The following is a 143,089-nucleotide window of genomic DNA, read 5'->3' as shown; positions in this document are numbered from 1 at the left end:
TGCAGGTGATTTCATGTTTGACTAAAGGTCCATACACACTGTAATGTTAATATGTTAGAAATCCTCTCCACACAAGAAGGAACTAATCTGGACTTTGAGTAATAGAGAAGTTTGCCAGTTTGTTTCTAAATTTATTGCAAATAAACATGAAAAGTCATTACATTCTGTGTTTAGAAAAAGGAAAAGAAACAAGAAAAAGAGCAACTAAATGACAAAAGTGTGAATATTGCAGTTAATGTTGCATCAACAGCACTAACAAACTGTTTTTGTCTGATATCAAGATATAATTTTAGATAATTTGTTACTACCCAACTGACAGAACCATGTAAATCCAAGCTCTGCTTCTTAAAAACAAGTACGAGCTTCCAATTCTGACTTTTAGTTTCCTCCCATTGTTCACAGTAACTGTAGTACCACATGTACACAAACGTACCCATTTCTTTCCTCATGATGGAGTTAGAGTTGGGGTGGAGACAGGCTGTGCTGTCCTGGACTAGGAGGTTGGAGGTCGTACGGCGCGGCAGGAGTGGCAGCAGGCCTTGCTGTAGTACCAGTGGCTGCACAGGTTGACCTTCAGTGCCAGCAGGCAGTTGGTGGAGGGACGATCCTGGCAGCTCTCATCTGGGACACAGTTCACACATGGTGGAGTTCATGCACACGATTTCAGAGCAGTTCAATCTAAACCCAGAACCAGGTTAAGATACCTGTGGCTACCTTTGACACCAAAACAATACTGTTCATGACACATCCCTTGTCCTATGTGTTGCATTCAGTACCCATACGACCACACTATTAAGTCTGCCAGAATGTCCCAAAAAATAGTATAACAAATGCAAAAAATACCAGGCTGTCCAATCATATCCGGTCACATTTTGCAAGCATGCATGCTTTTCTGGCTGTTCCGACCCACAATCCTCTGCCCAGTCATATCGACTGAGCTGAGCTAGCCAACCATACTGCTGTTAACTACACTTAAACCTGAACTGAGACAAACTAACTGTGTTTCAGTTCACAGTTACAGACTGTTTGTGTGTGTGTGTGTGTGTGTGTGTGTGTGTGTGTGTGTGTGCATGGAAGCCTCTGGGGGCTGGCTTCCTGAGGTGTTACCTGGAGGCTCAGTGGGGCATGCCTGCAGGGTGCAGGTCTGCTTGGACACCGGTTTGGTGAGGGGGTCACAGCCTCGGACCAGCTCTCTGCCCTGGTAACACTTCACATCCCTCATCCTCACACCCACGCCACATGTCTTAGTGCACTGAGGACACACAGGACAACACTGTCGTGACACACCACTGATGGACTCAGGAAATTGATGGATTGTGGTGCAGGGATGGTTTGAAAAGTTTCAAAGGATGGTTTAATACTTTTACCTGTTTATCTGGATCTCATTGGAACAAATTGTAATTTCTGTCAGTCCAAGCTACAGTTTTCAGAGGCATTTTTCAAGACTGAAGCTGGTGAGTATTTGACACTCAAAAGATTTTTTCAACAAGCTTTAGGTGCGGCATTCATTTAGTGTGTTGAGCAACTATGACTTAGTTCATCCCTTTACAGCAGTGTGTCTTCACCCAGAGTCCTGCAAGGGAACACATCATCATCCACTCTCCATATCAGAGAGAAGTGTGTGTACCGTGTTGGCCTCACCTCAGACCAGGGGGTGGTGTACCATTTGAAGCACGGCCTCTCAAAGCAGGTGTTTTCCTCCTCGGGCTTCTCGCCACCTCCACACGCCACATCATCAAAGATCTGGAACTTTCCTGCACTGATGCCGACACACAGGACAGTCCTTCGCTTCACGCCACGACCACAGGTTGTGTTACACTGGAGACAAAAACACAATATTGTCAGTATTCAGTTCTGACTTTGTCCATCCTCTTCCAGACAACTGAAGGGACTTTCTGCATTTCAAAGTTTCTTCACACAGCCAACAAAGCGTTTTCTTGCTGATATGGAGTAGTATAAAAGTATGGGATACTCCAACCAGCCATGACAGCTTAATTTTAGACTTTATGATGTCTACAAAATGCTAACCCTAACACTCCAGAAAAGCACAAGATTTTCAATTTACAATAATATAAAACAGAGAGAAGCAGCAAATCCTCATATTTCAGATGATGAACCGCAAGAATGTTCAACATTTTTGCAAAAAAAATGACTTAACCAATAATCAGTTGTCAAAGTATTTGTTAATTCTCTGTGAATCAACACATCAACTAATTGACCAAGTGTTTCCAGTCTACTGATAAACAGGTAATTAGTTAATTTCAACACTGTGACGCGGCCTCACCCTCTCCCAGTCTTGGCTCAGCCAGTGTGGAGCACAGTCTCTCTCCCCACAAGGGTGGATGGCCAGCGGCTTGTTCTCCGCAGAGCACTGGTTCTCAGGAACCACGCGACCCTCCGGAGCCTTGCAGTACACATGACGCACCATCTTCCCCTGGCCACACGACCCCGAGCACTGCAACAATGAGGGCCAGAGGTAAAACAGGATGACCGATGATTAAGAGGAAGCAGTCCGGTAGTCATCACTGTCACCTTCAGCCAAACTTTGTCATTCAGCTCAAAGTCAAACACTGTCACATGAAGTCAAGTCAGGTTGCCTCACATCATATTAAACAAAAAGGAAGCATCACATGTAGTGAAATGGCATCATGTCACATCACATCACGTCGGAGGAAAAGACAAAACACATCATGTCACGTCACATCAGATAACATCATGTCACTTTCATTTAAAATACATCACAGGAAGTCTGATCATTCCTTTGAGCCAACACAAGTTACCAGAGTTGATTATTTACTGAATTTAAAGCACCTATTCGTGTTCTGTGGGTTATTTAGGCACCCACAGATGTTTGGTTTGACAAACATTTCGACCTATGACCCTATCAGCTGGCACACCTGCTATCTACCTGCTCATGATGATGGTTTCAAAGCAGAAATATAATAAAAAAAAAACAAACAGGACAAATAAAACCAAAATACACTGCATGCATAGATATGAGAAGCAAGAATACAGTATGATTTGGAATGTCTTTTCTCATATAATTTGGTAGAACCAATTAAAATCAACTATCAATCAATCAATCAATCAATCAAATCAATCAAAAGTAAAATCAAACTGATGCACACGTTACTCAAAGGAGTACCGACACACTCAAAGATATAATCTTTCATTTTTGATTCAAAATGTTGTTTATTTTGAGGATGTTGGTAGTTGTGATGCTTAATCCACAAAATTTACTGTATATGAGGGGGGCATAATAATACAAACACCCTCTGATTTACTGCAAGGTGTTATATTGCTTCTGCTGGACTGCACATATGCACATAATAAAACAGTAAAGCAGAATACATTAAACATGCAAAGGTGCATGTGCTCGCAGTTCGTCATTTTCTAAATGACAATAAATATTACTGATGTAACATTAGCTGTTGCATGGGGAATAATATTTTTACTTTGTGCAAAGACAATCTCATATCTGTCCATGTTTGTGCCTGGTTGGACTCCATGGTTGTAAATCAGACCTGTGAGTTTCCAGACTTAGACTTTGAATGGAACATTAGGAACTACACGTGTCTGTGCAACATAATACAAACCATAAATTCACACTGTGGCACAATAGTTTTTCACTGAAGGAAAAACAGCTGGGACAGGCAAGCTGTTCCTTTGCAAAAACACTCAAGCTCAAAAACGTTGTACCCTACAGGGTACTACTGTACCCTGGTACCAGCTAATGGTGATAAAATACAGAACACACGTATATTGTCATACTGTATATGTTATTGTCACTCATGGGCACAGGCATGCAGTGCTGTGTATATGGAAAGTAAAGACACTCACGGGCCCCCACTCGGACACGGTCCAGTGGCGTTCACAGGGCGGACCGGTACAGTTTTTGATGTTTGGTGGTTTGGTCATTGGGTCACATGGTCTGGTCTCATCAGAGCAGCGGACATCGCGAGTCACCTGGGCTTTGCGGCCACATTTAGCAGGACACTGGATCAGGGAGAGGCACACAGAGACCACCAGAGATCACCAGAACATAAACACTTGTGTCAGGATGAGTGAAGGTGAAACAGGTTTGTTATCAGGTCACTGTTGGAAAGTCAGGTTCCTTTAGAAAAGCCCACACAGTATAATATTGTTGCTGCTAAGTGAAGCCAACCTCCTGCAGTTGACTTTATTTGGAGCCATTTTTGAATCACTTTGAGAAGTTTTGCTGAAATCTGCTGGAAAAGACAAGAAACAAAGAATCTGGAGGGATAATGATTAACTTAGAAGGACAGATACATTTGTTGTCCCCAAAGCAGAACCTTGTTTCCACTGAGTGCGCACTATGGGTGCCTCCACGACATGGATACATTTACATACAGTACGTACAGAATACATCAGCTAGTGTGCTATTGTGATTAGCAAGATACAGACTTCAGCACCACAATGGCAGAAGAGAGAGAACAGCTGATTCTATCTGAATGTAGAGATGTTCAAACACTGCACTGCGCCAAAGAGAAGGAATGATCACCTAGTTGTACATGTCACTCATTTTTCTGTTTTTCAAACCTCAGTGGCTCATATCACATCAAGGTTTTTTTTGGTGTCTGGTAAGTGTCTCTGGAGAATCCATCAGTGACCACAATCAGACCACAAGCTGCTGAACCTGAGGCAGACAGGAGCGAGAGAGATGTCTGCGCTGCAAAATGACACTCCCTCTGAATGATGGAGGTTGGTTCAAAAACAATTATAAAAAGGAAAAAAAGCTGAGCAACTGGTGACAGAGAAATACATTTGCTCACATTGGCTGCAAAAAGAGGAGAATGTAGAAAAACGAATAACTGACAGTTTAATGACCTTATCAGTAGTGAACAAAGCCACAAGTACTATAAAGATGTGAAAACACACAACTCCTCTGTTTGTTTACTTGCTCTAATGTTTTATTCTCAGCAGGGGAAATCACTACGGACCTCAGTCCACTCAGCCACCTCCCATTGGGGACCGCAGGCGGGGCTCTTGCAGGGCCGTCTCTCCACAGGTCTCTCCAAGTCGGCCATGGTGCAGAGGTCACTGTAGACCGAGCTGTCCAGGCCCGGCGACAGCATCTTCCAACAGCGAACTTGACGAAACTGGAAACCCTCCCCACAGGTCCTGGAGCACTCGCTCCAGCTGCTTGCTTCCCATCTGAAAGACAAGAAGTGCAGTGCACAATGTCCTGTTAGAGAGTCTGAATAATTTCTGGTTCCTACAAATGTTTTCAGTGGATTGTACCTGGGCTGACATTCCCTCCCAATACAGAAGTCGTGGACCGGCTCTGGTCGGGTCAGAGCATCACAGTACATATCGTGGACCTCGACACCATCATAGCGAATACATGTGACGAAGGACTTTGACACTCCTGGATTGTGCGCAACAAACAACAAGCTGATGGCAAGGAAAACTTATTTATACAGAACATTTCAAACACAAGAAAACAGAACTGCATGTGCTTTATATGACAGAAGATGTTATTCTGAAATTAAACACAAACACTCACTAGCAAGAAGGTGCACACAGAAGACTCAGTTGGCAGCAGTAAAAATGGAAAGTTTGTGTTTTTAGGGATTTGGATTGTTTTAGCATATTTGTATTGTCTGTCTCTTTGTCTCTTAACCCTGTTTAAAAAATACGATGGAAATTCAGTTTATTATTCTAATTAAATTGAACACAGTTAGTATTAATGTTAATATTCACACCTGTGTTTGAGTCATAAGTCAAAATGTAAACGTACAGAAAGTGAAATTTGTAAGCACCAAATGTGCACTGCACCAAACTAGAGCCTCGGTTTGTTACAGCGACCTGGTCTGCAGTCTGTTGGGTTTAAGTTTTGATCAGATGCTGCCGATCTTCATCGGCTTTTAAGAGGGTGATGTGAATATATGATATGAGATAAGAAACTTCTGAATCCAGCAACCCATGAAGCATTATTGTGTGCGTGTGCATATGTGTGCATGTACCGATAGAGCAGGTCATGCTGCAGGGCTCCTGAGAGGAAAGTTTCCAGCGGTACATGTCAGCAGCACTCAGCTTCAGGTTCTTCTGGTAGATCCTTTGATTTCCTCTGTTACCCCCACAAACACACACACAAATGCACAAATAGACACATGCATAAACACACACACACCACAAACATATGAGGAAAGGAAAACTTGAGTAGTAGCTGTGTCAGCATTTATATCTGTGTCATGCAAATATTTAGCCATAGTCAGTGGTCAGTGTAGACGTGGATTATAATGCAGGAGTAGTTCAACATACGAATATTTTTTAATTATTCTTAAAGGATATTTAAGGATACCCATTCGTATAGATCCCGAATCACACACACACACACACACACACACACACTCACTCCTGGGCCTCAGAGGAGAGACCACAGAGTGACAGCTGATTCCCAGCCTGCATCCTGGCAGATGCACTTTGTTTTTTCATCACATCACATAAAAGTCATGTGCACATTCTTGTCATAACACCGGCTTTTCCCTCCACCTCCGCCAGCCGCCAGACGTTTATTTGAAAATCACAGCCACTTTGAGTTATACCTCGCCGGCATCTGTCCATGTAAGCCAGACTGATTCCTGCACATTATTTTCTCCCCAGAGGTGACTATATTCTGACAGCACACTCTCCCCCTCTGCATCGTATTTTTCACTTTTCTTGCAAATACCTTTATTTGTTTCTGTGTGTGGCTGTATCCACATAACCCCCCCCCCCCCCCCCCCCCCCCCCCCGCCGGTCCTCTGCTCAGCTCGTTTCCTCTCCTCTCTCTGTCTCTCAGAGGAAAGGGTGTGTCATCGTGTGTTTTATAGCTGCTGGCTGCAGAACTGGTGAAGCCGTGTTTGGACACAGAGCTGGGAAGCCAACAAGAATTATGAATATGATGAATGCAAAACTTGCCAGGTCTACCTGTCTGCCTGCCCTACAGCCTGTCTATCTACCAGTCTAACTGTCTTACTCATTGTATATGTACCTACCTGTCAGTATAGTCTGTCTCACTGCTTTACTACCTTTTCCGTCTGCCTGTCCACCTGTCTCCACAGGTCAGTCCACCTGTTTGTCAGTCTGCCTGCCTAACTGCTAAACTGTCTGTCTACCTAACTGCCTTGCTGCATGTATCTACCGTAGTCTAACTGTTTTGACAACCTGTCTGCCTTTCTGTCTAACTTCCACTTCCTCTGGCTACGTCTCTTCAGAGGAAAACAAGTGTCCACGCCGCCCAGCCTGCTTCTCGCAGAGCCTGCAGCATATTTCCCTCAGCCATCAGCAGACCCAGGGGCTTGACAATGTCTGAACATTGAGGCCCAGTGTGACCTTAACCTGAAGCCTAAGGGGAAACAGTTTTCTGTGAGCCCAAACCTGACTGAAGCTGTGAAGCGTGAACCTCTGCTGTACTTCATCTTGACGGTTTTTACCTGTGCTCTGTTGTATCACCTGGTCTCTGTTGGATTACCTGGTTCTGTTGGAGCGGCTGGAGGTCCTCCCACTGCTCTGCATTGTTTTGTTCTGGTAGGAACTGTCGCCGCTGTCGTTGCGCTTTCGCCCCAGAGTAAATTCCAGCGTGTCGTTGAGACCAAACTGCCCGTCTTGCTCCAGGCTGCTCTGGTCCACCTCTACTGGTCCCACCTCTGACGAGAACAAACTGTCTCCCTCTGTCAGCAGCTGATTGGTTGAGATGTTGATGAGCAGCTCATCTGGGCTGATTCGGCCATCCAGTAGAACCCTCCAGATGAGGTTTGGGGAGCCTGGACCCGTATCCAGGGGGCCACCAGCAGGGGCAGGGTTGGCAGTGCTGCCTGTATGACTGCTGTTTCCCTCTGATGAATCAAAGTGGAAAAATTCAGCTATGCTTGGAGAGCAAATTGATTTATCTTACAAGTACAATCTGTGATGTAGCTTTTGGTTATATTTGCACTTGAGAACGTAATTTCATATTCAACTTGGACTGGAAAACTTTGCAGCTGTTTTCTGGTCCACATTTGCTTCCTGTGGGAAGGAACACAACCAACTTTTTTCTCAATACTTCCTGTTTCTTTGTAGCTTTTGATGTCTGAACACATCATAATATGGAGAAATCAAAAGTCAAAGCCCAAATGTTGATATTCCACATAATGTAATGGAAACTAATACAACAGGCCTCCTAAAGACTCTGTTGTAAGTCGCCTTTTTGAATTGTACAAAATTATACTCAAACAGGTTTATATGCATCAAAGTAACCTGACCATTGTCTGCTTTCTGCAGTAAACTGGTATCTTGTAGGTCATGTTAAAGTAGTTTTGGTGTTTGGCGCCATTGCGGCCAAACCAAAACTTATTTAAATCCACAGAATTTTACTTTAAATTGTTATAAAGACTGAAAGTTTCCACAAATACCAAACCCATCAGGCTGAATTTTGGAGGAATGTGTACAAATTGATGCACAAGATATCTCTAATATTTAAATTTGATGTTACCCTTCGTATCATCGAAAAACATAGGAATTTGTGTGTGTGTGTGTGTGTGTGTGTGAACATTTTTCACTCAGTGTAAACATTATTGAACTTATTGAATGTTCAGACATTGTCAAGAGTTAGAACAAGATGGTACTTAAACAATTATTTCAACAATGTTAAAGCTGCTTAGGTGGTAACGAGAGGGGAAAACTGTGTATAGTATAAGCATCACAATGGTAAGATTTATTCACATGCTGCTCTATGGCAGTCTATTGTATGGAATGCAATGTAAGCATAGCTAATAAACTTGCATTTCATGTAAAAGAATATTACATTTGTCTTGTGGAAACTTGTGATTGATACATTTAACAAAATAACGATGTAAATTTTTTAGTGGAAATTTCAAAAACAGATTAACTCAGTCCAAACTGTCTCAGTCAGTGCTCAGTATCTGGTCAGTAGACATCAGCCTTTGTGAAGAGTGTATGGTGAGCCTTTCAACCACCTCTCCATCGCATCTCACCACCCACAGCGGTGGTGTAATGGCCTCTACAGTCAGCTGAGTGAGCTGAGAGCCCGCAGCAAGGCCATTACCGCTCATGTTTGTGATGCAGCCATTTTCAGCAGGAGAAAAACACCACCAACTCTGAATTTTTCATCTGCCGCTGATCCTCTTTATGTGTCTGTACCATGAATAATGCAGAGCTCCAAAGGGCCATGTCACAGACACACAGAAAGAGAGCCAGATAGAGGATCAGCTGTAAAATCTGACCTATTTTGTCTCATCTGCCAATGGGCCACTGAACCAATTTCTGATTTATTCTCTATCTTACTTTCTCTTGCTTTCAGCTCCTTTTCCTTTCCAACATAGTCTTAATCTCTCTCGCTTTCTTTCTTGAGGAGCCAAGCCAATATATGAGGAGGGACCATTTATCTTCTAACAGATATATAGATATTGGCATATATGTCAGCTGACAAGAAATAAAAAAATACAGTACAGAAATAGAATAGATAAGTTTAAGGTCATTTGGAAATAGTGTCAACCTGACACTGCAGCACTCATAGCACTGAAGTAATTTTTTCAATGCCAAACCTTCAGTGCTTTTCTGTTTGATATCATTGTAAATTGAATATCTTTTAGGTTTCAGACTGCTTTCTTCTTTCATAAATGTTTAATATACAAAACACCACAAACAGATCTTAAGTGTTATAAAGAGTCCCTACCTGAAAATTTTGGGGCAGCTGCTCCATCCTGGTCACAGTCAATGGCTGCTGTCTCCTCGTACACCTCGTTGGTCTCTTGGCCCTTCTGACCCTCTGCTCCTCCTGGTTCCAACTGGCCATCAGGGGCTGCCTGGTCATAAATACTGCTGTTAGGGGCTAGCGGACCCCCCACCTCCACAGAAATCTCTCCGGCTGAGGTGTCTGATCCGGTGTAGACTGGAGGAGGTGGGACGGGTGGTAGGGAGTCTCGGAGGACGGTGTATTCGTATGTAATGTACGGTGTGCGGCCGTTCTGGTTCCACACCTGAGTGTTAAGAGGACAGTCAAGTCAAGGGTAGGTTAGGTTATACACATTTAAAACAATGTATTAAGATGTAAATGAGCAGCGTACCATAGGACTTGCAGTATTGATTGCAGGGTTATTGTATTAAATTCCATTACATACATGTTGTGTGCTGAACGTAGCTGACTTTACACTATTAGCTCTAATAGGTGAGTCTGCCAGACCACTACAGATTAGATGTCTGTGACATCTTATGTGATCATAAAGCCTGATGACAAAAACTCATTGTTAGCAGAGATGAACCAGTGGAGTCACAGAATGCATTAAGGAGGATCTCTGGGTTCCAGCATCCTGCAGAGATATATCAAACCTATCCTGTGACATGGGCACTATTAGGGATTTATGTCCACTGTTGGAACACAAGGCATGTACTCAATCAACTCAAGACACAGACTTACTATAATGTCTGCATTACATTGACATCTTAGACATTTGGCAGGCACTCTTCAAAAGGAGATGATACACACATTTTGGGTATCTCTGATGTTCTACAGAGCCTGAGCTGCAACAACATCACAGCATCCTGTTGCCAGGAAACATTCTGAGCTTTTTGTTGCTGCAAGTGCTGGCAGTCTCCACTGGAGACTCCAGAAAAAAAAAAAAAAAAACTGCCTCATGAGTCAGTAGTCTAAATCAAAGTGACCTTTATTAAGTTCAAGAGTTAAGAACAGTAGCCCAAAGCTTTAATTTGTGGGCTTCTTATTTTACGATTAGTTTAATAAGACTGCTGAGGCCTCAACAACAAATACTCCCTTTTTTCTGTAATTTATGCGGTTTTGGAGAACCTTTAGATGAATATTACAGTGTGATGATGATCTTCTTCACAGACACCCGCAAAGAAACTTAACTAAACAAAGTGGTGTAGATGAGTAACACTATTAACAAGAGGGCTTTCTGCATCACCCACTGGCCTTTAAAGAGTACTCCACCAATTTAGCGTTGCGCTGCTATAACATTGTTGGACGCACAATGGACAATTTAAACAACAAAAATTGATGGAGCGGAGCCAGAGATATGTTTTTTTTTCCATGCATTCCTTTTCCTTTTTGACAGTTTTCAAGGATTTCTGGGGGGCATTTTACTTGTATTTGATAGCAATAAGACTCATGAGAGAGAGAGAGAGAAGAAGCTCAAACTGGTGTGGTGAGTTGCTGTAGTCACTGCATGTATGTGACATAACATGCACACACTCTATTGAACCGTTACAGGTCAATGTGGAGTTCAAGCGAGCGATTATGAGGAAGAAGGTTGGTGTACCAGAATATTGATGGCCTGGTCAATAGGACCTTTGGCTACGATGTACTCGATCCCGGTCTCGTACACATCCATGGGCCGGCGGTACTTGAAAACAGTTCCTGCTGCGTGGAAGTTCTGGGGACTGTCCACCTTGTAGGCCCCATTAAAGAAGAAGTTGCCTGCCTGGTCGGTCACAGCTGGAGAACAATATCAATGGGAAAACTATGAGAGGCACAAAACACACTGGAAACTCTGGTTTGAGTCAAAAATGTCCTGCCTTTTCTCCATCAAGCTACAAGTAGACATTAAACATTTGAAAGAGAGTTAATTGTTAATTGTTGCAAAGTTGTCTTTTGTGAGTATGTGTGTTAGTACGCATGCAGGAAAATAGAAAGCACTCACCTAGAACATCAGCTGACTTCTTCCTCTCAATGATCTGGATGTCCCATGATCCCTCAGGGATTTGAGTGATGAAAGAGTAACCTTGATGATAGGAAACAGAAAAAGGTCAGTGTCAGCTGCTTTTTGATTTTTCCTTTTTATTTAATTTCATGTTGTTGATTTAACTAGGAATATTGTTCTGATCAATCCTAAGGGCTTTAATCATTTGAATTTCTCACTAAATCTTTGGGTGTATATTAGAGAGAAACCCAGACAATAAAATTCAGATCTAGTGATGAGAGTATTAAAATTGTTTGTGGGTGGACAGCATGGGACAACTGAACACAGAGGCTCACCCAGCGTCATGGCCCCACGGCGGAAGTTCCCGGTGACTCTGCTGCAGCTGCTGCCGTCGCCCTGACAAACCCCACACTTATCCAACGTGTTGGAGGAAAACAATACTCCATCACATCCAATGGGCTGTGCAGCAAAGCAGAAAGTGGAAGAAGAGAAAATAACATTGAATAAAAATATTTTATAATTCATACAGAAAGTAATGGAATAACATCGTGTAACAGTTCCTGGTGCTACATAATCTGCCTGCAGCCTTTGCAGCCTCACAAACTAAACATCAATAAGAAAAGAATTCTAAAATGGACAAACACAAACAGACAATTGTTGTGCTAATTCGTGTCTAAAACTGTTTTGCACACTCTATTTCACCGAACATGACTACTCTTGGTAAAAATAGTTTTGATGGAACTTGACAGGGGTGCTGGCGAATAAATCATTGCTCTATCTCAAGAAAATGCAGTAAAGAACTACAGGGGAAACCATGGCTCAAACTAGTAGTCAAGTATTGTGTATGCCAACAGAAGAATTTTGTGTACATAAAGCTGGTATCACAACAGCAGGCATTTTAAGGGTACAGTATTATAAAAACTCACAAAAAAGCAGTGTGCATTTAATTTTGAGATCCCAATGACCTAAGGCAGCTGCTTGTGGTTTCTCTTGTTGTTCTTTTTAGGTACAAGATACTCAGTCAGTTTTAAGGATATTTTGTAACTTTGCACCTCTTTCACTTTCATTGTTTGTCAGGAAGAATTGATGCTTCTGCAGCAGCTTCCTCCCTGTGGGTTTGTTGGTCATACATACTTGGCACGGTGCTTTCAGCGGTGCTGAAAACTCGAAGTGCAGTGAAACTGTTCAAGGGGAAGTAAAACAGGGACAAAGAAAGGAAGATGCTGGACTCACCTCACACTTACCATCCACGCAGACGCCGCGGTAACTGCTGTATTTGCAGGAAGTGCCGTCTCGCGCTGTCACCATCAGTTGCCTCTGGCCATCGGTGGTGGTGCAGTGGAGGTCGCAGGGGTTACTGGAGATGTGAACGTAGTCATCTGGAGAGCAGCACAGGTCAAAGGTCACTGTCTTAGAAAGACTAACACTGGCAATAAAATACTTTACTCAGATACTGCTTTTACCAACATATTCCTATTCACTGCTCCTAGTGCAACTATTACTCCTACTACAACTGCCATTATTGCTACTAGTCTGTCCTGATTATTTCTGTTAACTGCTGCTATTTGTGTATCACTGTTACTTCAGCCAGAAGCATTACCACTGCTATTATAGCTTAATGTCATTACACACAAACTGTTCAGAAAAAATGGCTACAATCCATCCTCCATTCCTGTTTTAGCTAACTGACTGACAAAATAAAATCTGGAGGATAATCCTCTATCAGTGATGCGACACCAGTAGTGCTGTTTGGCCAGGTCTCAACGAAAAACATTAAATGCAAATTCTTTTCAGTTGTCAAACCATTAAATAAAAAGGATTTGTTAGCGAATGATCTGACTTAAAAAGGGCTAATTTTAGTTGTAGGGATTCTGTGACAGGAGAGGAGACTGACTGTGGCTGGAAACAGACAAATATAAGATTACTGAGACAGATACCAGATGGTCTGTAATTGCTGCAATGTGTTTGACCATGCCACCCTGTTTAAGATCACCAGTATGTTTAAGGAAGCCGCACGGTGTCCACCTCATTTCTGATAGACGCCTGAGTGATGATGTCTGTGGTTATTGGTGGTTAATAGTTCCCCAATTTGACTGAGCTTCAGTGTGCCAGTTTGACCCAAGTCCTTGATTGATGACGGTAGTGGAGGTGGGGAGGGGGGATGTTGGGCCCCTGGAGAATGTGCTGAAGAGGGGGAAGAAGGAGGTTGGCTCCCTGACTGGGGCAGAGACGTCCTCTGAATGCCTTGAGTAATGCGAAGCAGAGCTTATTTGCTGAAAACAGGTGTCTGCTGCAGCTGGAAACAGTAAATGTGCTGTGACACCAAAACTATGAGCTGAAAAAGGATTAAAACACAGCACAGCACACAGCGACCAACCACCTGCTCAGTGTCCACTGTGTTTTGTTGTTAATGTCAAAACTAAATGAATAAATAAAATTAAAACAAATGCATTAATAAAAAATAATTTCAGATATTAATTAATAGGTTTTAAAACAGGATACTGCATTAAAAGGCTGATACATCTGAAAAGAGATAAAACCATGAAAGGATATCAGGAGACAACATTTGTCTTAAGAAGTCAGACAACGGATGGCACTGTTTTGGGTGCAGAGCATGCTGAAGTTCAGAAAGCACAGACCTCAGTCACCTCTGGTCTGTTTAACAGGGTAATGAGAAGCTGTCGAGGCATTTTATGGGTGTTATTACCAGGATACAGAGGTTTCCACTGGTAGTTCCTCCCATTGTAAAGCTGAGAGTTGAAGGACCAGCACTGCTCCTCTCTGAAGCTCCTCCCAGTGGCAGGACATTCCTGCAGAGCAGAAAGACAACACAGACCATTAAAAGAGGTCTTTTTCACACATATTAAGGCTCGTTTTTACAGTATGTTGTACAAATAAATTCTTTTTAAGCGTTTATTTGCGCTGAGATGGTTTTCTGAGAATGCATAATTATTCTGAGCCCCGCCCGGCTTCACTTTCAAACAGCTACACACAGTCAAGCCTGGAGGCTGCCCGCCGCAACCACAGTCCTCCGCTGTCAGCCAGTCAGAGGGACTGTGTTTGTTTTAACACATATGTGAAATAAAGTGATGAGAAATTAACTGGAAGTCTGTGACTCACTTTAATGTTGCAGAGATGATATTTCTTAGCAGTTCCTGTACAGGTCATGTTGTCCTTCCCGGCAGCAACTTTCTTTCTTTGGATAGAAAGCACACATTTGGGAAAAAAAGTGATTAGATATAAATGATAATGAAACATAATAAGCTTTCAGGTTAAGATGCATGTTGTGTGAACTTAAAGTGCAGTTCACCCCAAATATACTGATCTACTAAATTAATCTACTTTATTATTATTATTATTATTATTATTATTATTATTATTATTATTTTACCGCCAAAATCATCCTGTAGTGCGAGGGGTTCACAGACATAGTCTTAATGTTCCTCGATTTTGAATTGAAATCCTGTAATGTGAAAGTAACAGTGATGCAATATTGGGCAGAAACCTGCAATTGTCAATGAGAACGAGCGGACTGGGATGCGACGCCTCCGGCTTGAGATGCTAAATGTATAAGCAATGTTGATTCCAACTTCTCAGTCATGACTTCATTCACAACTTTCTCTTTTGTTTTTCGGTTAGTACACACACAAGAGCAGCCAGCTGATGACAGCAGTCCGCCTCCATGTTTGTTTTCTTCTGAAGTCATGTTCAATCATGCAAATTTCTGTAAGAAGTCCCTGGAATCAGCACTCTGGAATTGTTTAGTATAAAGTGTGTGGTCCTGCATCTTGACAGAATTGTCTGGTGTGTACATTCTTAGAATTAAAACATGAAAAATAGGTTAAATCTGTCATTATGTTTGTGGTCTTGCATGTTTTAAAAATCAGTTGAAATTTGAAAAACCTCTGGTGTCCACAAGGCATAAAACATTCAGCTGTCAAGTTCCAAACAATATCATCTCATTTTCTTGATTGCAGTAAATAGTTACTGTTTCCCCCATTGAAATATAATCCTTCATACCTTTGTTTTAATGCATGAGTGTGCAAGTAGAGGGTGCAAGTACACACATGTGCTGGTACACGAATGTGCTTAAGCATCCATTCCTGTTACTGCAAGTATAACCTCTGAGCATGTGAATGAGTTCATACATATACAGTATGCATAATTGTGCCTACGACCTGCCCAGGGTGTCCCCTGCCTTCGCCCGAGAGATGGCTGGGATAGACTCGTGACCCTGCAAAGGATTCAGCGGTGTATAGATAATGGATGGATAATTGTGCCAATGTTTATATATGTATGAATTATTTTTGTTGTGGGGACAAAGATCTGCTCAGTCAGATTGTGAAAACTCAATGCCATCTGAGGACAACAAGCTGGGTTTGTAGTGGAGCTAGATGAAGCCTGGTGCATCTCATACTGAGGTTAAAGTGCACTTGTGTGTCTGTATGAAACACTGAGGGGAGTGATGAAGCATCTGTATGTGACACCCTGGCAATGAAACTGGGCTATTCCATCTATTGTTATACATTTTGTTTGTCTCATGTATTTATTTGAGGAAGCTTACAGTATCCTCATTGTTCCACAAAGATCTTGTGTGTGGATGTTTTGCTAACACTGTTCTTTAATTAAAAACTTTGGGTAACCCTGATTTAGATCATAAAATGTACAGAAGTACAAATCTGTTTGTGTGTGTGTGTGTGTGTGTGTGTGTGTGTGTGTGTGTATGTGCGTGTGTGTGTATGTCTCTGTGTGCATTGTGCAGACGGACTGACCTCTGTTTGAGGCAGTGTCTCTCCTGTGACATCACTCCCCCTCCACAGGTACGAGTGCAGGCCGTCCACTTGGCCCACTCCCCCCACCAGTAAGTGGTCACCTCCAGCTCCTCCTCCAGACTGTTCGACGCCACGCCATCCTCCTGAAAACACACACATGCATACACACACAAACACACACACACAAACACACGCACATGCACACGCACACAAACAGTTGTGGTTCAACTGGCAGTTGTAGTAGTAGCATTAGTCATATTAACAGCATTAAGACCAATGAAGAAGCAGCTGTTTGTGTTTATGATGCATCTGAATCTGCCAATATTTTCAGACACACCAAACCTTTTCAGCTCAAATAGCGAATCAAGTTCAAGTTTATTTGGCCCACACACCACCAGGGACTATGTGATGAATCCATCAGAATATCTCTGCACGACCATAGCCAAAACATAGCCTTGAGCCCTGAGGCTGGGTTTTACATGGGCCACAACTGGGCTACAATTCAGCCTATATTTCTATGACCAGACCTGTTTCCCAAACAGCAGGTTGCTTTGTTTCGTTGCATGTTGGGGATATTTGGTCCAGAATCTCAATTCTGTCATAATCCCACTAATTATTCTCATACGGACTGGTTCCTTTTTTTTAAACCTTTATATCTGCAGAAACTTCACTTATGACCACTGATGCTGACCACAGTACTGATGCTATAACTGGCCAATAAGTACCTAAAGTCAACCATATTTTGGCCATCTGCCATTGCAGTTAGAGTAGTTATGGGTAAAACAAGCTAAAGTAGCAGTAGCAGCTGAGTCAGCAGTAGAAAGTAGTTGTTAAAGCATTAATGGGAGTAGTACAAAAACAGTAGTGGTGGTAGCAGCTGCAGCTGTAGTAGTTATGGACATAATGGTCGCAGTAAATGTAGAATTAGTACAAGCTGTTGTGGAAGTAAAAGCAGTCTAGTATTTGTTGGAGAATAAATGTGGGTAGTGTTAGTAACAGTGTCTGCAGTTGCAGTAATTGTAACAGTTTTAGTATTCCTCTGAGTAAAACTGCTCAACAATGACTGGACCGTTAGGACCGAGTGCATCAGAGCCGAACAGAATGACAGTAAATGAGCATTGGAGTGTTTTGTACTGGGGCTCCAATGTGTGAAGACAGTCAGCATTTCAAACATTCCTGATATGCGGGAGCAGCACTAATTCAGGCCGATGGCTTCATTCAGACAGATTCATCAGAGTGACCGCTAGAATGTGCACTGAGCTCCTTCTAAAGGTGTGAGATAGAGCAGCTGCGAGAGAAGGCGAGAGACACTGGAAATACCAGACATAGAGTGTAAGTGAGAGAGAGACAGGGAGAGAGACAGATGGGCACAGAGAGAGAGAGAGAGAGAGAGAGAGACAGAAGAGAGTTGGGGTAGAAAGATGACCGGCAGACCAGGGTGACAGCAACTCATCGCAGTGGTCAGATGACTTTTTTTAAGTTAGTATTTACACTTTGCAGGTGATTTCTTTTTTAGTTTTCTTGTGAGGGCAGCAACATAAAAAAAATCCACTTGTCCATGTTAGTGTTTAAAGTCATTTAACATGATAACATTAACATGCCTCTTAATGACAGAGTCTTCCAAGCAGATGGACCTCCTCTCCTATTGAGCTCTGTATGTACCTTTGGTGTAAACAAGAGTGGGAAGTCCTGAGACTGCAGCTGTAGTTTGACATTTGAGGTGCAAGTAAATATGGAAGCTGCCTCATGATATCCCTCTAAATGAAGGAGTAAATTTCCATTAACTAGCTTTATTGCAAGAGACACCTGTAAAAGTGTAAATTTTGCAAGACATCATGTAGATGAATTAATTAATTTCTGCTCCCTGCTTAGAGAACAGGCTCAAAACACAAGGATGATCAATAATAAAGCAACTAATTATGTTAGTGTAACTGACTCATTTAGTTACCGGCTGGTCAAAGTACTCAAGTACAAGTAGCAATATTTCCATTGACACCTTTGTTGTATAACCATGTTCTTAAACTTTGGCACAAAGGGTGGGATGACCAGGCAGACATAGAGATGTAAGTGATCAATGGTGAGCTTGCAGCACTATGTATTCTTCACTGTATTCTGATTTGAAAATGCTGACTCCATTGTCTGGTCTTACTATGATGATTTCTGCTCATTCAGGTTTGTGATTCTTTCCTCCATACTCCAACATGGGCATGAATTAGTATTTCTCAGTCTACTCATCCTTGCCTGCCAGTTTTCACCATCAACCTCTCTTTTCTTTGCATTGACTGGTTTTGAACATTTTCAATCCACACTGCTGCCTCTGACAGCAAAGCCTGCTAAATGCAGCATCATCTGAAAGGTGAACAGTGACATGATTGCAGTGTTTCACTCCCAAGCAGCCCAGTTAACAGTCCGGATTAAAAGACTATATCAGTCATAGAGTGTTTCTATCACTGGCTTTTCGACAAAGTTTAATAACGTGGTTGTACTTTTGTATCTGGGGATTGTACCCCCGGATGCAGTGATGGCTCCTGTGCACACGGACAAGTGAGGTAACAGCTGCTAGCCTGTTTACCCTTCGCAACCAGGTTAGTGTTAAGGTAACTTGACATTTTCAGCGCAGATTATCTTGTAGTTTGCTAACTCGGAGGTTATTGTTGTTGTTTCACATAAGGACAGGTATTTTGAAAACTCTAGGCTGACGCCACAGTCTACATCCTGTGAGTCCGACGATTGCTGCGTAAAACCTTAGATCTAGTCTTTTGTCCTGTAATTCACCAAAACACTGCATGCTGGATGGTAAGAGATCAACCTTACACGTCAGAATACTTCGACAGCTCATCATCACAATCCAGTGTAAGGATTTCATGTTTGTTAAACAACCATAAACACTGTAAGTCATCAGTATTTTTCCATAACGTTGGGGTGTTTCCTGTGTGTTGCGTACCTGCAGCCCCCTGGTGGACAGGTTCCCTACTGACACTGCCAGTGTCAGGAAGCCCAGGAGGACCACGCACGTCTCCCCGCACTGTTCCAGTGACCACACCCTCATCCTGGTTAATCAGAGAGAACGAGAGAGACAGAAAGACAGGTTTAAAATATGTACAAAAATGTATATCCGGTGGTAAGAAACTGAACCTCAACCAGCTCCACCAGGCACTGTTATTGAGCTCTGACCCTTGTGGAGAATGTATTATTTGATTTCTAGTCTGACAGACGAACATCTCTCAAGTCTGTAAACCAGATTAGAAAATACTGGGACCCTTGATGCTCACTAAACAGCTTAAAAACCATCAGAGAAGAGAAAAGAGAGAGAAAAATGTTGGGAAGGTACAGTGCGATGTTTCTGACTAAATCTTGTGTCCTGCTTGTGATGAAAGACCATCAACTGCCAGAAATCAGCAACCTCTAAAGTGCTCAAAACTCAGACCAACATCATACACGTGACAGTTTTCACCAAACACAGAGCCGTCCACTGTAAGATTAATGTCGAGAACATCGTCCAGAAACCCATCTGTGTTTCTAGATGGAAGCACCCAGCGATGAGTCTTTAACAAAGGCTGAAGGATATGAAGAGAAATATCATGACCACTAATGAGTTCTTGTGGCATTAAAAACCCACGTCAAGGCACTTATGTGAATTGTGGATTAAAACATACTGCTGAGACATGTGGGTGTTTTTTCATGTCTTTTCCCTCTCCAAATTGAGGCCTCTCAGCTTTCAAACCCACAGAAGGGCCTGAAGTTGGATTTTTTTATGCCACGGGAACACATTTGTGGTCGTAATATTTCCTTTCTGACTCTCCACTGAAATCCTTCGTCTCCAAAAACATCTGTGGCTGTTTAGGGGGGATACCTGAAGTGCTGCTGCTGTCTTTTACCTTTGCACAGAGAGGAGGGTGTTTGACAATAAATTACGTCAATGTGTACCTCAGATTCAACAGTCAAAAGCACAGATTTACAAGTTGAAACGGCTGAAAGTGGGCACGCATCCAACACTTAATGAGATGCATAGAGCTTGCTGTACCTCACTGATTTTACAGTAAAACTTTACATTTTGGTAGACTGATGAAGGCATTTGTATTGAAATATTTAATTTTCTAACTTCATCGACTGAACTTCATCAATAACAATGTGCACTATAGTTCAACATTGTGTTTCCTTTCCAAGATTTAGATGAGAAGATGGTTATCATTCTCATTCCATATGCATTAGTATGGAGCTGGAGTCACGACATGGTTATGTAGCTTAGCATAAAGACTGGAAAATTAGCCCAACTCTGTACAGTACAGTGAACACACAACCAACACCTTTAAAGCTCTCTACTTTGTTTTACCTTGTTTGTTTGCTTGATTGTTCCTGATTGATAGGGCTGTTTCCCCTAACCCTTCTTACTGAGGCCCCCTACAGGGATTTTTCCTTTGTCTAACAGCATCCTAAATGCACTTACATAAACAGTGCTTGTAAGTGTTTATAAAGCTCCTGCCTGACTCACATTATTCTTTAATCAGATCAGAGTTGTATCTTGTGAGTGCATATAAAGCTGGTAGCTGAAATATGTTCTGGATTACAGCATCAGGTGAACGCTGCTTCAAATGTAACCCAGTATGCATCATATCAGGTTTCCAAGCACGTCAGAGAAAGGCCAGCGAAACAGCAGCACGGCAAGTGAAGGGCATTTTCTCAGACAATGCACGCCAAAACGAGCGTGCCGGCTGCATTTATTTGAATGTGCTGGCAGTCCGTGGCGGGCTGGCGCTGGCATGTGGATGGTGACACAGACAGGCTGTTGAGAGGCCACAGGTGTTGGAGAAAGGAGTTGGACAGCAGAGGGGCCCGTGTAAAAGTTAAACAAGCCCCAGTGTGCTGGAAGGACGAAGGTAAGTTTCCTAGAACTTTACACAGGTAGGCCTTTGTTTGGCTCTTCAGACGTAAGGAAACGTAGATGTCTGTATGTAAAGGCTAACATGAACAGGCACAGACTTCCTGCGCAGGGTAGTTGTATATAACTCATTATTAAATAACTCAATGAAGCCGTTGACTTAAAGAAAAAAAATCTATGTTTAGAGTGTAAAACACTTGTCCCAGCAGTCTGCAGAATGGCGACTCTGAAAGGTTTGTATCTTGCTCCTTCATGGATGCTCGGATTCATAGCTGTTTCATTGCAAAAAATGAAAATAAGCAAAAAAAAAAAAAGAAAAAAAAAAGACATTCCATAGAAAGTTCTCAGATCATTCCTGCAGCACAATCCAGCTGTCCTTTGGTAATGTGTATGATCAGTATGGGAAAATATATAGCTTATATTTCAATAGCCCTGTTAGCTGTTTACCTTTATTGTCCAAAAACATTTTAAATTTATAAATAAACCATGTACTGCCAGGAGAAAAAGAAGACGGGCCATTTCAAACAACAAAAGCCATTCCGTTTGGAGTATATACTGTTTAAAACATCATCCATAAAGTAAACTGATCACAAGATGAGTTGCATTAGGATTTTGTGGGGAAAACCTGCAGCTCCAAATGTAAATAGCTTTGACAAACAAAAGCTTTTGTATTTTGTCAGATTTTGGCAAATATATATCTGAGTATTCGGAACATGCACACAAGCAGCGACTAGTGGAGAAGTTAGTTATGCTACAGGGGGCTTTAAAAACTACAGGTGAAAATAGCTTGTTTGATATAACATATGCCGACATACTGTATTCAAGTGGATTCAGTCATTCATACATAGACACACATATAGATGCATTCCAAAGCACAGAAAGTAGCCAACCTACATTAACTTGTCTTGTTTTTGCCAGAACTTAAGAATAAGGAAATTGCATTTATTCCTCGACAAATGAAAAATTATGAAGTAAATATAACAATCAGAAACCTCAAATCTGATAAATATTCAACCATTTCAGCCCAGATTTCAGGGACACACTCTTGGTTGCAATGTCTGAATCGGAAAAATTGGGGGGAGCTGAATGATTTTTGGAAACTCCGTGCTGCACATAAGCTCACCTATACTTATACATACTTACACTCACACAGATACACACACAGACAGCGCTTCTAGGAAGGGGTTCATAGTACATCCCGTGTCCTCAGGTCCAGTTAGGCAGCCTTGTTAAAATAAGCAAACAGCTCGTCTCGCCCTGTTTGCAGTCTGGCTTTCTCTGGCACTAAATATTGGTGACAGGTGTCTTAAAGCAGGCGCAGCAGCACCTGGACTTCATTATCCAACCAGACACAGCTGGAGCCCGGCCAGCTGCCAAACACACACGCACACACACACACACAGAAGAGACGGCCACTCAGTCAGACACAGCTGCACATGTGCATACACTCAGCCAGTGGCGTGACTGAATACACACACACTCACACATATATGTTGCTCATTGTGCACGCTCACGTTCACGATGGAGCTATGTGCACATACAGATACGCAAATACCCTAGCATGAAAATACACACTCAAAAACACACAGACACATAGACTTTCTCACTCTGTCTGTGTGCTCACAGACACTTCTGTCTCTGCTGCTTACACGCATATGCACATTTTTATAACTATACTTGAGAAGACCATCACTAACACAATATAATGCTATCTCATTTTGGTGCAACATCCTCACTTCACCACAGCATCCTCACTTTGGTCAACCATCCTCATTTTGCCCCAGTGCGGTCACTTTGCCAAAATGTCCTCAGTTTACAACAATGTTCTTACTTTGCCAGAGTATCTTCAATTGGTTGAAACAACCTGACTCGGCTACAATATCCTAACAAGAGACAACTTGGTCCTCACAGAGACAGAAGCGCTCACACATACCTAAGCTCATGCACTCATAGCGAAACACACCCAAAACCTCTGCATCTTTCCATCTTATGCTCTCTATGAGTCTCTCTGGCTCACACACACGAACACACACAAGAATCGGCCTGTTGCCTCTTGCTCGTCCAGACAGGGTCTTTCTCCTTCCTCCTCCCCTTCGCTGTCATTTCCCAGCCAGCCAGGCAGGGCAGGCACAGAGGACAAAAGTAAACACAGTCCCCTCATCCTCGCTGTCTCCCTCTCCCTAACCCCTGTGCCGTCCCCGCCCTGACGGCCCCCTGGGGCCCCTCGCCTCGCCGTCTTGTTTTTGTAGCGCTGGCAGCCTCCGCAGACAGACAGCAGAAGTCTGTCCCCTGAGAGGCTGGACTGAAGCAGAACAGTCAGACCGATATATCAGACCAATACTGGACGTTGATTATCTAATACTGGATATCAGCCAGGCATGGATGGCCACCGGTAATTTGAATATCATACAATTTAAACGAAAATGTTTCACAGGTTTAGAATAAGGTAGCACTCAAAGGATGAGTCGATTATTCAGTGAGTAGACTGACAGCACTTTGAAGACCTCACCTTGGACTCCAGCAGCTTGTGATTGCTGTTCTTTTTCATACACATTTTGTGGATTAAATGGTTACTTTATAAAATACTCAACCGATTAACTGGACATTGGTGTGGCTGTATGCATTAGGTGCATTTCAAATGCCTAACAAGCCAGTCCACACTCCATCTTGTCTGTGAGCTAGGTCCACATTCAATTGGTGTTCTTTAAAAAAGACGCACCTGAGTCCCTACGGAGTGCCTTTATTGTGAACATTGCTGTTCACATATCATGATAGCATAGCATTCCAAAAGAGGGAGCAATGAGATACTGTTACCACAATTTAATCAGCATGTTTGTTTACATATTTCCTATAAAAGACCTGCATATGGTCCGGAACTGGACAAAAGATTATTGGTCTATAGACCACAAACCAATTATCAACAAGGAGCAATGCAGTCATCACAGATGTTTGAATTTATATAGCAAGAGCTTTACACTCATCCTTTCAATCACCATTCACACTCACTCAGACACACATGGCAGCAGGCTACATTGCAAGGTGCTGGTCGGATCATCCAAACTGTTTGGATCATCTGGGGAAATTTGGAGTTCAGTGTGTTTCTCAAGGACACTTTGACATGAATCCAGGAGGATTATTGGATGATCCGTTCTACAAGCTAAGTCTCACCCCAATGTTTCAGATTTGGAGAGGCATGCCTTTGCTACACAGGGAGGACACAATTAATCAATTTATGCTAATGTATGTCCAATGTGATGAATATCACCTGCAAAATTTTACCAGCATTTTCTATAACTAAACAGGTATCTACTGGGAAGGAAAGATAGGAATGACAGGACTTGTTCCAGGCCAGCTTTAAACCCTGGACACAAGTGTCACATGGTGGTGATGGAAAGTCACAATAGTTATATACATAGTTTCATTCGGGAGATTGATGGTTAGATGGTTGAGACAATTTTGTTGATCAGATTTGTATGAGAACCACTGCATAGTTTCAACTTTCTGAAATATCTGTGACATGAAAAAGTGGTATGACATATTGGTGATTAGTGTCGCGGTCTGCCTTCCAAAGCCCAAATTGGCCAAACTTGGAGGGGGAGTGTGGGGTGGTTGAAGATGTCTGTTTGTCAGCGGGCAGACTCGTCCCTTCTGCCTTTTACAGAAAGAGCCAAACTCTCTTCTTTTTCCCGGTCCCTCCTCAAGTAACCATGCAAAGGGGAAAATTGATTTGGGCTCTCCTCCACCTCTTGTAATCAAAAAAGACCGAAGGAGCCGACAGACAGACAGACCGACAAACAGATTGGTAGACAGAGAAAGAGATGTGCAGAGGTAAGGATGGTTAAAGAGATGCCGTGAGAAGGAGAAGGAGAAAGACGGAAAGACTGAGAGGACGAGTAAGCAAGGCAGTCTCAGAAGTTGAGGAGAGGTGAGCCGACTATAGTTGGCCCTTGGGCAAACAGAAGTCAGGGTAGATAGCTAACACTTGAACTCAAAACTGCACACTGGCTGCTGTCTTCATGTAATGTATTTTCAGTGTGAGAAGCTTTAGTTCTCCTTGTTTGGTTTCGTTATACTGTATTATTAAGAGCAGTAGTATCAGTTAAGGCTTAAAGTCGAAGAGCACCACCTGCAGAAATGTGAACTTCAGCAACTGATAATCCAAAGAGAAAATACTGCTTATGTATCGCTGTACTTCAGACGAAAAACAGATGCAACCAATGTCTTTAGCAATATTTAGGCAAAGCAACAGCTGTTTGGAACGTACTGGGGAAGTCAATTGAAGCCACGGGAGTAGTTTGAGCAGTTTCTATGGATGTTTTGGTTATATTTTTTTTCATCCGTTAGTGTGTATTCCCTGTGCTCTTTGTACTTTTTCCTCTCCTGTCCTCTCCAGCTCTGCTCAGGGGTGCTACATCTGATTGCTCAATGAGATGCACCAGGCCTGTGAATGTGGTGTTTAAAAGCCCTTGTGTCAGCATCAGAGGAGGTCTCTGGGATTGCTGCCTCTCAGCCTGGGTTTGTGTTGCTGTTGTGACTTTATGTCTTTTGGTTGTCTTGAGTTAGTGTCTTGGTTGTTTGTATGTCTTCATGTTGATAAATCCCATGGATTTGGTTTCTCTAAAGGTGTTTTTCTATGGTCGATTTGGGTCAGTCTGTCATATGACACACAGAGTAATCATTAAAAGCTTGCAGTCACTTTCACACCAATATTAGAAAGGAGACATGTGACTTAGAGTGATACTAACCGTAATTATATGAAAAGACAATAGAAAAGATGATAGAAAGCAAGTCTTTTGTCCCAAATATAGTTCATGCACATCTGAACAGTCCTTCAATTATAATTGTAAGTCACAAGCCTGAGACACTCAATTAAAAGTCCTGATGTGGTTGTGAATGTGGAAACTTTACATCTAGCATCTAGCTTAGTAATTGCCGTTCTTTTCAACTGCATTTAAATGGGTGTTTGTCAATTCTACTTATACCAGCGAGGGTAGACTAAATATTAGCAACACTTATCAGTATGCAATACACTTCATGAGCACTACAAATACAGCCTTTAAAATAACTACACAGCTGAATCAGCACTTCTCCTGGACAGTTTGAACAAAAACTGAAGATTCTAACTTTCCTGAAGGGAGGATTTATTGCAGGACTATTGTAGTAGAGGACATTAGTTCTAGCTAGCTCTATGTATCGTAACAATCTAACAAACTTTCACTTTTTAACCAAATTTTTGACGTCACAGTTTAAACTTTGACGTCTAGACTTTTGTTGACCTGCAGATCACAGAATCAGTGCTTTCTAAGTGTCTAAGCGAGTTAATGATAAAAGATTAAAGTGACACCCTCAGTTGGTGGGCAATGGGCCCTGATATTTGCCACCTGAGCCTCTACCACAACCTCTTCATTTGAAGTGACTCTAACTTTAATAGTGACCCAAAATGTGCTGGATGGTAGCACCAGGAGTCATTTTGTGTGAGTGGTTGTCACTTTTTTTTAAATAATACTAAGAGCAGTTCAGTACGTTTTGAAAGTGAAACTCGACAGGCATAACGTGGGCAGACTTTACCCTCTAGTTTTCTGCAACAGTTTAGAGCCACAAAAACCTGAATCCACAGTTTGACAAGTAGCAAAGGCGCGAGCGTTAGCCTCTACCTCACCAGTTTACATACACACACGGATCTCCCAACAGCTGACAAGTTTCCAGACAGACTGGCCTCTCCAGACACACACACACACACACACATACACATGCATGCCTGCAGAAAAAAACACACACTTCTGAAAGAGAGTCAGCATTATTTTGTGGATTTGTTTTGGTCTGGTGCAAAACACAAGTCTCATTGGCTCTGGTGTTCCTCGTAAAAAACACACACACATACACACACATACGCACCCACACACTTACACACTCCCACAAAGAGCAGATGCAAACCACACCAGCACATGCAGACATGCAAACTGCCAACACAGACACACATGCATAAATACACACAAGAACATGCACACACACTGAATCACAAAATACACAATGAAGTACACAAACTCTAACAAAATATACACACAGTCACACTTAAACACAGCATGCACACACACACACACACACACACACACAGAGGAGGTTTCAAATATTTACGCGCTCACCTCGCCCGCAGCAGTCCAAGGGCGTCTCGGTCTGTGTTGAGGATGCCTCTCAGTGTGTGTGTGTGTGTGTGTGTGTGTTGTGTGTTGTGTGATTGTGGTGTGTGTGTGTGTGTGTGTGTGTGTGTGTGTGTGTGTGTGTGTGTGTGTGTGTGTGTGTGTGTGCTAGCGTGCCAGCAACAGCGGTGGTGTGTTGCGGTGTGTTGATGAGTGCTGCTGTCGCTGTGGAGTGAAGAGGGAGAGACAGACAGAGGGAGGAAGAAAGAGAGGAAGGGAGGGAGGTAAGGTGTGCTCTCCCTGCATCCCTCTTCCTCCTCCTCCTCCCCAGCCGGCAGGAGCAGCAGAGTGGCAGCAGAGGGAGAAGGTGGGAGGATCAGAGGAGTTAAAAAAAAAACAAAAAACAGAGCAACCCGGGCTGGCTGTTCTGCTTTCATTCTGTTTTTCTGTGCAAATATAAACTTTACATTTATTTTACATTCATATCTCTACATCTTACACCTTCCTACTGTCTGCCTCTATCTTTACCCATGAATCTGTTGGGCGAAGAATATCACTCCGACAGACAGACAGATTGCAGACAGAGGGGAACTATAACCTACTTCCCACAGTGCTCTACTCCCTTGGGTCCACTCCCTCCATACCGAGCTGAAACACAAGTTTCCGGAAGAAAGTTTCTCATTCATGTATCTCAGATTGCCCTGATATGCTGTTTTGTGAGACAATAAAATAAGGAGTGCTAGTATAATTGTGCACACACAAAAACTATGATGCTTTTATTATAGTTGTAGTTAATGACGAAAATTGTGTTTTTGTCCTTCAACTGATGAACTCTGATGGCAACAGGTGGCAGGTGCCATCACAAAAAGAAGAAAGAGTATTTTAAGTATTAGTAGAGGAAAAAGAAAGAAGGAAAAGATGGCAGAAACAGCCTGCAGTATTTTTCATGAGCTGAAAGCCCTCTGAAGGTGATTTGATCATGTTGCCACTAAAGAAGCTGGATGAAAATCACATGTACACAATTTAGAGCTTCAGAATGTATCTACATATATGAACTTACCATGAGAAAATGTTGCCAGCTCACCTGTGATACTGCACCATCTAGTACACGAGCTCAGTATGCAGATCCTGTGGATGCAGACATCCCAGTGAGATGGTACCCTGACAGACATGAGTGAGCAGCAGGAAATGGGGCAAGTTAACAAAGATCTTTTAAAATGACATTCTGGTGATTCTGCTGCTCTTGTTGTTGTTAGGGTTAATGTGTAATCAATCGTTGGTCAGCAGTAGAGTTACACATCTTACAAACACAAAGAAACATTCTCATCCATTGAAATCAAATTAATTCTTACCTGATTAATGTAAAGTCCAATATACATATTAGCTCTGATTTGATCTCCACCATCTCATTAAAAATGTTTTTGTCTTTCTGAAATTCAGTGCTGTACCTAATCATTTGTCACAAATGATTAAATATTTTGTGATTGTTTTTAGTTAAAAAGCCATATATTCTTTATCTTGCCATGCGCAAATTTTATGTTGTCTGTTTTTCAGTTTTTCATTTTTCCTTGAGTTGGATGTACAGCATTATGATTCTGGAGCATGACTGTATGGCTAGACTGACTTTTCAGGGCTGTACTGATACTGATTTTTGAGAGGCTTTGCATTCAAAATGAGCCAATCCAAGGCTTACCCAAAGCAAACTGAAAACAGTTCTCGAACCATTTGTAGAACATGCATTGTTTTGGTCTCTTGTGAAATGTAAGTTTTATCCCCAGATGAATAGACATTTGAACATACTAAATGAGAAGGTTTTTATTTCCAGCTGATTTTTTTTTCAAATCTACAGCATGAAGTCTTACCCATGTTCAATCTGATAAAAATGACTAACAATAGCACATAAAATTAATACGGTATGTCCAGGCATATTCCAAAAAAGGCCATTTACTATTTTCATCCAGATAAGGATTTATATTTATATTCAGGCAATTTATATTTAGGCCATCTATATTCATATTTTGGGTTTGTATCCCTATATTTAAGCTATATAGCTTTGTGGTAAAGCCATTTACAATATTTATTATTTCAAACTTTGTGCAATTTCCCGATTTTTCACTGTGAATTCATAGTTGTAAATTACCCACAAATTTCATTGGCTATACAAAGTGCCAGTCATCTGCACAACTGGTTAAAACTGCGTCGGCCTTGGTCAAGTGAGGTGTCAATTGAAATGTGTGAAATCTGTGGTCATCTTTAGACCAACATGTCAACAATGTGTACATGCTGACTGGAATTATAAGGGAGAAACGGGGAAGATTAGTGTGTCACTGGCTAATTTGAGATGGATTATTATAGTTTTGGACTGAATATTGTACTGGATTGGATCATCTGGACCTTTGCCAGTGTAACAGGATTGTTTTTTCTGTTTTCTTTTTTCCACTGGTGGATTACGATGCGACTTCATACTGCAGATGAGTTGCCTCAGTTTTATAAATATTTGTTTGTTTGTTTGCTGTTGTGACTGTATCTTGCATCAATCAAGTCATAAGAATCTTAGCTTTCCAACGATGTATGGCACGAGTACAAACTTAAAAGTAGCGTTTGTGTCAACAGACAGACAGAGTATTAACACTGCGACAACTCACAGGCGGGTGATGGAGTCTTACGAGGAAAATATATTGTCCACTGCTCATTTTTTAACATAAACACAAAAGATAAAGAAACATTTCTTAAGAGGATCCCTTGAATTTGTAAAAAACTTTGACATATTGATCTACTGAGTAGGATATTTTACAGTCAAAACAGTCTGGACAAACTATATAATTGTGATATTTGTGGCCTACATACGTACATAGTGATAGCAAGTTATAAAGCTAATACAAGCTAATATGAGCCGATAATATCTGGTCAGGGGTGCAAATAACTGGTACACAAGTGTGCTTGTGCAACAAAAATCAGAAATGCACAACATCACTTGTTTCAAAATGCGCCCTTTGTGTACCAGGCAAAAGCTGTCATTGGTCATCATTACACATTTCTTGTCTAAATGTGTTTCTTGTCAACATGAAGTAACCTACTGCGAGAGACGTCCAAAAACACAGCAGACATTAAGTGGCTACATTGGCTACTAAGGAACATAAAACTGAAACTGAGCAGAAGACTTCTCTGACTTCTGTCCGGTACTCACCTGAGTACCTGATTCAAGAAGTTATGTGCACCCCTGATTATATGATGATTTGTACTATGGAGCACTTATTCCAATCCACTATGTTGTCAACAGTATATACATATGTAATTTACCTCACTTTCAGGATTTGTGAAGCAGAATCTAAAAGTCTGTTTCTTGATCAAACCCCAGTTCTTATAAATGCTTACAGCTAAGAACCAGTTCTTAATATCTAACGAAAGCTCATGAGTAGTAGCTCACTAGTCAAAATGTGTCATAAACAGCAAATTCCTGTTGTCTTCAGTTGTTTTGAAGTAAGTGGACAGGAAACAAATTTGTGTAAATACGCACTTCACCAGTGTGGTGAATGATATGATAAAGTTTAGCATCATGAACTACTTCCCTCCTCAGGTGAAATACTCCTATAAGTGACGGCAAAATGGGATCTGGGCGATCTGGGATTCCTACTTTTGTGTTACTACCGAAACACACGGCGAAAGACAGAGGAAGCCAAAAACAGATGGGAGGACGGCAATTCAGACGGAGGAATGAGAGGCGAGGAGAGAAGAGTGAATGATGAGAGGAGGACGAGCAGACGTCTGAGGACCACCGTGTCTGCCCACCATGTCGTCTTCCCCTCGTTTTCCTCATCTGTCTGTCTCCCTCCCTCTGGCTTTATTACGATTCTCCTCTTCTCTCCCATGTTTTTCTCTCTTTTTCTGCTGTTATTTCTCACCCCTCGCGCTCCTCCTCTCTGTATGTTTCTTTCTCTACTCTTTCGGTCACACTCCTTTCTTCACTTCTCTGTGTTTCTACAGCTGTCTCTTTGCAGCTTCGCACTTGTTCTCTTGATTACTCTCTTTTCTCTTGCTTGATCTCTCATTTAATTCTGTTCATGGATGCTGCTTAGCACATATACACACAGATTTTATTATCGTGTTAAAGTTATAATCCTTAAAGTTTCAGTCCTCTGTGATTTGGCAGCACTTGTGGTTACTGGTGGATTGTAATAATCCAGGACCCGGAGTTTCATTAGAAATGACACATGTATTGATGGGGTTAGGAAACACGCCTTGAGCTGCTACTCCTGTCAGAAATGTTGGATCTCTTTGACTTTCTCTCCTCCTCCATCCATCTCTCTTCTTCTTCTTCTTCATCTGCTGCTGGTGTGTCTGTTGGCTACATTAGTAGTCGCTTTGCTCCATCACCAGATTTCTAAGCAGATATACAAAATTCAGGGAGGCTGCCAGACCAGAGGAATAAGCCCCGCCCACCACCACCACTAATTAAAGCCCACCACCCTCCGCTCGACAAAAAAATAAAAGCTATAGAGAAAACGTGTTGCACGAGGGCTTAGAGCAGTCCCATGGGTGTGTGTTTGTGTGTGCCCATTTGCAGCATGCCAAACAAAGTCTGGAGTCATTAGGGTTGGGGCATGCAGACAAAAGAGCAATTAAGGCGTTATAAATACAACCGCAGAAGAAGAAAAAATGAAATAAAAAAAGCGTCACTCCAAAATGTGTGAAACAAAACACACTTCTTCCTGAAAGCACTTGAATGGAAAATTTGACAAAAAAATACAGACAGAGAACCGAAAACTTGAAAGTATAGCTGAGTTTGGGGCAGTAAGCAGTGTTATTAGGCTTTCTGTCTTTCTAAATGGAAATAAAGACCAGCCACGAATTATGAGAAGATAAACACACCACTCATTGTTAGTTAGTTAGTCCACATCAACATTTCTGCTTTTTAAGTCCAGGCAAATATTGGCTGAATAAGGATTTTTTAAAGAGTCATTTAACTGCTGGAACTACTTTCTTCACATTGTTTTCGTATGATGTAGATATTGTTATGTTCTACAGGAGTTCTTAAGTTCTTCACTTTTGCAGCACATCAGGTAATAACTGATCACTGCATTGATGTTTTGCTACTGATATCAGCACTGAACTGACATTCTGTATTAAAACCCACTCATTGTGAATTCTGGCTGGCTTGTTCTACTTTTTTTACTCTCTTAAATTTAGTGCAAACAACCAGCAGTTTTTATTCCTCCGTGCTAGCAACAGCCTTGGCCGAAGGCATTGTGTGTCTGGGTTGTCTGTCCGTCCCTATGTCCCGTTCTCATGAATGTGATGTCTCACTGAGGGAATTTCTTCAAATATGACACACATGTCCACTTGGACTCAAGTGGACCGATCAAATTACCAGATCACTGTGCTTCACAAAACATGTTTTTGGTTAAAACTCATACATAATTAATATGCTAATTACGACAATGTTTCACACAAATAACTCATTGGATAACATGATGAAGTGATGGCATTTTATATATATATATATATATTGTCTTTATGCCTGTTGGTTTGTTATTTATTTTTATTTTTTTGAAACAGTTTATTTTTCTTTGATTGATGAGAAATGTCAAACTTTTACTCTTATACCTCCTAGTTTGGCTTTTTGCACAAAAATCGATGAATGTTAAAATATTTGCAGTTGACTGTTGGCATAGAAACAGGGTTTAATGAGGCAACGTTCTGTTGGGTTTGAACTGGAATCTGTAATCAGTATGTGACTAACACAGCAAACCTTTTCCTTCATGAAAATCTTGAAATCATCACCACTGTAAAACATGATCAGACACAATTTAGAACATAGTATTTAATTTAGTTGCAGTTTCACTTTGTTCTGTCTGACCCTGGAGTAGCATGCTTGATTTAAGTGACATTTAACTAAAACCCAAAGGTTATATGTTTTCCTTGAAGTATTCCTTCAAGGAAAACATATTACTGTTGATGAAGGAACTGTTTCTTTGCTATATGACACTTAAAATGACGCACTGAGTGCCATGATTTTGTCTTAATTTTGTGCCATGAATACTTTTGTAGATGGAATTATTGAACTAAAGTATATCTTATATATTATCTCACTATTGTGCAATAAACTGCTGTAGACAGCTGTTTTTGGTCTGACACTATTGAAACTATCCTTTAAATGACAGCATCTAGAGAAAAACAAGGCTTAGCTTTTTAATTAAAGTTTGATGAAGGAGGAGAGCGGCCAAAAGTCTTTGTAAGGGAAACTGAAGGAAAAATATAATTTCCTGCTTATTAAGCTGAGTTATATAATTAAAAGGGCAAATAGAGGGCTTTATTGGAATCTAAACCAAAACAAAGAATTAACATTAAAAATTTGATGAATTAAAAGCAACATCAAAAACTTCACGGTCAGGATGACCATTTAGTGACAAGGTAAAATAACATCAGAACTGAGGTGAAGCCCTCCACTCACAGTGCTTCCCATCCGTCCTGAGTGACTGGCTGGCTGAAACATAAGCACTGCCCTCCAATTAATTGTGAAAGAAGGCCCGAGGGTCAGAGGTCACAGCTATTTATGACTGAATCAAAAGGAAGCCCGGTGTTTTTTCAGATGCATCCAGGAAGTCTGTTCTACATTCCCACACTAACCCGCCGTGTTTAGACTGAGGGGTCCTGAGGTGAAAGTCACCACAGGCCACAAACTCTCCTGAACAAGAAGAACTGAGGGTCCTCGCATTTCACTGCCACAAAAATCCAGATTGACAAGACATTAAAGCTTTTCAAGTAAGAATATCTAAGTTCTCTCAGTGATCCCTGCTGAGTGAGACGCTACAGATTAACTTTTTACCCGAGTGAGTGTTGGTGCAAGGTGGGAAAGCTTATGTCCTGCATCACAGACCTTCTGAAAGAATGTTTGACTTGTGTACATTAAAATCATGTTTTCAGTCAGACAATTTTGCTTTTCCTCCAGCAAAATAAAGAAGTTCATTCAAACATGTGTTAATATATTTTCTTCTAAATCATTTCACTGGTAATTTCGCAGAAATTGTCACTGTGTTCAACAGTTGTCACTAGTTCATATTCAGTTAGTTATTAAGTAAAAATCAGTCATAGCTTCCATGTCAGTGTAGCCATAAGGGCCAACGTAATGTAAATTCCATCACCTGCCCAAGCCTACAAGGGTCAGGTCAAAATTTAAGACTGAATTGTACACGTGGACTGTACAAGCAGTCTACACAGGTGTGGACACGTCTCCAAACACACACGTGTAACAAAGCATAAACAGAACTGCATGTGCAGCAGCTGTTCATGTCTGTGCCCACAGCAGAGTATGTCAGGATCTTTAGCCTTTCTTCAACTTTCACATGGTACATCCCAAAGTACACCCCGGACTTGACCTCGCTGACCAGGTCTTGGAGGCTTGGGGTGGGGTCATCTAAGGTCATCTGAATGACGCTGTGAATGACAGTGGCACTAATGAAGACTTGTTCTACTGCATCGGTTTACCTCATTGTAGCAAATTACTTTTCACCCACAGGTGGGTAGGACACATGCACATTCCTCTCACAGAAAGTGGCAAACCCTCAGTGAGAGTGCAGTGGGAAGCCAAAGGTCACTGAGAGTGGCCTGCAAACACAGCAATGCCATGATGCAGTAATGGCATTTATTTCATTAGGCTGAGCTAAGGGTTTTTATATGGGCCCAATACACAAAATACAAACTACTTTAAAAACAATGTCTTCTTATACAAACACCTATCAGCCTGGTCATATTTAGATGGGAACACAAGGACTGCAGACCCATTTCAAACACAACAGGAGGTTAAACTCTGCAGAGAAGTTCCCGGCAGAGGGCGTGGTTAGGCCACAGCAGCGTTTCCAAAACCATCACGCCTGAGAGTTTGTTTCCAGCCCCAGCCCCGGCAGCTCAGGTTACTGAAACACTCCGAGAATCTGAGACGTGGGGTGAAACCCCTCAGCAATACTGCACCCTTTGTGTCCCTGCCTCAAACCCATGAGCAGGTGTAACAGCTGAGAGGAGAGCAGAGGAGGGCAACTGTTGCCTCAACACCATCGTGGGATCATTTAAGACATTCATACTGGAAACCTTTCTGGGAACAACAGTGCAGTACAGAGTCAAATATGGCTTTAAGTTGAGGTAAACAAGAATTAGCCTTATATTGCAGGTTACCACTGTTTATGTAAAACCTATGACTTTCAAGGACTTGTCACTGTTTTTTACACATTCAACTCACATATTGCTTTGACTCCACTAACAGGGTCAGTTCTCTCATATTACAAAAAAGATAATTTTCCACTTAGTTCTAGTGGTATATAGAGGTCTTTGTGGGTCTAATTGTTCTCAGCTCGGACTTTCCTTGGTCTCTCTCGAATCTAGGTTTATTTATTTATTCATTCATTATATATTTACATATGGATGTGCAGTTTGAGTAGGTTTTCCACAGACCCACTTTGGGTCTCCAGTCTTCAAGTGTATGTAGCTATGAAGATCATTTTGGATTTAGTTTTCAAAGTTTGGAGATTTTGGCCTCCACTGCAATACAGTATGTAAATGCAATCTTATTTGTGACCAAAAACATATTATATTAAAAAAATGTACAATAACATGTCACCCCAGAAACAATGTCTGAGTTTGTGAGTTTCACCTGAGAGAATTTCATTTGCCCTTTTTACAGTTTGTTTTTGATAGATTGATTTCTATTTTTGACAATCTCAGGGCAGCACAGATGATGTGAGAATACTTTCAATGACTGCACTGTAGAAACAGAGCTGAGGAGTTGTCTGCTGGGCTTTTTGATGATGTGGACTTTAGAGTGTATTGCTGATGTGAATTCCAAGACATTTGAATGAGGCAGTATTCGGGGCCAGAACTACAGTTATGACATTAGGAATGGAAATGGAAATGGCCATTATTAGGTCAGTACCAATATGATCAAGTATCTGTTTTCAAATACCAAGAGAGCAGCAGTAAAGTCAGCTGTGTCATCTGAATCATAATGAGATAGTGGCAGTTAAAATGAGAGAAATGAAAATTACATCTTGTGTATTTTTTACTGCTCTCTCACAGCCAGCGCAGCAGATTGGGGCATTTTCCACACCAGAAGTATTTACCACCCTATCCAGTGCTGGGTGAATGTCTTTACTTTAATGGGACTAACTCAGCAGGCTGGGCTCAATGCCACATCATACGGCCACAACAAACAGAAGCCCATGACAGCTGTTTTAATGTCCTCTACAAGATTCCATCTGTTGACTTGGAGTGGTACTCCAGACTTGGCTAAAATCTAATTTGCAAAAAAAAAAAAAAAAAAAAATCTGGGTGTTTCTTTTAATCAAATTGAACACCATGTTGTTTTATTTGTTTTTTATTTAAGTTTAAATCACCAGAGGATGAAAATCTGCTCTCCAAAGGAAGTGACAAATAAAAATTACAAACTGTCTCCACACAGCAGTGAGCAAACATGCTGTCTGCACATTTTTTCCTCTCTCATCCAGCTGATATAAAGCATCAGTGAATGGCCTGAAAGCATTTCTGACTGAAATTTAAGCCGTACTTCTTGTTGTCATGCAAAGCTGTCTAGAGAACTGCTGAAACTACACGCTGACCTTCTAAAGGACATCATAGGTCAGATAGCAACTCCAGATCATCTGTGGGATTCAGTGTCCCACACACTAAATTAACTGTTCACCCAAATGTTTCAGTACTTTCAAAAACATTTTTCAAATACTGTTAATTCAGTAATCTTACAGTATAGCATAATACAGCTGACATGTACTGCAGAATCATTCAGTATGATAATTACAAGCATAATAAATGTATGGAGGCTGGACTGGTAGTCCAGTGTCTTGCTCAAGGCTGGATGGTTGTCATAATAGGTTTCACACTCTCACTCAAACTTTTTTATTGCCACAAACAGGTAAAACAGTCACTAAGAGTAATTTGGCTGATGGTGTTCATCCCTGTCTTGGAATAGTCCACAGATATGCCACAATATGGCATGCTAGCCCTTGCCCCTCCCATGTTGCACTGGTATGCAAACAGCTGCCCAGCCATGACACTGCACATACAGGCCTCTGTGGACCTGCCAGCCTGGGGGACATTTAAACTTTAAAGGGCCAAACTGGACAGCTGGGTGTGTTCATGGTGCGTGGGAGTGTGTGCGCTGCATATGCATTCTCTAGCTCATCCACACACCACTAGACTCAGTCATCACACACAATAAGGACTAAGTGACCTGAGGACATCTACTTTCCTAGTTGTTATCCCATTGTGTACACAGCTTACACTTTTTCTTCTTCACTCATTCTTCACTCAGATAACATCAAAGACTGAGGAGCTCCTGAAGCACATCTACATCTCATCTACAAGCCTTCAGAGTTCGTATTTGAGTTGTGTCTGCTGTCTGTCCACCATGGGTGCATTTATTGCCAAGATGCTGCTTCCCACAGTCAGCAGCCTGGTGTTCCTGCCTACAGCCAGCGTTGCCGCCAAGAGGGGCTTCCACATGGAGGCCATGGTGTACTTCTTCACCATGTTCTTCACTGCGGTGAGACTGCGCTCATGGTTCTGTTTTGATGTGACAGACTGAAACTGTGTTGCTTTGAGCAAAATCTTGAGTGAACAGGCATTTAGCTGACAGCACTGATGTGTCTGGTTCTGATCATAAGATTTCATATTTTCTAAATTTCTCAAATGAAAGTATTAATTTTTCTGTTTCCTATTTGCTGTTCAACTCGCCAGCATTTGATTTGATCAGTATAAGTATCATGAAAGTTGCAAAGAGTTGATGGTAAGTTTGGGGTTCAGAAGCAGTTTGTTGAACCTGAATCCAAATCCTACCTTATCAGCTTTTAGGGTAAAAAAAATAACCCATGTCAAAGAGTTGTTTAAATTCGAATACTGATCCACAAGGACAAAACCTCTAACATTTTGCTGGATGGGCTTATTTGTTGTCTCCCTGAGTGACTACATGTATGTTTTGTGCATCACTCTTTGCTGACTAAAAAACTTGATCCAACATTGAAGCGGCAAACCTAATTCACGAGTTGTTTACAGTACATATCTATTTTAATCGAAATATATGTAAAGGTCATTAATAACCTAAATACTGTGACTGTCTGTTTGACTTGAACGTATTTGTCTTGCTGTAGATCTACCATGCATGTGATGGACCCGGCCTCTCCATCCTGTGCTTCATGAGATACGACATTCTGGAGTACTTCAGTGTTTACGGGACAGCTCTCTCCATGTGGGTCACACTTATAGGTAAGTCCTCATATAGCCTGTCACACTCTTCATACGGCTATAGAATGTGTTATGGTTTGACTAGTTACTGGTTCCAGCAGGTTCCAGCACATTTACTCTCTATTCTCTATCGTGAAATGAACGGCCATCATCATGACCTTGAGAAAGACAGTAAGGTCCGAGCCTACTCACGCAATGACTACCTATATGTCTTTGCATTTGTCTTCATTCCAAAATGTATTGTTTTCATAGGTTTCTTTCCTTGATCTTGCTGAAAAAACATGTTTTTTTGTGTACATTCAAGCTAGCAAGTGCTGAAAAACACCTCATTAGTTCAAATGATCATCAAATAACGGTGGGAGTTAGCATTCAACAATTACACTTGCCAAACACAAAGTAAAAAAAAAAGAAGCTCCGCAACAGTTGTTGATAACATATGTTGTGTCTTTGAATTTAGCTCACATGTGTCAGACATGCTCGCTGTTACTCTCTCATGTGATCACACACGCGCGCACACACACGCACACTACTACATTTGCTCCTCTCCCATCTACCCATCTAAGCCCCTGAGGTTTTGCAACAAGGGCTTTAAATCACGTGCTATACAGGTCCAACTGCTTCGACAGCTGACCAGCCTCATTGATTGGTCCACCCTCTGTCGGATGGCGCACTGCGTGTAAAAATGGCTGGCTAAATATCAAATCCAAGCTGAGCTTAAAAATGTCACTACATGAATAGAGAAGATTTTTATTCAAATGGACATGATGCAAACCATCTGTTGTGCCCGGGCCTGTATATTTCAGAGCTGTTCTGATGAGGTGCATTGATGTGGACTGATTTGCAAGTCTATTATTGCCTGGCAGGTAATAATAATAATAATAAGTTATTTGGTTTCTCATGGTTTTTATTATTATTTTTTTTTATATGCTTCAGCTGTTAAATATGACATAACATACAAAATATCCTCATGGAAGACAGCAGAATGCAAACTGTGAAAGGCCCTGATGTCATTTTTGGCCAAATTTAAAAACCGTCATTTTTTAGGCTTCATACTGGATTCATGGGATTTTTAAGAGTTTCGAGGTCCCTAGTTAAGTAAGGACAAGTAGTAGTTTGGTCTTAATTAAACAAAAATGAGCCTGCGGTTAGTGGAAAAGTTTGACAACTCCTGTCTCACATGCAGTATGTGTGTCTTTGTTCCAGCTCTGGGCGACTTTGATGAACCCCAGCGATCCAGTATAACCATGTTTGGAGTGCTGACGACTGCTGTGAGGATTTACCAGGATCGCTGGGGCTATGGGATCTACTCTGGGCCCATCGGATCAGCTGTCTTCATCATAACTGTCAAATGGGTGAGTGGCCTTAGAATGTCAGGTTCCTGTCCATAGCCAGCTTTAATTTAAGTTAATTGTTTAGCTTTTTTTTAGCATCTTTTCTATCTATTCCTTCAGGATTTCCACCTTTGGCCACTTTTACTTTTCCCGTTCATTTATTTTCCTGCGTTTTCTTCTACTTGTTCTCATTTTTCTTCTTCTCTTTTCAAAACCTCATGGATCCTTTCCTTGCACTCTTCTTTTACTCCAACCTCTCCTCTCCTTTTCTTCTTCTTCCTTGGCCCCCTCTCTTTCCTCTTGCCATCAAATCTTGCCTCTTGAATTTCATGTGTGTCTAATCTCTTGATATCATTGTAATTTCAGCTGCAGAAGATGAAGCAGCTGAGGGCGGTGTATCCAGAGAAGACCGTGTACACACAGCAAGTCGGTCCGGGCTGCTGCTTCGGTGCTCTCGCTCTGATGCTGCGCTTCTACTTTGAGGTGGCGATCATCATAGTGACACTAATACTAACACATAAATATTAGAAAATGCCAAGCCCACAGGTAGACAGTGAGATTGTTTCTTGCCATACATTCTCACTTATTTATATTGTTTAACTTGATCATCAATTTCTACCTTGTTTCTAGATATTACAGAAGTAATCCATTAACCAATCACATAATGTTTTAAGCCCTATTTAAGAGTCTGAAGTTGCTCATGTGCAGCTTTATCTTTAATAAAATATTTTGATGTTGTTCATTAATATATAACTATTAAAAATGCAGCGAACTATCTAGTTAAATATCATCATATACTGAAATAAATTAATTCTGACAAATGAAATCTCTCTAAATAGGATGTGCTTTATTCTTTCCCCTGCAGGAGTGGGACTATGCCTATGTCCACAGCTTCTACCATCTATCTCTGGCTGTGTCCTTCATACTGCTGCTGCCAAAGAAGAACCGCTACGCAGGGACGGGACAAAATGCTGCTAAGCTCAGCTGCTTCACTCTCTGCTGCTGCGTATGTTACATTTATCTAAATAAGAAGGGGAGCTGAGGCTCAAAACAGGGCATATGAAGGCAGGATGATAGACTTATAGCAGGAGATTGCATGGACCAGATAGAAAGTGAAAGGTCATATTACTTAGTTTGTAGACTGACTGTGAGATAAAGCAGCATCATCCACTGTCAGTACAGCTGAAATACCCTTCAAGTTGCCCTAATACTGCTTCCTCATTGTTCTCTCTCCAGTCCATGTCCCCTGGCACTTCTAAAGAAAAGACAGGCAAGCCAAAGAAGTCGTCGTCTCGGACCGTGTGGACAGTCCCAACCGAGAAACTATGGACACGAGGCTGTAGTACCCCCACCCTGCCTCTTTACAACCCCCCACCCTCCACACCTATCAAAGGGACCAGTATCAGCAGGCTCAAAGAGATGAATGGCTGGAAGTGAACCCAAAGACATAACTGTCAGGTCTAATGTAGGAGGACTTCATCCTGAAGAACAGGCAGAGATAGTGGTCGGCTATTAGTGGGAAAAGGGAAAATCACCAAATAACTGTCAGCCAAACGCTGATAAACCTGCATGTGGCTGGTAAATGAATCTTCTTCAGCAGGAAACCAACCATCATGTGGATGTTCCTTTTCTACTCCAAAAAATCATTTTTGGATGGTAGAATATTTAAGGTCGACTATTAGGAATCCACCAGCGACTGTAGCCAGCAGCTAAAGAAACAAAAGCACCCTGATGTGGTTCTAAAATTGAGGGGCAAGAACAAAAGGCAAATCAGGTCTCCGGTGCCCTCAAAGACCCGATAAGAACACAGCTGCCTGAAGCACTTGTCCAAAGCTGAGGACAGGCAACACACTACGAAAGAACACACACAGCACGAACAGGGAGACGGTGGCTGAGACAAGCCAGTAAAACTGACTGGAAAATTTATGAGAAGAACAAACAGGCAGATGTTTTATCTCTCCAAAATATATAAATTGTCTTTAGAAATGTTCCTCAGGGGAGATCCTTCGTCTGCTCGCCTGTCTGTCCCTCCCCCCTCCTCTTTCTCTTTCCTATCTCTCTCAAGGAAAAGAACCACGCGGCTGAATTCATTTAAAAGAATTACAAGACTGTAAACCAAATTTTACTGTTTTTATACATCCTAGAGGTGCCAAATATGTCATAAGGAGCATCTGACGCTGGAGCGAAGGGAAGCGGCGGCCCAGACGTCAGTCTGTAACCCGACGGAAGCATCTTGACGTGTTTCTGGATCAGCAGGTGGACTCCTCTGTCTCTTAACTCTAGTTCACCGAGCAGCTTTGGCTGCGACCTCTGTCTCTAGTGTGCATTGTTCAGACTGTGTAATGTTTCTGGTGAAAACCTTTATTAATATAATGTTATTTATTGCAGTATGGAAGATTTTATATTCAGTGTAGTGTGTGTTTGTTTTTGATCATTTTGTAATATTTTGAAAATAAAATGAAATGTTGTGACCCTGAACTGATCTTTAGGGACAGGACAGAATTTTAAAAGCCTCAACCATCCAAGCCATTATCATCATGCAGTGATTTGTACTTAGCAGAAGCCAACCACTTTCAAAAACCCTGACTGACACATACTTCAAGGCTCACTCCAGACTAACAACACTAATCCAATTCCAAACCCACATATCCCCTTCCACTTTCGCTTCAGGAGGACATGGAGTTGTGCGTCCATGCACGTCACCTGCTCCGAACACTACCCAAAGACTACAAACGTGTTCTGCGTATCTTAGACAAAACAGTATCCAGCCAAAACGTGAATGAACCTCCCCTCCACCTGGGAATGTTTTGAGCCGGGGCCAAGCCGCCAGCTCCTGTGCCCGGAGAAAGGTGTTTTTGTCTGGCCTCAGAAACCTGGCTGGCTGGCTGGGCCACCGGCATGACCCGGCTGGCTGCGCCTCCCAGCCCTGACAGGACGGTAACTTGAGCCTTTTATTGCACAAGTGTGAAACACTTTTCAGCTCCTTTACGACCACTGTCTATCCCGCACTACTCTACTGAGGGGCTGAAGCCCACACACATTTAGGACTGTATTACTGTACTTGGGAAGACTTTCTACTGTCTGTAATTCCTGACCTTAACAGTACACTTAGAGAAATACCAACTAAATCCTAATCTTGACTCCAACTTCAAGCTCTAACCTTAAAACTAGCAAAATGTCCTCTTGTAAGAATTTTCAGGATCAACTGACGCCTAGGATGAACTGTGGTCCTCACAAGATTGGAAACACATAATCACACACACACCGTCTGAGGGTCTGAGCCCGCCTGTCCGCCGCAGGTCGTATTGGACGGCTGTGGTGCTCAACCGACATCGACAGTGTCAACACAATAAGCGTTGACTGACATGAGTGTGAGCGTGGTCGTCTCCTCCGTGGTCGTCTGCACCCACATTCCATGGCGGCGTGGAATTTCGGTGGGTATCGAAATATAATAAATACATCTGAACAAATAAAAAAAAACACTAGGAAAGAGCACTTTCTCCAATATTCCACATGTGGTGGCCTATTCAGAGAGGGTAAAGAGAAAATATGCCGTATCCATTTTCATTAGAGTTAATTAAGCACCAAAGTGCACGACGAGAAGTGACTACAACAGACCCTGGTATGTTTGCTATGTTGTGTTTTTAGCTATGTGGTGTGTACTTTCTATGTTGAGTCAGCAGCCAGAGTGCCACAGCCCTTTCTTTGCATGTCAGTTGTTGCCACAGCTGTTGTTAATGCTGGGAGGTCATCTGCATCTTCGAGAACACCATAGACCTGCAGCTTTAAACCAAGAAAACTATCTAAGCAGACATGTAAGTAGATAATGCACCGTTCACTTTCCCATAATGCAGAGCCAACTAATTTATTGCTAGTCAGGCCACAGTGGTTAAAGATAGTGAGTGAGAGGTCTATCTTACTTTCTGCTGAGATGTATCACAATATGTGATTGACATATTATATATGCATATGTAGACTACATCAACAGCATAACTTAAACCTCAGTACACTTTAAACATCTCACTACATCTGACATCCACCCTCCAAGCACACACCTCACTGGTCATCAGGTCATTTTTGTACTTTCTGAAACAGGAAATCCAACACCAGCGCCAACTTAACACAAGGACTACCCAGGTGTGTGGACCAGAACTCTCTCTCTCAAGGCCTTTGAGAAGAGACAGCATTGGTATTTACAGTTTCTCTCACCCATCTCTAAGATGGACAACTCCTACCCGGCCTTTTGGAAAAGGTCTAAATACTTTTTTGTATTTTTTACACATTTAGAAGTGGTCGGACAACACACCACACAACTTAGTTTAAGCAGGTTCAGATCCACAAATGGTGAGTTTAAGCTGGATAAGACAGTCTTCTCTTTGCTGAGACCTGCTGCATTTTATCAGTCAATAAACATGCCGTCTGGTGTATTATGAGGAATTGTGTGAGAAAGTAATGCAGATAACAAATGCAGATTTGATCTGTGGTAGAACTGAAAGGGTTGACTTCTGTCATAATACATCCTTTGGGGCTTCACAAACCTCAGGTCAGACACTGCATGGCTTTAGAGAACAGGTGCTGAACAGGAAATGAATTTAATGTTCTAAATGTTGATGAAGATGTACATACTACCTTGCTACTTCAGAAAAAAAGAGACATTGACAAAAAGACATTAAAAAAAACTTTAAGAAATGAAAAACAAAGAGAGCGCATGAGTGAAACTGTGAAACACAGCATCTCATGACATTTAATTCTGTGCAATTTTGTATTTTAGCACTGACATATGTGGAACTACACTGTAGACTGGAGTGCCAGCGAACAGTGATGAACAGAGATGAACCTACGACAGCTATCCTATATGAACAGCATTCAGTGTCTGTTCGCATAGGCTCAGACTCCAGTAACAGTGAAAGGAGTTTAATATTTTTTAACACAAAGCTTCATCAAAGCATAATCATTTGTTCGTTATAATCCAAACATTTAGATCTCATATCATAAAAACAAGATATTGCAAGTCAAACATAGCAGTGGGGCATACTTTCATGTGAAAGTTGTGCCTCTGCTGCCATCTATTGGAAACAGTACATAATAACATCCTAATTAAAGGATAATAACACAGCGTTAGTTAAAAGTGTTGCTATTGTTGATTTGTACTCTGCAATCTCCTTTACTGATCTCATTTGTGTAGGAATTAATGTAAGATTATGGAGGTGCAACATGTACTGTTAGTCTTTATAGTTTAGTCTTATTCTTATTGTTATTGTTTGTTGACATGGAAGAACGCGTATTTCTTGTGCTGAATGATTTCTATCTACCATTTAAAGTCATACCATAAGTTTGAGCTAAGGGACCATAGTTGCGGTTTTGAGTATTATAGATTTTCTTCAGTGTTAAAGGAGTTGTGATTCACGATGCATATAGGAAAAGTTTAAACACATCAAATGCCCATTGAGATGATTTTAAAGACTGACACAAAGAGAAATGGATGTAAAAAAAAAAAAAAAAAAGCATTTAGACGTAAACAAAACAACATTTATAATTTAATTGTCCCCACTGAGTGTAATTCCACGATCGCTTCTGAGACAGGATTCTCAGAACATCTCAAAGCTCTTGTTGTCGTACAACCTTCTCTCATGTAAAGGTGGACTGGTCGTGTTCCACTGTGTAAATGGTGGCGGCGGGTGGTGTATGGTGAGGCATGGCCCAGTGTGGTGCACATTTGGATGGTCACGGAGTAATGATAGAAACCGCTTTCTTAACCTGCCACAGTCAACAGAGAAGAACAACTGTAGTTCATCATAACGACAACACTTCCATACATACGAGTCTTACAGGGCTCTCACATGGTTGTGAATAGTGACAAGTAAAACATTTGCTTTGATGAAATGTGTCAAAATCAACAGAGAGGAAATTATCTCATGTTGCAAATCGAAGCTTGCGTGTTGTAATCTGTTTTATAAATGTTTACACACAAACTTTGATTATGTTGTCATTGTTGTCACTTGCCATATATTAATATTTTCTGTCTAGTTATGCAAGTATCTGGATCAGCTATTTAGGATATTTGTTTTATATTTAAATCCAATTTCAGAAATAAGTCGACTTTTTTAAAAACTGAAAAGGGGAAATGGATATGAACAATTGTAATCCTATTAGTGTGATAATTTGATGTTCCCGTCAGTACCTGCAGAGGGCCCTTTGTGATTATCTCCATCTCCTCTTGGTTTACACTCAACTTCAGCTCCTTTCCTGCTTCAGATGGCTCTTCTGACTGGCTGGTCAGAGTCATCTTCTGGAGCTTCTCACTTAGTCTAAGAACACAATACAACACAAGACTCACTTGTCTAAGTACCCTGTTGATTACATGCAGTCCTAACTTGGAGAAACAAGGAGCAGTTGTATCGTTACGCATTGACAATGAGCTGAGTGTCATTTTAATCAGCGAAAACATTTTAAAAATTCATGTCGGAAAGAGAATTTGCTTGGGTCTTTCCATCTAGCTGCTCAGTTGCCACCAGCAGCAAACTCTGCTGTACTCTGAATCTCCCAGGAGATACAATGACTTTTTAACTTGTTACATGTTAAGCTGCAGTGCATCTATCCTAACGCCTGTTAGCTGTTCTGCACCCATTGTAAGCCAGGTTTGTCCCAGGATCTGAGTGAATTCTTGTATTGCTGACCTTTCTTGATTGGAGGAGGAGGTGCAGGCCTGGATGGTGTCCATCAGCTGAACTCTGACTGCTTGCCCTGCTGGACTGGACAAAACATCGGACAAGCTGCAGCCAGGGAACAGACTCATGAGCATGGGAGGCAGCTACACAAACAAACACAGATGCACACATACACAATTTACTGCTTTTCACTTCCACAAGCTTTGGAAAAATTTATAACAAATTCATTGTTTTCACTAATGAAAAATGTCTGGACCACAAAGATCATTATGCAAAATCACATCTTAGTTCCATTAATGTACAGAGAAGTTGATCTGAAATGAACCACAAAAATTGGGTTGTACACATACAGTGTTTTGCATTAACTAAATGCATAATATGAGAGGTTTGATAGGATGATAGAGGATGATAACTGTCACAGTCAGTATCTCAATACTGGTTTGCTATATTTACTGACGGACCCCAAATAAAATGGAAAAGTTAGAATTATATTTATCTCATTAAATGACACTTTTATACAATGCTTTAATAGACCACAATCCTTCAAAAAAATGTTAGTGGATCTGGACGCTGAAGCTCAGACCTCCTCGTTGGTCGGATCCAAGACCTGCATGCAGATGAAGTCCTGTCTGGCAGCCTTCAAGTTCAGGAGCTTTCGGAAGACCTTTGATCTGCTCTCATAGTAGTGACTGGCTGTGGGGTTGTACTGGATGGCCAGAGAAAACATGTCAGCTGCCTCCTGGAAATGCCTGCAGATGCATACAAATGCAAACCCACTCACAAATACAGACTCACAAGATTTAATGACCTTTCTCTTGAGGTTTCTCTGTGTGAATGTGCTTGTGTGGTTGTTAATGTGTGTATTCATGTGTGTGTTTGTGTTGTTCTGACCCATCCTGGATGCAGAACGAGCCCAGTGTGTTGTGGAGGACAGCGAGGCGGAGCCGGACAGCAGGGTCATCAGGCCGCATCATCTCCTCAGCCTGCTGGTAGTCAGCCAGAGCATAACACCAATCACCCTGCTTAAAAAAACAGTCTGACACAAAACCGCATGCATACACATGGTGTGAAAACCAATAATTTAGTTCACACAGTTAATTAATTGATTACAAAAGACAATGCAAATTTGCCATCACAATTTTCCAGAGCTCTTGGTGACACGTTGAAATGTCTTGTTTTGCCCAACTAATAGTCCAAAAGCCAAAAAATATTCAGTTTACAATTACATCAAACAGTGAAAATCATCACATATGAGAAGTTAGAACCAATTACTGTTTCATCACTTATCAAAACTGTTGTTTATTTTCTGTCAATTAACTAAATGATAAATTGAAATCACTTCTGTATTAGTGTGAAAGAAAATCAACACTGGTTTCATTCAGCAAGCAACTTAAATTTAAATCCAAAATACATTTAATGAATACATGTTATTCAGTTGTGTTGTGGAGAGTGCTGACACAGTATTATCTGTCATCTATTTTAGCTGGACATGCTCTTCATACTGTACTGCTGAGGAATGTTGATCAGGTTTGTCAGGTTGCACCTGTCTAACAGTTTCAGTGCCACCTAACTTATGTACACATCTAAGGGTTTCACTGCATTTAACAACAACATAGAAAAACATCACAAATGTCACACTAGATGCTCCGTCTTTTCGACATGCAGGAAGTAACAGAGTTCAGCCTGAAAGGGAAAATTAGTATTAGTATTGTAAGTATTTTCTGATTCACAATGTTGTTGATCCATGGTGACGACTAAAAGAATATTTGGCTTAATCCTGGCTTTTAAGCCACTTTTCTCCAGTGAGTGAAGTTTCAGTATGCACAACATAATTTTACCAGCCACACACACACACACACAACAAGTGTCCTAAGCCTCACCTCCTCGGTTCAGGTACAGGCCCGCCTGGCCCTTCTCCTCCTCGATGGCCTTATTGAGAAGCAGAGTCGCCTCAGCATAGAGGCCTCTGTTGAAGCACTGAACAGCAAAATCATTGTAGGTGAGGACAAGCTGAAACTGCGCCTCCTCTTGCACAGAGTCACACTCATCCTTCTCATCTCTGCCCTCTGCCTGGCCTCTATCCTTCCCCTCTTCCTCCTTGCTCAGCTCCACAGCCTGGACCAGATCCTCTATGGCTGCTGTGAAGTCTTTCAGGAGTCGATACAGAGTTCCTCTGATGGACAGAGAATTAGAATGAATGAAAGATAATTTATTTTTATTGAAATAAAAGGTAATAACATATGACAGAATTAAGATTAGCTCAACAGGATCGAGTTGAAATTAATTAAAAATAAATTATTAAACTGAATAGTTTGGGCCTGAACTTAAGAACTGCACAAGTTATTAGTTAACTAATAAAGCAGCATTTTTTAGTAATTCTGTCAACTGATTCTTGGAGTTAGTTAATAACAAAGATTACAATGACATGTGCTCTACACATTTCACCACTTTATTTTTTACTTGCCGCTTGTTTGTGCATTTCATATTGGTCAGACTCACCTGAACAGGTAAAGGCGTCCGTCCTGCGGGCAGTTCTCCAGAGCGATATTGATCATGCAGAGTGCTTCAGGCAGCTGGCCAGTTAAAGTTCGGTCCAAGGCCTTTTGTCTGGCCTTTTCACTGGCTTCCTGCAGCTGCAGCAGCAGGACTCCAGCCTCCGGACACACTGGGCTCAACGCCAACGCCGACTTCACATCTTGATAACATTGTGATGTCTGGATAGGAGGGAAACTACTGATTGTTTATTTACAATAGGTGCAGTATACTTAAAACACTAAATGCAATTTTATACAGTATGAGTCTTTATCGACTAATCTTCTATGTTTAAATATTTAGATAGACCAAATATTTAATTATTGCTATGTCATCAGATTACATTGCAAGGTATGTATATTTCCTGCAGTAACTTCATATACAAACTTCATCTTCTGATTTAATTTTTGTGCTTTAGTTGGAGAAACTAAACAAATTGAGTCCTGACAGAAAACACAATTTTACTTCTGTTGTCTGTGACCTTGCAATTGATTGTTTGCAGGGGTGTGGCCCTACAAATTTAAGATCATTCTGCTGTCCTATTCAACTGTTCTTTGTACAGCATCAGCTAATGGCCAGAGATGTAAAGAATATATGCTGCTCGTCTTAGTTGTATTTGAAGTGTAAGAAGCCGCTGCAGTTGTAACCTGTTTGAGCTGTTTGTGCGTTTGGGCTCTGAGGACATAAAGGTCTGAGGTGGGACCATCTGACACCATCCAGTCATTCACCAGCTTCAGACAGTCAGAGTGGTGACCTGCAGCTGTCATACAGACCAGGCTGGGATACAAGGTGCAAAATACATTAATGAACAATGCAAATCTTAACAAAACTTAAAATGTATCTTAATTAAATCATATCTATCGTATAGTATATCTATCGACATATACAGCATGGATCTGATGTCATATCTCTACAGACAGTAAAATGATTTTTTTTTCAAGATAATTGTTCATAAACCTAAGCACAAATACAAAACATTAATCTAGATCTTAGTACACAGTTTCCTGACCTTCTGACCTTGTAGGCCCTGCAACCAGGATTCACCTCAGCAGCTTTGTTGAAGGCCTCCAGAGCCTCCAGGAAAAGGCCTCCGTCAAACAAACACTGACCCTGAGGACAACAATAGATCACCATTGAATTATTTTATGTTTAGGCATTTATCTGCAGCATAAAATCTGAATTCCAAGGTAAATGAATTATGAAGATGCATGACAGAGAAACACTGGATACACTGGCTCTCTCCTTTCCTCTTCACTCTACACATCAGACTTCAGACACATCACATCCACCTGCCACCTCCCGAAGTTCTCCGATAATACAGCCATCGTTGGATGTGTATCACAGGGGAACATTTTGAAATACAGGGAAGTCATCACTAACTTTGTCGACTGGTGTGGACTAAACCACCTGCTCATCAACGCCAGCAAGACCAAGGAGATGGTGATTGACTTCCGCAGGAAAGCACCACTGACTACACCGGTGTGCATCCAGGGTTTGGATGAGATTGTGGAGGAGCACAAATATTTGGGTGTCCACCTCAACAATAAACTGGACTGGTCCACTAACACTGATGCCCTGTACAGGAAGGGCCAATGTTGTCTCCATCTGCTGAGAAGACTGAGGTCCGTTGGAGTATGTAGGACATTAGTGAAAACCTTTTATGACTCTGTGGTTGTATCTGCAGTCTTTTACGCAGTGTTCTGCTGAGGCTGCAGAAGCTCTGAGAGGGACAGAAAGAGACTTAATAAACTGGTCAGGAGAGCTGGCTCTGTTCTGGACTGCCCTCTAGACACCACTAGGTGGAGGAGGATGTTAGCCAAGCTGACATCTATCGTTGACAACCTCTCTCACCCCTTCATGACACAGTGGGGACCCTCAGCAGCTCCTTCAGTAACAGACTGTTGCATCCACCCTGTAAGAAGGAACGTTACAGCAGGTCCTTCATCCCATCAACTGTTAGCGTTGTTAGCTTCAGCGTTGCTTAATGTAGCACTGGTTTCCATATCCAGACTGTTGTTTGCACTGATGTGTGATTTATCATACAATATTACTTTTTTCCCGCTCATTTTAATCTACCATGACATACACACACACATATATGTATACATATAGTCCCTTGTATAATATGTACATATATATAGTCAGCTTTATTTTATATTGTGTTTTTTGAATTTCTCTATTTCTGTTGCTATTTTCTTTTCCAACTGCTATTACCTGCTGCCGTAATATCCAAATTTCCCCGGCTGGGGATTAGTAAAGTCCATCTTATCTTATAACAAATTAAAACCCACTGAGGGAGACAAGAAATTTTATTCAATCAACATCTATAAACTAATCACATTCGCTTTGCTTTTTACGTATTCTTTTAATTTCAGCACAAACTCATCAGTGGAACTGACTAATATCTTTTCTCTATTCACTGCTGATTCCTAATTGGTCAATAGAAATACCTGTTGCAGATATTGAATCCATTGGATTTTTATCTTTTCACAAGATCTCAGTAATTTTGTCCATAAATATGGAAATAATGTATTCTACAGGGACTAAAGAATGTAAAGGTTAAAATCGCATCATGGTTATCATCACACATGTCTCTACGTGATGTAAGTGATATAGTTATTCATAAAAACATGTAACTATTTTATATCACGTTGCTCTGAATAGACGCTTAACTAACAATGAGAGGTTAATTGTTCCTACTGATGTACGTGTAACATTTAACCCCAGCAAGAACAGAGGGATGTTGTGAAGACTCTTACCTGGAGATAGTAAATAGCAGCCAAACAGGCGCTGAAGGCTCCGGGCTCCTGGAGCCAGGCCCGTTTATAACAGGCTGCTGCTGACTGGAAGTCACACAGCTGCAGGTAGGCCTCGGCCTGGCTCACATACAGCTGTGTCTAAAAACACAACAGCAGTTGTTATCTGTTACCACACTGAGAAGAAAAGGGCTAAAGAAATACAAACAGTGTATCTTGAGCTTAGTTAAACATCTCACACCAGCAGACACTAGCAAAAATATCAAAAGTGTAAGCAAACAGGTGAACTGAAACCACCCGTTGAGTAGTAAGTATGTGTCACAGGTCATTTGGGTTTTGCTTCAGCAGATTATAAGGGTACATTGATCATTCTCATTATAATCAGGATTATTACTATAGGTTATTTAGAAAAAAATGTTATTGTTTCATTTTTGCCTCTTTCATTAACACATGATCAATTTAACTTGATTATTGATAAATAAAAACCTAAATAAAAAACAGCATGTGTCAGTACTGCCAATCATTACCTCTGGAAACAAAAATCATAACATAGAGTTAGACACAAGTTTGAACAAAGGTAATTTTGTGTCTTTAGTTAGTTAGTCCAGCACCTGTTCTGGCTGCAGTGTGATGGCTTTGGACAAGCAGATCACAGCCTTCTCATACTGGCACTTTCCCATTGCCTCTTTTCCATTTGTGTAACTGCAAAGAAAAACATCAGAAGCATTATTCATCCCTGGCAAGGCACAGGTTGGATTTCATGTTCCAACTTTGCACATACTGTACATTCAGCAAAGATCCCTCCTATTTGATATTCCAATATTTGTAACACAGATTCAATCATTGCTTCTCTTGTAGAAAACACACCTGAATGCCATTTTAGTACATCCTACAGGAAAATATTGCAGTATAAATTCACAACACATAGCTGTAATTGAGACTAAAGTAGAACCCTTTTAATTCACTGCTTAAAATGTGTCTCTTTAATTTCTTTAATGAGTCTCACTGCTCTGCAGCCTTGCTCTGAATGATGAAGCTTCCCTTTAGTTCTGGTCTTTGGGGACGTTCGTCTACAGGTGCCAGGAAGATTTTATTGGAAATAAAAAACTGCTTGCGCGTGTTTTTCCTCCTGGCCTCATTCAGCTCCTCTTCTGTCAAAGCACTGGGAGATAAGCTGTGCTCTTCTCCCTGCTGGTGGACAGATTTTACATTAAATGCCAAAACAGTTCAGTTTTCCTGAGGGGGGCAAACTACAGAACAAGAAGGATTAGACTGACAGTCAAAACACATTCATTTCCTAGGAAAAAAAAAAACAGAAACAAAACATTTCGTAGCCTCAAACACTACTGTTTGTGTGTTAGTTTGCTATTAAGTTAGTAAGACATGTCTACTTATATGAAAACACCGTGGATTTTGTCATCCAGTTATGTTCATGTGTAATTTCTAGCATCAGTTCCAGTTTGAGAACTTAATAATAATAATAACAATAATAATAATAATAATACCATTCAAATGTATTTCAATGAGACATTAAGACAAACAACATAAATAAAATTAACACTAAACTCATAAAAAATTGTAGTGAAAAATAGCCTTCGGTCTACTTTTTTTTTAAAGACAGACTAAAGTCTGTAATCTTGTACTTCTTGCTGCTTGTGCTACATTAGCTAGCTACTGTTAGCAGTTACCGCTTGCTAGCTAGCATTGAATAGTTGAGAATGAAACGCTGCTGTAACAGGTGATTGTTAACCTCTATAACAGAGGTGATATTGTAACATTACTGCTTTAAATTGCCTGGCGGTAGTATGATGAAGATATAAACAATTGAACTGGCTAGTTAGCTTCAGATTAAAAGCCTTACAACTGACTTCTTTAAAATGTAACCATGCTATGAGTTAACGTTAAACTACCTCAAAAACTCTAGCTACCAGGGCTTGTCGCCACAAGTTACTGTAGCTGGTTGTAACTTCTACCTGGCAACTTTGCCATTGTTTTGTAACAAACACTTACAGACGGGTCATTTATCTCTTCAAACGTGTCCATTTTGTAATTGAAATAGAGGATATAAATTCTACATTAGCTTAGTCACTTTTGTCCTTTGCTGGCATTTGCTGTGTAATGGCAAATCTCGATGTCACCATAGAAACCAACTTCAACACCCATGCCGCGGAGTCAGAGGCTTTTATTTTCTAATCAAAGAGTTTTTACTAAGCGCGAGAGCTTCCTGTCCTGCACTTTCCGGCGCCGTTTCCGTCCCGCCAGGATCGCGTCAACACGTGCATTATTTAGTGTGCCCTGCTGTTAATATTTTTGTAGCAACTATGTAAACATAAACAGATGTTAAAAAATAAAGAAAAAAGGACGACCATCTTGCTTTCCCTCACACAGTTAGCGTATAACGTCGTGGCTACCAGCTAACTGCTTTGCGACTGGAAATGGCTGTAGTGTAGGCTGGCCGCGAATCCTCTTTGAAAAAGGGCAATGCCGAATTACCGTAGACAGCCCAGTGTTTAAAGATGACAGTGGTAAATAGCACCTCTGTGGTTCCTTTATATGAAGTTAGACGAGCCTTCGGCCGAGCGGGTAACTATCTGCCCCGGCAGCTACAGGAAGACATTTATTTTGAAAACCGGAAATAAGAGGCACACACAATGATCAGCTGACTGAAATGTTGACAAAGTAGGTCGTACGCCGGGAGAGGAAGCGATATTCCACACAGGTAGCATCTAAAACTGAAATGACCGATGTTCAACTTTACGTAACGGCTACTTGTGATAGATTGTGAGATACTCTGTAGTTTCTTTTTTGCCGGTTTGTACGGTAGCTACTGTTTTCTTCAGAGTTTCGGTCTTGCCTGACCTGTGATCTATGTAAAAGGTAAACAAGACACCAAGAAACAGAACTGCTGTTAGTATGGACATCCAGGACGAGAGGAGAAGGCTGCTGGATGCGGAGGGAGGAGATGAGAATCCAGCAGGACTCATGTCTGAGCAGGATGCTTATCTGAGGTCAGTTAACACACAAATACGCAGGAAGGAGCTCAGTGGAGCTGCAGTCTGTATCCTGCATAATCAACTGGAAAAGTAGCTACTGGATTTGCTACTGCAGCTAATGGCTATTTAAATAAACAGACAAAGACGAATTGTTAAAGAAACTTTCCAGAAGTTTCCCATGTTTTAGCTCATTTACTCCAACTTAACATCACATCTAATTATTAGGCAAACAGTGCTGGTGTGTTTAAAACATCTGATTGCACTTAGTTAAGCACGGGACATTATCATTTTAATGAAATCAGTATGCCAAATGCAGTTGCTTTACCACGCAGCAATAATGTCAATGTTGAACCAATAAAATGTCAGATAATAGTGAATAATGTCCATCACAAATTCCCAGACATCATCAAACATGGTTTAACATTTTTACGTGATAGATGACCTAAATTATGATGCAATCAACTGCTGTCAGTTAATTGTCTTTCAGTCAACTGGTTGATTAATCGACTATTTGTACTCAGGAGTGTTTTTGTTGTTGGAACAGTAGGATATATACATTCAAAGCCTATAACTGTACAACCTGCATTCAAAACTGCTCAGCAAAAATGGAAAGTTTGCATAGTTAATAGTTGTGGAACTAAAACTTGCAAGCACAGTGGTGAGGTCCTTGAAATGCGGCATTATCACACAATCCAAATCCTTTTCTACCACATTATCAGTGTGTTAATGTCATGTTAGAGTCATGTTACTTTGCTACGATAGGATACCTAAGGATACTTCACTGTATGTCAATAGCAAACATTTAGAACATGCAGCTCCTTTTAAACACACCCATGCAATGCAAAAAGAACGTAGACAGAATAGAAATTACATTATTTTAATTCTTAAAAAATGACACAACATAAACAGTTTGCAGATTACTTCTCAGAATGTTGCCTTACAGAGAGCTTAGGGTATACTAATCTTTAACTAGGGGCATTTTGATGTACAAGTGAACTTGTGTAAGCAGCTGAACTGACCTTTGATCAGGTTCGACACACTCACCTTTGACCTTTGCCTCCTCCTTCCTCTTTCTCTCCACAGTAAAGTGAAGAACAGGAAGTTGTACCTGGCAACATTTGCGTCTGTCTTGGGTCCCATGAGCTTCGGGTTTGTGTTGGGATACAGCTCTCCTGCCATTCCTGAACTTACCAGGATTGCAGACCCTCGGCTGCGCCTGGACGATGACCAGGCCTCCTGGTTTGGGGTATGACGGCAACCACGATGATTTAATATCACATGCCCCAAAGCAGAACAGCTTTTAGACAGTGTGTTTTTGACTAATCAGCAGTTTTATGTCATCACATGTTGTCCAAACACACCTCATTGGATTCAGTTGAGTTCAAAACTAAGTTACAGAATGAAGAAAGACAGAAGAGAGTTCTCATAGTAAAAGAAGTCAAATGCAATTAAAATGAAAGATTTGGTGTGATGTATGAAGCAACACATGTTTGAGGCTAAATATGGATTGCTTCCTGAAAAAATGTCCAGAAGTTATTTCAGCCAAGAGTAGATGATGAATATCTATAATTTTAAAAGCAAATGTGCTACTTTTTACAATTTTTTTCATTCCATTGTGGACATTTCTAAGGGCACTATACTATATATATATATATATATATATATATATATATATATAAGCGTTAATCTCACACTCAGAATTCAGAAACTCGAACATAAAGACACACTGTGTCTTTCACACTGTGTCACAATGTTGTTCACTATACAGTAAATAAGGCATTATTTCAGACCCAGTCTGTGTTCGGTAATGGACCATTAAATTCTCCCAGTTCAATCGTCAATACAAAAGATGATGTTTAAAATTATCTGGTTCTTAGATTAAAAAGTCAAAGTCAACTATGACTATGAAGTGCATTTCAGTAAGAAACATCCCATCACAGAACTTCAGAATTATTTTAATGGTTGCTGCTGCTTTTTGGCCAGTGAACCTGTCTAATTGTTATTGTTAAATGGTTATTTTCTGCTGTTTTGAGTTACAAATGGAAAATAGCATCATTGATAAACCTGACTAAACGGTGTAAGTAGAAAAGCTAGTCAGCAAAAAGTGCAGATTTAAACAAAATGGCAACAACTTACCCCTCTAATTAACACTTCTACATAACTTGGAGCGTTACAATTGGTCAAATATGGGGTAAAATACAAATATTATTCTAAAAGTTGTCTCCTGAAGCTCTGTTTGTTTGTTGTTCAGTCCATAGTGACAGTTGGAGCAGCAGTAGGCGGCTTGCTGGGCGGTTGGATGGTGGAGAGGATCGGCAGGAAGCTCAGTCTGATGTTCTGCTCGCTGCCATTCGTCTTTGGTTTCACCATCATCATCGCAGCGCAGAACGTGTGGATGCTTTACCTCGGCAGGGTGCTCACCGGCCTCGCCAGCGGAGTCACGTCACTGGTCGTCCCGGTAAGAAGCACCCGGCCGTCTTTTTCAGTTTTGTGAAGGGTTAGTTAGTGTTGGTCACGTTCTTGCATCAACACCGGGACATATCTTTTAAGTGTTTTCAAGCTTCCATATTTATAAAAATATGTCAACATTTTTTTCAATTAATTGTTCTTTAGAACAGATTTTATTAGATGAATGAATTTAGAGCTGAAAAAATTGTCAGATAATCAATTAGTCATTGACAGAAAATTAACTGGCAACTATTTGATAATCAATTAATAATATAAGTCATTTATAAAGCCAGAGTGACAAACATTCTCTGGTTTTAGCTTCTCAAATGTGAGCATTTGCTGTGTTTCTTTTCTGTCATTGTAGATTGAACATGGATTGGATTTTAGCCTATTTAATGGAAAAAAAAACAAGAAAAAGCAAGCAATTTCAGGACATCATTTCAGATGCTAGTAACTTGCGATGTGCATTTTTTACTGTTTGCTCAAGTTTGATACACCAACCAATCTATCAATGTATCGGAAAAATAAACAACATGTTACTGGATAATGGAAATAACCATTAGTTGCAGATTATTGTAATAGACTAATAGTTTTGGCACTGCCTGGAAAGTCCCAGGCTCTGATAAAGTGCCTCAAATATCAGTGAGAGATTGACAGTTGCGGTCAGTAATGTTCTGGTTCCTGTGTGATTTTTGCTTTTTCTCTTTTTATACAGCTATATATTTCTGAGATGGCACACGAGCGGGTACGCGGGACGTTAGGCTCCTGTGTGCAACTCATGGTGGTGCTAGGCATCATGGGAGTGTATCTTGCAGGTAAGTAAACTCAGCTTTGAAGTGTTTGTGTCGTCCTTTGATGTCATTTTGCAAAGTCTGACTGTAGGTTATTGAAACTGGCTGAATATTTCAATGAACATAAGAAAGTAAAGCATGAGGTTACTCCAACACAGCAGTTCACAAGCTGTGAATCACTGAGAGTTTTCCATGACGTAACCTACAACTTTACAACATCCACCAGCTACACAATGCAGAGCTACAAATCTGCCCTTCCTGGTTTATTATCTCTATTAATTCTCTTAGCCATCTGTCAAAGACCCTGTGACAACACGGTTTGTTTAAAGTGCTTTTCCTGAGGTTGCTGTACTGTTTACCGTCTGGATCAGAGGCTGTGAAGAAGAGCTGATCAAAATCTGGCCATCATGTGATGTGATCATCTTCAGATATGATCACAGTCCTGTGCTGCCACTTTGACAGCTGCCTCAACGGTTGACCTGTGTGGAAATAGCTAATCTTGTTATCAGCATGGCATTCACGTTTACTCAATAGAAGTTGGTGTGTCACATGAGGTGAACTGTCTTGTGTTAGAGGTCAGTGAGAAAACGTGGTTGTTAATGTCATTAAATAGCCGTTTTTAATGTGTAACAACTTTGGTTCCATGTAAGTGTGTTCCATGTAATCATGTTCTTCAGAGGAAGGAAAAAGAAGAGTTAACTTTGTCACAAGCCTGCTGCTGTTCAGCAAAAAGGTGTAGAAAATTCAGTGGAGCGCTCGGATTAGCAGGGAAGTATATTTTTAGATGCATCAGATGAAAACATTTGTGAGGAAACCTGGACTTGACAAAGCTCCACTGTGTCCTGCAGCCTTCAGTCTGCAGTGCCTGGCATCTTTCGAACGCAACTGGGGAACAACTCATAATGGGGTCTAGAGGACAAAGGCATCTGTTGTTGTGGTGTGAATTTTGAATTTTTACATTTTCCTTTAACTTTCAGTAGGATTCATCTCTCTGTTGAGACGTCCCATAAGCATTCAGGACCCCTCAGCAAAAAAAAAAAAAAAAAAGACATTCACGTCTTGGATCTTTTTATTTAAGGAGACAAATGATATTACATTTAACAGAAGTTTAGTTACGAAAGGTTAAGAACATATATGATCGGTCTAATCTGTGAAGTATGGAAATGGTAAGAGCAAAGAAAAAAGAAATGTTATGTTATTAGCTAAACTTGAAAACTATGTAAAAAGGGGGATGGACAACATGAAAGACACAGTACTATCAGTGTCTTGTGTAAAAATACAGTATTTCAATGAAAACCATAATTTATAGTTCTGCACTCTATAAAAATGTAATGTAATGTAATGTAATTTATTTATTTCAACAGGGTCAGCGCACAATAAGACATTATAGACATCATGTGATGTTTGGTGTTTACAGCAACAATGATGTAAAGATAATCACTCAGAACGTATAATAGACTGTACAAACATTGGAACTAGAGTATATTTTGCAAGTAAAAAGGTGTGGCTGTGGTTGGCTGTGGTAAAGAAAGCGCTTTGTTGTACCTGCAACCACACCCATCAGTGAGGTCATGGTGTCCTGGACCACACTTGAACCCCTGGAGGTCGCACAGGTGTTTAGTTACTCTTTAAGCACAGAATACAAAAACGTAGCATCGGTCAGTTGAAACTAACAACTGAGCAGAGGCTGAAAGATCAGTATTTGCATAAGCAGCTTCTCATTGTGAGCGGTGTGAACTCATCCCGCAGGTCTCTTCCTGGACTGGCGCTGGCTGGCGATCTGCTGCTCCATCCCTCCTACGCTGCTGTTGGTCTGTATGTGCTTCATGCCAGAGACCCCCCGGTTCCTATTGTCACAGGGCAAGAGGCGGGAGGCTGAGGAGGCGCTGCGCTTCCTGCGAGGACCGGACGCCCCCATCGAATGGGAGTGCGCCCGCATCGAGGACGCCTGTGATGAGCAGGTGAGCCTATGGTTGGTTGTGATGCAGTGGACAGCGTCAGCTAGTGAAAATGTGGCTTGTGATGAAGCTGAAAGGTAACGGACAGAGAGAGGTGTTACGTGAAGTCACCACAGGAGGCGCCGCAGAAGCCAGGGCTTGATTCAAATGACCAGAAAATTTAAGACTAATGCTAATGCCACCACTGTCAGACATGTTGAAGTAAATCCCCAAACTGTTTAGGTCAAAGGGTCAGACGGTCTAGTGTGCAGTCCCGGACAATGAAAGGTCTCACTGACTGTGTTGTTTTTCTGCATCCACTCAGGGCTCAAGTTTCCACATGTCCGACCTGAAGGACCCTGGTGTCTACAAGCCGCTGGTGATCGGCGTCATGCTCATGGTATTCCAGCAGATGACGGGGATCAATGCTATCATGTTCTACGCTGAGAACATATTTGAACAGGCACATTTTAAGGTGAGGGGGTTATTGTTATTTCTTCGTCCAAAATGAACACAGGGTCTCAACTTTCCAGTCAGTAACAAATTACAAATGTGTGCAATCTGGTATGTGCACAACAACTACCATCCAATACTTTTGCCTGGTCCTCTCATGTATATCTCTAATTGTCCTCTAAATGTCCTCTGGTACTTGATAAAGTGCTTAGATGCAATGGTAAAAATCTGAACCTAACAATTGGTGCTAAGGAAAGAGTATATGATAAGTACAAGAATAACTGGCCTTTTTGCTCCAAAAGTAGCTCTACATTGGTCTTAGACTGATGCAGTGTGCTGTTATCAAGTCAGAACGGATGAACTGTTAAAGGACATACTGAAGAAATATTCTACATTTTTTAAAATAAAAGCAGTACTAGTAATAGCCTCATCAAAACAACTAAATATTGTTTTACACACTAACCTGTTCTGATCAATCATTAAACTTTTGAGATTGTACTATTCCTCTTAAAAAAACAACAACCCATAACTGAATCTGAATGCAAACAAAAACTCATTTTTAGAAATTTAGAAATCCCATGCAGAATCGTAATTTATGAATGAACACATCAGAGAGCCATAGCACTTTTTCAAAGTTTCGAACATCCGTTGATGTTGTTGAAAGGATAAATATGAATGTTTTGCTGTTTTTCAGGAGAGCGACCTGGCCTCAGTGATCGTGGGTCTGGTTCAGGTCATCTTTACAGGAGTGGCAGCACTAATAATGGACAGAGCTGGAAGGAAAGTCCTTCTCATCATCTCAGGTATGTTCTATCAAATTCTACACATATATATAGTATATATAAATCCTTTGGGAGGCCCCCAGATGGCCGAGGGTTTTAAGGCACTGGCCATGAACTGCAGTGTCCCTTTTTTTGCATATCATTCCCCATTTCTCTTTTTCTCTCTCCTCTCGTTCACTGCCTCTCTCTACACTCAACTCTCAAATAGAGGCAGAAAATGCTGAAGAAAAAAATTCTCTTTAGCACCAGACAACAGCTGTGAGGTCATGACAGATTTAGTTTGTTTTCCCATTAATAAAGGTGTTGCCATGGCGATCAGCACCACAGCATTCGGGGTTTATTTCTACCTGATGTCCAAGCTTCACAGCACCACCACGCTGAATGCCTTGATGCAGGACATCCAGACTAAGGCTGCCGAAGAACCCCACACTGACTTGGCCTGGCTGGCCCTTGCCAGCATGGGTGTCTTCATCACAGGTGAGATCCTCCAATTCAGTCAAAGTTACTGAAGATAGATAGAAAGAAAGATTTTATATTTAACTGTTCAAATCCAAGTGATGAATCAAGAGTCCAAAGGTGAAGTGAAAAAAGTGTGTTTCCCAGATGAAGTTAACAGTATTGGAGTGTAAAAGATACTTAGCCCGACCAGTCTTCACTCCTCCTCCCCCTCTCTTCAAATCCCCTTCCCTACACTTTCTACAAATCCCATCAGCTTTCAGTTATAGCCCTCTCCCACCAGTTACTGAGCCCCTTTTCCCATATGTCTACTTCTTTGTAGCATCCTCTTTGTAAAATGTCTTATATGTGACATGTTTCTTGTCTAATATGAAAATCAGAACAGCTAAATCAGCTTAGACAGAATTTAGGGCAACTACACAGGTGATGGAACATCACAAGAACATATGGATCTTACCACATTAATAATTTGTTACTGTGTTCAGGTTTTGCTCTTGGTTGGGGTCCAATCCCATGGCTGGTCATGTCAGAGATTTTCCCTGTCAAAGTGAGGGGGTTTGCCAGTGCTGTCTGCGTCCTCACCAACTGGAGCATGGCGTTCATCGTCACCAAAACCTTCCAAGACATGATGGTGAGTCCTCAGCAGGACACTATTTCAGTTTTTTTTCTGATAAAAATTTTTTAACAAGACAAGGCAGTACGAGACAAGTACATATTTTTGTCCATGCGTAGTTTAAAATGCTAAACACAAAACATGCGACAAACATGTCAGTACGGCCCATTTCAAGAGCCCTCCAGGTTGAGTATTTTTTCCTGAGTATCTGTCTATATGACATCTTTTCCAGTGCTGCCACTCTTGCCATTTTTGACAAATATCAAGGGTTTTGGTTTTAAAAAAATAGATTTTGTGACATCTTCTCCAGATAGGACATTGGTAAAGATATGGGTATCTCTCACAATTTCAAAATCTGTGATGGAAAATAAGACTGACGTATTTGTCCTTTATTTTATTTTATACTTCTACTACAGTTCAGACACAAATACTGTACTTTTTACTCCACAACATTTATTTGACAACTTTAGTAACAAGTTACCTTGCAGATTTAGTTTAATAATAAAATCTATAATCGACAAATACATTCTGATGTAATATTGTTAGGATCAAACTTTATTGATCCCCAAGAGGAAATTCACAAGCTTCCCTGTAGATGAATGATGTAAAGTTGTTAAGTTACGTTAACCAGCTTCAACAGTAAAGTGATGAATACATTAATGCATCAACAATATTATCTAACCCAATTATATAATACACATTATTTCAAAACACACCATACCATGAGTACTTTTATTTTTGATACTGTAAGTATATTTTGATGCTAATACTGATGTAGTTTTACTTGAGTAAAAATTGTAATGCAAAAGTTTTAAATGTAACACAATATTTCTACACTGCAGTATTGGTACTTTTACTTGAGTACAAAACCTGAGTATACTTTTTCCACCTCTGTTCAAAATACAGTTTAAATATTCATTCAATTGCTATGGCATAACATCCTGTTACAACTTAAAACTCGTGGTCACACAATACACAAATGTTTTCTCGCAATCAGGATATAATAGTTATGTGTTCACATAAAAACATGGCTACTTATGTCAAGTTCTTGACCGTGATCATGAGAAAGTAGAACATGAGAAATATTACATACATGTCTGCACTGACCTTCCCTTTTTTCAGATGCTTTGAGGGGCATTATATATTTAGGATGTGTTTGATCTGTCTGCTCTTCCAGTTTGAGCTGAAACAGTTACTTCAAATAATCGTTTACTGTAAGTCATTTATCAAGAAAATGCTGGACATTGTCTGATGGTGTTTTTTTTTTTTTTTTTTTTTACCATTTTCTGACATTTTATAGACTAAATAATTGAGTAACTGAAAAATCAAAATCAACAAATAATTTGATAGTAAATTATGTCTAGTTGCAGCTCTATCCATTGTCAAACTGTGAAACCTTCCTCTGTTTCCTTTCCAACATCACTGCGACATCACTGTCAATATAATTGTGACCTCTTCCAGAATCTTCTAACCAGTGCTGGAACCTTCTGGCTTTTCGCCTCAATGTGCATCATCAATGTCATCTTCACCATTGCCTTCATCCCAGAAACAAAGGGCAAGACACTGGAGCAGATCGAAGCCACATTCAGAGGGACTTCAGGTCCATGAAGTCCCCGCATCTGCCAAAAAACATACACACATGTCAAAAACTGAAAAATCTCAGGCCTCATATCACTGAACTGACTGATCATCGGGACACTGTGTGGGCATTTTCAAAATCTTTGTTAAGCTTAAAAAGCTACGAAGCTGAAACACTTTCTTATCATGAATCCTGCCTTAATGATGGTTATAATGTTCAATTTTTGTATAAAGAGTTTTTGAGAGGTGGTTCAGGTATGATGATTTTAGAGGATGTAGTTTATGGTGCTGCTAAACTATTGCTTTTACTGGTGTTTCCAATATTTTGTCCATCTAGAATATATCAGTGAGGCCGACTAAATTGTCAACTGGGCGTAAATTATCTGTTTCTGCAGGAAGTCTGACCTTCAGCATGAACGTACTTGAACGTAGCATAATCAGGCTATTGAATACAGTTTTCCACTGGTCAATTCCTTTAAATTTTATGTTGATAAATGCTGAGAAACAAATACATCTAACAGCAACAAAATAATCAGAAAAGTGTTTCGGAAACTGGACTAAAGTTCTCGTTTAAACATTGGACGGGATGCTCTGACTGTGGTGGAGACTAACCATGCTGCCACCTCCAGTAAGACAATTCTATACTGCCCCCTGCAGGTCTTAGTGCTGTAGCTCACCCCCAGTCTGCACATTCAGCTCAGCAAAGGTCTTCCGCACAGGTTTAAAATTTCCTGTAGACAGTTAACCAACTTTATAGAAAGCTACTAAACTGAAAACCATGTTAACAGTGAAAGTTAAATATAACACTGGGGTCTTTACACTTTCAGGTTTGGAGTCTCGACTGTGAAGTATTAGCGTGAAATTGGTGTTGAAGGTGGAAAAATCGCAAATATCAAAATGTCCATTAATATTTCCCACACCAGCATAATCTGTTTTTCCACTGTTCATCCATATTCCAGTTTTCAGCAGTTACAGTTTTAAACATAGCGTCTGTCTTAATCCTCATGTATCACGTTTTTTAATTTGTTATTTCAGCAGGGTGAAACGTGTCCAAAACACACGTTACTTTTCTACACTGAGATTATGTTTGGTTGAAAAGAAGAACTGTTTCTTTTTCTACATTATTTTCTACATTATTTTCCACCAGCAGATGCTGGTACAATGCTGGGGAGCGTAAGGAACACAAAGACTTTTTGAGACAATATTGTTGTTCAGTTAGTTTGATTTAGTGCCAAATGCATTTGAATATTTTTCTTCCATTAGTAGTTTAGAATAATGTCTGGTGTCCTTCTCCTTCTGCTCAAATCCATGAATCAGGAGGAATTTTGCAGAAACTATTGATGTTTTGGGGTCTGCTGTTTACACTGATGGTGATGGCTGTTAATTTACAGTATCTTTGTACTTTTCATCATCAGAGAAATGAAGTGAAATTAAACAGCTAAACTTGTTTTACATTTATCATCAAGAACATTTTAAAAATATATCAACTGTAAACTATCTTAAAAGAAAGAATATGGGTGTGTTTTTGTTATCATTTTCCCTTGGGATTCCCCTGTAACAGAAATATTTTGAGCATGTATAATCTGATGTATACACAGTTGGAATAGTGATGATTTTTAAGAAGCAACTTCTCTGAAGAAACCTGATCTTTTTTTTCTCTTTTTATTGTTTATGTATAGAATTTTATTAGATTTTGTTTAACTCATTCATCTCTCTATGGGAATAAATACCTGGTTTTAATTTTTGTTTCCCACAAGTTCACTGAAGCTATGAAATTAATAAATTATTCTACTGTTTCATCCCTTTTTCCACTGGCTGGATGTTGTAATATATATTTACAAATTCACTCTTAATTGAGGCTCAAATGAAGCTCTCAGTTTCATTATTGCAGTGTGAAAGCGAATTGTACCATAAACTGTGTCTGTGAATAAAATCACTATGTTGTCTTAAACATCTTGTGCTATGCAATGATTCAAGGATCTTCATCTTATTTACTGTTTTAACAGGTTTAATTACTGTTTGTCATGTGATGTCCAGAGCAGACAGTCATCAGAATAAGACTTCTTTTATCTCTGTAAATATTCATGCAAATGCAAAACTCTGGCAGGATGATATATTTGTCTTAAATAGATGGATTTACAAAAGTAAGTTATTGTAAACAGAATATATAACTTTAATTCCAGGTTTTAAAAAGTGTACGTGAAAGGAAACATTTGGTTTCAGATGAAATACAAAACAGGCCAAAAGTTGTGCAAACGTATCATGTCAATATAAAAAAACAGATGCATGATGTCTTTTTGTGAATGACACTGGCTCATAGCAGGCTTTTTTTTTTTCTTTAATTACAGTAAAGTGTGTTAAAATAAATGGTCTGTATTTAATTTGAAGTTTTTTTTATTTTAATTCAATATTAAATTAAAAGAAAATACAATTCAATTCTTTAATTCAAAAATCTTGCTTATTTACAATGTTTTCTACCTCCTTAAACAAAAATGGCAATAGTAATAAAATTAATCCTGAAAAAAACAGAAACAAAGACAACTGATAAAGGAAATTACACAACAGACACTATTAAAATATACTTTTCTACTGAAAAAAGTTGAAAAACAGTCAACACAATTTGGCTTGGAATTAATTGTTCTTAAGTTCATTTCCTCGAATGTGAAATGTTCCAGGAAAATACAGAAATTTGATTAGAAAGATTTTGCAGCGCCACAATCCAAAGACAAGATCAGGCTCAGTTTACAAAAAGCAGTAAACACAAGTGGAGATATGTGTCTACAGAAAGAAGATAACACCTGCATTTGTTAACAATGGCAAAAAAAAAGAAAAAAAACATGTTTGGTATTCTCATTAGCTGTCTAACTGTCTCACGTGTTTATTCAAAGCAAATATTATTAAAAATTACTTACAACACCAACGCAATGCCCACTGCCTCCTCATACTTTTAAATTCTGAGTTTGCGCACTACAATGTCTATGACTTTTCAAAATAAAAACAGTACAAGACCATTTTACACCAACGTTACAAATTTTATATATATATTGGACTCAAGGTTAAATGATATCAGTAAACAAGGACATTAAATCAATGAAAACATGGTACCGACCGTTTTCTTGAATTATATCTTTAAAAAAGTTCCTTTCCTTGCGGTATTATTATGACAGCTGCCTCTAACGCTTTTCCGGTCCGCGGTCAAAAATAACGGAAACACTTCCTGAACTGCCTGGTGTCACCTCGCCTGTCGTCCGGAGCAGTCTGTCTGCTGCTGCTCGGCTCTGTGAGTCTGGGATGCTGCTGCAGAGATGGAGTTGAATCACAAAAACAACAAAGTGTCGGTCAGAGTTTGAGACAAAGGGAGTGGGGATAGCGTGAGTTCTCCGACTGAACTGATCGCTGGATGGATTGCTTGTTGAAAATAAGTTAGGAGGATATTTAAAAATCGGCTTGAAAATGAAGCTGCTGAAGCCGAGCTGGGTGAGCCACAACGGTAAGCTTGTGCAGGAATCTGTTGGACCAAGTTGGGCTTTTGTTGTCGGAGGGGGGTGAATTGATAGGGAGACATGATGGTGGTGGTCGACACTTGTGTGACTTGTTTGACTTGCTTGTCACTCACAGTCACTCATATATCAGACTTAATTCAACAACTGAACACTCAGCTGGTGTTTTTGTCATATCAATATCACTCCTCGCTGTTCCAAATGTATTGGTGTTTGCTAACCTTAGCTAGCTAGCTAGTTAGCCCCCCCCCCGGCTAGCTCAGATGCTCTCACGCTAGCTAACTTAACCTGCCAAATGATCCATTTTGAAGTTGCAGTCTTAAAGTGACGTCTTGTTTGATGTTTTTGACGTCCCATACGGCATTTTAGCAGACACATCTTATTTAGTGACAACAAACAAATTCGATATGGAGCCCAAAAAAAAGAGTATCTGTTGGTGAACTGTCCAAGCTGTCAGTTTGGAAAGTTAACCGATCGGGGAAATGGCCTGAACTGAGGGTGCAGCTAGATTTAACGATTGTTGTCATGAGATTAGAGTAAAGTAAACAGTGTTTAAGATTAGTCATTAAGTTGGTGAAGCATCCTACAGATGTGCAATTGTGTATCAAATTATCCCAGAAAACCAAATGGACGAGTGATACGTTCACATGCATTTTAATCAGAACTAACGGTCCATAACTATCAGGGTTTACAGTGAAACGGAGTCAGCAGACACACCTGTCTTTCAATACTAATGCCACTTTTGACATTCAAAATAACCAACTGGCAAACTCCTCTTTCCTGTGTAACTTAAAATGTTTTATTTCAGCATTTACTTACAGACATGGAGAAATGACAAAAGTAAAGACTGAAACAAAAGCTGCAGTCAAGTAACATAACGTAGGGCTGCTACTATGTTTTTGTTATCAATTTGTCAATACTTTTTATGATAATCTTAAAGTTAGTAGAGTTTCAATGATTTATTGATTAAGTAGATGTCAAATGTTAAATCAATCGGCAACTATTTTGATAATCTATTTATCAGTTGGGTTTTTTTTTAAGTCAAAATATTCTGATTCCAACCTCTTAAATTTGAGTATTTTCTGGTTTCCTCAATCCTCTATGGCTGTAACCTGAACGTCTTTGGGGTTTGGACCAAACAAGACATTTTAGGACGTCATCTTGGGCTTTGGGATGCACTGATCCATATTTTTCACTACTTCCTGATATTTTATAGACCAAACAATAATTGATTAATCGAGAAAATAATCAACAGATTAATCAACAATGAAAATAATCATTAGTTGCAGCCCCACAAATTAAAAACAGTTCATCAGTTCATCATTTTTTTCATTAAATAGTGAGACTTGCTCATTTCTCAGAACCCATTGTGACATTTTCAGATGTGTTGTTTTGTCTGACCAACATTCAAAACTCAATGATTGTCGGTTTCTAATGATGAAAAACAGAAAAGCGTCTTTTGACATTTCCGCACTGAAAACAATAATCACAATGGAATAACATATAGAGACACACGTAAGCAAACGTCAAGGGCTCTCACACTTTCCAAAACATTCAACTGAAAGAAATGTTTTCCAGTGTGCGTCTTGTTGACAGACATCAATGTTCTGTATTTTTAACATTATTATTATTATTAGTAGTAGTGGTAGTAGTGTTAGTAGTATTGATAAATATCATTAGATGCTAACATATGTGTTTCACAGGCAAACCCATATTTTCCGTCGACATCCACCCCGATGGGACAAAATTTGCAACCGGTGGGCAAGGTAAGACCAATACACCGAATCCGCTTCTGTCTTCTGAAATGGACATTTGTCCTTCTGATTGTGTGCAGTCCTTGATGTATTACTGAACTGTTGTGAGTTTTAAAACGCCCACTTCTGAATCTGTCTCACACCAAACTAAATGTCCACCTACAGCCTCAGATTTATTTTGCTGCCCATAACATGTTTTTTCATTCCTCAGAAGAGGTTTTAGATGAATACACAAAGATGTCTTTATCATTCCGTTATGAAACATTAAGTCAGGGGTGTATGGGTTGTTGCCATTTTTTTTCAAATATTGGCTTTGTTTTCAGGAGAGGATTCTGGCAAGGTGATGATCTGGAACATGGCGCCAGTTCTTAGAGAGGAGGACGAGAAGAACGAGAATATTCCCAAAATGCTTTGCCAGATGGACAATCACCTCGGTAATCAGCCGTATCTGTATTAGTTTTCATGTTGCTTCAAATAAGCCTGTTGAATGTTGAAATGTTTGGTTAACTGATATTTTTGTTGATGAATACATCCTTGTGAGCAGGTACCGCTGCTTTTCATATGCTGTTCTTTCTAAAACTTATACAACTTTACATACAGTTTCAAAATGTAACAAACACTGCTGCTGCCGCTTCTGCAGAGAAAAAATGGTTGGATTATCTGCCACTCTCTGTTTTTAGAACTACACTAACTACCAAACCATCATAGGTAGGACAAGAGGCTGGTCCTCATAGTGGCTGGGTGGGAACATACAAGGAAAGTAGTCTGTGGTAGAGTAGAGCTCAATAAAGAGGCTACAGAAAATATTGTTCTTACAGGTGATACACATGTAGCTGCACACTGCTGTGTGTAACATCAACCATGAGACTCAGTTCCACTGTTGACTTCAGAAAGGAAGCTGAAGGAAGCTTTTTACTACTGTCAGCATGCCACATTAAAAAGGCTCTACACGCCTATAGAACTTCATTCTACACAAAATGGACCCTCCGGCAGTTCATTAAAACACACACAGAGACCACATAATGGCACAGACAGTTTAAATGTTTCAAGTAAATAAAATACAATACACAAACTTTAATTGAGGCATCTTTAAGAAAAGTAGATAAAAGATTGTGTCTGTAAAACCTGAGTGCATGTGGGATACATGACTTACAAAAAATACATAAATATGCATTCTTTGTAGCCACTATCACTAAAAGGGCAGTTACATGTCACATTTTTATTCCACCGATACGACTGTTGGTTCTACTTAAAGTCGCAGTCTTCCCACCAGATGTGAGATGTGGACAGCATGAAAGCACTACCGAAGCATCCATCTGTTCAATCCTTGCTGACTCCAACCTCTGTAGTGCCGTTATTGTCTTTATAACCAGCCGTCCTGTCAAAGACACAGACAGAAGCTGGCTACAGGCTGATTGACACCAGAAAATCAATGAAACATCCATGAGAAACACAGAAGAAGAAAATAGCATGGTTTTATTGATGTTTTACTTAATTAGTAAAAGCAGTAGCTCTGTATTCCCCTAAACAGACCCTGACTCTCATAGTGGGGACTTGCTCAATCATTATTGATTAACAGTTAAGAGTAAAGAAGACTCCAGGAAGGAAGGCATAAAAAAACACTCAAAGAAACACTGCTACTGTGGATTTAGACAACTTCTATAAAAAATTACATGAATTGCATTTCTCTTTTTTAGTGTTGATGTTGTCGCTCTCTGGTCCTGACTTATTCTGACCTGCCAAATATCTTCCCAGAAGTTTCAAACTCAATTCAACATGCAGGCAAACATTGCTTCTCTATTTTCCCACAAACAGGCACCAAAACAGATTAAAATGACCTCACCTGTCCTACACTACGACTGACACCACACAAGCTGCTGCAGTGTGCAAGAACACAATAAATGTACAAACAGATTAACAGGGAGATCATTTTGCAATGCAGGTGACATTAGTGGCCACTGTAACAGACAGCCTTGTCGGCACAAATTCATGATGCAAGTTATATTTATGACCGTAGTGAACAGTTACAGTGTTTGTCTCTGCAGCATGTGTGAACTGTGTGCGCTGGTCGAACAACGGGCTGTACCTGGCATCAGGAGGAGACGACAAGCTGGTCATGGTGTGGAAGAGAGCTGCGTATGTATAGACAGACACACGCACAAATACTGTGAAAATACTCATGATGTACTTTAGAAAGTAAAGTTGCATATTTAGATCAATTTTTGGTTATTTTCCACCACCGACAGGGATGTAAATTTCAGTGAAATGTTTAAGGTTTGTGCTGTTTGTGTTTTGAATAGTCAGAGGTGTTTGATTTTGACCACATCTGTGTTTTTGTTGGTAGATTCATCGGCCCGAGCACAGTGTTCGGGTCAAGCAGTAAACTGGCCAATGTGGAGCAGTGGCGGTGCGTCACCATCCTGAGGAACCACACTGGAGGTGAGATGCGCACATGACACACCTCAATATGTGTGCACACACAACTTATCTACAAAATACATAAAGACATGGGCGGATCTACCAGGGTGGCATAGGGTGGCTAAAACAAAGCTGTGCCACCCCAATTTGCAATGACGAATTAGACATTTACGATTGAGAAACTCCAATGTCTGCACTTTTTTCTTCTTTTTTTTCTGTTTTTCTATCTTTGTTTTGGCAACTGAGAAAATCTGATATCACCTTTAATAAAACCTAGTGTGAGAAAAAAAGTTTCAAATTTAACACTGGTGTAAATGGCATAAATCCAGCTGAACAGGAAGCAGTGTTGTAGTTTTTTAATGTATCTTCTTTTGTATATACATTATAAAACTGTCCAGAAAGGCCCTGTATGAACCAACTCACAAAAACATCAAAATAATCAGTAAACACCTCATCTATCAAAAAATGTTCAAGCTACAGAGGGAGAAATGGAGAGAATGCGTGTTCTCAGTAAAGAATAAAAGTGATGTCCAGTGCCGGGACCTATTTATTTCCACACAGTGTATTTATGCTCACCTTAGTACAGCTCAGTCCATTGATCTTCATGGGTAAGCTTTTCTCTGAATAGTTTCTTCTTGTACAAATGCTGCCTGCAACGCTGCCACTCTGACACAGTCAAAAACTGTTTGCTTCCTTTAATGCCTTTCCCATGATAATGCCCCATCTACAGTAGTGTTACCATACTTCTATCTCCTAATAATAAGTACTGTGCTGTGTGAAGTGTTTCACATGAAACTTCAAATGAGATTAAGTTTGTCTTTATGAGTTTGTAAATGGCAGCCTGTGCCCGTATGTAGTGTGTACATCCTGTTTCATCAAACTATTAAATTCAGTATCTATACATCTGTCATATGTTGCCACCCCTCAAAAACGCCTGCCCCCTTCTCGCCACCCCATATATATTTTTCTAGATCCACCCCTGCATAAAGAGTACATTGAAAACACACAAAAACACAGAGGTACACAACAACATACCTACAAACACATTTACACATCAGAGACTGTCTTGATGTGTAGTAAGTTATGTATACATTCATGTTACTCACTATAATGCATTGTGTGAATCCTCACATGTGTCCAGTGCATTTCTTTCCTCATAATACATTTGCAAAGCCATACTAGAGATTTACAGTATTTTAAATCCAGCATTGTTTGCTTTCATGTTTACCAGCTTTCGCTGTTCTTCCCTGGCTTTGCTGGTCTATTGTTACATATCTTGGTGTCTTGCCACCACGTCTAGATCAGTCAAACAGTGTGAAACCATTGGCAGGAATGTGCGTCCTTGTGTGTGTGCACAAGATAAGCAAAACGGTGACCCACTCATAGAAAAACCAGTCCATAGCGCTACCAGAGATCAAAAACTCACACAGTAACACGTCTCCTGACTCAGGCAGTGATTTCATTGCGTGTGCTTTGTTTGCAGATGTGATGGATGTGGCGTGGTCTCCTCATGACGTGTGGCTGGCCTCCTGCAGCGTGGACAACACCATCGTCATCTGGAATGCTCGCAAATTTCCAGGTAGGAGACACTGAAACCAGACCTCACCCTGTCGTTAGCATCACAGCTGAAAAGAAATGGATAACTCATTAAATGCAAACATGAACCAATCCAAACACGGAATTAAAAGAAGCATTTATAATAATACAACATTTTGCACGGCCCCACTTGACCTTGACCCTGTTATTTTTTGTTTCTTAAAAGTGAGCCCCTGACACTACCCAGCATATCCTGCTCATAGCAGGAAGACATTTCTCTCTTGTCAGCTTGTCATCAATGTCTCTGTCCTCTCTGTCTCTCCAGAGATGGTGACGTGTCTGCGGGGACACACTGGGTTGGTTAAAGGTCTGACGTGGGATCCAGTGGGGAAGTACATTGCCTCCCAGGCCGATGACCACAGTCTCAAAGTGTGGAGGACAGTGGACTGGCAGATGGACGCCAACATCACCAAACCCTTCAGCGAGGTCAGTCGCTGTCAGCCGTGTGTTATGATTCTGTGGGAGCACGTGGTTGACATTGTTATGGCATTGTTACATGGAAACATCTGGACTTATAATGTAATTTCATGCATTTATTCAGGTCTTTTGATTTGTCACATGTCTGTTTGTTTTCCTGCCAGTTCTGCGACATGTGCAGTTTCACCACTGTGGGTTTGAATAACTTTCTCTCTTCTCTCTCCGTGTCTCAGTGCGGTGGTACGACCCACGTCCTGCGTCTGTCCTGGTCTCCAGACGGTCAGTACCTGGTGTCGGCTCACGCCATGAACAACTCTGGTCCCACTGCTCAGATCGTGGAGAGAGACGGCTGGAAGACTAATATGGACTTTGTGGGCCACCGTAAAGCAGTCACTGTGGTGGTAAGGTTGTAGCCACATGTTCAGCCTTTAAATGCATAATTCACGCAAAATCTGTCTGTGTAGCCATGGATCTGGTTTCTTTCTCTGTAGAAATTCAACCCAAAGATCTTTAAGAAGAAGCAGAAGAACGGCAGCTCTCCAAAACCCAGCTGTCCGTACTGCTGCTGCGCTGTCGGCAGCAAAGACCGATCGCTCTCCGTCTGGGTCAGTTCACGCTTCACTTTCTTTTACACTGGATAGAAAATGGTCAGCCATGTAAGTCTTTTTCAGTGTTTGATCTATTGAGTATGAAACGCATCCACAGAGATAATCCATCTCAGGAAATATAACAACTCTCTCATTTGTCTTTATTTCACTGAGCCGAGAGATTTTTGTTTCATTTTTGCAGAGACAAAAAAGTAGATGTCAGAGGTGTCAGTGGTTTCAATAAAGCCTACCCATCAACCTTTCTTAAATGGCCTTAAAATAACCCCATTTTCCTTACTGTGTAGAGGATAAACATATGAAGGGTTCCCAACAGTACTAATGCTGGCTGTCTGTTTCTCCCCCTCAGCTGACCTCTCTGAAGCGCCCCCTGGTGGTCATCCATGATCTGTTTGATAAATCGATCATGGACATTTCCTGGTGAGTTTTAGACAGACATTATGTGGTCAACCACACATTAGTGTCGCCCTCCTTGAGCTGGCTGGCTTGTGACTGAGACTTCACATTAATGTGCCATCACTCACATAACAACTGCTCCTTCAAGTTCTGAGACAGTTTTACAAATTTAAACATCTTCATGGTTTAATTCATTCTGAATAGAAACCGTGATCCCTTGATCTTGTTTGCAAATGTCTGTTTTTACAGACAATCTGTGGATTGTCAGGACATTTTCTGTTGCAGTGCCACAGTTGGCCACAGGGAGAAGGCTGACTCTCCATGGTGTTATGCTAATGAAGAAGATTATAAGACATCACTTGTACACCCCTCTGTATCTCTTAGCTTGATACATGTTTTGTGTGTGTGTGTCAGGACTCTGACAGGTCTGGGGATGTTGGTGTGTTCAATGGATGGCACTGTGGCCTATTTGGACTTCTCATTGGATGAACTGGGAGACCCGCTGAGCGAGGAAGAGAAGGTTAGACACACATCATGGAGTCACATGTGGCATCTGGCTCATCGTGTTCTGTTCATCTGACTGTACTGACTGCACACAAGCCAAAAAATAGTTTATTTCCTCAATAAAACAAATTACCCCTAGATCATGTTTTGGACTCAGCATCATTTCAGTCAAGTCAGTCTCCTCTTCTGTATGTCATGAGTTCCCAACCTGTATGCTTGTTTTCATTCAGCCCGTTCAATCAATCAAACCTCTTCTCTGTCTTCATCTGTCGTACAGAACAGCATCCACCAGAACATCTACGGTAAGAGTCTGGCCATAACCAGCACAGAGGCTCAGCTTTCCACCACCATCATAGAGAACCCAGAGATGCTCAAATACCAGCAAGAGCGACAAAACTCGGCCCAGGCCAACTCAGGACCACGCAGTGCTGGGCCTGAATCCTCAGCCCCCAAACTCAACAGCATGATGAACGGAGAGTCTCTGGAGGACATCAGGAAGGTGGGAAACTGAAATGTAACATCCAGCAGAGTTATGGACCCTGCATGGATTAATGCAGAAATCTGCAGTAATTTAAGATTCATTTTGCAAGGAAAAGACATCTAGAATTTATTGATACAGAGACTAAATACAGTCCATGAAATTGTTTTAGAAATAGTCAAGTCAAACATAGGAGAACACATGATATAGACCAACTTGATACCAGCACATATTCAAGTATCAGTGATTTAGTAGATCCATATTTATGGTGTGCTCTTCTTTTCTCAGAGCTCCATTTTCGAAAGCTAAACAAAACAATGATATCCTTGGAGCTTAAATTTCTTGGATGTTTCTTTTGTCGTCTGGCAGAACCTTCTGAAGAAGCAGGTGGAGACAAGAACCGCAGACGGCAGACGACGAATCACACCGCTCTGTATCGCTCAGCTGGACACAGGGTAAGAAAACACCGGATTTTCACCGGTGGACAGAGTGGCTGGAATATTGTTTGGAAAAGCAAGGGCATTGGATACTACAAAAACTAAAACCACATTAAAAGCTGAATCAGTAAATTACAACAGATATTAGACACATCCACGATATTAAAAATGGTAAAGGAGACGTCGGGTGGAGCAAAGCACACATTGTCCGTTAGTGAAGAAAAGTGAGGCTGTTTAATCCCTTGTACAGCTCATCTTTCACTCCAGCCAGCAACCATGCCTCACATCAAGAGGCTGTCATGTAATTCAGTGTGTATGTTGTTAAGTGTGTTAAGCCTGATGAACCTGCATCCTTATTTGAAAGAGAAACAAAATAACGCTGCTTCTGACGATTGTTAAATGCCAGGAGAGAGATCTGCCTGCACTCCTAGAAAAAGAAAAAAAGTCAAACCTCTCCACCCCAACAGGTCTGATATTCACTCAGGGGTAATTAGACCTGATCCGAAACGTGGCAGACTATGACAGGACCCAACAGAGAGAGGCAGCAGCATGATGCACAAGCAGTTAATGAGCAGCAGAAGTGGATAACAGCAGCAGTACATCTTCACAGTTCACTCCGTTCCTCAAAGAACATACTTTTCTCCTGATGATCATGATGATGGTGATGATGACACCACGTGATCAGAGCTGACAGAGGTTGAATATTACTGGGGTATCAGAAATACTCACACACAGACCCAGGACTGGAATCTGTCAGATCAGATCTGATTAGACTGAATATAATATTGATCGGGCCTGACCCGGGTTGCATAACGGTCTCTTCTAGTTACCAGGAACTGAGAGGACTCTTGAAGACCTCTACTTGAGTCAGAGTGACCCCCAGCTCATGTTCTAGCAGTAGTCGCTGTAGTATAGAAAACATATAAAAACAGCAGTGGATCACTGTCCCTCTTTGTCTGCAGGGATTTCTCGCCGGCTCTGTTCAACAGCGCTCCCATCTTGCCCTCTGGCTCCTCCATGTCCAACCAGCTCACCTCGCAGCTTAGCTCCGACTCCAGCCCAGGACAGGCCTCTTCTCTGGGGCTGAGGCCCAGCCACGACCCCATGCTCACCTCGCCTCCACCCAGCAGTGCTGCCAAGGGCCTGGAGGACAACAAGGATGGGTACAAGCAGAGAGCAAGCTGTTACTTTTCTGTTCCACCCTCTTTGTTTTTTTGTTTTTTTTGAGATGTTATAGCCGTGTCTTTTTGCTTCTCCTTCTCCTCATTCCCTCCTTCTCTTCTTCTTTCCTGGTTTCCTCATGGTTCAGGGTGAAGCCATGTCTGCTGCTCACTTCAGCCTCCAAGATTGAGCCAATGAAAGCTTTGGACTCCAGGTTCACAGAAAGGTCAAAGGCCACGCCGGGGGTCACAGCCGTCATCTCCTCCACCACTGGACTCACACCTCTAGACAGGTGCCTGACTCGGTATAAGTGAAGCAGTTGAGATGCGCAAGTTGGACAACATGGAAAGTGTTGACTTTTCTTTTGGTCCAACAGGCAAAAAGATAACATCTCCGCCCTGAAAGACATAAAATCCAAAGAGGACACCAGCAGCGACAGCGAGGACAAGATGGCCGCCATCAACAAAAACCTGACGTTCAGCAAGAGGAAACCCGAGCTGCTGATGGACGGAGGAGAGGTGGTGGAGAAGAGGAAGAAGGGTCGGCCCAGGAAAGACAAGATGGCTGCTCCTATTGCCCAGCCCTTCACTCAGGTAGAGAGATGGAGGGAAAAGATGAACGGGTAGAGTGTCAGTGATCTGATACGTCATTCAATTCCAAGAGATCCATTCAATTCATTTAGAAAAACATTGATAAACAAAAGGAAGAACATATTTAGTTTGTGGGAATATTTGTTGTCTCTGTGGTTCCAGTCAAATCCTCTTTTTCATTTGATACATTTTACACAAGAAATATTTCAAATCTAACAGCTTTGAAAAAAAGGGCTAAGAATTAAATAGCAAGTAGGATTACAAATGTGTTGTAAAAGCTCCTGGAGCACAGACGTCCTTGGAATAGAGAAATAAAAGAGGTTTTGTCCCTACTCTTCCTGTCAGATAACTCCCCCAGCAGAGAAGGAGCCCAGCAGGGTGGCAGCTCCTCCAGCTGCTGCAGCTGCTCTCAAACTACCAACACCGAGTATAAAGAAGGCCTTCAGTCTGCAGGTAACACACTCTGCGCGTGTGTGCACGCTCTTCTCTGAATCCGTTTTTGAAACAGACCCGCTTTTTAAGTACAGTTTGCTGCTCGCTGTGGAGCTGCTCCTCATCTTGAATTGCACCTACTATATATTCCCTTTCCCCCACCTCATCACCTACAGAGTGTAATACTGACAGTAACAATTGCCATTTGTTTTTAAAGCAAAGCAATAATTTTTAAATGTTTGACTGCTTGGATTGTGTGTTTTAACTGGCCAAGTGGTGTGATTGCAAGCGAAGATAGATAGATAGATAGATACTTTATCAATCTCCAAAGAGAAATTGATAAAATGATTGAAAAGCATTTTGTATTCTTACTAGAACTAAAATGCAAACTTCTGCCTCTTTTCAATAATAAACCATGACATGATTATTTATATATACCTCCCTCTGTTGGTAACCAGTAGAAACTGCAACAACATGAACAGAATCTGTTTGTGAAAGTCTCTTGTCTTCTTTGTCTCTTCCCACACATAATTCCTGATGTTCCTATTTAAAGTTTGTTCAGATGATAGTTTAACATTTAACAAACAAAAATTGCACATCATCTTGAAAGAGAGAAGAAACAATTTTCATGCATCTCAATGATATTTTTGTGTCACCACCTGTTATGATATGCTCAGACAGATCAAATTAAGGAAGGTCACTTTGTATAGACCACCCGTATTAATGCCATGTCAGGATGAGACTGTTTTTCACAGACCTGTTGAACTGCAAGTGGAATGCTTGTATGTGTGTGTGCGTGTGCGTAGGTGAGCATGGAGCCGTCAGTGTTCCTGGAGGTGGAGAACGAGGTATCGGTGGTCGCAGGTTCGAGGCTCAGCCAGCTGCGATGCTCCAGAGATGGACGGGACTGGAACACACTGCTGCCCAGCTCGGTGGTCACTGCAGCGGGGAGCAGGTAGAAGCCTCCGCTGACATGTCTTCGTTGTGATGAAAATGGATAGAGCTCGTCTTTGTACTTGAATTGTTTCACTCGCACCACTGTGGAATAACACTGTTTCATATAAGGTTAATTATTATTGTTGTATATATAACCAAATGAACTACACTAAACCAGTTCTTCCTGCTCTTCCTCCTCCACAGTGACGTCCTCGCCGTCGCCTGTCAGGACAGGATGTTGTCGGTGTTCTCTTCCTGTGGGCGGCGGCTCCTGCCGGCCATCCAGCTGGCCACCCCTGCGTCAGCTCTGCACTGCTCCGCCCACTTCGTCATGGTTCTGACCGCTGGAGCGACGCTGTCCGTCTGGTCAGTGCTCATATATTCTGTTAGAAATGTCACATGGTTGATTTTTCTAGACTTGATCTGTTATTTTCCCACCCGTGTAAACAGATTCAAAGCATAATCTTTTATAAGAATTCCAGATATTTATATGTTGAGAGAAACACTGATTTAAATTGACGTCCATGTTTAGTTGTTTTCTTCCATCCCGGCTGATGGAGAGGCGGTTTCAGTCGAGGGTTTTCATGTAACGTTATGTGTCTTTGTGTTTTCTGTCTGTGTGCAGGGACGTTCAGAAACAGAAGGCTCTAGTGAAGAACGAGTCTCTGCTGACCATTTTATCAGGTGAGACACGAGCATATTCCAATAAACTCCCCCTGGAAATAAATATGTATTCTGAAATGTTGAACGATCCCTTTAAAAATATATTTAACACATGATTTAAAAAAAAAAAGAGTTTAGTTGATGACTGTGAGATTTTACATGAAGATGGTATCAAACCACATAATAGTGGTGTACATATATATGTGTGTGTGTGTGTGTGTGTCTCATCACAGTCATGCTGCTCTTCCTAACAACATTTTGTTTGTCTGTAGGTGCTGACATCACAGTTTCTCAGTCTCTGCTGACTCAGCAGGGAGTTCCAGTCATTGGGCTGTCCAACGGGAAGTCTTACTGCTTCAGCTTGTCACTGGAGACATGGTGAGAAACTAGAGAGTGGAAACACAGTCTGACCAAGAAACACTGACACAGCTGCTACTAATAACACTGATGATGAGTTTGGTTATATTATGAAGTTATTGTAGTGATTGATGCTGCGGTGAATACGTAACTAAACTGCAAGACATCCATCGGGGACACTAACTAAATGATTTCCAATATAACAATTGCACTCTGTCTCTCTCAGGACTCTGATAGCAGATAAAGGAGACTCTCTGGTCCAGTGTGCTGACTTTAGGAGCTGCCTGCCTACCCATGATGCACCTGTGTCCTCAGGGCCACTGGCTGTCATGCAGGGACGCAACCTTAAGTAAGACAATGATATTTTCATTTCCCTGTCTTACCACCAGTTCATACTCTAGATAAAATATGAAAAAGCAGCAAATAAAAAATCTCGGTGGTCCCCGCAGTGCTGGTCGTCTGGCATCCCGCCTCTCCTCCACCCCTCACCACCTGCAACAGAGCATGACGCTGGCATTCCTGGAGAACCAGCTGGCGTCTGCTCTGACTCTGCAGTCAGCGCAGGAGTATCGCTACTGGCTGCTCATCTATGCCCGCTTCCTCGTCAACGAAGGTACCTCACGATCACTATACTGACCGACGAGAGTAATAAAACACCAACAGTTTGATACTGAGACTGTCCCTGTCCCTGTCCTTCCAGGCTCAGAGTATCGTCTCAGAGAGCTCTGTAAGGAGCTGCTGGGCCCTGTCCACAAATCAGCAGCTACAGCCTGGGAGCCCACCACTCTGGTATGACCCTCCACTGTCGGCTTAAAACTTTTCTGATTGTTTTCACAAAGTTTCCCTTCCACACATCAAAAAAGTCAATGTCCACATCTTCCTCCTGTCTAACGCTGTTTTGCCTCCTGTGGCTCTGTCTCTGATCTCTTCTTTTTGATTTTCATTACTGCTAACAAAGTTATTGCTCATTCATTTAAAATCTCATGCTCTGATGATCATGCAGTCATCTGACAACTGAAATATATGTGTGTATATCTCTGACTGTAGCTACTAAAGGAAACAAATCAGAAAAACACCATTAGAGCAATTATTTGCTATTTTTGCTAATGAAACGATTATTCGATTATCAGAAATGTTGTTAATGGATTTGTTCTTGATAAACTAATCGGATAATTCTTCCTGTACTGCATCATTCATGCTTTATCATATTGTGAACACTGCAGTCCTGTTTTGACCTGTGCAAACAAATCTCTTCAAGCTAATATGTGAGCCACAGCTGGCTCTGCCGCCACACCACCGGCTGCGGACTTGTTGCTAACTGTTTGTTGTCATTGTTTTCTGTGTGTTCAGGGTCTGCGTAAGCGGGAGTTGCTGCGGGAGGTTTTACCTGTCATCGGTGAAAACCTGCGATTCCAGAGACTGTTCACCGAATACCAGGACCAGCTGGAGCTGCTGCGCAACAAATAGCACGCACTGCTACACACACACACAGATTGACACACACACACACACAAAGACTGACACAAATACACACTTGAACTCATCATGAAACCGATCTGGTTCGTCCCGGCTCTGCTCAGTTCGGGTAAACTCTGACTGCTTTCCTCCACTTGAGGAGCTTGAAACACTGTTCTGGCTGCAGAGCACATCCTGAGTGGTTTTTTTGAGGACTTCAATAACAGCCAGTCCCTTTGGACTTCTCAGTGCTGTCGCTCACTGGGGAAATGTGGGTGCTTAGTGTTTTTTTTTATCACAACTTCAGTTTGAACTGTCATTTTGTCTTTTTTCCTGCTAAATGTGTTTTCTCTGGCCTATGCACCTCTCCTGCACTCCTAATCATGAACTTCAAAAGACAAACTTAAGAGAGACTGTGATGGAAAGGTCACAGGTCCGAGTCCTGCCACGTGCAGGATCAGCAGCTGTGTGTGTCCTGTTGAAGCGCTCTCGAGTCTGTTTCCCTCCTCAGAGAGAAAGCAGAGGTGAGACACTCATACAAGAAAAATCTAAATCAGAATGGATGTAAAGGAGCAATATGCTTGTACCAAAGTGATGCCTTTATGTGTAGAAATATCCACACACCTGTATGTGCAAGGTGAAGGAAACGAAGGACATCCAGACGAAGGTTCAATCGGGTTTTTAAAGGTTGATGATGATACATCTTAACTGAAACCGCCAACGAGTGAAGTGTTGAGAAAACTCGCTGGCTTTAAATGTGACGATGCTAAGACCAAAATGTGAAGCCACAGTGGAAAAAGATAACAAAATTTACATCAGCTCTGGAAATGTAATTTCTATACTGAAAATACAGGCTGGACCTCTGGGAAATGGAGTCAGAAGGGATCTGAGACTTTTTGAAAAAAAGTTAGCCTTTTTGTCACATTGCAGCTGATTGTAACCCACAAAAGCATCCATATGAAAGTCAAAGAATACATTTAGCAGCTCAGATGTTAAAATAACAGGAAGCACAGCAGCCACACTTTGGATTGTGACTGAATTTAAATAAAAAAAAAAGAAAAAGAAATTGCCAAACATTCACATAATATCAGACTGAATAAAAAAAAAACAGATGTTGCGGCAGTGCAGGAATCCCTTGTAGTTGCACAGTGACATGGATTAGTCACATCTTGGTCTGCAATTCTTTTAGACATCAGTCTAAGCTGTCCATACTAGACGCCATTATTAAACAGCTGTAGTCAAAGTCACAGTCTTCTACGTGATGATCCATGATCCATTTTGTCACTCAAACTTCATCAGCGCCTCTAAAATCAAGATAATCAAATCTTTTGAAGCTGTTTTGTCAACCAAGAATCTATGAGTGTGCTTAAAAAGTTTATAATGTGTTGAATGAATGAATTTAGCACCAAACTCAGTTTTCAGGCAGAGCTTAACCTTTATCATAACGTCTCAGATTATATTATGTTCACTGTTAACCTTATTGTCATCTCCTCCTGCTCGTCTGCAGGTATTTAGGAAGAAAACATGCAGAAATGCAGGAAAGCAGTTATTTTCTTCTAAATACACAAAACCTGAACAATTAATCCTATGGTCTACACGTTTCTCTAAACTTTTTGAACTTCTTTTACTGTAAACTTGTGCCACAGTCCAAACAGATTGATTGTAAATATCAGCTGCTTGAGGGAATCATGCTAATGTCAGCCTTCCTGAGCGCCAGTGTCTCCCACTTGTCTTTGCAAATCTGTACGCAGGCCTCTGAGGTAACAAAATTCTCCATCATGTCTAGTTTCACAAACATTATCAACTCTGCTCACAACATCTGGTGCAGCTTTTGTGCTCATTAAATCCAACAAAAATGGTTTCTCAGTTAAACATGCGATCGCAGGATTGTCTTATTGTTCCTGAGATGGTTTCATCAGACCAGGGAAATAACCAGATTCTCTTTGCTGTACCCGTCTTTATGTTTATCTCTGTTGCCAGGCAAAAACCACTGCTAAGACATTTGTTTTTTGGGACTGAGTGGGGAAAAGTTTGTCTGACATCCATTAACTTGACTTTTTAACAGGTTTCAAAGGTCATGAAACCCAACAACACCTCCGTGTACTTTAAGAAGATTCACTTGTGTTTAGGCTTTTTGTCTACAGCAGCAGTGATGCACTCCTCTGCCAGTTCATTGTGTGTATATATAAATGGAGAGTGTGAGCTTAGAAAGCTTGTTCACTGCTGTAACTTACTGCACGGTGTGGAGAGCAGCACTGAGGCAGACACACACACACAAGTCCACAGGGAGGATTTATCCTCTTTCTTCCTTCATTTCTTTTTTCTTCTCTTGTTCATCTCTTGTTTATTTTGCTGTTAGTCATTTTTAAATGTTTGTACAAGCCAATTTTTTGTTTCCATTTTCTATAAGAAAAAGAAAAAGCTGAAAATTTGCTTTTGAGGAAAAGAAAGTGAAAAATAAATAAGGAACAGATGGGTTTTGGTAATTACGTGTCTGGTACTTCACTGTGTGTGTGCGTGTGTCTACAGTTTGTTTAACATGCACCTTTCTTTGTGAAATATTAATCTAAACACACTGTATATATTGTATGTAGACAAATATACATGCATATATGGTACATAACCACTTGCTTTATGCATATATAGTCATCTATGACATTAATCAATATATATCAATAGCTAAATCAGCCCAGCTGACATATGAGCAGGTATGATTTCATTATAGTACAGAGTTGGCAGATGTGTGTTTGTTTCATTTAGAAGCAGCGTCTACATTATGTAGTTTGATGATGATAAATTGTATTCATATTGTTCCTTTCATGCACAAATGCAGCTCAGAGTGTTTTACAAGTGGAATCACAGTCGAATCTCTTGGTTCACGGTTCTTCAGTGACAGAATTGAGGTTGAGGTTATCCTTAAAAATGTTTGTGTTCTTATGTGAAAGTAGGGAAAATCAGTTGAGATATCGTCATGTGATGTTTTTTTAACACTCACATTCAGATGTTGGTATTGGCCTCAAACATTTTGTGTCAGCTCGATTTTGTACCAAATGTCATTTCAGGCCGCCGGTGGTCGTGGAGCTGTTTCTCTGTGGACCAAAGTGTTGATGCCGCACACTGACTTTCCTACCCTGGAGCCATGCTGCTGCGTGGCTGAAAGTAGAGTGAAGGGGGAATTGAACTGCTCTTTTACAGGAACGTGTTGACATGATGTGAAAATCCTAAGCGTACCGCCTTTAATTGTTTAAATGATCCTGTCATTCCACTGCAGTGCAGGTTTATTTGTGAACAAACGGTGGTCATCTCTGAGGAAACTAAAACCCTAGCATGCATCTGATGTGTTGATGGGTGTTGCTTATAGGCGTGGAGCAATTTCCTGACTACAGACACCTCAGCGCCTCAGTCTGTAGAGGCTTCCTCATCATGAACATGTCAGAGATGAAAGCAGCATGGTCTCTGTGGGTTTCTGTATGGATGTTTTCGGATGTTAATGAGCCGATCTTCTGAATATGCTGTCATTTTTTCCAGTTAAGATGGACATTTGGTCTCATAAACTGCAGCTTGCCACCTGGACAGTGATGAACCTCCTCTATGTGTTTTCTTATGGTGAGTTACCCAAAACCCTCATTAAAGGCTACATATTGCATTTTGCTGTTATTTAAATGTTAAACCTCATTGCTTGGTCCAGACAGGGATTAATCTAAGGTCTAAAGTGTTCTTAGTTTAGAGAGCCTGAGTGACTTTCCTCAGACATGTATTGAGGTAGATTTAGATTCATCTTGAATTTATGGAACTGATTTTCTTTTTAGAGCCACTTCAGGCCTTCAATGAAGATTCCAAAGAGGGCAAATTTGTATGTCTTACGCAGTGAACAAGTTGATGAGATCAAACATTATGTATTGTCTCTGGGCTGTTTTGTCAAACCCGATTAGCAAATCAACCGTTCTGTTTCATTTATGCTTTGCACAGTGTCCCACAGGGTCGTACATGTGGTTTAATGGGCTGTGTATCAACCGAGATTAATAAAAACACATTTGAATTAAATATTTGAGGCGCAAAGGCGTAAAACTATCCAGTATTTTACAGGAAAGTAGAAATAAGAAATACAGGAAACTGAAAAAAAAGGCTTTCATCCTGACCCCAAGGCTGAGAGTGACAACCACTAACATAATCCACATTTAATTGAATGCAGACAGGTGGGTGGGTGGCTTCATTAATTACTTGTCCAGGTTTTGTTTTGGTATGCTCCACCTATACGCTCTGTATGTAGCTACATGTGGTGTCAGTCTTGTTTCTGTGTGTGTGCGTGTCAGAGGTGACGGTGAGGGACTCTGATCTGAGGCTGTGTGAAAAGGACAAGCGAGTGTGTGTCGCTGACCTCAGCGACTGTGGCCCTCGACCTGCTTCATCTATACAGAGTGAGCACACACACACACACGCATGGCCACACAAATGTACATTTTTCTTTTATCCCCACAAGGTGTAAGTCACAATAGCAGTTGGAAGACTTCTTTAACACCGTCAGTCCAGCTTACACCACCACGTGTCTGATTTGAATGAAGCGTGGGCTCCCGAGTGCTGTTTGATGTTAAAGCCGGATGCCCCTGTTCTTTTCCCGCAGAGAGCCTCAACATGTCCTGTCACTACCTGATATCACACAGATCCATGGCATGTGAGTGGAGCGAGGAGTCAAACGGCCACACTGACGTCTCGCTCATCTTCAGGAGGTAAACTCCGACCAGCTGGAGATGACTGACTACCGACTGTGTGAAGTTGTAGTAGCTGTGAATGTAGTTCTATATACTACACTCCAGCTTTAACCGAGACCTAATGAGCTCATGTGTCTCAGATGTAGAGGAGCTTTTCTTCTTTTAGAAAAGAGTGCAGATTCAGCAACTTTGCATCTTAAAAAAAAAAAAAAAAAACTCAGTTCTTAATCTCTGTTTTGAGTTTGTTTTTCTTCTTCAGCATGGATCAAATCTTATCCTGCCGGGGAATCTTCAACCCAGCCGCCGTCCTCAATGTGACAGCCAGGATAAGAAACCGCATGATGGGTGGCGAGATGTGGTCCCAGCCTCACGCTGTGTTTCTTTATGATGCAGGTCAGTGGCCCAGACATTTTCTCACTCCTCTAATGAATATGATGCCGGCTCACTGAGGTCTTCCTCTGCCACTACCTGTGTGAAGTTTCCAGAGATAACTGGCCATCCACAGAGCGACTGCTAGACAAACATGAATTTCGGATGAAGTAGTTGAATCCTCATCTCTTCTCCTCAGTCAAACCCTCTCAGCCGGTCTTAACTGGACTCGGCTCCACTGCGGACTCTGTCGATGTGTCTTGGAGAAGCAGCAGTGACGGCGGGTGTCGGCTTCGCTACAGAGTCGACCACACTCACAGATGGACCCAGGTTAGACCCAGGTCCTTCAAACACTCAACATGGTACTGTCTCACCACCTGGGGACTTGCCTCGTCCACAGCATCTTCATAACCACCACGCACTGGTTATACCTGATGCCACAAGCTTATTATTCACATTTTTGTGCGGTTTATTTGTGTGAGGCTCATGCTGTATGAGGCCTTTGACCCTAAAATAAAGTTAAACATCATGCTACACAGAGAAATCTCTCTTTGGAGGGAGTCCAGAGAGGACAATAGTCCCTTCACAGAGCGAAGTTCTACATTAAATTGGGGTCTAAATTTCGTGTAAACAACTTACAAAGAGAAAGTGAGAGTGCTGAGAAAAAGAAAAAGGAAAAATTAAAGGATGGCTTTCAAAATGGGAGATGGAGACATGAAGAAGAAGAACATGTGCTTGAAGAATGCCCTCTGTATCTCGTCAGCAACTACCAAATACCAGAGTCAGCTTTTTTTCTTGGTGTGTTTTTTTTTTCCCCAGGCTTCAGTTTCTGTCCCTGCACGCCGAGATCAGATAGTGACCTACAAAATCAAAGACCTCCTGCCGTTTACCATCTACAGAGCTGCTGTGGCCTGCAGAGAAGAGTCCGGCATCTGGAGCGACTGGAGCTCTGACATCGCTGTGAGGACGCTGGACAGGGGTAACGGTTCCCATTCAAACAGACATGAACTGCACACATACCTGGCACAATAAATTAAAAACTAATGACATTAAAGTTTTAATTTTGCACTTTTTTTGCCAGTCCCCTCCAGGCCTCCAGAGGTGTGTTACAGAGTGGAGGAATCTGACTCTGCTGGATCTTTTCTCCTTCATCTCATGTGGAAGGTACACTGGATAATAGTTAGACTGCATGTTCTTGGCATCATTGTGCATTTTAAATAAAAACAATGACAAAAATATTTTTTTTCTTATTTTTACCAGTTGAGAATAAAACTAAATAGAACAACAAAAGCAAATAAACTGGAATCTTGGAAAACAAAACCATAACAACATGTAAATTTTTCTTCAACAAATAACAACTAAATGACAATATGAAACATGGACAAGAACTAAATACTGTTTTAAGTCTAGATGGATGAGCTGCATGCATTTCAGTATCTCACTACACACACAGAAAGCCAGTCTTTGGGAGCTGATTTAGCTGTTTGACCGAGCGTTTCAGAAATGTTATCTTTCTGTCAGTAATGTTAATTAACAGCACAGGTTCGAGGAGGGAAAAAAGCAATGGATTTATAGACTAATTAAAAATGCATGACATGAATTAGAACATTTCACTGAGGAAACTAGACCATAATGTCTTTTTGTTGTTACTAACATTTGGCTCATACTAACAACAACCAAATAACTTAAATTGAAAATTGACTGAAACTAATGTACATTTTCATCAAGAGACTGAAACTAAATTAAAAATAACATCCTGACTCTCCGCAGGACCTCGACCTCAGTAAAGCCAGAGGTCGCGTCCTCGGATACCAGGTGAGCTATGAGCCAGTGAAGAAGCAGGAGCTGCACGGCAGTTTAATTCGAAATGTCACTGAGGTGACAGCACTCCTAGTGGTGGAGGAGGGGAACTGCAGTGTCACAGTTACAGCCTTTAACATGGCTGGATACGGCCCTGCTGCACATCTCAGCATCAACATAGAAAGACAGAACGGTGAGTGGCACGCTGATTGCGCACGCACGCACACACACACACACACACAGAGTTGTGTTTCCATTACTTTTGGGGACATCACATGTACTTACATTCATTTCCTGGAGGTTTACCCTAACCAGAATCAGAACCACTACTTGCCTAACTCTAACTCTAACCCTCTCTCTAACCTTAACCCCAGTCCTCTGCCTAAAATTGAATGACTTACATGATGGGGATTTGCATAAGGTAGAAGGGTCCCCACAATGTGACTGTGTAAACAGATTCATGTCTCCACAACATGAGTTAAATTGACAATCCTGGTTGACAACTTTTAAACTGACACTATCAAATCTAAAACCTTGGCTCTGTACTTATGCAATATCCTGGGTATGCGTTTGTGTGTTTTCTAGCAGAGACGGAAGTAACAGAGCAGTGACATGATGTTCAGATAAAACTTGTTGCAACACAGCACTTCTCCAGTCAAACGTTCTCTTAAGGCGTTGACTTGCTGAAACAGAAACGCAGCAGCTGAATGATAACGATGCTTGTTTCATGTGATTTATCAAGCTGTCCCCATGAACCCAGCTTCCTGCTCACTGTCAGCTGGGACAGATCGCCGTCCCTGTGACTCTGCAAAATGATTAGCAGATTGAGATGATGCATGGATGGAAAAACACTGCTGTGTGGTGTGTTAATGTGCTTGTAGGCATCTTCATAAGAAGAGATTTGAAAATTGGCAGCTAATGACATTGTGTTGATATGTGTCCTATCATGCAGGTTGTGGTAATCAAGATGCAGATTTTGTTCTTTTCAACTGCTTACAATCCAGTTGTTTTCTGCAGCTCTCCCCTCGGTGAGAAACTTGTGGGTTTCCAGCTCCTTCCCTTCTGTGGAAGGCCTTCTGGTGCAATGGGTGAGCCTCACAGCCCCGCCCTATGTCCCACCTGTCAGTCATTTTGCTGTCCAGTGGCACTCTGAGACTCGTCCATCCCCCAGCCGCTGGACTACAGTGGACAGCTTCACCACCTCCACTGTCATACAAGGTGCAAATGTGTTCAACGCCTCATTAATCATTAAATATTCAGCTGCACCAGAGAAGATTCTTGTCCGACATTTAGGTAAAGCTGTATCAGTCAGTGTGAAGATGTGACGGAGTCATCGAGCAGATGCACTGCTGACACTTGCATACAGTACCTCTGCTCTGAATAGCTGGGAATTTCTTACTTTGCAAGCAAATTAAAAATAAAAATAAAAGTGAAGAACATTTCTTTTAAAAACAAGCTGGAACAGTCATTTTTGGTGAGAGACTGTTCAAACCAGGCCAAACAACTGGTGAAACCTCTGTGGCACAAAGTGACATGTTCCTTTGTTACCCAAACACTCACTACAGCACCGAAAGTGGATTAATCCACCACCAAAAATAGTCCCCAACAAATGCACTTTTTTCTCCTGTTTGAGTAATGTTTGACTAAAACTGCACTGAACAGGTCTTTTAGGAATTTACTGAGTCTTTTTTATAATTTAAACAACTGTACAGATTTGTGAGCAACGTTGATGTTTTGGGTCTTCTCATGGGATTTATTGACAGTAGCAAAAGTAGAATCTGAGGTGAATTCATATCAAGATGATATAACATGCCATACAAGTTTCTTCCCACACAGTATATTCAATTTACAGCATGTACAGGTATGCTAAGTGCGTGTGTGGTGTGTTTACAGATGTGGACCCCGATGAGTCCTACCTGATCAGTGTGTTCCCTGTCTACAGGCAGCACTGTGGATCTCCTCTGTCGCTGCCTGCCGGTCTGCAGCAGGGAGGTAAACATGGAGAGTGAAAACGTGTGCTGATCGTCATGATCGCGTCCTTTTAAACAAAGCACTTAACAATAGATTAACCCACGTCAACCCTGAGCAAAGACATTACCTTCCCATTTAGCTTGTTAATGTTAGCATTATTACTTTCAAGATCAACACTATGCTGGATGGATAATGGTAGAGGGCATGAGATTAGTGGTGTCAGCAAAATCAACAGTTCTATTTGTGTCAGGGGTGTGAGTGTACACAAAAAATGGATTTTCATCTGGGCTTTTGAGATCATTTTGAGAGAAACACCAAGAAAGAAAGACAGATCACATGACATTTGGTCTGCGACTGATGAATCTTGAGAGACGTTTCAGAGAAAATCTACGAGATTTAGCCACAATTAACAGGTTTTGTAAGTACGTCGATAAAACTGCTCAGCACCAGAGTTACAAACTACTTCACAGTTACAATTAAATAATATCCATAGAAATAATTAGATGGAATCATAGATAAGCAAGATGCTGAACACATGACAACAATTCTGGGCAAGGAAGCATGAATCAAATGCTTTTGAAGAAAGAGACACTGAACAGACTAGAGCCTTGGCCACCACATCCTCTACTTGGAAGACATTTTTAGAAAGTATTATTGTTGAGATTAGACCAGGATCGACGACGATAATTAAGACGATCATCATCTAGTCTCCTCTTCAGGACAGAAACCGTCAGCAGAGACGCCTGACAGGACACGTTTTTCGTGTTTTCTCAGCTCTGATGGAGCCGGTCAAACTGACGGTGATGGGCGTGACCAAGTCAACTGTGACATTTGTGTGGGAGTGGCAGAAGAAGTCCAGGCCAATCAGAGTGAACAGATACAGAGTGATGCTGAGGAAAGACTCAGAGATACAAAGTAGGTTCATGAAGGAGTTTTCTTCTGAAATGTGTCACAGGGTTTATTGTTCAGACTACCTTCAGCATCTAACTGTGAAAGTATTTTTAAAACACATGTGCGAGCTGTTTTTTTTAGAAACTGTGTCTGTAGTACAGAGATTGTTCTCTCCTTTCCAGCTCTGTCTTTGTGGCCGGACCAATCGCAGCACACCCTCATCAACTTGAAACCCAACACTGAGTATTCTCTTCTCCTATTGGCTGATAATGTTTCCAGAGACATCATCCCCGTGAGAACAGACTTTGGTGAGTATAACTGGTTGTTCTGAAGATTTTGTCTTGCTCTCGATCCTAATCTAAAAGCAACTATTGGATGTCAAAGAAGAATTAGTAGAAGCCAGGTTTGGTTTTTGAGGGCTTAAGTTTTCTTCCTTTGTGAAATGTATTTCCCCACCATGCTTACAAGCAATGATTAAACACAAAACATCTAAGACAGAGTCCTGGATAACAAATATTGTATCTTACATCTAGCTTTGTGAATGAGAATAAGAATAATCTATCTAATTAAAGTAGAGAGCCAACAAATAGTTGAAATATCGCCTAGTAAAATATGGCCTGATACTCAAATGATTAAGGAATTTGCCATTTCCTTTTTGGTGTGACAACAGTGTAACTTTATATTCTTCATAACAGAAATTTGTGGTGATGTCGGCTACCCACTCATGTTTGCTCTCAGGCATAGGCATGTACAACATGTGCATACGGTGTCCCGAGGGGCTCAATGCACGGCAGCTTGAGAAAGCTTGCGCAAATAGACACCACATGTGCATCATTTAGAAAAAAAAAAAAAAGAAATGCAAAGTGAGAACACAGACAAATACAGTAACTCAAGGATTGCCTTTGATGATTGAGCCTTTGATTCTGGTTTCACGAGTGCTTTCCAGATGAGGTAACAGCGGTGGCTACAGCGACTCCTCTGCTGCTGCTGGCCGTTACTGTGTTCATCATCTCCATCCTGTCTCGGACCGTGTGAGTCAACGCACACATGATCACATCTAATGCTCCAGTAAATAACACAGGGATGCACCTACCTCATTGGTTGGATCCTGTGTGAAGTAGAAGCCTCATTTGACCACATTCCGTGTATTATGCTGACGTCTCTGACGTCTGTTGTTATCTGAACAACAGACCAGCTGACAAATAGAATACGACGTGCCTCATGTTCGTTCCAAAAAGCCAAAATGACTTGACTTTCTAACTGCTTTTTTTTTTTTTTTTTTTTTTTTACTGTTTAGATAAAAAGTCTCTATTAATCGGTTATTGTGCAGGTACCAGTCGTACTTCTTCCCGCCGATCTCCAGCCCTCGGGGCAGTACGACAGGCCAGTGGCTGATGGACACGAGCCACCAGGTGATCTGCTCTTACAGATGTTGTTCTCGTTATTCTGGCTTGTGTGTTCACAGCCCATCAAGCGTTCTGCTAGACTGAGATTTAGAGCCAAATCCAACTAGAACACAGAAGCAACCATGTTATTTAATCTCAGATTCAGCTTCCAAGACCTACTTTTCTTAAAATAATGGACAAACTCTGCATCTTCTCCCCAAGCAGTTTCGTTTCAGGAATTTAGCCTCGGTATCTTGAAACAAGACAGAATAATTAGAACCCAAACCCAAACCTGAACCCAAATCCCAATCCAAATTGATTTTATTGGCATGTGTGCACATACAAGGAATTTGACCTGGTTGAAACATTTCACTCGCTGTACTTGCACAGTACAAAGGACTGAACAATAAGTTAAATAGTGCCAAAATATGAAATAAACAATATATACAAAGAAATTTGCAGCGTGCTGACAGTGAGTGATGAACGCACATCTTAAAAACTGTGCATGAGTCAGTGGATGTGTTGGTGTCAGAGGGTCAGTGACTATCACTGCTAACTGTTCGTCAGGGTGACGGCTTGTGGGAAGCAACTGTTTTTGTATCTGGTTGTTGAGGCTGCATCATGCAATCAATCAAGATGAAAAAATGAGGTAGATCTGGCGTCTTTGCGAACTTTAGGATCTTCACTAGAGTTTATTTTAAATTGAAAATCAAGTACTGTGTGTTGCACTGATCATGACAGACGCACCAGGACAACAGTTGGAGTTTCGGTTTGTGTGTCGGCCAGAAATCTAAACTTCTCTTTATCAGCAACACGTTACAGTATATTCATTGACTAATCTTTCCTGACTGAAATCCAATCAATCGTTCCCTTCAACAGAAAATGACAGAGAGGAACATCCTGGATATGAAGGACTTCCAGGTGACGGATGTACTCGGAGAGAAAAGTGTCATCATGGTCGGTCCGAACTCTCAGCACTCCTCAGAAGAGGACCTACATGAAGGCACCTCCCTGCTGTCAATCAGTCACCTCATCATCAAACTGTACACAGAGTATGTTTCTGATTCTCCAGTGTTCACGGAGCACCAACTGGTCTCTCCCCAGTCTGACCATCCTGACAACACAGTGAACTGCCATCATCCGGACGGAGTTTTCATAGCTGACGCTGCTCCGCTGCCTCAGACACAGGAAGCTAACGGCTGCTTTCCTCAGAAAGAGGAAGAGGGCAGAGACATTGACTTTTCTGAGACATCACAGCAGAAGGAAACTGCTGTGAGAATGACATGTGAGGCTGAGCATACAGTAAACCCCTCCTTTCTGGGGAAAACTGATGCTGAAACAGCGAGCAGACAGACTGACTGTTCTTATCTGATCTGTGAGACTGATTATATAGCAAATAGTTGCTTTACTGCAAAAATTGCAGATGAAGACAGAACCATTAGTACTGCATGCTAGGTCAAGGCACAGATGGATAAATCAGAGGATGGATATAAAATGGAGACAACAAAGCTATTCTTACTATGTACTGAGAGGGGAAAACGTTGCAGTGGTGTCACCTAAATGAAACCAGTTCATTCTGTGTACGGAGGCCATTAATGCCAATAATAATCATATTGAAATGTATCTGTACAGCATATTTCATACAGGAACTGCAGCTCAAAGTGCTTTACGACAAAGACCTCACATGCGCCAAGTGAGTGCTTCACATAGACAAAACAGAATGGACATAAAAACAGGGCTAAACATTTCATGTAAAATAAGATGGAACATAAAAACCCGCTCAATAATGACAGTAACTGTGAGATAGGAGATGAAGGCTTTGTCCGACACCAAAACCCTGCACAGTAGCTTATAATACTCTGAATGTCATAAAAGCAGCGACTATTTTATCTTTGGCCCTGGGGTTAGCAGACAGACGGCATTCATGTAACAAAGTAATGTAGAATGAGTGCTTGCTGCATCAGAGCGGAAAAGTTCAACTTGGCTCAAGGTTTTGGTTTTGCTGGCTTTGCTGGACAACTCGGCTGTAGTCTGTTGGAACCTTCTGCATTGGCTCCTCCTGCATTTACCCATGTGAAGAACGTGAAAGGTGCTAGAACATTTGTACATAAGTTATCAGCTTCAGTGATCAGGCATTTTGATCTTTTGCAAAAGCAAAATTGTACGAGAGGATTTATCAGGGGAAATCAAAGTTGTTTTAATGTCCCAATCAATTAATCTGAGCCTGTGAATATTAAGATGCATTAAGCTACATTTACTAGTGGCATGAGGCAATGCACGAGCCACTCGCCTCTATAGCTCGAGCCACTATTGTAATCTCTCGCATTTCTTATCATTATTATTATTATTAGGGACACGGTGCAAAGCCCCAAGTCACTATTGTTATACTGCGCGTTTCTTCTTCTTATTATTATTATTAGGGACACGGGCGACGAGTCACTGGCTCCTACAGCTATGAAAATAGCTGCAGGGGCCAGTGACTCGGGGGCACTGCGCGTTTCTTCTTCTTATTATTATTATTATTATTATTATTAGGGACACGGGGCAACCCACAGAGTCACTGGCCCTTACAGCTATGAAATAGCTGTAGATGTTGTATTCATTCTAAACCACATACATATTTGAAATATAGATATTTAATGTTTAATATATTCAGGGAGCTCATAGTGAAACTCATTCTCCATGTCGTTCTCCATCATGTCATAGCACAAGCAACGCTGTATGCTTTCAGCCAATCTTACAGCTTCTATGCAAGAACATGAACAGGAGTCAGGTAATAACTTATATGTATAGCCCCCTTCACTCTCCACAAAAGTACAGAAAAAAAATGAAGCTGCACTGCAATTAGCTACCACATTCTCTGGTTTAAATAGCCCATTTATATTATTTTATATTAGGCCTATTATATTAATATTGTTACAGCAATTTTTAACCTTTTGGCATACATGTAGACATGCTGATTTGCAATAAAGTTGAAGTGGCCCCTTAATTTTTTTTTTCCCAGAGCTGTAAATGCACACACACATGATCTTTATGAAGTAACAAACTTTTACATACAGATTTAGCCATTTAATATGTTATAAAGATAGTAACATACCATTTAAAGACTTTGGTCCTACTTAAGACAGGCTGTATCTAATGAAAATATTTTTTAGATTATCTGTCTCACCAATAATGACTTTTTTTTTCTTTTTCTTTTGAAAAGTATCAAAAAAGTATTGTTGGTATCATGACAACACTAGTAGATATTGATACATATACCACGGTTTGATAATCAATAATTTTATTGAAATATGCCAATACATCTGATTGGCTACAGACACTTCCCTGTTGAAAAAAATGCATTTGTGGCTCGAGACACGGCAGGGGAGTCTCTCCCATTAACTCCCATTAATTAAAAGTATGTATATTGTCCCTTGAAGTGACCTTCAATTATGTTTTAACTAGTTAAAACAAGGGAGAGATATCTTGAACTGAAATTGTGACTACTGAATGTTTAGTATAGATCAGTGTTTCTCAATCCTGGTCCTGGAGTACCACTGCCCTGCATGTTTTAGATGTTTTCATGCTCCAACACACCTGATTCAAATGCTCTGCTCGTTACTGGGCTCTGCTGAGGCCTGATAACGAGCCATTTATTTGAATCAGGTGTGCTGGAGCAGGGATACGTCAACATGCAGGGCAGTGGTACTCCAGGACCAGGCTTGAGAAACAGAGGTATAGATAACACCAGCAGTCCCCTCGTGCCACTGTCAAAATTTCGGTGGCCTCAGAATTGTCTAGTTACATTTATAAAGATGGCTGACATTTACGTACATTTGACAAGTTATGGGCAGGCGTTAAACTGCACATATTCAGACATTTATTTAAATTAGAGTTTGTCTTTAAATACTGGTTTTCACGTCTTCAAATGATGCTTCAGCATTAGAATATGGTTTTGTTCAGCTTTAAGTATCTCTAGTGTTGACATGATTTATCTGAACCTGAAAGTTGTACTCACATTACTGCTTCTGGAAGAAATAGAGTGTTTCTGTTACAGCTGTGTGATGCAAAGACTGATGAAAGCTTTCTGCATTTGTCTGGTATCATAACCTGATGGTGGACTTCCACCATTTCTTCCTCACCTTTGCACTGTTGCCTTTTATTTTATCCATTGTCACACAGTCAGTTCCCAAGTTCAAACCTGGTAGCTTTCAAGTGAGAGCATATTCTTTGTTATCTTTTCCATTTTGCACAGTTCTGTCTTTGCCTTTAACTGTAGATGTTGAAAGACTCTATCAGTCCACATGCTCACGTCATTTAACAGTATATATTGTCATGTACAACATGAAGAATTTGGTATTTCCTTCTGCTGGCAGCTTGTTTGTCATGATAAAGGAGCAACAGTTCAGACAGCTGGTGGTTTTTTAGATCCATACAACCACCAGCAGGTCTGCCTAAGCTAGCTGGAGGGCAAGCATTGGAGGTTAGAGGTTCGAGTTCATGCCGATCCAGTGTCTGATTAGCTGGTGGGCGATGGTCTGTCTGGGAGGGACAGTGAAGGCGGGATGAGCTCCTCTGAGCAACGCCTCAATCACCTTAACAAACAAACAAACAAATAAAAGAAGTGAGATTTTTGACTGACATTAACAGAGTGTTTTCAGGTTGTTTTCGTAAAGATCTCTGTCGACCCAAAATCTATTTTCTCCATTCTCTTCTGGTCAGAATGAATTAATTGTAAACCTCTGGTCTGTCTCCTCTTTCTCTCCACCATCACTTCTACTATGCTTGAATACAGAAATACCTTCTCTGATCAGCATGTTTTTCTATGGCCAGACAACTGAACAAGCAACACAAAGAAGTGATTTGATAACCAGGTGGTCCGTAACTCCTGCTGTGCTGCACAGAGATGTTGATCAAATCATGCTTTCATGCAAATAAAGCTGTCTGACGAAGCTGCGCCGTGTATTCTGCTATCTTGCCATTTAAACTGATTGAAAGCAGATAAAGTTGGAGACGACAGTTGTCTTCATTTGACTGCCACATGAATCTGTGTGAGCAGACTGATGTTGTCCTCTTTCACACTGAAACGGCCGACATTTTCACTCTTTGTAAAGCTCCAAAAACACCATGTACTAGTATTGGTGCCATTGTTATTGCTATTATGGTATTGTTTGTACCTGCTGCCGTGGGAACCATCGAGCTTCCTCAATCTCGTTCTCATCCACTTTGATGTCAGTCGATGTGGCGACAGCGAGGCAGCCAATCATGAGGTTGGAGGGCATCGGCCAGGGCTGACAGGAGACGTACTGAACCGGTCCGACTTTCACACCACTCTCCTCCTCCACCTCCCTCCTCACAGCCTCCTCCATCGTCTCCCCTGCAGGACATGAGGGGAAGATGAGGCCCCTTTCTTTTCCTCCCATACAGCATGTTTCTCACATTGTAGGGAGATAAACTGCAAGTCCAGGGTCAATATTTCACATGTGAGTCAATGCAGTGTGTGTGTTTATGTGTGTGTCTGAGTTAGTTACCAGGCTCTATGAATCCAGCCAGACAGGAGAACATGCCAACTGGAAAGACCTTCTTCCTTCCCAGTAAACACCTGTTTCCATCAGGATGGATTACCAGCATGATGACCACTGGGTCTGAAAACCCACACAGGACAGAGGAAGAAGATTATTCATTACCACAGACTTCATTATTATACCTTCCAGTCACAACTAATCTTAAAATCTTTAAGAAGCTTTCCTAACAATGCTCCTTTTTGAAGTTGACCTAAGAACATTTGATCGTTCTCAGTTAATCAATCAATGGACTGGTCTGTATAATGTCAGAAAACGGCGAAAAATGCCCTTTATAAGAGAGTTTACAGACTTCAATCGCTTGTTTTGCTCAACCAGTTGTCCAAAACCCAAATGTATCCACTTAACTGTCATTGACCTTTAAGAAAATCAACAAATATCCTTATTTGAGAAGTAATTTTTACTTATAAAAATGACAAATTTGATAAAAAATAGTTGTGAATCAATAACCAATGAATTGAGTAATCATTTCAGCTTTGTTTAAGATGATGTCAGCTAACTAACTACAGTCATCCAAATCTCTGAAGAAAAGGTTCATTTTAAACCACTTTCACAGAAACACATTAAATATGGAAACCCGCATATGAACTTTAAGCCTGTGTTCATTTGTTACATGAATATTTTCCCCACAAATTGATTCTATTCATAACTGACAAGTGCACCTGCTGACACGTCCATCAACATGAAGACACATGTGCACTGAATGTTCTATCCACTGTTCTATCAAAAGGGAAGTAGACTTTGGGACAAAGCTAACATCCTGCAGGCTTCTACATTATATTGTCTTATATAGCATTATTAGCTTTTATTAAGAGCACATAAGTGAGGTGCAGGTGGAGCTTCGCACCGACTCGTGGATAGCAGGTGTTGTGAACGCCCTTCAGGCTCCTGCAGTCAGAGTTCAGGCAGCTCCTCTTGTATCCTGCCTCCTCCAGCTTGGTGCTGCTGCCGCATGTCGGACAGAAGCTGTAGCGGCTGTGCCAGGCCAACACCGATCGAGCCTGAGCTACAACTCCTGGAAGACAAAGAAAAAAAAAAAAAAAATATATATATATATATATATATACTTATGTGTACTTAAGTTAATTTAAACACAAGATACTTGTGCTCAAAAAGAGGATTCATTCTCAGTGAAGAACCTTGGAGCTCTAATCTGCCTCTATACATGCCAAAGAGCAGTGATTCCTAACACGTCTCTGGGGGTCATCAGGTGGAAACCTCCCTTCAACAGTGTTTCGCCTACTTAGTCCCACTACACCTCCAGGAGGCTAGGCAGTGAACTCCGGCGTCCCAGAGTCACCCCCCCTAGTGCCAGTTCACACTGCTCCTACACAATCCAAACAGCACCGCCACGTTCAACTGACCCAGAGATGCTCCAGGTAGTGGCCAGCACCGATGCTACCATTTAACTATTGCTAATGCTAATGCTAACCGCCACCATGTGAAGAACAGAAGAAGACAATACAGTTCCGATGCTACCATTTAGCTAATGTTAAGTGATACCTGCTACCTGCTAAGAGGAACAGAAGAAGACAATAAAGCTAGATTCACCTATACTGTTAATGTTAACTGCTAACTAACTGCTAGGATACTATCATACTACCACCGCTTTAGCTATTGTTAGCTGCTACAATGCTACCACAGGCCAAAGGCCTAGATGCCACATGTAACTGCCAATTGCCACACTACCATCATCTACCCCTGCCTCTCACCAACTGCACCAATAGTTGGTGAGAGGCAGGGGTAGAAAAGTATATTTCAATATTGCAAAAATTGACTGAAAGCATACTTTTAACAAATATACAAAAGTAAAATACATTTTTAGTCAAATTTAAGTTCAATATTTTAAGTGCACTTTGAAGATAATTACCTTCAAATAGTTTGTAGTATATTTTCAGTGTGTTAAAAGATTATCAGCATAACAGTGGACTTGAAATAAACTTATACAGATCAAAAGTATATTAATTTTATGCTGTTGTGACATATTCAAAAGTACATTTTTACTCCCTAAATTGAGTATATCTATTTGCCGTTCAGTGTAGCACATACAGATACACAAAGCATGTCCACACAGGGCTGACCTCATACATAAACTTATTTCACACTTCTGTCATAACGACAGACACTGCTAGTAAGAGGTGCCAGATACTTCAATGACAGGCGGGTGTTAATGTGCATTAGATGCATGATGCATCTGAGGACACATGTGTACAGTACATCCTGTTCGTCCTTAGTGTTAAAGTATACTTAAAGTGTACTGAAAATGATCAAGAAATATGCTAATTTTAGGATTATTAAGTTGTATTTAAAGTGTGCTTGAAATGCTCAAGCAGTATAGAAATATACTCATGAAGATGTACTTGTCATCCATTAGTCCATGAGTGCAATGTACCATTTTTAAGCAAATTGGTAGTACTCTTTAAATCCTTATAACACATTTTCAGTTTTCAAGTACGCTTGAGGTGTATTGAAAATCCTGAAGAAGTGTGTAAAAATAAACTAGTAGTGTTTTTGTGTATATTTTTTACACTAGCAGAGATTAAACAAATATTATCCTAAAAGTCTGTTTGCGTGTGAACGAAAAGCCCAAACACAGGGAAACGTCTTGCAAAATGTCCGTATGGGCGTGGTCAAGGCCCTAAAACACATAATCAAATATGGGGCTGAAGCCCTGGGAAAGAACAGGACACGGTATTTTCCTCACCAGCCTCTTCCTCGTTGAAGTTTAGCAGATCTCTGTTGGGCGACTTTGGAAAGGAGCAGTTCTTTTCTCTGCAGCGTTTAAGAAGTTCAACGGTGTCTTCATCTGTGCTGATGGCAAACCAAGCAGGAGGCTCCTGGACACCCTCCCGTGTCTGAGAAGAGGAGGAGGAGGAGGAGGAAGAGGAGGGCTTTTTCCTTTTCTCCACTCCTAGGAAGATGAGCACAGTCGCGGGTTTCTGGAGAAGGTCTTTCACTGCATCATATCTGAAGCGGCACAGCTTGGTCTCAACCTGTTACAGTTGGAATCACAATCATCATCAACAGCTTGAATCTCTGACATCAGACTAATAAACAATGTCACTTAAATTAGCTGTTGGCTGCAGGAGGGAAACATCTCGGAATACTTCTGTGTATACTTACTTTACATCATTTCCTCTGAGCTTCACAACTGTCTCTGGTTTCCTTGTAATAATTTGGGTATTTGGATTTATGGTACCTTAAGTGTCCAAATAAACATGCTGAATAAAAACCTAAAAATGAAATGTGCCCTTTAACACTAAGGGGAATACTGTTTTATGCTATTTTCAAGATAGCTTGTTGTAAAGGCAACTTTTCTTTCTGTATTAGTTATAAAGCTAAAATCACACCTTCCTCCATGCTTCAGTTCTTGGATGCTACTTATTTCTTATCACTTAAGTGATCCCTTCTGTATGTTCCATTGCGTCTTGCAAAAGTTGACTGTCGAACTGCAAATGTTAGGATTTCCTCTGGGAGCTGTTCATTTATTACCAAAGAAATGTATACCCTGCTGGACTTAATCTTAGGACTAGCTGGTGCTTAATATTCTGCTTGTGTGTTGCTAATACATGAGAGACTTCACAAAACACTGATTGTGATTCTCTTCCAGATGCGTACAGCAGAACGCTCTGAAATGTGGGCAGATCATCACAACCAATTTCCCAACATGGCGACAGTTCAGCTGCTTCAAATAAAAAATATCAGGAACATTTGCCTTCAGCTGCGTACCCCTGTGTCGTCATCCTCCCGGGAGCTGCTGACCATGGGACTGAGGCTGGAGAACAGGAGGAAGACTGTATCTGGGTGGCTCTGCTTGGCCTCTAACCAGACCTGATCTGTCCTCTTCCCACTCAGCCGGTCCAGCGTCTCTCTGCTGAAGTAGTTCTCATGCTGGTTGAGGTCAGAGCCCGGCAGGACTCGGTGGCAACCGTCATCTGTCCGGCCCAGCAGGTTGGAGATGTGTCTGTGGCCCCAGAATTTGGCGATATCGTAGGCAGTCTGGGACGAACTGTTCACGGAAAACTTGTCACAGCTTGAAGGTTGAAAATAAAGAAGAGATTAGAGATTGCAGGAGAAGCAATGAGAGGAAGGGGAGAACACAAGGAAATACATATGTTTAATGCATTAATATAAATGAATATTAATGCACTAAACCTTGAAACTACATATTATGTAGTTTTATTGATAAACAGACTGAGACAACTGGTACAACCACAAAAATAAACTACAATAAAATATGTTAGAATTACTTTATAAGGTGGAAAATTAATGTCTGTCTGAGTTCTTCTGCCCCCTGGTGGCCAAACATCTATGAATGCAGCTTTAAAGTTATACTCCACACAAAATATAGATTTTGAGTGCAGCATTTATTGTGTTCTGTTCTGTTTTCATCTCAGCTCTCTGTACCCATGTGACAGCAGCTCCTCCACCACATGGTAATGTCCGTTGCGAGCGGCGAGCATCAGCGCTGTCCAGCCGCTGTATCCCGTCTGGTTGATGAGTGAGGGGACATTTGATAGCAGCGTGGAAACCTGGGCCGAGTCTCCTCTGGCTGCAGCATCCAGAAACCTCTCCACCATCTCCTCCTTCGCACTCAGCTGGAGGCTCGTCATTCTGGACGCTAGATGACGAAGATGACGTCACATAAACGTGTGATCAGGCATCACAAACAAAACCAGGTCTGGGAGGAGGTGTGTAGGAGCCAAATGTGGTATTGTGAGATTGTTTATTTGACCAGGGGATGGCGCTATGGGTATTTAAGGGGACATTTCCTGTCATGGACAGAAAGGGTTTGACCCGAAAGGGCAAACAGGTTTTGAATATGCGTTTTTTGACTCAGGTAAATCAAGCCGCTGTATTTTTCACTGTAGAATTAATAAAGTACTTTTTGCAATAAGAGGAACCATTATATGGACATTTTTTAACTTTACACAACGACGGAAGGGTTTACAGGAGGCACAACTGGTAAAGAGCGCGTCAGCCAAGTCTAACTCGGGTTCAAACCCCCTCAGTAGCCAGTATTAGACTGTGCTCCTTTAATAAGGTGTGTTTTTGGAAGAAACAATATTCTAAGATTCACTAGTTCAAATAAAAAGTATCCGTCTTGGTAGAGTTTACAATCTACACATAAAAGCTGACACATATCTTATCTGCTGATTCCAGTCTCTTTTAGACTTGTTTAAATTTGACTGCATGACCAAAGTTTCTCCAATGGTAAAATGTAACTAAGTACATTTACTCAGGTAATGTGCTTAAGTACAAATTAATGGTACTTGTACTTTTTTGAGTATTTCCATTGCATGCCACATTCCACCTTTGCTCCCCTACATCTCAGAGGCGAATATTGTACTTTTAACTCCACTGCATCTGTCTGGCAGCTTTAGTTACGTTTCAGATTCCAATTTTCATACCGTTCCTGTCCAATGAAAACCTTGTATCTCCAAATGTGAATCCATTTTGAATGTGAATGTTTCTCATAAACTGAAGGACAAATGTTTCTTTAATGGCTTTAGAAAGTTCTCCAAATTTCTAAGATAAAGAAACTGTTTAAACCCCTCTTGGATCAGCTGGAAAATACATCATCACACAGCTGAAAACAGGCCGTTTCTCTGAGCATGAAAAGTTGATTGTTAGGAGAATGAGTTTCCACAGACAGCTACGCTGCAACATTGCAAACATGATAACCTTACAGAATACGATGCAGTGCTGAAGATTAAACTACCTGACAGTATATAAAGTAGTTAAAATGAGCTCAACCTTAAACATCTGCAGCAGTAAAATGCAACATACACATTCATGCAGCTGCATCCGAAACATCACAGGGAGAGGTTTCGAGTACTTTTACTTTTGATACTGTACGTGGACTCTGGGCCTTTATATTTTTCTCCCCGGGGGAAGGGTCCCTCCCTCTTATTGGTGCAAACAGCTGTCAATCAATCTTGAGTTACGATGTGGAGTCACACTGTTACAAAACGCAGCTTACAGAACACTTGTGTATAACGTTGTCGCAGGTGTTAAGCTAATTAAGTCCTGCAGGTTTACGGTGGGTTTGGTGAGATGTTCTTGGTGTCAGTGCATAGACTGCTCCCCGTGAGGGCTGTTATGATATTACCTGTCTGTCACACCTGGAAATCAGAATAGCATCAGCGTGTATGCGCTAACATTAAGGATGGACTAGTTAGAAAGGTTTTAAACTCTTCAGAAGCAGCGTCCTGCTTCCTACACTAACCTGGAAAGGACAGCTTCACAGTTCACCGAACACTGCGATCAAATGACAGCAGCTCAGCCTCACCTCGCATTCAGTTCCGGGTTGCCCTGACGGCAGGTCGTGCAGGACAAAAATGAGGAGCTGCGTTCAAGAGCGACGCCGAACACAACAGTGATGCCTTCAAGTCATCTTTCAGATGCCGTATTTGCGATAAGTTACAGGGGCAACACTGAACTTTTTTTCTGTTTTTTTTTTTTTTTTTTTTTTTTTGACAAAAATGCCACCCGGTTAGGGAATATAGCACCTGCTACTTCTTTATCTATTCTCTAAAGGTGTTTTAGATTTCGTCATGCATATCTTGAGGACATTCTTAATTTATTTAATTCCATACGAGTCATTTTTTTTGTTTGACCTGTCTCAGGAATTCATTCATTTACTTGATGAAGTATTCTGTTTTTGTTTTTTATGTTATTTCTATTTATTTTATTGTGGTTGTATCTTTTATTTATCTTAAAGGTTATTTTAACACTTCTATTTGTTCAAGCTGTAATTTGTGTCGAACATTGAGTTTGTTCATTCAGAATCATGGACTCTGGATTTTACAAGGAGACCTGAATGCAGCATATTTGCGCTTCAAACTGGCTTTGCAGCACTTTTCCTCCTGTCGGCTCTCTTTGCTGTTTCAAAAATAGAGCGGATTTATCCATGTTAGTACATCGGTATAAGACTGATAGTAAAGATGATGTTCTGTATGAAATTGAGCAATAATTCTCGCACTCGATCAAGAAGAAGTAGGCTACATTGTTCTTGCACCTAAATACAAGTATCAGTGCAACAGTGTAGAAATACACTATTAGAAGAAGCCCTGCACTTCAATTTTTAGCTTAGTACAAGTGCGAACAACAAAACCTACTCATTCTGCAGAATGAAACATTTAAAAATTGTACATTAGAATGACTAATAATCTCAGTGTCCTCTTATTTAAATGTCTTTTGAAAAATCACTTTTATATTATGTATCTTTCTTAACTGACGGTATTATTTTAGCTATTTTTTTAAACAAATTTTCAAGGTTATTATTTACTTATATGATTTTTTTCTGTAAATTACTTTGTTACTTTGTTTAAAAGGTGCTATACAAATAAAGTTATTTACGTTATAGACTACCAGTTTGCACAATAATTTATTAGTTGACTTTCTTTTTTATTGCTAATGTGAATCTGCAAAGTAACAAAGTTGGCAAATAACTGCTGTGAAGTACATGTAGAAAAACATGTAGGGTAAAAGAAACGGCCATCAATGAGACCCCCCTTCTGGCAGCTGCTTAGAATCTGAAACAGTAATAGTTTTAAGCCCACACCAGGCTATACCATTGTTAAGGACAATTGTACAAAGTGCAATATGATAATTGTTAATCTTCAATAACTTTTTTTTCAGCAGAAATTTCAAACCACCTACATTATACAGAATGACAGCACTTACACATTTCATGCGTATAATTTTGGAAATAATTAAAAACAAGAAAAATATAAAGAGAACTCAGCAAATTGTGGTTATCAACAGTCTATTTCTTTAATTATGCACATTTCAAGCTTTGTATTTCAATAGCTTGCGCATTTCCTATTGTACTGACTTCCAACCACCTCTCTTTTGTCTCGGACATCTTCTCACAACTTTCACAGCTGTGAGTTTTGGAAAAAGCCCTTGGAAGATCCCATAACATTGTCATCAGTGACCTACTGACTGCGAAATGCTCTTTACGAGGTAGTAATTTTAACAGCTTGCTCATTTCTTAACATATTGACATCAAACCGTCTCCCATGTCTCTTGAGCATCCTCTCACAGCTTTCTGAGCTGAGAGTATATGAAAAAGCACTTAATGCTTTCCAAAGGCACCGGGAGTTGGTTGCGGTTCTCCACAAGAATTTACAAAAAAAGTTCTGTAGATCTGAACAAAGCTTGGCTACACAGCAAAGGCCAACCCAGCCATGGGAGCAGCAGGGTTTTATAGGTTAACCACACCTGCCGCTTACATCCTAACAATGCATTTCAATTTCTTAAAGTCGATTCAATGAGCCAAATTGGCATGACATTTGACTTGTGTTTCCAAAGCGCAATTACAACTTTTAAAGACAAAAACTAACAAAAAAAAAGTGAATAACAACATTGCTTAATAGAATAAAATATATACTCAATTAATAAATGATAATGATGCACCTGCCTTGTATCAGTGGTGGGAAAAGATTGGAGCTCTGAGATGTCCCATTGTTGGGAAAGTGTCCATTTCAACATGGGGGAATTAAAACAAGCTCTACACAAAACAGGAAAGACAGCACCTGGTAAAGATGAAACATGCTACAGCATGTTAATGCTAAGTAAGTGTAGGAGGTCTGGAGAAACTATTGATGCTACATAACGAAGTGTGGGATGAGATGAGAATGCCTGAAGAGAAGCAGAAGTTATTCCAATAAGGAATCCTGGGAAAGACAGCAGCACACCTGGAAACTATCGGCCAATTGTTTTGACATCTCACATTTGTAAATGAATGGAGCGCAAGATAAATGAGAGGTTAATGTTTTTTTTAGAAAGTAGAGGTATGGTGGCAATGCATCAAAGTGGATTTAGGATAGGAAGGAGTACAATGGATCCAGTAGTGTGTCTAGAAGATGAAGTAAGGAAAGTACAAGTAAATACGGAAACAGTGGTTGCAGTGTTTATCAGTGTTGAGAAAGCAAATGACATGTTATGGAAAGAGGGGCTTCAGATTGTTATAATAGACCTTTGTTCACTTTAGATTTGCACTTTTTCATTGAACTCATGATATTTAGTGGATGTTCTCATTTAATCAACAATGTCACAGTTTAGTTTGATAAGCAGTAGTGTTGTGACGTTCACGAACGAACTGGTTCTTTTGAACGGCTCGTTAACATGAACGATGGGAACCGAGTCGCAGCTGGGAACCGTTCTTTTTTTTTTACGAGTTACATGGGGAGGAGCGCTGCCCAGCTGCTCTGTGCTTATTAGATATGCAAATAGCATCACGCCACCTTGTGCACGCTGCCTTCACGTGAGTGCGCCAGTTACAAAAAAAAAAAAAAAAAAAAAAAGCAAAGCACGGTCAAAGCAGAGTGATGTGGCGCCACCCTGTGGAATATTTACAATGAATCCAGATCAGACTTTAAAATCTAATCCACACATGTCAAATAACGTTATAATCAATGTTTCAGAATAATTTAAACTCATATTGGTGGGATATCTAAATTCATTCCTCCCAAGTGGTTATTTCCAAGATAAAACGAGTTAAGGCCAGACCGCCTTCTTAAAACTTAATAAATATAAAAATGAGCCAAATGAGCCAGTTTTTTGAACGGCTCTTTGAAAGGAACGGCTCACCAAGATCTGGCTCCCCTCAAAGAGCCATAAATCCCATCTCTAATAAGCAGGCCTCTCTAATCTGTCATGTTAGGTTTGTTGCAATAGATACACGCCTCAATGACAACATTCAATCATCTTTTATATCACTTTTCAGTAAGTTCGCATGAACAGTGATTGGCCTGTTCATGATAACTGTGAACCACACCCGGAAATCTTCTGACAGAGATCCTGCCAGAGCTCTGTCACTCTGAGCCCAGCGCTGCCTCACTTTACCTGTGACCTAAATAAATTTTACATCTGTGAACTGAAGATGTCTTCGGCTTGTTCTTGGGCTTCTAACTAAAGGTTCGGGTTAACAGATTAAACTGTACTTAATAGGAATAAGAGGCAAAATGTTCTATTGGATTATGGATTTCTAAGGTGGAAGAACTATTCAGCTGCTAAAAGTAGTTCAAATTTAAAAAGCAAGCAGAGCAACAGACAAACAAAACTGCCAGTGGACAACCAGACATGATTCAGATCACAAATGATGAATGCTTGCTTCCTAGCTGATCCTCATCTATTAGCATTATACTGTATATCTAATTTGTAAGCTAAAGTTTGTGTTAAATGCCACACCAATAACTGAGCAAGCATTTATAATTAAAATGTATTTAGAACATGAAACTCCTAAATACTCCATTCTGATTGGTCAATCGCCAAAATTCAGCGGTGTTATTTCTGATAGATGACCACCTGCTCAGGTATTCCTTACAGTCATAGACTAAAGGAGCAATCCCTTTAATTCAGTGTTTCTCAAGCCTGGTCCTGAAGTACAGTTCAAATGCTCTGCTCGTTGCTGGGCTGTGCTGCTGAGGCCTGATAACGAGCCATTCATTTGAATCAGGTGTGCTAGAGCAGGGATACATCTAAAACATGCAGGGCAGTGGTACTCCAGGACCAGGATTGAGAAATACCGCCTTAATGTACCGAGTTCAATGACAAATTGCCAGCTGATTTAAGTGGCAAAATATGGAGCATTTTATGGACATAATTTGAGAGGATGACATGCCCCCAGCAAAAAAGACGAGAAAAGTAAAGAACAACGCTGGACCGACAGGAGAAGTAATATTAAGGCACAAGCGACTTGAGGACACAGAGACTGACCAGATTGAAGCGGACAGACACGAAAAAAACATCAAGAAAAACACAGCATGGACGATCGACCTGCTCAAACCCTGCTTAGTGGAGACAGATGTTTTAATGTATGACGCTGAACGCAGAAATCAGCTGCTGCGGGACTTTTGTCCATCAGAACAAAATAATAGCGGTAAATCAAACTCTGTCTCCAGCCACGTCTCTCTCAGGTCTGGGATATCCCCTCACTTCTCCACATTAAACATGATTTCACATTTGACATGACTGAATAACTGTAAAGAAATAAGTTTTCCTGTCTGCCGGTCCGCACACAGTGAGAGGCGGTTGCTACGCAACGTACGTGTTCACTTTCAGAGCCGCTGCGCAGACGAGAGTAGGCTCATTTTAAATCAATAAAATATGTTTTAATCACATTTTTGTGTCATATTATTGAATGCTTTAGTAGTAATCCGTCTTCTAAGCGGGCTTCGCGTCGGGCTTCTATGTCATCCCGTCGGGGTTTATTTCTCCATAGGAACCTGTTCACTATACGTAATCCCTTACGTAATGTATGTCTCCCCCCTGACTCAATCAGTACATGCAATGTATTGATATGATCTATAAAGAACATGAAAAAATAACGTGATGGCCATGATTCTGTAGTTGCCATCATGTTTGGCCTTGATTAAAATGAATTTTCAGTGTTGTCTTGTGTTGTCATGACAACAGCTTGTGACGCACAATGCCAGTGTTGCCATGACATTCCAATAGTGACATCATCAAACATCAAAGGCAAACGATTGTTCTTTGATCCACTCATTTGCCATGATAAGGACTTTTACCTGTTAGACTTTTACACTTTTAAACTATTAGACACTGAATACACACATTTCATTTTCTTATGGAGTAGTAATAATTACAAATAACAATGGAAAAGGTGCTGAAAATCAAAAATGACCCTAAGGTCATCCAATTGGAACACTTTAAGGATGAGCCCCAAAGGCCATGGGGAAATGAGAAACGTCTCATGGCCCAAAATCAGGGGTTCAGAGATAGGATTTTCTCTTATGAGAAGACTTTGGAACATGAACGAGCTGAGGTTGCTAGGCTAAACAAACTAGTCAACGAACTTCACAACAGTGAGCTCCGAGCGAAGCATGAACTGACGATGATCAAAAGCAAGCTTAAAATTAAAGAGTTCCGGGAAAGTAATGAAAAAAAAAGAGTTTTAGAGCAGACAAATGTTACTCTCGAGCTGAAATTACAGGAACTTCAACAGCAGCTTAAGCAGAAAGAACAAACACAGGAGTTCGATAAGTCCTCCAATGCAAATGAGCTAAACCAAATGCTGATCATGAATATGATGTCACTGCATCACCGGGTGCAGGAGTTGACAGGGCAAAAACATGCCACCATGAAAAAAACAGAAGAACTGGAGCAGCAGTTAAAAAGCAGCCAATTGGAACAGGAAAAGACAAAAAATGAGTTAACCAGACTTATAACAAAAGAAAGACTTCAGGAAGAGCGGCTGACAGAGTTGAAACCTTATCCTGCCAAGTATCTAAAGGCCCAAATGGAAAATGACAAAAAGGATATGGAAATTAAGCAACATGAAAGACAAGCTAATGCTTACAAGGAGGAAATAAATTGGTTGACAAGGGAGAACGAGAACTTGGCAAATGCGACAGAGAATTATTCAATAGCAGAAAAACTACTGGCCAAACTACAGCAAAATATTAAGTCCCTAACAGTGGACAGAGACAATACAAGACAGGAGAATGAGAGGCATCAATACACCATCCAAAAGATGCAAAGTGAACTCAACAACTTCGGAGGCCTAAGACTGAAACTCCAAGAAGAGGAGAAAGAAAAAGCCAATTATGTAATGGCAAGAGACAGGGAAGTAGTTGATCTTAAGAATTTGGTCAGTGAGTACGAGACCAGGTTAAAAAGGCAAATAAGTGAGACTGAAACTTTCAAGAAAGAGAAAGCCCTACAAAATGACAACTTAGTCAGAGCTCGGGACGAAATAAATTTGATGAAAGCAACTTCTGAACAACTGAATGAGAAAATCAGAGAACAGAGTTGTGAGATTGAGGAAAAGACTTCAAAGCTGCTTCATCTTCAGAAGAAATATCATTCTTTAAAGAAAGAGCATGAAAAACTGAGCCATGAAGTAGAAGAAACGAAGAGAGAACTGGAGGACTCTACAGCTGCTGCCGGTAAAAACCAAATGTTGCTAGAGGGAAACATGAGGGAGATGGTTGCACTGAAGGAAAAATTGGAGAAAGAGATAGGAAACATGAGCGAGATGGTTGCACTGAAGGAAAAATTGGAGAAAGAGATAGCGCACTGCAGCTCAAAAATAATGCAGCAGCAACAGGTGATCAACCTCAATGAAGCTGTGAAGTCAAGACATGAACAAATGGTCAGAGAATATATTGAGGAAATCAGGAGTCTCAGGATCGAGAACAAGACAATTAAGATTCACCTTGGCATCACTGACAAGAGACAGATATCGCTGACCTCTAATATTATGTTGCGTAGAGAGAAAATGAGGGATAAAACAAGAGCTTCTCACTCCTGTTGCCATATGCTGTACAGCCAGCACTGTCAGAACGAGTTTTCTGAGAAGAGCCTACAACTCCTGAAGGAAAAGGACAAAGAGATTGCGGATCTGAAGCACATATTGGCTCAGCAGCCAAATGATGCAAAGTTGAAGCTCCAAAAGTCCCAATGGGCCTTGAGAGACTTCAAGAGTAAGTTCATGGCATCAGAGGGAGAACTTTGTGCATACATGGAAGCCCATAGTCGATTGAAAGAGGAGAACAAGATGCTCGCAGGGGAGCTGAAGAAGCTCAAGTTGTCAAAGTACACCTGCTTGCCTCCTATTTCAACTAAGTCCCAGCCCTTGGACCAGTCATCGTCTCAGCCCTCACCTCAGCCCTCGCCTCAGCCCCCGCCCCCGCCCTCGCCCCCGCCCCTGCCCCCGCCCAACTTTGAGGACGAAACACAGGAGCAGGGTGAATGTAGGTTCATATCAAGGTACACCTGCTTGCCTCCTATTTCAACTAAGTCCCAGCCCTTGGACCAGTCCTCGGCTCAGCCCTCGCCTCAGCCCTTCACAGTTACTCCCATTGCGTCAAAGGGCCGCCGGCCTTCAACAAAGCGTAAGATTGTCTATCTGAATGACACTGATTGCCCTGGAGGAAGTGTCACGCCGCGCTGAGCAAAAAACCTCATTGCAGAACCTCAAAAGTCAAGCCTGCATTGAACCTACACTTTCAATTGGCCATTTCAAATTTAAACAAAAATATTCCACGTCTATGGCAGCATCATGGATTAGTGGTGAACAAACAAACAAACAAGCAAAAAACAATTCGATACAAATCAAATAAAATTTAATTTTAAAAAATCAATTTGTATCAGATACAAATCAATCAGTACGAATCTGATGCAAATCAATCAATTAAAATCAAATAAAAATCAATCAATTAAAATCAAATAAAAATCAATATAAATCAAATCAAAAGGCGTGTGTATGCTTCTGTGAAAAAAGATATATAGTATAAAAACAACTATAAGACATGGTGGTTACAAAGAAGAAGTGCTGGTATCTGTCATCAAACACTGTTTTTTGAGTTACTGTTGATTTAAACAACACTAAAGTTGTCCTCTTTTGACAGGAGTAACTATTTCATAAAATATGTCATTCCAAGTGGTCAGTAACAGGAGCACTAACTAAGAACATTTACTCAAGTACTGCTGTTAAGTACAAGCTGGAGGTGTAAAAACTGTGACTGGGGTTCATGAATATTTAGTTAATAAATAATAGTAAGCTATACACAATAAAAAGGACTGCACTGAGCTGAATTAAACAGATTTCAGCCTCCGGTGGAGCGACAGCCCTGAATGAGAAGTGGCAGGCAGAAGTGAGCCAGCTGAAAGAGGTCCTGGCCAGCCATGGCCTAGAGGTTGGAGAAGCAGCTTGTGACCGGAGGGTCGCCAGTTCGATTCCCCCCACCGGACTGACAGAGAAACTTGGGTGTGGTGGAGTATTCACTCCCCCCCTCCATTAGCCGGCTGATGTGCCCTTGAGCAAGGCACTTAACCCCCCAATATGCAGTGGCAGCCCACTGCTCCTGTGTGTCTCACTGCATATTGCATGTGCATGTGTGTGTTTCAGTAAATCAGCGATGGGTGAAGTGCAGAGACCCAGTTTGGGATTACTAGAGTGAATAAAATTAAATTAAAAAAAAAAGACAAACAGATCAGCAGGGCCACCAAGAAAAGACGAGCGCGAACCAATGCTTACATCGTCACCTTGGCCCAGCTGACTGACGCAGAGTCGGCTCTAAATCAGAGCAAAGCGACCTGTAAAGAACTACGATAGCGGCTGGCAGCAAAAGACCGAAGCCACCAGAAGGAGCTCTCTGAGAGAGAGGAGAGCTTTAGAAAGGAGCTCTCAGACGACAGAGACAAGTGCAAAGAGGAGCTGTCCAGACTGTCAGAGAGTTGGGCCAGAAGAGCAGAGCAGTGGGAAAAAGAAAAGAAAGAGCTGGAACGGATGCTGCTGGTCAAAGACAAAATATGGGCCCACGAAGAGGCAGCAATGAATGAAGACATCCAACAACCGACGCAAGTAAACATCCAATTCACGACGAAGAAGAAGACAAAGAAGAAGAGCAGTAGGAGGTTATTTTTTTAAATTTGATGACCCTCCCTATCATAAATTACCTTTAGACAAAATGAAATGTAACTCCATAGAAGGAATCATTTCGATAAAATAAACAAATTTAAACTAAACCCAACACAATAATTTAATCAGCCTGACTACTTAAGGCACCTCCAGATACACGCCTGTGCCGGATGATTACTCTTGCTACCACATGCGTGCTTGCTGACGACTTGATCTCCTGCCTCTTGTGACTCCAGTATTTCTTGTGCTTCCCAGATTGTGTTTTGAGTTTTGTTAAACCCCAGTCAGAGATATTCCTCCTGTGCTAATCTTTTCGTTTCCCCTGGCTATCAGGTGATTTTGTGTTACTTTATTACTTTTCCTGTTGTGGCTAAGTCTTTGATTTGTTTTTCCTTAGTTGCAGTGTTTTTTCCCCCGCAAGGTGTTTTTTTGTTTTTCCTGTTGTTTAATAAACAACCATCTCTGTACTTGCTGTTGGGTCCGGACTCTCCTTAACACCAATCCTAACAATTGGACTTGTAGCAGAAACAGCAAAGTGTGTCTCATAATTATAAACAGGAAGAAAAAGGTCACAGATGTGACTACTTTATATTCCAGTGGTTGTTTTGGTGTGTTGACCAACTGACCAAATCAGCACGAGTGCAGGTTAATGACAGCATGTGTGTGACTGACTGTATGCACATTTTAGAGCAGAGATCAGTCTTTCAGCTGAAACACATGCACACTGCTTAGGTCGCAACCAAATCGACATGAATGAGTAACTCTCATTGCAACTGGATGGAGGTCAGAATTCAAAATGAATGAAAGTTTTAAGATGAGATTTAAAAGAAGCCAGAGAGTTTCATCGTGTTGAGGGTTTGATAGCAGAAGCCCTCCGTCATAAACCGAGACCTGTGAGGAAGCAGCATTTCTGCAAAGGCCCACAAATAAAGCAGAAATAGTCACTGAAAGGTGATGTTAACTGTAAATTGACTGGCTGTTGGAGGCATACAGCCATGAGGCAGCAATTCCATGTTTGTTCTGTTGTGATCAGCACAGAACCCGATGTTAGAAGCTTCTAGATGGGCCTCCCTGTGGGTTGAAATACACGATAGCTGAGGAATTTCATTTATTTTCCTTTTCTTTAATATAACAGCTCCTTTTTGTAACATAATTATTCATGGACGGACCTGTGGTGATGATGAAATCTCTTTTTAAAACTAGGAGCAATTGTACTCAGTTAAGAGTAGAAAGTGTGTGTTACATACGGAAGCAAATAAAATATTACTTTAACAGTAATAATGGTAATAAAAGAAAGATTGCTTCATATGGCTTTTCACTGTATTGTATAATGAACTAGGTGGCATACCAAGCTCAACACTGTATATCATAACATTGGGCAGCTCATGTGTCTAGTTAAAAAAAAAAAACTTGTTGTGTCTGTTTAGTGTTTTGTGCAGCGAGCAGACAAAACATATCACTGAGAATTCAGCCTGCTGCTCCAATTATGGAAAAGTCATTGAGCTTCAATAACATCTGAAGGGATGAAGGGGTATGCACCCAACGATGGATATGCAAAAGAACTGCAGTGAGAAAAGAGTGAGACTACAAAAAAGATGAAAATTACAAAACACAAACTAGCACTTTGTTTTGAATCCTTGAAAGATGAAGAAATATTCCAGGTGATTACTGCTGGGGGCAAAATGGTGCTCCTGGGATTGACAGAACAAAGGCTGACATGCGCACAAGAACAGTCTGCGTCAGAATTAGCAGAGTGTATTAGAGATCGACAGATATGGGTGTTTCAGTACCGATACCGATTATTAGCAGTTACAGAGGCCGATAATTGATATTTGGAGCCGAAATTCATTTGCAGTAAAAGTGTAAAAATTGGTGAAAAAATGTTGAATAATACAAACACTGAACTTGGTTTAAATGCCGAAAGCATGTTTATTTAACCGAACAAATAGAAAACAAATAGCTCCAGAAGTGCATGGAGTTCCTAGAGTCAGAAGCATCTCTTATAAAGTTGAATAAAAACTTAGATAAATAGCTACTGAAATGTTTCCACAGTAAATAAAGTAAATATAACTAAAATTACTCTCTGTTTTAAGTTCAAACAAAATGAACTTAAAACATTTTGAAGCAAATGTTTTAAGTTTGCTTCAAAATGGTGCGGAGCCAATCCTCGATTGGCTCCGCACCAATCGAGGATTAAGAGAAATTAGATGCACCCCATGTCACCTTCTGTGTCCTCCATGGAAACCCGTGAAAATGTCAAGGCGAGTCACATGCAGGGTGACCGCTGCTCGTCAGGGTGGCTCCCACAGTTACTCCATGTAACGCTTCCGGGGTGCAGGGAATACAGGATCTGGACGGACGGGCTCAAGACTGGCAAGCTGCAAGCTCATGAACCCGAACCCCGAAGCTCTCGGTCCGGTTGCTCGCGAAGGCTGGAGGCTAGTTGCTTGCTGGGAAGCAGGCTGAGGGCCAGCTGGCTGAAAGCTAGCAGACTGGAGAAGGTCGGGATCCAGGCTGGGAGCTAGCTTGCTTGGGGCTGATTTGATGCCAGTAGGACTAGATGTAGATTGGACTTTGGGAGCTGGATGCTAGCAGGCTGAGAGGTGCAGACTGTAGGCTTGCAGGCTGGGAACCAAGGCTTTGGACACTTTTGTTTCTTAGACTAGGGGATTATTTTAGAACTTCACTGAAAGTTTTTGTTTCAGTAAAGTCTCACTTTATAGTAGGGTTAATACTGAACTGTATATTTGAGAGATTTGCACTGTTACAATGATTGAAAATGGCACTTATACACTGCTGCCACTTTTCAAAGAGCTCAAACTTGTCTGCTTCAGCCAACTAAGGCGCCTAAATTCACATCAAAAGACTATATCAACAATGCAACTTAAATTATAGAACATATACAGCCACAGAAGAAAGGGAGACCTGCCAACATGTTGACTATATTTTAAAGCACAGTACAGTGGAAGCACAGATTAGATTGTGCTGACACCACACAACCAGTGTCTGCTCCTCTGTGCTGTTTGTCTGCCTACCTGCTGTTGGGAACCGATTTCATCCTACAACTTCTGGAAGAAACGAATAGTGCGTTGAGACTGAGGTATGATCTATGACAATAACCAGAATAAGTTTGTCTCATAAAATAATCACAACTACATATTCTAAAAAGATTATAAGTTATAAACTAAAAGTATAAAAAAAATATTAAAACTCTGGCAGGGCAGGTGCCCCCCACCCAGCTTGAATGGGCATGACACATCAGAATGGAAACTGATGCATCAACACACCAACACTTTAGGAAAATGTCTTTTTATTCAAGAATACAAATAAAAAGACAACAATAATACAAACCGGAACATAACAGAAACTTTATTACAGAACAAAATACAAACTCCACAAATGAACTGGGATTAATTGACAGAGTATGAGTGACAATGGGATGGTTAAATTTTTGCAGGGCTGATGGCGATGAATGTGTTTAAGCACGTGGGAACGTGGTTGAAGGGAAGGACAGAGGGGTAGATTGCGACACGTGGCAGTAACTGGTGCAGCTCAAAGGAAGAAGAGCTTGTCCGATAGCTGGATGGCTGGCTCAGAGTGCAGGTACTGGCCCGACAGGTAAGCCAGTCTGTGGGCGTACTTGCATGGTGCTGGAACGCGAATTGTTCCCGGCCAGTTCCAGTACAGATGGCACATCTTGAAAGTCAGCCTTGAAAGGGATCAAAGCAACAATGTTAAATGTGTTTTGAAGTAACCAAACAAGCAGCAGCATTAACTCTCTGAACCCTGTAACCTGCCCCAGGTTTGACAAGCATGTTTTCTTTACAAAAATCACCAGAATTACACCATTTATCATCAGCAGAAACTGTAAAAACAGAAATTATCATTGGATTCTCACAATTCTGACTGTACTCGAACAGATTGTGTGCTACCAATGCTTCTGTCAGGAAAAATTACTAAATCTAATGCAATGGTAAAATATATAATCAAAGAAACAGAGCTTGCATTTGTTTCTTTGTGTATGATTTATGGCATTAAAACTGTGATATAATGTCTGTGGTGAAGACATTTCTAAATTTTGCCTCCTACTAGTTCTGACTGTACTGAGGTGCAGGACTTAGGTGTTGCAGTGAAAAATGAGCCCAAAGTAAATAAAAATGAACAGGAGCAAAAAATGCCCAAAAACTGCTTGGGGTTCAGGGGGTTAAAGCCACATTTACATTCTCACTGCACCTGAGTACAGGTGGATACAGTGAGGGTCATATGTTTGGGAAATGCTTAAGTATACAGTTCTCTGAATGGTAAAAAAAAATCTCAAATTGTTGAGGAATAAAACATTTACATTATTTTAAACACAGGAATGTATGCTTACAATATACAATGAGGAACCATTTTGGTCTGACTAATAGTCGGACAGCTGATGTTCACTAAATGAGTCGTCTTTTTGTGAGTGGTTTTCATCAAGGAACTTTAATAACGACTTTCAAAAATATTGTTCAATTGAAGACACATTTACCAGCTGCTATATAGGATGTTTTAAATGTGTACCAGTCATCAAAATGATGCTTAGTGGTTATCAGTACCTTTGCAAATGGTCTGGTGTGAGGTTTGCTGTGTTGTACAAAGAGATGTAGTGTGTGGGAAGTCCACAGCCCTGGTGACTGTGATGTGCAATCAGATAGAAGTCCACCCTGAGTGAAAAAACAAAACAACAGAAAACTGGTGTTAGAAACAGAAATACTCCAAGTCTTTGATGGCTCCGCACCAAGTGCAGATATTCACTACTGTTGCCAGGAGATGGTGTTGCAGGCTTTTGGATGTACACAGGCAGAAAAGATAAAAACCTGTGCCCCTCCTCCTCTACTGTGCTGGGCTGCTCATACAATGCTGAGCTACTTTCTCTCTTACACCTTCCTTTAAGAAGTTCAATATTTTCTTGATATGCTCACATAAATTCTCTTCCTGTGTTACATTCAAACTGCACACAAATTAGACCACAGTCAGACTGGAGCCATCTCAGTCCAAAACAGCTTTTTGTGTGTGGCCTAAAACTGTCTTTTAACAGTAAGCATCATGCTGACACATGATGAACCCCCCTCCCCCAAATCACAATCAACTTAAGTATGGCCATTCTGCACAAGAGATAAAACTCACTCACCTTTTACCAAAGCTCAGTGTTTAACCCCTTAACGCTGATTGTCGCGAATTCGCATTGTACCGCTTTAATCCACATTGCAGCCGAATCACACATGCATTCCTCTAATGCCGGTTTGTGCATATTCAACACACACCTAGGAACCTTTTGCAAACACCGGTTTCTCGTCTGACCGGTCAAAGTGAATGAACCCCTGTTCTAATTGTTGTTACAATGTAATGCTTGTAAGCCAATTTTGTGGCTGTTTTGATGAAATAAATGAATTTTGAATACACAAAAAAGATGTTTTTACTGCATTTAAGTATTGAAAAAAGTGGACATATACTGTTTGTCTGAACCCTATTCTAGTTGGTGAACCTTCCTAAATTTATATCTATTGTATGTGCTACAGAAAAATTAAACTCCTCTTTATTTAGGATCAATTTGAAAGCGAAGACACAAAGAATTAATTTTTTAATATAATTCTAAATAAATTCAGGCGTCAAGGGGTTAATGTCGGCTTTCAATGCCTTTTGTTGGACTATCCAACACATGAACGGCACGTTCCAAGTGGAACAATTTGTAGCGTCAAGCTAATTTTACTGCTGCTATGATCATTTCTCAGGATTTTAAAATTAAATTAGTTTTTGAGTAAAATTTTAAATTGTACCCCAAAACAACCAGCTGTAACATTTTGGCATCTGACAGGCCTTCAAATTGGAATAAAACTAAGATCTTAAAACTCAGTCACTTGCATAAACTAAGACTGACCAGTGTTTTTGAGTGAGGGTGTGATCCAGAACAGTTCCAGCTGAAGGTGTGCCAATGTTGTTTGCAGTGCATGAGTAGAGGGTGGTGCTGATGTGCTTCTGGACCACAATGAAGACCAGCTTGGGCTCATAGGTGGGGAAGTTCTCAAAGCTTTTCAACAACTGTGGGATCTCGTACTGCTCCACCATCATCAGCTGACCGTGTGACACACCATCTCGATACACCACAATCTTCTCTGGCAAGTTGTGGTTCATCTGCACAAAAGAACATACACAAAGGCCAGTGGTTCATTGAGGTTATGGTGTGCCACTCATGCTCACTGGCGAGTTCACTGAGACGCTGAACCAGCTGAGAAGACAAGGGAGGGAAGGTCCGTCCCCATCTGTGTGTCTTGGCTGAAAGGGATGGGTGTGGTTTAAAGAGAAGGGGGCATGGATTACAAGACATTTTATGTACTGTATGCTGGTAGCACTTACCTCATAGTACTTCTGCAGTGCGGCCAGAAAGCAAACTCTGTAGCCACTGATCAGCTCCTCGGTTGGTGTCTGGAAAGTTACTCTGGAGTACCAGCGGGTCAGTGAGCTGGACAAGAAAAAAACAAATGCATTTCTATTAAGATTAATTTGCCACTTTTACCACAGATCTTGCATGACAAACGTTGAAATACATGGTTACTCTGTACAGCATTTTTAGCATTCATTTGTAGACAATGTGTTTATATTTCGGGATGTTTACGTAGATTTTCTTCTGCAGATGCAACCATAAAATCTGAAGAGACTGTATTTGCCAATAAGGTAGAAGTTGGACTAGTAGGCAGGAAGTGAAATGAATACTGTAACTCTGCACTTTGAGCTCCATGTGAATCCATTATGATAAACCAGTGAGAAAACACTAAACCCAAACAAGAACCAAAACAGACGGGAAGAGGTTTACCTGTTTATGCTTGCGACAAAGCCCATGACTGACTGATGAGCTTTGCTGGTGTCATGGTGCACATCAACTCCAACCACCATCAAGTGTTTCTGGTTAAGTCAGACAGACATTCATTGTTTCCCTACTGACTGCACTTATTATTATTTTCATAAGAACCACATCTATGCACATCTATTGCTGTTCCAACAATACTGCGGTATCAAATTTTCCTTTGAATAGGATTTGTTTTTAGAAGGTATTGTTAATTACGCAATGTTATGCTTATGCTGTAACAGTACCTACCACATTACTGGTCAGAAAAATCACATTTAAGATATTTTTCCCCAAACTGTCCACAGCCCCAGCAGATAAGGAGTTTCTTCCTGCTCTTGGAAGACATGACACTCACCAGAGGGACACTGACAGTCCACAGCTCTCCTCCTAACTTGCTGTTTATCTGCAGGAGTATCTTTTGGGCAACACTCCTCAACTTGTGCTGATGGGAAATTGTCTGCACATTGATAGCCTGACGACAAAGATGTTAGAAAAAGGACAAAAACCTTTACTTTGAACTGGGAGAAAACACTTACAGAAAATGAAATCCTTTTGTCAATAGCCCAAAACTAAATTCTTTTCCTCTTAATTCTAAACCAGCCATGAGGAAACACTTGATAAACGTTGCAAACCTGGGATGGGATGGGATTTTTGACACAGCAGAGCTTCTTGATGGCACTGTAGAGATCGTCTCTGTTGCCGACCATGATGCACACTACAAGCTGCATTTTGGGCTGGAAACAGAGAAGAAATTAACAGACAACAAAGTCAAACTTGTGCTGCAGTTTCAACTAAACTGTGCCAAAAATCACAGCATTCAATAGCAATTACAAAGAAAGATGGACAATGCAAAAAGGATATTGTGAATTTAGTCATGGAGTAGCCTGGAAAATCCATCAGCAGCAATGTAAATGCAATGCAGTTGGCAGTTAATGGGCTAAAAAATACAAAATCATTCAGGGCCAGCTTGGAATCACTGTCAGTCATTTTGCAGTCTTGTTTCTGCAGCAACCACTGATACACAGTTAAAAATAGAAACAGAACAAGAGTTTTTAGATGCCAGCAAACATACAGCAACTGCTTTTTAAGCAAGAGATATGGAGTCACATGGATTTGTTGAATGCAGGGAGAAGGACATTTATACAGAGCATTTCTAATCACCAATGAATTAATATATAATTACTGAACAAATATTTGTGAAGGTGATGGTAGACACTCTTTATTTATACCACAAAGTACTATAATATGCCTCTATGTGGCTCAGACAACTTATCGATTGGCAGAAAGTCAAGCACTTCCTCAAATGTGTGCTGCTCGTACTGTGAAACATCTAGTTGTATTTGGCTTTAACTCCATGATCACTTCTTCTACATTTTAAAGTTAACATCTGTTTTTTACACAAAGGTGTCACAGCAGGTAAGGCTACAGTACACCATCAGCTTGTTTAAAGCATGCGAACAAAGCCTGACAAACATTTGATGTGGACACACTACATGTGATGCAAGTACTATTAAAATTTTCATTAAGTTTCTAAATTATCTAAATTCAAATTTCATGTCATACCCTACTGGTGAGCTCAGAGTGGATGCTCTTGACGTAAGTCTCAGTGCGATCATTCCTCAGCTGAACAAAAGTGGGTCGCTCCAGTCGCATCCCAATAGCCCCAGCAACGTTGTTAAAGGTGGAAACCAGCTGTTCAACCTGCTCTGCACAGCGTTGGGGGTAGAAGATGGCCCACATATTCACAGGGATCTAAGAGCAAGATGGTTGAGTTGGTGAAGAAACAAATTAATGCGGCAGCCATTCCTGAGGCAAAATAACATATGAGGCTACCATCACTGCAGAGAGTTTGACAATTAAGCCCACACAGATCACAGGATGGACAATTTTGCTGCCTCGCTTCCTCAACAATCCAGTTGATAAGATCTGTTTTATGAAAAATGAGGAGGAGCACCAGAGATTTCTCTTAAACACTCACAGAGCTTATTGAAGCTTTCCTGACAATCTCTCTGGACCAGGATGCATCAGCACCAATGGCAAAGGATGAAGACTGCAGACAGATGGTTTCGGCAGGCAGAGTTCTACCTTTGATCTGGAACGTAGAGGAAATCAACACACAACATACTGTCAAAATAAAACGAAGTGTGGTACCAAGGAAAAAAAAAACAATGGACTGGGGACACATGGAGAGCAAAAAGCAAGAGCAAAATGAAAAAGGCTACCACGTATCATCACTATATTCTAGTGTTGTCCTACCTACCTGCTGCACCACGGTGCACCTATCAGACAGTCGAGCTGTATTTGAATATTCTACAGATATTGACATACTTGATGGTTTTAAATCGTGAGTGTTTCTCTTCTTTTACATTTTGCAGACTGACAAAACTGTGAAATGTGGCTTTATTCAGTCAGAAGTGACTGTATTGTTGTTTTATTGTTTTATTTTAAAAAGCCCACCAACACTTTTGCGTTACTGTCTTGCCCTGTGAGAAACTGTGAGTTGCATTGTTTATATATGGACTTCAAAAACGTTTCTTTGAGGTAACACATAATGTTTAGTATGGAGTATTCAAAGTGGAATCTGAATATAGCAGCAGAGCCTCACTGTCAGGATTTGTGAGCTGATCTCCAGTCCCCATCGGCTGAGCTCCTTCAGACTCTCAGGGTTGGTGCTGATGTTCTTCAGAAGCTGGTTTATTGAGTGGCTGTGCTGCTCACTGCTCACATTGATGTGCCTGGTAAGGTCCTACAAAATATGAAAAAGACATTCTCACTGAGTCTGTTTCCACAAGTCCTAAGTCACATCCAGTCCTAAAGATTACATTTGACCAATGAATTCCTCGTCTATACCAGTAAATCCAGTCCATACCAGTTTCTTTCTGGTATGTAGCAATCACATTATAATACTGGTGTGAACGTTGCATCCTGACTCTGAGCTATCATTACAGACCTACCATGTTTGCTTGATAACAATCATTTTTACAATATAGCATTTCTTTAACTAATACATATTGTCTTCCACAATACAGAATTGATTTCTAATCTTTGCAGCTGTTTAGTGTCGGTGTGTGAAGGTCTGAGAGCAGCCTCTGAGAGGAAGAACATTGTGCTGACACATCAAATGTACCTTCATAGCTCTGGAGTCCTTCTTCATTTTCTCAGGGATTCCCGTCATGAAGGAAAGCTCTGGTACTAAAAGGATCTCTCCAGTGATGACTTGCTGCAATAAATCAGTATTGTACAATTACCTGTTGAGTTAAGTGTTTACTGCTCACATAGCAAAAATTTCCCACATCATTTCCACTTTGTGTTGTTATGTTTCTGATGGATTCATGAACAACCAGAATTCACATGTATATGGAACAAGTATTACTGAAGCCTGAGTAGACTGTTCAAACAACAGCAGAGTGCCTCTCACACAGGAAAATGTGGGACAGCCTAATTCATGATATGACAAACCTAATTCAGGCGACAGCAATTATTTTCATTTTGTGCATTTTAGTGCTTTTAAAGTCCTGACATGTCTGGATGACAAGACATATTGTAGCCACAAGGTGGCAATCTGATACAGGAATTCAGGTCATGTGAGCTGAGTGGTCCACTGTCAAGAGCTATGTTTAATCAAGAAATACAGCTGACTGATGCTGAAGTGAGGTTGTACCTTGCCTCCTGGCTTGGACCTCTCCTTTGGCCGATGCATGAGCAGAGGCTGGTCCAACTCTTTGATCGCAATCCCATAGTTCTTGCTGTCAAAATGTGGAAGTCCATGCAATTCAGCGACAATAAATATGTGTTTAAATGAGAAGACAAAACACTAACAGCCAGATATAAACTACACTTCCACTGCTGCTCTGAAACTCTGATCATTTCAATACTCAAACATGCAAAAACATCTCAGTCATGATGAGTTCATGGATGGAGCAGACTCACCTGTAGTATTCCACAAAGGTAATTTTTGTGCCATCCATCAAAGTGAAGGTGTCTTTTGGTGATTTGTTCCACTCGATGGCATCGATGCGGTAGGTGCAGTTGTTGTAGTGGGTGATAATGATGCTGCCGATGAGTTCTTTGGTGCATTCGTCTTGGAAGTTCTCGTTGCTCTGTTCGTACAGCACGTTCCTGACAGACAGCAGGGGTGAAAGGTCAGTTTTCTTTTTTCTGTTTAAACAGAAAGAGAAAAACTAGGGAAAGATTATTTCAATTTATAAAGAAATCTATAGATGTAATAGCTTCATTTGGCACATTCGCGGAGGGAAGGCTTATAGTCCGGGGTACACTGGTACGCAGGTACACACGTGTGACAAAAATCAGAAATCAGAATCAGAAAACACGCCTGTGTGTACCTGGCAGCAACTGAATTGGGTCTGAGTTATAGAATAATTTGCACTGTGAAGCTGTTACAATCCATCAGATGGTGGCAATGTTGATGATGGCAAAGCTTTACAGGAGAAGACGACAGCAACTGTCATTGGTCATCAATACATATTTCTCACCTACAGGTGTTTCTTGTTGACACATTTGATCCAAAGAAGTAACGATGTCCAAAAAACAATGACATTAGGCAGCTATGTCATAACTTCTACATCTTGCTGTCGTTCAGCTAAGTCAACTCTCCCGTTTCCTCTGCTGCCTGCGAGGACCAGCCCGCCGTTAAACCGCAGACAAAACAACACAACAGCCCCGGCACCGTCTGAGCTCAAAGAAACGCTGGACGCACTGAACGGACTGAAACGTAAGTTACTTGCTCCCGAAGCAAACTCAAGTAAGAGGTATTTGTCTAAGCAGGTTGATGATCGTGTGTTACTGTAAGCTTCACTGATGTTGCTGTTTGAGATGCATCAATCATTGCACTCGCTGCCTGTTTCTGCGTGCTCGCCATGTTACACTGATTGTGTCCAGTCAGGTTTTTGTCTTGTGTTGGTCAGTGCGGTAAAGCCGGTAAACTGAGCTTTATTAGTTGAAGTTGAGGACGCCGGGTTTCTGTGTGGTAAAGACACAGCCGTTCACACACACCTTAAAGGTGCAGATAGTGGCAGTACAACTCAGCTTTGCTCGCCGTCATCTTGTGCTCAAAGACATGAAACACGTTCTCCAAATGGTCCAAATAGTAAATACTAGCAATAATAAAAAAAAATCATTTATTTATTTGTTATGGTGTCCAGTAGAATAAATTTCCTCCCAGCTCATTGTTGATGTTTAGTGACTGAACGGTGCGGTTTAAAAATATCAACAGCGAGCTGGGAAGACTTTTTGGAGAACAGCTGGGCTCTATAACAAAGTATTTTTATGAAAATTAAGTATTATATATTTTACAATGAAAAGTATAAGTTTACAAAAACTAAACACTTGACTTCTGAATCTGAATTCATCTGTGAGCTTGCTAGTATTCGTTTGCTACTGTTGATATGCTGTGTGGACTCACATGACGTTCAGCACAGAGTCATTCCTCAAGACTTTGTGAGAGACATCCACACACAGGTACAGACCTCCATCTGTGCGCTTGATACAGGTTGAATAGCCTGGCCACACTTGCAGCCTGCAGAAACAGACAAATAGGATAATGAGAGGATGACAGCATAATGAATGGATGACACGTGTGACGATATTCCTGGCGACGGCCCTCTGACGTTACAACTCAGTACTAACCGATGCTTTCCAAGAATGACGGCACTTTCTGGATTGTAATGATTTCGACCAACCAGTTTCAGTCCAATGACTGTCATTACCCTTGAAAAACAAGAACACTGGGTCACATCCCATCCTAATAATAGCATATGATAACAGAATAATGTGGTAAATAATTAAGGCTACTTAGTGGCCACAATGCAAGATAATGAATAGGACATTCACCTATTAGTCAAAGCACAAATGAACAACAACAAACACAGTGAATACCAAAGAGAGAAAAAGGCCCTTAAACTTCGTAAAAATCTCCAAAATTATATTAAAATCATGACAATGTTTGAAAGTGGATGGATGGCAATCTAAACAGCCTAACTACTGACATAAAACAACCTAAAACTAAAGTGTTCAATCTCTAACTAAACAGTGTTAAAGCCTTAAAAAAAAAAAAAAAAAAAAAACCTTCTGAGGACCACATTGTAGAATGGGATGCACAGGTCCGAGTTGGGCTGCAGAATCTTTGTCATCTGGATTTTGATTTGTATTTCCTCATTATCAGTCCGTCTCAAACTCTTGACAACAACCTCCTGCATGTCATCAAAATATTATGCAAAAAACAAGCAAAAAGTTATCCAGTGTTTAGTTTATATTGTGCACTCTACAGTTCTGCACTATGAAAATTCAAGACATTCAAACTGCCAAACAACCACTTTGCAGTCGTATTAGACCTTTGTTGGAACTCAGTCAGCGACATACACAACTAAAATCAATTAGAAACCACAAAGGAAATGACACAATTAGCCACACAACTAATAGCTATGATACCAACCTCATTAAGCTTAACAGGCAGGTAGAGGACGGAGCCATCAAAAGCGACTACTTCCCCCGTGGTCGAGCGGTGATCCTTCATCATGCCAAAGCGCATTCCCATCGATTCAACATTTGGACTGGAATAATTAAAATACATATGACTTTCATGAATATTTGCGGTACTTTCAGTCCCATTTAACAGAATCAAATGACAATGTCCATTCAACGAATGATCACTTTGGAATAGCCTTGTGGCACAAAGCTTATCTGGGATTTTATTGACAGTAATGCTTCAGTGTAATTTTATCTTTGGTTGTCTATGTCTATTTCTGTTTCACATCATGGTCCACAAATGAATTAACTATCAACATTAGAAGACTGGAAATGGTGGCTTAAACCTCACACATTCTTTTTCCATCAGCTATTTTTGTTGAGTGGTTGCTAAATAGAACAAACACACATTAATGACACGGTACTTACGTGAATGTAACATGGTACTGATACACAGCTTCATTCTTGCAAAGAATCGGGATGTGGTTTGAGCCAATGGTTACAGGAGTTCCTTTTATTCCAGCCTTATCAGGTGGCTCACTGACCAGAGGAGAATACACAAGCACAAATGATTCATTCAGCACAACATGCTGTCTGTTACTACGTCGTACTGAGTGTGACATTTATGTAAAACTTAAGTGAATAATGGTTTACAGATATGTATACTTACCAGACGGCTTCCATTTTCAGCTCCATCTTTGCTGGTGCAACAGTGGAAAGCTCCAGCACTTCTGGAGTGGTGGGCATCGGGGGCTTGGTTCCTTCACATTACTTTCACATTAGAATCGAGTACTTTTTCTAGTTCTTCTCACTCATACTAACATAAAATACTTGTACTTAAATAATCAGGTACCGCATTAGACAATTGGAATAGCAAACACACATTGCATTGAAACTTTTTTGTCTTTACATTTTTGGGACGGATATTGTTTAGAACATTGATGAAAGCTGAGTATCCACATTTACCGAGCTAAAGGTAGGGTTGGGCAGTATCCAATTTCTGATACCGTTTAACCTTCCGCAAATATTCCCGCTGTATGCGGTATTACCAGCTGATTCCAAATCACACTGGAGGACTTCAACGGGGCCGCCAACCGCTGCTATACCATTTCCTGCGACAAGGTGGCTACAGTGCACTTCAACTGTGATTTTCCATCTACCGTTTTTAGCAAGTTATGTTCATTTTGTGTCTATTTTTATGTGAAGCACTAAGTGCATGTAATAAATATGTGTATGTATACACACACACACACATATATATATATATATATATATATATACACATTAAATATATATGTATAATGTAATAAATAATCATTCATTCATTAGTTTCCCTACCTGTGTGGGAAGTCTGAGCTTGTTGGACTGCTGGTTGCTCAGAGGCTGGAGAAAAGGACTCAACAGGACCTGGAGAAAAAGGTCCTACTCCAAGCACAGGCATCGCTGCTCTTCCAAGCCCCACCATCGTGCGAGGGGACAAACCTGGGCCATGGAAACTGTAACAGGCCAGGGTTGCATATCAGTTTCTCAATACTGATAATGGTTGGAATAATTCTGGATCAGTGATAGTTCTAAAACAATGATGGTGCTCTTTACTATGAAAATGAGAAAATCCTTATTTAATAAATATTTTTACAGCATACATGTCTTTGAAATTGATCATGTTATATTGATTCTATTGTATTATATTCATTCTACCTGTGAGACCTCAAATGGGAGTAACAAATAATACTTGGAAAACTCAAGGCTAACTCTTCTGAGAAACTGTGCTTAATATCTGCACACTTTAAAATCTCCTCTTACATTTACAGAAAACTACTGCACCATCTCAGTCCCATAAAAACTCGCTCACAACGGCCACAAAGTAAAAGCAGCACCTCACAGCCCAACACAATGCAATAATTCCAACATTCAGAAATGTGCAATGTTCAGTTTTTGTTGAAACTAGTTTAGAGAGGTGTTGATTCCATGTCAGTACTCTGAATCTTTTTGCCCCTCTGACGCCTACCTGCTGCCTCTCCCCATCATCTCCTCAGGTTGACTGAAGCGCTCTGGTTTGCTGATGACACCTAATGGGGCACCATGCAGCCTCACGTCTCCCATATCACCAGCTTCCAGCACCACTCCTCTTCCTGCAACAAAATCAAAAAACTCAGTTCTGGTTCTTCTGCATGTGACATGCCAACAGCATAACAACACAGTAACATGGGTTTGCTAACGTCCTCTCGACCTTGGCTGAGCAGGGGTCACTCAGTGCCTGTCTTCGGAGATGGAAACTTAATTTAACAATATTGTTGTTTAAATGTCTTCGAAACACCTCTCTGAACAGAGAGAAAAAATGAGAAAACAAAGCACACCCATGTGGAGAGCAAGAGGTCAGAGAGAGCATGAACTACATGAAGAATGACTCTGCCATGATCACATGAACTTAATAAAAATACGTTTGAGCACACACAATATACAACATTTGATTTCATAATCCTTACCAATGAGGACCGGGCTATTTTTTTAGCGGAGTAAAATTATATTTGAAATTATATATTGTTATGACCCTGTGGTTCGTATTTTAGTTTTGTCTGTTTGTTTCAGTTTTCCCCTCTCTCCTAGGTGTGTGTGTGTGTGTGTCCTCAATGATTTGTGAACGAGGAGCGGGTGTGTCCCTTGGGTGGTCTGATTGATCGCCTGATTGGTCAAGGGGCGGACCCCCGCACTATTTGAACAGCTAGTGGACTGCGCGCTCCCTCCTCTCCAGCCTTTCCACCACCAGGAAATGCCATGCCATCATTGTGAACAGCAGCATCTTACGATCCATTTGTAGTGTGTGTCGTATGAATCATGGTGATTGTCAAACTCTGTTAAATTCCTTTAAGTAGCAAAAGTGAGCAGTCGTGGGAGGGAGAAGCCTTTTGATTTAATCCAGTTTTCTCCTGTTTAGGTAGGTTTATCAGTTGTCATTGATTTCCCTTTTCTTTTGGTTAGGTAAGTTAGGGCTATCTAGAGTGTTTTTGTTTGTTATTTCTCCCTCTGAAGCCAATAAAACTGCTCCTATTATTTTGAACTTGCCTTGTTGTTGCTGGCTTTCTTGGAGTGGGAAGACTGGGGGAGCAGCTCATCATGTTTTGTCAAAGGTTCCCCGAGACCGGGGCATAACAATATTCTATTGATACATTTATCTAATGAATTGTGAAAATGAAAATTTATTTTTTGAATCAAATATTTAAAACATAGGAATTGATGCAGTGACTCTCTCTTCTTTGTACCATCAGAGGGTGTCAAAGCATTATGCATCAAAACTAATACTCACCATCGAAGGAAGATACTGCAATACTGATGTAGTAAGGATGAATTATTGTGAAGAGTAATCATCATAACACAGAAAAGAAGTTGTCCAAGGATCACATACTACCTGTCCTGGCCACATCTTACATTAGTGCCTGTAACATTTTGTCTACGTTGTCGGAGCAGCATACTAAATGTTTTATATGCAAAACTACAGTACATGTGACACATTATAATTAGACATTGCTGATGTGCAGTAGCTAACAATAACAATTAATAAAATAATGGGTCACAGCCTCATTCAGTTCTGTCCCATAAAATCCAAGTGTTCAATACAGACCCACAGACATTGTTCCTCTTCCCCATGAGGTCACTGAGGGCTCAATGCCCATTCCTCTAAACATTGACACCAGGGTTGATGTTTGACCATGGGTAGGCATATCAACCTGTAAGCAGACAAAAACCTCAGCAGCTCTTGTGGGGCAGTAATATTTTTAAAATTCAAACAAATTGTATGTACGTGTAGACACATATCTGGTTCCCACCTCTTTTGGTGCAGAGGTCTCTCCTGTTCGGGGTTTCATCGTGGTTTCACATGGAGGTGTCCGTCTGTGCTGTGGCTCCAGACCATGCGGGAGTGCACCTCTCGCCACCCCAACCTTTGGCTCAGCTGCTGGAAAGAAAAGCCCTCTGGCTCGCCCAACTCCATCACCAGGCTGCACCAGCAGCCCTCTAGCCCAGCCAACCACAGGTTCAGCAATGGGTAGAGCTGCTCCTCGTCCTTGTGGGGTATCACCAGGAGTGGGAAAACCTCTGGCTCGTCCTACACTACGCCCTTCTGTAGAGAGCAGCAGCCCTCTACTTCGTCCTACAGCTGGCTCCTGAGGCTGCAGTGCTCTTCCGCGTCCCAACCAAGGAACTCCGGTCATACTGCTGAGATCAGGAGGCGCGTTTGGATCCATTCGGCCAACAGCTGATATTACAAATTGACAGGACATTGGGTTAACTTCAGGGAGGAACCCACAGCATAATGTCATTAATCAGGTGCTACCAAATGAAATGATACATGGCAAGGTCAGTCTATATCAGGTCACATGACTGCTTAGTGGAGACAAAAATGGAAACAGACTGCTGAACGCCTGCATCAGCTGCAGTTGGTCTATTCAATGTACTCTCTTTACTTTCAGTGTTGATGCTAGTGAGAGCAGTGACAGAAGAGAGCAGGCTAATTTTTAATCAATAAAATATGCTTTAATCAATTTTTTGTGTCAGGTTATTCAATGCCTTAGTAGTAAGCCCTGTTCTAAGCGGGATAATGTAGAGTGAGCAGGTTCCTATGGAGAAATAAACCCGACAGGATGAATATAATATAATATAATATAATATAATATAATACAAGTACCAACTTAGCTATGCTTCATTCTTATGTAAGTTTACTGCTATAAACATTATGACAGCTGCTGTAAAGAAGGAAGCGTGTTGTGGAGGAAAAATAAGAAAGACTGCTGTTGAGACCACATGGCAATTAAGTTAGCTAACAATGAAAGCAGTAAGGTTAGTCTGTCAGCTATTAATTACGGGGTTGTGTGACTTACAAACTAACATTAATTTGCGAGATATTACGACGCATTGTTTCACCAGCTTGCCCATATCTTCATTAAAATACTTTCATTTCTCCGTTCATTAACTCCGCTTTCTAACAATAAGCAACTGCGTTGTTAGCATGGCACCACAGTCAACCTAGCTACAATTAACAGCAAGTTAGCTAACGTTAGCTAACTGACACACGTGTTGAAGAAAATCAAGGTTACATAAGCGATGGTGAAAACCACAAGAAATTCAATATAACCAAAATACTTTCAGAAAAACTAAACATCATGTTTCATATTTTTAGCAAACAAAAATGCAAGCCAGTTATTAACATTACAGCATAAGAACTCACATTAAGTTAAGGGATATGTCACCGATCTGGAACTACGTCTCAAATCCGAGCAAAATTAATTAAAAAAGGACTTGATGAGGGTATCTTCCCTCCAATACTCTTATTGGATAACCAGTCTATTCTGTAGCAAGGATTGGTTTACTGAAGCTGTCAATCTATTATGATTAATGTACGCGATGCTATTGTGTTGTCGCCCTCTGGTGGTTACCACCTGTTTACCTCAGATAGAGAGGTGACGTTACATCAGAGCATCTAAGTCACTGGTTGTATACCGTATTGCAAATGTACAGTTGTACTCAGTAATGGGAAATCCGCGTCACTTGATGACAGCAGCATCAGTGTATTAATGTCAGCAACCTGCATGTCCTCTCAATAATAATTAACTGAATAACTGGCAACATGTCTGTATCATTATTACATGAACCTTAATGCGGTCATGATCTCATGGTCCTCTGTCAATTTACCAAAGAGTGGGCACAGTGTGCAAAGACTCAGAGACGGAGGAAGAAGAGGAAGGACATTGAGGAAGAGAGCAGCAGAAGCAGTCTGTCTCCACCTGAGGAGCACCTGAGAGTGTCACTGAATTTTTACCCTCATACTGGTAAGGCATGACAAACCTTTAGTTTTTACTCCTCAAGGGCGGCCTGTGCGTCTTTTTTTGGCTTCCACTGTAAAACAAAACATAAAAAAGGTGACGGCCAATTTCAACACAATTGCTGAAATAGCTGAGGACAAGCTTTCAGTGTTGGGCAAAAACTATACAACCAAGCAAAAATAGTAACGTGATTCACCAAGTAGCTTAAACTGTATTCCATGCACACTGCATGAATGCAGAAATGTTGATTATAAATTGATATATAGAGTTAACACAGTTTTTATTTTCATTTTGGGCAGCCTCTTAAAATAAGTTATCAACTAAATAAAACACGTACATGTAACAAACATATTTTTAAGGTGGAAAAGGCTCCTGTTTTTAAGCTTGATTTACTAACCCCATGGATCATTTCTTAGAGTGTGGTGTAGATGTCATTGCTCAGTTGCTTCGACTGGGAGTCAGTGAAAAGCCCGAGAAAGATCAGGGAGGACATTCACACCCAGCTGTCAGGCTTTTGCCTGGAACCAAGAGAAGGGATCACATCTTGGGAAGCAAATACGGATGAAATGATGTTCACAAATAATTTCTCAGCCTGCAGTTGTTTAATCACCTTTTGTGTGCATGTGAAAAAAATGTATGCACATATCTGAATGTGTGAATTTGTAAAAAATAATAAAACACCTTTGTGAATGTGTAATAAAGTTTTGTAGCTGTAGAAATATCTTAAGCATGTGTGAAAATGTTTTGTACACAGAGGTATAATTTGCATGTGTGCAAAAAGTTTTTGTAGCTGCAGAAATATTTTATGGATGTGGAATTAAAATTTGTGCAGGAACATTTTGGTCTCACAAGGTCTCACAAAGTCTGAGCAGTGGATACACAAAAATCTGCCTATGTGACAGTGAAGTATACAAGCAGCCAGTTATAAGCACACATTCTGCTTGTTTTTTAGGCCACTGACGATCCAATCAGAGGAAGCCAAACTGTCCAACCAGGGGCCAAAAGTTTCCAATGTCGACTCCAGCAAACTCCAGAAGGAAAACTTAACCAGAATGAGCCCACTAGAAACTTTTGCCCCCGGACAAAACAATACAAGTCATTTTTGTTGTACTCGTACTTTTTTTGAGTATCTCTAAACTTTACTAATTGTAACTTTACTTGTACAAACTAGCAGCAAGTTAGCTTGTTCAGGTGAGCCCGACATTTTCGTCCTTGCTGGGACTCTGAGGGTTGTTGGGGTTTCCTTAGTCGCCTTTTCATGTGTTCTCATCTCTCAGAGTTTGTTTTAAGGTTATGTAGACTGGCTAGATACCATTATGTTTAACCATTTGGAGCTGCACCTTCCCTAAAAAGCCGTTACCCCCGCCACATCGCCATCAGAAGTCCAGACACACACACACACACACACACACACACACACACACTGACACAAACACACACACACACATACACACAAAGGGCAGGAACCGCTGTTTTCATTCATAAATATTTTATATACAAAGTTTTGTTACAAGTATAATCAACATATGTCACATTAGAATAATGATAACAACATACATTTGATCAATCTTCAGCAATTTCACAGTACATACATGAAAAAGATCACAATTCTAGCTGACTGTGTATACAATAAGTACATGCTCTGGTCGTATGCCCCTTTTTTTTTTTTTTTTTTTTTTTTTACAAACTTACAGTTATTTTAAACAGAGTGCAAGAGTTCAGTTGTCACGACAGCTGTGGCCACTGGAAAAAGGTCCACCTTTATGCACTTATACCCCACTGCAGACAAATGTTTGTTCAGTTTAATACAGCAGAACCAACAAAACTCTAAACTACTTTCAGGATTATCTCATCTAAATTGTACCAAACAGGTCCTGTCGAGTATGGAGCCAAAGTGCTGCTTGTTTTGGCAAACGAACAGTAAAAAGTGGGACATCTACAATGGCCACATCTGTCCGCAAACAACCCAAAATACGTGAAGAGGGCTAGTTCAACACGGCTCGCTGAACGATTGCGTTCCTTGGCACGTAGTAAACAGACAAGAGTGTGGAAACCCAGTCACATTTCAGTTCATTCAACAACCTGCCTGCATGTTTTCTTTTCCATCCAACCCCAAGTTTGTAGTGCGCCTTTGGCAATTAGGTATTTAGAAACATATTATGATTGGAACAGTGACTGTGCATGCATGGCAAGGCTGTGGCGTCAAAGTGTTTGCTCACATCCAATTTAAAACTGTAAAGTAGACACAAAAAGAATAAATTATGGAGGTCCTGTTCTGGTCCTCCATAAAGGTGTTCACGCTATTTAATGCCAAAAAACAGGCTGTCAGCTTTTGGTTGTTTCCGTTCAGAGCAGGCCGACAGGTAAACAGTGTTCACAGTCACAGTTTGATACTTGGCAAAAACAAAGGAGCTCAATTATAAACCTCTGACTCTGCGCCTCGTCAGTGCAGAGAAGCTGCACTTTGTTCGACAGGCCACAGTCCAGAAGTCGCTCTTTCAACTACTACACCCACAATTCCTCTCTTCTGAAAAAATCTATTCCTTTTTACTATACAAGTCAATGTTGTAGGACGCATTCATGTTATAAGTCCCTCTCAATCCCACTGAGTATGGTGAGTTAGCCACGTTAGCTAGCCTGCTTCTTTTTTTTTTTTAAGGCGATGTAATTCCAGTGCCGTATTTTCTTTCTTTTCAAGTTTTCATGTATTCAGTCTGGGAAAAATACAACCAGGAGTTCATCATTAAAGGGCAACACACATTAGCAGCATCTTCTTGGTCTGAGGCATCAGAGAGTGCCGCTGTCCTACAGCACTTCACAGCGCAGACATGCATCAGCTCTCCAGAAATCTGCAGGCTTACATTCACTCTCTGGTTTGGCATACTGTGGCGACTGCCTCCTGACCGCTTCCTTTTTCTGTGAGATGTGTCTGGAGCTACGAGTGTCAGCTTGTGTGAAATCAAAGGATGTGGCTCGCGATGCGGCCGGCGTGTGTTGCACTTACTACTGTCGCCATGTTAAATGAAAAATGGGTAACCCATGGTATTTATATATACCTTTGGTATAACGTTGAGTAGTATTGTGAGGTCATCTCTGATGGCCAACAGATGACACTTATGTTTGATTTTATACAGATTAATTTGCTACAGGTGTCAGTCAATAGAATTTTATGATCAACAGATCAACTAAAAACACACTATTGCGTTTTTTGAAGGATTTCCTCCATGTTGAATATTATCAGTCGGAAGCTTTAATAGTCTGTGTTCACTTAGGATGAAGATGACAGTGTTCATAAACACCAGATGGAGCCATGACCCTAAACTCTGACCCTGATCCATGACAGTTTCTCATTTCATCATTTCCAGTGTTTCTGCAGCTCATCTGCCCTCCTCCACGGGACGGGTTTCAGATTTCAGCTTGACAAACTCCTTGGCCACCTCGTCAGCAGGCCGCTGGGACAGGATACGCATCACCGTCATGCCCGTCTCGTCGGTTTGAACGCGCGGCCCGAGCGGACACCAGCACACGCAGCTTTTGCGGTCGGCGACGTCGCGCAGCTGGACCACGGCTAAGCCGACCACCCGGTAGTCCTTCACCATCACCTGGAGCTCATAGCAGTCTGGGGACTCCTTGCCCAGCACACTGCAGAGCAGAGGAGGAAATAAAATCTAGTACACTGCGTCTTCACACATCTGGAGCTCATTTAAAGGTATAAGAGTTCAGATTTCAAACTCACAACTAGAAGGCCTCGTTGAACTTCGCCGTCCAGCTGTTGTTCTTGGAATTTGTGGTGAACTTGCGCTTCTTGTCGGCCAGAAAGGGACCAACCATGGAGAGTTCAACGAAAGGCCGGAACATCCCCGATGTCTGCCACTTCATGTCGTTGGCTGCGATGACTGGATGGAGAGAAACCAGGGGAGAGAGTTTCAGACGTTTTTAATATTCTCGTCTCTTTGTCTGTTTTAACATTCAAAGGACCTGCAGTGACAAAGAGGAAATACTTCTTCCATTGCTTGCCTTTTTAAAGGACCATATTGGAGGTTTTACATGTTTTACAGTGTAAAACTATAAAGTGACAATCTTGGCATTAGATCAGTTCATTTCAGAAAGGTATGAAAGTTAAGTTGCTAACGGGTCAAGTATAGCATGAAACAAACCACAAATGTTCATGTCAGTCTGCTCTGTAATCCAGGCTGGCATGGACCTCGGCAAATTACTGTATATTCCCAGAAGTTTATACTACAGCACAAACACTACTGCCTCATTCTTGCCAGTGTGTGACTATTGGCTGAAATACACTACATCACAGGATAGCACAAGATGGAACATCTGTTATTACCAGAACATCAGATATGATACGAATTATACTGATTTGTATGGGTTATTCACCGACACATTATACAGAAACTAGTCACTGCGTAATACCTCAACCAGTAGTTCAATATGGTTGATCAGTCATTGAATTTCTAGTTGTGGTTACTAGGTGGCAGTGTTGGCTAAGCAGCCATTCTTTTCCACAAGATGTAGGTGAGGATGCTTATGTCCAACAGCACACTTTCTTTACCTGGTCTTCCAAGCCCTGCTTCTCTCCAAAGCGTGACACGAAACCGCTCTGTCAGAAAGAAATAAGTAGATGAAAGTTTCATTTGAAATTATACATTTCAGTACAATATAATTTGACAATAGGATGTCTGTACAAAGGGCACATCATTAAGAGCCAATGAAATGCAGGAAGAGAGCATTCATATATCATTTAGAAGAGAATAGCAACATTTGATGGCAATTTAATTGATTTGAATTATTTTTAATGTAAATTGTTATGTTTTTTGTTGTTGTTTGTTACAGAAATTGAAGGAGGGTTTTTTGTTTGTTTTGTTTTGTATTTCGTCAAAATAGTGTGCAGTTTTAATACAACTTAAAAGTCACTAGAGGCCAGCATTTTAATGGCATTGTGTTTGCAAAGAGGAGGTTGATGTGCAGCTTTGAAGGCTTGATTAGTAGTCATGTAACACTGGCCTCTAAGAACCCAAAGGTTCTTTAGCTTGTGGTCATTGTATGATTGAAAATTATTTTGAGAATATTGATTATTGAAGTAGCTGCAATAAAAACTGAAATGACAGCAGCCATCATGCTTAACTCATTGGAAGGGACCTATGTCAATTATTATTAGCCTTATTGTTTTGCTTTAATACAAATGAATACATATTCAAAACATACACACGAGCGACTAAAAGTCAGGATATCGTGGCCTCTGCTGCTTCAATTTAAACTTTTTTTTTCTTTACTCTGTAACATGTCCATGATGTTTATGCACTATTAAATCACTGCAGAGCCCCTGAAAGGAACTGGATTTCCACTGTTGGCATGATGGAGCAGGGTTTCAGGAGTATGAATTACTTTAAAATCTAGCATGTATAATGGTATTGTGGTTGTACATCTCAACTCAAATAGGGGAGTCAGTTTGTTTTGTCTCCTCTAGATATTCACCTGTGAACACTTACCCATCCTCCCTTGTCTCTTATTTCAGGGCAGATGACCCTCTCCACATATGCCCCCACACACTCAGTGGCAGGACCACCACCATGCCCCTCTCATTGCAATGCAGTGCCATCTGACCAGCCAGCACATACACTGACAGCACTGCACTCCAGGCCAGATCCCTGCGCCGTCTCCCAGGGACAGGAGGAAAGAAGTGCTCGTCCAGGACACTCATGAGCATGGAGCAGGCCGTGTTCTCCGTCACATCCTGGAAGATGCGAGGCCAGCGCCTGAAGAAGATGGGGAATCGAGTGAGGAGCTCGTCTCCGGCGTGGTACAGGGCTGCAGTGCAGGATGTAGGGACGGGACCCATGGCCCCATCTGCCCCCCCTGTGGTTACATACTCTATGTAGTCATAGGTAAAACACCACACAATATGTTTTTCTGTATTATATTTGATGTCACATAAGAGTAGGAATAAATTCAGTGTTTCCTATTTGCTATTAATCAGGCCTATAACACTTCATGCTTGGAAAGCTTTCTGCATTGTATGCTGGTAACCATATAGGCTGTAGTGAATCTGCAGTAATGCAAAGGAGGACGTCGCAGTGATAAGAATGAATGTGTTCTGTGTCTGCTTGTTTTGCCTAATGTCCTCTGTCCAGGTATGAGGAGCAGGGTGGCATGCTGGGTAAACATGTCCATTGTGAAAGGGTCACAGGTTTGATCACAGCAACAGACACATGTTTGTGATTGTGATTAAACTCCAGCAATGCATGCATTGAGAGGGACCCGCAACCCTCTCAATGCATGGTCAAATCTGAATGTGATCATCATCTTAATCCTGAATACGTACAGTAAAGGTGATAATGAAGTATTCCTAAGACATTTGACTGATCCCCCATCAGTGATGTGTTTGGCTGATCTAAAGTAGACTAACTTAGCTTTTGGTTCAGATAGTAAATGATACATGATGATGGTATTTTCCTCCAATAAACGTCTATCCGTCAAACAGGATTGTAACACTGGGAAGGGTGAATGTAACAATAAAGGGTTAAAAACTGCTGCAATTACTGCATATTTCCACCAATAAATTCTCCCTTCACCATCGAACAGAACAGCAATAAAGTTACATTCCCAAAGTCACAAACTCCATTAACCTTTGCTTAGTTTAAACTCAAATAATGGCAAATTTGACTAGTTCCACTCTGTGGGGTCCAGACCTGTTGGCACCACTTCCCCACCTTTAGCCTGAGATCAATCCCAGCACATCCTGCCGGCTCTGTTTGCACAGCTTGCTGCCCAACATTCGTACTAATACAATACATTACCTCAAAGCAGAACAAACTATCACAACCTGTCATAATGCCAAGTGGCTGCAGCTGGATCATCAAATAGGTGAACGTGCTGGCTCAGTGATGCTCGGGAGTGGATTTCACTTGCAGTAGTAGCTGCAGTGCACCGAAGCATCGCAGAGGACACCGGAGAGGAGGAGCGGCACCGCTAAGAGGAGCTGAAGAGAGGACTGCGATTACTGCTCTCTGTGTTTTAATACAACTATTACTGCTGTTGGCTTCACTACAGCTGACTGGATTGGCTAGTAGTTAGGACAGTCCACAATACTACTCTGACTTGTACAAATACTAATGTGGTTCATAGAAGAATGCTAATATCACAGCAAGATGATCAAAAGCAGCAATATCACTGTGTGACACTGGAGCCAAAAGATGATCACTGATATAACCTCAGTATGAGCTTTTCCAACACGTGTGCTTGTTTCTTTCGAAGACAAACTGCAACAATGACTGTCCAGCATCCACTAGAGACTCAGATATTCACATTAAGGCCTTAGTATTAATTTGTGGACAGAGGTGAGCCTAAATAAGAGTTTTTCCACTGAAGATGTGATATTTTTTTAATGTCTCCATGTGTTAAAACCAAACAGACAGTACTGGCACCAGCTGTAAGACAATAATAAAGTTCATGAGTTATAAAGTTTTCCTCAGTTTTCCAGTATAAACTATAAACTAAAAAGCAACAAACAATTTTCACTTCACTCATATAGATTCTGTTTCTTTGTTTCTGTAATGTTTTCTTATCATAAAATATGAAAAAAATACTGTTCATTAACCGCAATGACAAGAAGACAAGACAGAGGCAGATGGGTAAACACCTCGAACCAGAGACAGCGGCATCCTTTTGCTCATTCTGCACAGGAGTCGCCTCTGGAAGACAGACCTTGCGGGAGAAACTCTCCAGCGCAGAGGAGGAGAACTCAGTGTTTAAAATGATGGTTGAAGGTGATGGAGGAGCTTTCCCAGCTTTATAAGACGTTTTTATTCCCTTCAACAGTTTCTCACCATCTTTCAGTCACTTCTCTCATTTCTAAAGAATCAGTTGAACTTACTGTTCATTATTGGACTTTTATGCATCAGTCATGTGATCACTGGACAGAAAGCCACAGTCATGTTCACGATATTTGCATATTTCACATTCACTCGTGAAGTTTCTCCCAAATTTGCACCGTTAGTTATTTGTCCTGATAAATTTGAAGTAATCTGACCCAAGTTAATGATGCACATTTTTGCCACGCGCATCCTGTGCATGCTGAAGAATCCTGAGAGGAAAGCTCTGGACATCTCAACTGAGAAAGGAATTGTACCGCGTGAGTTTGAAATCCAAACTGTGGTGTAACTTGTCGTCAATTGTGATAATCGAGTGTTATTATTATTACATGATGATGATGGTGGTGGTGGTGATTATTATTATTATTATTATTATTATTATTATTACAGTTATAACCAACTGCACAAAGCATACACCTCCATTTGCAAGACCCTCGCAGGTGCCACACATCGTATCGTGGTAGATCGAGCCGGGCAGGAGCACTATCTGTCCGCTTGCGCATTCCTGGTGATTTACGCACGAATCCAGTGCGGAAGATGAGTTGGAGAAGAAGCCCTCGGCATATTCTTCACAAACAGTGTTGCTTTGTGTTGTACCTAAAGAAAACAACAGCGCAGTTGGGATCATTACAATGCTTTTAAAATGCCGTTGTGGCTGCGGAGAGCGCAGGTGATGGAGCGTGTTTCCATGCGCTTGATTTCCACTTTAACTTTAAATACGATTGTTTCGGGGCTGCTACTCTTGTAAAAAATTAAGTTACCGAGACTGCCGCCAGCCAAACAATGCACCCGCTGCAGACACACAACGCTAATAAATAAGCTATGGCACCAGTGATCGGACAGACAGGAGGAGGTCGATGCTCACCATTTGAGCAGATTTGTGGTACAAAATCCAGCCGACACGGAAAACAGCCTAGTACCCCACACCGCAACCTCACGCCAGCCGAGCCACGCCACTGCACTGGATTTTACCTGTGAATATACTCATTCATCCAGGTCATTGTAAGCTTTAGGGCATTCAATCGTTCGCAACTGGACCTCGTCAGTTTGTCTTAGAAGACGTTTCGCCTCTCATCCGAGCAGGATTCCTGCTATGCCCTGTTCAAAACAAGAAGGTGTTAAAACCACATGTTGACACACAGGCTCTCTTCAGGACAGGGCCTCTAAGACAGTTGGGGGGCCACCTGTAGGCCCTCATCACGTCACTTTATTGTGTTTCAGTGTTGCATGTTCACAAAAACATTTTCTTTAGTATCGTAGCACAGAGGCTGGCTAAATACTTAGAAAGGAATGGTATGATAGATACGACAGTGCAAAAAGCAGGGATACCAGGATTTGCGGGATGCTTAGAGCATACTAGCATGATTTGGCATCAGATTCAGACAGCTAAGAGGGAGAAAAGAGACTTGAATGTTGTATTTTTAGATCTGGCTAATGCGTTTGGGTCAGTGCCACATAACCTTATTTGGAGTTCCTTTGACTACTTTAAAGTGCCGGAGATAGTTGTTAACTTGGTGAAAGCATATTTCCAAGACATCAGACTGTGTGCAAGTATCGCAGAGCTCACAACAGGCTGGCAAAGATTGGAGGTTGGTATTATGGCAGGATGTACAGTGTCCCCGCTAGCTTTCACAATGGCTATGGAGGTAATTATTAGGGCTTCCAAGTGGGTCGTAGGTGGAGAGAGACGGCAGAATGGAATGCGTCTTCCACCAATTAGGGCTTATATGGATGATATGACACTGCTAACTTCAACAGTGCCATGTACAAGGAGGTTGTTAGATAAAGTCAATCAGAATCTCAAGTGGGCTAGTATGAAGATTAAGCCTAGTAAGTCAAGGAGTATTTCAATATACAGAGGGAAAGTAAGTGATAGAAAGTTCGCTATAGATGGTGAGGAAATCCCAACAATTAGGGAGAAATCAGTTAAGAGTCTAGGACGGTGGTACAATGTGGACCTGAATGATGTTGAACAGGTTGTGCAATTTAGAAAGGATGTTGCAGAAGGGCTGGAGAGAATAGATAAATCAGGGCTCCCAGGAAAACTGAGGTTGTGGTGCTTGCAGTTTGGCTTGTATCCTAGGTTAATGTGGCCAATGTCAGTATATGAAGTCCCATTATCTGTAGCAGAGAGAATGGAAAGGCTAGTTAGCTCTTATATTAGAAAATGGTTGGGTGCTCCCAGGTGCTTAAGCAATGTAGCTTTGTATGGGAAAGGAAT

At 41.0% G+C, this 143,089-nt stretch overlaps 9 protein-coding genes across 14 annotated transcripts; 5 read left to right on the top strand and 4 right to left on the bottom strand.

Moving 5' to 3' along the window:
* Positions 1-493: 493 nt before the first annotated feature.
* Positions 494-19,481, bottom strand: adamtsl2 (ADAMTS-like 2). The gene is made up of 18 exons (XM_041937755.1): positions 19,377-19,481; positions 16,433-16,575; positions 14,781-14,856; positions 14,368-14,470; positions 12,894-13,039; positions 11,996-12,119; positions 11,661-11,741; positions 11,280-11,455; positions 9,680-9,983; positions 7,478-7,841; positions 5,988-6,091; positions 5,263-5,389; positions 4,962-5,175; positions 3,841-3,996; positions 2,285-2,455; positions 1,642-1,818; positions 1,108-1,252; positions 494-621 (listed from the first exon to the last, which is right to left on the bottom strand). Exons 1-18 carry the CDS (start codon positions 19,479-19,481, stop codon positions 494-496), a joined length of 2,844 nt encoding a protein of 947 aa, XP_041793689.1.
* Positions 19,482-37,859: 18,378 nt separating this feature from the next.
* On the top strand, positions 37,860-41,460 carry mymk (myomaker, myoblast fusion factor). Its single transcript, XM_041937947.1, has 6 exons — positions 37,860-37,994; positions 38,599-38,713; positions 39,896-40,044; positions 40,390-40,506; positions 40,889-41,029; positions 41,260-41,460. The coding sequence occupies exons 1-6, from the start codon at positions 37,860-37,862 to the stop codon at positions 41,458-41,460; spliced, it is 858 nt and encodes a 285-aa protein (XP_041793881.1).
* A 4,086-nt stretch (positions 41,461-45,546) lies between these two features.
* Positions 45,547-54,022, bottom strand: LOC121606193 (tetratricopeptide repeat protein 16). Its single transcript, XM_041936382.1, has 13 exons — positions 53,990-54,022; positions 52,986-53,167; positions 52,591-52,681; positions 51,983-52,120; positions 50,233-50,333; positions 49,871-50,000; positions 49,191-49,405; positions 48,572-48,864; positions 47,583-47,727; positions 47,275-47,440; positions 46,701-46,834; positions 46,205-46,331; positions 45,547-45,780 (listed from the first exon to the last, which is right to left on the bottom strand). Exons 1-13 carry the CDS (start codon positions 54,020-54,022, stop codon positions 45,748-45,750), a joined length of 1,788 nt encoding a protein of 595 aa, XP_041792316.1. The 3' UTR covers positions 45,547-45,747.
* A 653-nt stretch (positions 54,023-54,675) lies between these two features.
* slc2a8 (solute carrier family 2 member 8) lies at positions 54,676-65,829 on the top strand. The gene is made up of 11 exons (XM_041936803.1): positions 54,676-54,698; positions 54,857-54,987; positions 56,056-56,218; positions 57,224-57,430; positions 58,136-58,235; positions 59,961-60,172; positions 60,474-60,623; positions 61,296-61,404; positions 61,684-61,860; positions 62,325-62,470; positions 63,914-65,829. The coding sequence occupies exons 2-11, from the start codon at positions 54,893-54,895 to the stop codon at positions 64,058-64,060; spliced, it is 1,506 nt and encodes a 501-aa protein (XP_041792737.1). The 5' UTR covers positions 54,676-54,698; positions 54,857-54,892; the 3' UTR covers positions 64,061-65,829.
* Positions 65,830-67,306: 1,477 nt separating this feature from the next.
* On the top strand, positions 67,307-84,202 carry LOC121606401 (protein HIRA). The gene is made up of 25 exons (XM_041936700.1): positions 67,307-67,520; positions 69,234-69,296; positions 69,608-69,718; positions 71,330-71,420; positions 71,629-71,723; positions 73,186-73,281; positions 73,564-73,724; positions 73,949-74,116; positions 74,207-74,320; positions 74,670-74,740; positions 75,131-75,236; positions 75,498-75,719; positions 76,068-76,153; positions 77,098-77,298; positions 77,445-77,588; positions 77,673-77,889; positions 78,232-78,339; positions 79,125-79,273; positions 79,459-79,620; positions 79,880-79,938; positions 80,190-80,295; positions 80,501-80,623; positions 80,724-80,887; positions 80,975-81,063; positions 81,625-84,202. The coding sequence occupies exons 1-25, from the start codon at positions 67,484-67,486 to the stop codon at positions 81,739-81,741; spliced, it is 3,060 nt and encodes a 1,019-aa protein (XP_041792634.1). The 5' UTR covers positions 67,307-67,483; the 3' UTR covers positions 81,742-84,202.
* A 950-nt stretch (positions 84,203-85,152) lies between these two features.
* On the top strand, positions 85,153-96,363 carry LOC121607281 (interleukin-6 receptor subunit beta). 3 transcript variants are annotated; one of them, XM_041938011.1, is made up of 15 exons: positions 85,153-85,335; positions 86,043-86,147; positions 86,351-86,401; positions 86,698-86,831; positions 87,007-87,137; positions 87,627-87,786; positions 87,889-87,971; positions 88,578-88,800; positions 89,625-89,825; positions 90,501-90,599; positions 91,353-91,493; positions 91,652-91,777; positions 92,416-92,500; positions 92,800-92,881; positions 93,734-96,363. In XM_041938011.1, exons 4-15 carry the CDS (start codon positions 86,699-86,701, stop codon positions 94,307-94,309), a joined length of 2,040 nt encoding a protein of 679 aa, XP_041793945.1. In that variant the 5' UTR covers positions 85,153-85,335; positions 86,043-86,147; positions 86,351-86,401; position 86,698; the 3' UTR covers positions 94,310-96,363. The 3 variants fall into 3 exon arrangements, with proteins under 3 accessions (XP_041793945.1, XP_041793944.1, XP_041793946.1); XM_041938010.1 differs by having other exon boundaries at positions 86,351-86,456; XM_041938012.1 differs by lacking the exon at positions 93,734-96,363 and having other exon boundaries at positions 86,351-86,456; positions 92,767-92,877.
* Positions 96,364-96,503: 140 nt separating this feature from the next.
* nudt12 (nudix (nucleoside diphosphate linked moiety X)-type motif 12) lies at positions 96,504-104,784 on the bottom strand. Of its 4 annotated transcripts, none has more exons than XM_041936988.1 (8): positions 104,648-104,784; positions 102,826-103,039; positions 102,148-102,451; positions 101,123-101,411; positions 99,266-99,433; positions 98,368-98,481; positions 98,014-98,213; positions 96,504-97,431 (listed from the first exon to the last, which is right to left on the bottom strand). In XM_041936988.1, exons 2-8 carry the CDS (start codon positions 103,029-103,031, stop codon positions 97,321-97,323), a joined length of 1,392 nt encoding a protein of 463 aa, XP_041792922.1. In that variant the 5' UTR covers positions 103,032-103,039; positions 104,648-104,784; the 3' UTR covers positions 96,504-97,320. The 4 variants fall into 4 exon arrangements, with proteins under 4 accessions (XP_041792922.1, XP_041792921.1, XP_041792923.1 ...); XM_041936987.1 differs by having other exon boundaries at positions 104,711-104,733; XM_041936989.1 differs by having other exon boundaries at positions 104,531-104,667.
* A 6,139-nt stretch (positions 104,785-110,923) lies between these two features.
* LOC121606192 (arp2/3 complex-activating protein rickA-like) lies at positions 110,924-112,345 on the top strand. The gene has a single exon (XM_041936381.1). It carries the CDS (start codon positions 110,924-110,926, stop codon positions 112,343-112,345), a length of 1,422 nt encoding a protein of 473 aa, XP_041792315.1.
* A 5,022-nt stretch (positions 112,346-117,367) lies between these two features.
* LOC121606384 (piwi-like protein 2) lies at positions 117,368-131,410 on the bottom strand. The gene is made up of 23 exons (XM_041936660.1): positions 130,994-131,410; positions 130,789-130,894; positions 129,178-129,301; positions 128,508-128,665; positions 127,840-127,930; positions 127,599-127,709; positions 127,138-127,255; positions 126,771-126,895; positions 126,333-126,413; positions 126,109-126,222; positions 124,617-124,805; positions 124,348-124,432; positions 123,814-123,906; positions 123,292-123,432; positions 122,665-122,778; positions 122,250-122,438; positions 121,319-121,420; positions 121,042-121,158; positions 120,654-120,742; positions 120,197-120,302; positions 119,721-119,974; positions 118,399-118,506; positions 117,368-117,524 (listed from the first exon to the last, which is right to left on the bottom strand). The coding sequence occupies exons 1-23, from the start codon at positions 131,408-131,410 to the stop codon at positions 117,368-117,370; spliced, it is 3,189 nt and encodes a 1,062-aa protein (XP_041792594.1).
* Positions 131,411-143,089: the final 11,679 nt, after the last annotated feature.

The sequence above is a fragment of the Chelmon rostratus genome, chromosome 5 (assembly GCF_017976325.1).
Source record: "Chelmon rostratus isolate fCheRos1 chromosome 5, fCheRos1.pri, whole genome shotgun sequence".
Taxonomy (NCBI): domain Eukaryota; kingdom Metazoa; phylum Chordata; class Actinopteri; order Chaetodontiformes; family Chaetodontidae; genus Chelmon; species Chelmon rostratus.
This window is presented reverse-complemented; position numbering and strand designations above follow the sequence as displayed.

Excerpts from the sequence above, each read along its gene's own strand:
- adamtsl2 (XM_041937755.1), bottom strand. The coding sequence starts at position 19,481 with ATGAGGGTGTGGTCACTGGAACAGTGCGGGGAGACGTGCGTGGTCCTC. Across the intron at positions 11,742-11,995 it reads CCGTGGGGCCATGACGCTGG|GTTACTCTTTCATCACTCAA; the intron begins GTGAGCCTCTGT and ends CCTATCATCAAG. Across the intron at positions 3,997-4,961 it reads AGGTGGCTGAGTGGACTGAG|TGTCCTGCTAAATGTGGCCG; the intron begins GTCCGTAGTGAT and ends TCCCTGATCCAG.
- mymk (XM_041937947.1), top strand. The coding sequence starts at position 37,860 with ATGGGTGCATTTATTGCCAAGATGCTGCTTCCCACAGTCAGCAGCCTG. Across the intron at positions 37,995-38,598 it reads TCACCATGTTCTTCACTGCG|ATCTACCATGCATGTGATGG; the intron begins GTGAGACTGCGC and ends GTCTTGCTGTAG. Across the intron at positions 41,030-41,259 it reads GCTTCACTCTCTGCTGCTGC|TCCATGTCCCCTGGCACTTC; the intron begins GTATGTTACATT and ends TTCTCTCTCCAG.
- LOC121606193 (XM_041936382.1), bottom strand. The coding sequence starts at position 54,022 with ATGGACACGTTTGAAGAGATAAATGACCCGTCT. Across the intron at positions 49,406-49,870 it reads CGCACAAACAGCTCAAACAG|ACATCACAATGTTATCAAGA; the intron begins GTTACAACTGCA and ends CCTCCTATCCAG. Across the intron at positions 47,441-47,582 it reads TCGTTCTGCATCCAGGATGG|GCATTTCCAGGAGGCAGCTG; the intron begins GTCAGAACAACA and ends ATGCATCTGCAG.
- slc2a8 (XM_041936803.1), top strand. The coding sequence starts at position 54,893 with ATGGACATCCAGGACGAGAGGAGAAGGCTGCTGGATGCGGAGGGAGGA. Across the intron at positions 56,219-57,223 it reads ACCAGGCCTCCTGGTTTGGG|TCCATAGTGACAGTTGGAGC; the intron begins GTATGACGGCAA and ends TTTGTTGTTCAG. Across the intron at positions 62,471-63,913 it reads AAACCTTCCAAGACATGATG|AATCTTCTAACCAGTGCTGG; the intron begins GTGAGTCCTCAG and ends GACCTCTTCCAG.
- LOC121606401 (XM_041936700.1), top strand. The coding sequence starts at position 67,484 with ATGAAGCTGCTGAAGCCGAGCTGGGTGAGCCACAACG. Across the intron at positions 69,719-71,329 it reads CCAGATGGACAATCACCTCG|CATGTGTGAACTGTGTGCGC; the intron begins GTAATCAGCCGT and ends TTGTCTCTGCAG. Across the intron at positions 79,939-80,189 it reads TCTGCTGACCATTTTATCAG|GTGCTGACATCACAGTTTCT; the intron begins GTGAGACACGAG and ends GTTTGTCTGTAG.
- LOC121607281 (XM_041938010.1), top strand. The coding sequence starts at position 85,239 with ATGCTGTCATTTTTTCCAGTTAAGATGGACATTTGGTCTCATAAACTG. Across the intron at positions 86,457-86,697 it reads GTCTCGCTCATCTTCAGGAG|CATGGATCAAATCTTATCCT; the intron begins GTAAACTCCGAC and ends TTTCTTCTTCAG. Across the intron at positions 87,138-87,626 it reads ACACTCACAGATGGACCCAG|GCTTCAGTTTCTGTCCCTGC; the intron begins GTTAGACCCAGG and ends TTTTTTCCCCAG.
- nudt12 (XM_041936987.1), bottom strand. Across the intron at positions 99,434-101,122 it reads CTTCAACGAGGAAGAGGCTG|GAGTTGTAGCTCAGGCTCGA; the intron begins GTGAGGAAAATA and ends TTTGTCTTCCAG. Across the intron at positions 97,432-98,013 it reads GATGGTTCCCACGGCAGCAG|GTGATTGAGGCGTTGCTCAG; the intron begins GTACAAACAATA and ends TTGTTTGTTAAG.
- LOC121606192 (XM_041936381.1), top strand. The coding sequence starts at position 110,924 with ATGCAAAGTGAACTCAACAACTTCGGAGGCCTAAGACTGAAACTCCAA.
- LOC121606384 (XM_041936660.1), bottom strand. The coding sequence starts at position 131,410 with ATGGATCCAAACGCGCCTCCTGATCTCAGCAGTATGACCGGAGTTCCT. Across the intron at positions 127,256-127,598 it reads CAGTACCATGTTACATTCAC|TCCAAATGTTGAATCGATGG; the intron begins GTAAGTACCGTG and ends TAATTATTCCAG. Across the intron at positions 124,806-126,108 it reads GACTCTGTGCTGAACGTCAT|GAACGTGCTGTACGAACAGA; the intron begins GTGAGTCCACAC and ends GCTGTCTGTCAG.